Below are 144,179 nucleotides of genomic sequence, written 5' to 3' on the forward strand. Positions count from 1 at the left end.
TTTGAATCACTTTAACTTGTTTCTTTGACACTGCAGACTCCCCATAAATCTGCAACATTACGGGCACATTCTTCATTTTAATCAGAAATTTCAGGTTCACACACTGTTCCTAAATTTCTCAGACACTTGCATTGTTGGAGCAAAATAATAGTGTGAGAGAGACACTACAAATGTGTTAATACTTTGTGTCTTTGATCACAACAGCAGTACCTTACCATATTCCTGGAAAAATATACTGCATTTTTACATACAGTAATACCCCGACTTACGTGAACTCAGAGTTACGTGGTTCTTGATTTTTTTCGTTTGGTGTATATCTAAAATTAGCTTACCAGTGATTTGGAAGTTAAATCATAAAGCTTGGGTGACAGCTTCCGTTTTTGAGGACTGGTTTGGTCACCACTTCATACCCAAAGTCGAACGTTATTGCAAGTCTAAACAGATTCCATTTAAAGTGATGCTTCTTATTGACAATGCACCTGGTCACGCTCCTGCCACCCTAATTAATTTTGACCCACGTGTGAAAGTTGTTTTTGCCTCCAAACACAACCAGCTTGCTTCAACCGATGGACCAGGGAGTCATCAAAACATTCAAGGCCTCGTTCGTTTGCACGTCTGAATGAAGCTATGAGACAAAATAGTAAGATATCTGTTAAAGACTTTTGGAAACAATTCAGTGTTTTAGATGCCGTAAGAATCATTGAAGAATCTTGGGATGAAATTCACAAAAAAAACATTGAATGGTCTCTGGAAGAAACTGTTCATTTTTTTCAAAAACGAGACGAAAACAACACCAGAAACTGATCGCTCATGTGATAGAAGAAGTTGTAAATCTTGCCAGGCAATTAGATTTGGAAGTCAGTGGTGGTGATGTCGATGAGCTGTTGGATTCACATAGTCAGGAGCTGACAATGAATGAGCTCAATGCGTGAGCAAAACGTCACTGAAGTATCCGACACTTCAGACCCAGTTCCACCAGAAAAGCACATGACAATTGCAAGTTTGACAGAAGGTCTCAGCTCAATTGAAAAGGGCTTAAAAATTTCAGAACACATAGACTCCAACGAAGAATGAGTTACAGCTACAAAGCAAGGAATAAAAAAATTAACTTGCTACGAAGAAATTCTGCGTGAAAAAAAAAGGCGCTGTGTCGTCAGACGAATTTGTTAGATTTTATGAAGCCATCGACATCGAAATAACTTTTTTACGTAACTCATTTATTTTTTTAATACATATTTTGTATTAATATGTATAAATAACTGCAATTTTATTAAATATTTTTCTTCTAAACTAGTGTTTTTGTTAGTCCTTGGCCCCAATTAAACAAAATTTATATGTATTTATATGCAAAGTTGTACCCCGACTTATGGGAATTCGGCTTAAGCGATTTTCGTCGGATCCACCTATCGCATAACTTCGGGGTATTACTGTACTATTAAATGTCCAAAGACAAATTCTGATCTAACAATTTTCTCCTTAATGTTAATTTTTATTCTGTGATTAGGTTTTGCTTTTTTTAAGGAATATCCTGTAATCAGAGAGTGCTAGATTCAGTTGAGTTGCCACAAAAGGTTAAGAATATCATAGAGTGGCTATGCAGTAAGTTGAAACAATGACTAGATTTCAACATTAAATGTCCTCACTGGTTGTAGAATGTTATCAAGTTTAATAATCATAATTACTAATTTTTGTTTTTCCTCTGGAACATTTGCTGAAATCTACTTTAAATAGCTACTGTAATTAAGGCATTCCATGAATTATTTAGCTGGCTGAAACAAAATCACCCACCACATTTGGGTGGCATTACAAAAGCAAATATAGAAACATTACCAAATACAAAGATAAAATGTTGGGTGCAAATATTCCTGGAAACTGTATCAGTGAACAAAGGCAGTTTTGGACATCCATTCTTTTTCCTAAGACAACAAAACATTCTTTGTGTGAACTGCAAAATACATACAAGTGTTTAAAATTGCATGTATGCAAACTGTAGCTTTGTCAGAGTTTACGTTACCAGATCATCCACACAAAGAAAGCTTTGCATGGTAGATGTTATAGTGCATAAAAGACATTATGCACTATAACATCTAGTAGCTATTTCATATGCTGCTTCACTAATGAGTGAACATTCCATGTACAAAGTATAGTTTATAAGTATAATGTTCATCTTTGGGATTTAAAACATGGCCAAGCAATAAAGTAGCACTTTATTGTGCAGTAGAAAAATGAATGTGGTGTTAGCCTTCTTTGCACTATTCCATACTTTGATTGATCTCCCCCCCCACTAAGAAGTTAATCAGTGCAACAGGATCTCTCAGAATTTTGTGATTCTTAAGATTAAAGATAAGCAACCAATGTACTGTGCGCCCCCCCCCCCCAAATTATTCCTATGCACTCAGTGAAAAATTCCAACTGTATATCCATATCTAACTGAAAGGGATAGACTTAATTTCCTGGCCACCATGTTTACCTGATATTACTACACTTGACTTATTGTGGAATTATGTGAAATACAGCCAAAGCCTTGATTAGTATGAATAATGAATCCTGTGAAACCATCGTATTAAACTAATTCATACTATTTGAAGCTATTATAACACAATGTATGATAGTTGGTCCCACCCCAATGAAAATATGCAATAAAAAATTAAGCACAATTGTTTTATCTGTTTATTAACATATATATTACCAAAGAATAATAAAAATGTATTTCTGATTCAAGTTTATTATAAACTAAGCAAAGAAAACGTTATTACATTTTATTAAAATATTTTAGCAGGCTATATTGAACTGTTTTCTTTAAGTCTTTGTACATGTGCTTGTATGAACTTTATCCATATCTTGGTTTATTTGCATGCTTCAGTCGACGTTGGGGGTTAGCATCCATAACTTGTTTTAAAGTTTTGAGTTTGAAATATTTTTTCGTATTCTTTGATGATGAATTCCTTCATTTGCACATTGTCTACTTCTTCAAACGCATGCTATTGATCTAAATTAAAGTTTCTACCAGTCATTTCTTCCGAGTGTGATTCAAGCAAGCCAAGGACATGTGTAGTGTTCAGTTCATCTAAACCAAGCCGTCTTCCAATGTCTGCTATTTCTTCAACAACTTGCACTTTGCCTCATTGTGCAAATAATTTTGATAGCTTGCAATTATTTGCAGTGTGGAAACAAAATGTGTTTCCACACTTTTCCACAAACAAAATGTGTTTCCACACTGCATGCATATTGCTTGCAGTTAATTCTTCCGAAGCATGGGAAATATTTTCAATTGCATCTTTGATGCTACATTTTTTCCAGAAGTCAATTAAAGAAATTACATTGTTGCCTGAGCAATTCCCTGTGCAAAAACTCTTCTTAGGTAGTAGGTTTTAAATGTTGTGATTATTCCTTGTTCCATAGGCTGCAATAAAGATGTTATGTTTGCTGGTAAAAAAAATTACTTACATTATTACACAGTGTACCCAAAAAAAAATTTTGAATGCCAAAAAACTGGAAGTAATCACTGAGAGCATGAGGATTTGATGAACGATAAACGAGCTTTGGTTTCAATTTAACCTCCTTCTGCTTTGCCTCCCATTAAGTGTTAAACGATCCTTAGCCACTTTATATCCAGGTTGACTTGTTTCTTTTTTGGAAATAAGTTCTGGAAGACATTCCTTTCCAAAATAATTCAGTTTCATCAGCATTAAAAATTTGTTGGTCTTTGTATTCACCTTCCTCCACTATTTTCTTCAAAATATTGGGACATTTAGCTGCAGCTTCTTTATCTACACTGGCAGACTCGCCAGTAATTTTAACATTATGCAATTGAATTTGATTTCTAAAACGGACAAACCAACTATTGCTTGCAGTAAAAGTTTCTTTAATTTCTGCATGAACTCCATTTTCTTTCACTGCCATAAAGACTCAAAGCTTTTGTTTGAATGTTTTTGGTTGCAGTCTTCCATCCATGCAGATAAGAGGTGCTCCATTTCTGTCATCGTAACACTTCTATTCCTAGTAGTTTGCAAGTCATAAAAAGCTGATGCAACTTTATCTTTTTCTTCTATTTCATCTGTATGTTTTATAATATTATGTACCGTAGATTCATGCATTCCAACATCTCGGCCTATTTTAGAATTGCTATTACCACATGCATGTCATTTTATTGCATCAAATTTTTGTTCTAATGTAATACAAGCCACCTCTTTTTTGCACTTGCATTATATGCACTACTAGTATTCTTCCATTTGTCCATATTTGCTAGGGGCAGTTGAATGAAATTTGAAATATAGTAGAGGATAACAAGTGGCAGCATGTCTTCACACAACAATATCCACATGGACTGACCAGTGAGCATTTGGTGCAACCAACATGTAATTTTTGGTGCAGTTTGGAAAAAAACTCTGTATTAACCAAATTTTGACTTGTATTAAATAAGGTCTGGTATCATTTTATAATTCATACTAGATTGAATTTCATACTATTCAAAATTTGTACTAATTGAGGCTTTGCTGTACATTGTATTCTGAACTTTCATCCTAGACTTATCAATTTTGAAGCAGCAGATTATGGACACCATTGCAACCATTATTACAGGGATGCTGAAAAATGTACAGAGGATGAAGTGGAATTTAACAACTGGCTAAGGGATCACATATGACCACTTACTGAGCTAATTATGAAATTTGAGAGTGATAAAATTTACATATATCTATTGTCATTTGTTCTGGTTTTAAAGTTTGAAATTGTGCCATTCTTTTGTGCACAACTTGTATATTTATGCATTGTGAACTGTGTAACATTTAGGCACAGTTTATAAGTTAATAAAACTTGGTTACATAATTATTTCTAAACAAATAAGACTTATAGTTTGAAGTAAACTTTTATAGACAGTATTCTATGAATTTGAGACTGTTTTCCAATAAATATTAATAACTTTACTATGAAAATCATATAATAATGTGAAAATTAAATTATTTTTTTTTTTTTATCTTTCCATCTCAGACAAGGGAAAATACAGAACTTTCTGGAATGTGTGATGAGCTGATAGCAAAAGTTGGAAGGCGCTGAAAAGAAAATTTGTACCAGCTATGAAGGAAATAGACTTGAACATGTACTAATCACTGTACTAAACATACACTGGAGCCCCTTCATTCTTAAATGTACAGTTCAATAATCATGGCTTCAGAAATATTGCATTTCCATTGATGTTACATATTTTGTGTACAAACCCAGTGTTGAATTACTATATTTTAGTTACATTTATTACAATAAATTTTTTTAATTAAAGAAATTCCTTGGCATGTCTTTAAAAACAATTAATCTCCCAATAAGACAATACCTTCTATAAAAGGGAAATATTTGGAGAGAGAGAGAAAAAAGTTGATCATACCAACTTAATTGATTTAGTATTAAAACAAGGTTATGTATTTGGAGAAATATACAGTATGGGATCCCATATTTGGAAGGACCTAAAATCTGGGAGATTTGACAATTTTTTTTAATTCAATGGTGATGCCATTCTAGTGTTACCCACCTGTCTCTCACCATATGGTTCACTGACCATTTTTTCCCCCTTTTCATGAAATCCTAATGGCTGCTAAATCTTAATTGATAAATAATTTGTTACATACTGAAGAACTACATTCAACAAATGCTTAAATTACTAAATTTTGTCTGCCATCCTGCTCATTCTCCTGCCCCATTTATATAGCCTTTCCTCAATGACTTACGGTAGCATACTGCTACAGATAAGGAAAAGTTCATTCTGTCATAAATGCTCCACCTGTGTTATGGCCATGTTTCTTGCACTTTGTCAGTAACGGCAAAGTGATGTGTCCAGTTTTTTCCATTGGCACAAGAGGAAGCTTTCAACTTCGTTCCTCTATGCAACCCATGGGCTGTTTAAAAAATTTCTGAACTAATATGTGACTTTATATAAGTTTGATCAGGGCTAAATGCACGACAACCCTGATATATAGCACCTTAGTATACCACAATTTCAGATATTCTGCAATGACAGTGTGATCATGTCCTGAAGAGGAATATAAAAAAAAGCAGTTTATGACAAACACAATCAGCAATGACAACAGCAAACACCATGGAGAGGGAACCAGTTAATGCAGTGTTTTCCAAATGCAGACTATTGAGCTACTGTATTCCCTTGTGGTAGTGTATTCTTCCAATTCAATAATTAATTTTTTTTTTTTTTTTATTATTATTATTATTCCAGAGTAATTACTGTAGATGTTCAGGTTTTCACCCACCTTGCCACAATTAGAGAAGCAAAAAAAAAAAAAAAATCCGGTACACCACTAACTGCACACTGGAAACTTACAAAAAGTAAACATTTTTCGTTTGAGAGAAGAAATTAGAACAGGCTACCCATTGTAATATATTCAATTATATATAATGCAAAGTGTGCATTGGGATACATCAATTGCATTGCTTGTTAGACAAAAAGTTTATTTATTTTTTTTTTAACAAGTACCTCTTTTTTTCTCTCTAATGTAATGGGAAAATGTACTTTATTCTTAGTTAAAACTTTACACTGCAATTGTTTTGGTTTAAAGTTAACTAAAACTATCACCTTTCAGAAAAGAACTGCAATATTGGATGTTGATACAGTTTCTATTGTTAAGCTCTGTTACTTTTGCAGTATCAAATGGAGAGTGAAAAGATAAGTTTCATTTGTGTTCCCTATCTAAACAAAAATAACTCACTGCAGCCAAGTAAGAATATCACCCATTCTAAAAGAATCTGATATGTGTTTCGGTCATTGCTACCTCCCTTCACTCAATAAACAAAGACGAGTCGGGGAGAAGTACTCTTACCAAACAATTGCCATCAACAGCCATGGTGTCACAGCAATTATCCCCCCCCCACAGAGAGAGAACTTGGAACTATGTAGATACATGCAAACATATTTCATTTTGAAAGGCTGAAAATGAAACAGGGTAATAAACTGTTTACAGTGAGATCCCCCTATGGTCTGCACTACACAACTAGTAGTTGATGGGCATGTGTGATATGATTACAGTAGGCATGATATAGCAAAATCTAACCTGTGCCATGAACATAAATGTATTCTTTCCATAGCTAATGTGGATAGTTTGCACACATTTTCTGACAACAAAATGTGCTCATTGCTTCTTGCCTTCATTGCCATAGGATTTAGCAATCCTATGGCATGCTAAATAGAAGCAATGAGCACACACCTATGATATGGGTGTGGGGAGGGAATCTAGAAATATGAAAATTAACCCATGCACATGCATGCTGAAATGAAATTGCTCACAATAAAAATGCTTGTTTGTCATTGCATATTCATGTTAAAAATTAGAATAAATTTTATTTCAGTCAATAACACAAGTGTCAAAAAGATATCCCCAACATCCACACGTTATATTGAAGTTGCATTGCACGTATTGATATTTAAGGGGGTAAAATCTTTTATTATATACTTTTTTTTAACAAATTTTTAAGATTTTTTACATACTGTACTCAACACTTTTTAGATAAAGTAAATCGTAATATATGGTTTTTAATTATTTATTTTGCATACATTGTAATTTTGCTTTCTAAGTACCCAAAATCCAGAAACCTCTGGTCCCAAGCTTTCTGGATAAGACGCCCAGTACAGTAATTTATTGGCAGTACCATTTAAGTACTCAGAATACAGGCAAGTCTGAAACTAGAGAGTGACTGGTTAGGTTGCTATTTTAATTGTGTAGTGCAGACCATAGGGCTGTGTAGTTTTGCTTTGCACATGAAGGCTGATCAAAAATTATCAAGCTCAAATGCATACCTGATGAACATTACCTATTATGTTATTATTGTGTATCCATGTGTGTGTGTGTGCCACAGATTCTATTGTCTCAGAATTTTAAGCATACTTTTGTAATGCATATCAAGGTTTGCTGAAACAAGAAGAAATTAATCACTTATAAGTTTATCAAATAGAAATCTGCTGTACACCAATGGAAACAGTGAAAGGAGTTGAAGGTGGAATTGGCTTTCTGGTCCATAATGATATAAAAAACAACATTTTGGAATTCAAAAGTACATCACCAAGGGTGCCAAGACTAATACCCAGGATTTCTAAGAGGTACAAGCTAAAGGTTATAATGATTTGTGCACCAACATCGAGCCACGATGATGAAGAGGTTGAAGAAATGTGTACCGAAATTGAGAATCTCCTAGATGAGCAGAAACCCACTACACTATCATTATGGGGGACTTCAATGCTAAGGTTGGAAAAAGACAAAACAGTGCAGAAAGGGGAACTACAGGAAATTTTGGAATTGGTGAAAGAAGTGAAAGACTTGTGGAATTTGCAGAATCAAGGATTGTCAGTAATGAACCCTTTTTTTCAAGAAAAGGGTGAACAGAAAGTGGACATGGAAGAGTCCTAATGGATTAACAACTAATGAAATCGACTTCTTCCTCACTAACAGAAGATATATCGTGAATGATGTTACCGTCCTGAACAAGGTAAATGTTGAAGTGATCACAGAATGGTAAGATGCACACTTGATACAGATGTAAGAAGAGAAAGGAAAAAACTGACTCCGAGTAAATAATACGAAGGTCTTTGAGATAACAGAAGAGGGAAAAAGCAGTATGTACTGGAACTTAAGAACAAGTTTGAGATTCTGCAGACTGCTCAGGATCAAGATATCGATGAGAAATATAACAACTTTCTGAAAGTGAAAGAGCCCAAGAAACCTATAGGTAAAAAGAAATCTAAAGAAGAAAAAATTAGCCAAACATTTGGTCGTGATGAACCGAAAGCGACAAATGAAGAGTAAGATAAACACTGATAAGGAGAAAATTGAGTATACTGAGTTATGCAAAGCCATTAGAAAGAGACTCAGAGAGGACATAAGAAGATTTAACACAAGAAAAGTAGAAAAAGCATTAAAGGAAAACAAAGGCCTTAAATCAGCAACCATGAGCAGTAATATACAGGGTGTCTCAAAAATATTGGTACAAACGTTTAGAGGAGGTAGGTAACATCTAAAGGAATGTGAATCGCATAGGAACCCATAACCAGAAACGTCACGGGAAAGTAGTAGCAGAGGCACAAGAAGCAGAAATGACACAAGACAGTAATTAGTGGCAAACATTTATTTGACATAATATTAACAATGGAGTAAGAGATGGATGCATTTCAAGATGTTACAACAGATGCTTGAAGGTTCCACCATGAGACTCAATGCATGCATGCCACCGACGCAGCGTGGATTGGCGGACACGGTTGAACACACCTAGTTTCTTTGACAGTAGCAGCAGCGCAGACGAGTCTCGCCACAAGATCCATTTCCGTCTCCACAGGCGATTCAAACACGATAGATTTGAGGGCTCCCCACAGAAAGAAATCAAGGCTCAATAAATCAGGGTCCACCACGGCCATTCCATCGACGCCCAAAACGCCTGTTCAAATGGTCACACACCTTATGGGCAGGTGTCCCCGTCGTGTTGAAACCAAATGTTGCGTCTCGCATTTTCTGGAACATCGTCAAGTAACCCTGGTAGAACTTGTTCAAGAAAGATCCAATATTTAGCGGAGTTCAAGAGGGATGGTAACAGGTATGGGCCGACTAAGCAGTCACCGACCATACCTGCCCACACATTTATTGCGAAGCGATGTTGTGCCACATGGGGGTGCACACCGTGTGGTCCCTCTGCTAATCCATACACTAGGTGCATGTCTGCCAGCTCTCAGTTCATATATCGATGCATGCTCATCGTGCAGAGACTACTGCTTGAATGAGTAAACCAGAAATTTTCCCTCTCACGAACTGATGAACAGCACTGTGTACCGACTTATGGTGACGTTTCCGGTTATGTGTTCCTATGCGATTCACATTCCTTTAGATGTTACCTACCTCCTTCCCCTAAAACGTTTGTACCAATATTTTTGAGACACCCTGTAGAAAGCCAAATGATACTGAAACTGAAGAATAGCGATGGAATGATGCCAGCAATAGGGAAGATGGATCACGAATTAGTAACACGTATGACATACCCGATATTCTTCCTGATTAGGTAGACCACGCGTTGAAGAATCAGAAAGCCCCAGGGAAAGATGAAGTTACTGTAGAGTTGTGAAAATTGGGAGGAAGAGATATGGCACAAAAACTGGCAAGACTTCACAAATTGCTTAGAAAAGATGTGATGCCTAAGGAGTGGAATAATGCAATCATAGTTAAATCCAAAATTGGAAATTATAGACCAATTAGCTTGTTATCCCACATCTACAAGTTGTTCACAGGGGTCATTACTAATAGATTAAAAAGAATACTTGATGAGAATCAACTGAAAGAGCAAGCTGGCTTTAGGACAGGATTCTCAACTATGGATCACAGCTAATAATGGAGAAAGCAAATGAATATAGAACACCATTATGCCTGGTATTTGTGGATTATGAAAGGGCATTTGACTCCACATATTTGATAAATGCTCTTTGCTCCATTTTCAATTTTCTGACGACATGCACAAAACTATTACTCTTTCTGTCATAAATCATGAACTACTGACCGAACAAGTTTCAACTTGTCCAGTCAGTAGTTCGTGATTTATGACAGAAAGGTGACCAGACAAGTTTCCAATTAGTTGCACTCATTGGGTGCAACTAATTTGGCCTCTTACATTAATACTAAATGCAGAGTGCATGCAGTCTCATTATTTAACTGGCACACTGTTTATACAGCATAATCCATTACAGATGGGATGGTTGCACTTCAGTGGTCACTGAGTATATAAAAAAAGTTTATTAATTACATTTTCTCTGACTGAGCAAACTTTTCATTCATATCAGTTTGAGTCAAGGCAGTGATGAGAACTTAACACCATTTCAGCTGAAATAGTCTTATTAGTGTTTTCACCCCACAAGCAAAAAAAAATAAATTTTAAATAAGTTGGTTCAAACAGGTGATGAAAAAAACGCTTTTCATTTTTTTTAGTGTTCAGTAGATTCTTCCTAAGCTGCAATGCAGTTTTTGTAACAGTGTCCAAGTCCTTTTACATTGCAATGTCAAAGCATACATTAACTCTTTTGCATGAAATTTTTTCCAGGTCTGGTAAACAAAGCTGTGACTGAAGATTTCAAACACTGCATCTACAATGGCAGATATTGCAACAATAGATCTGCTGTTGTTGTACCAAATCAACTAAGGCCATGAGGTATCAACTCATCTGTAAACTGCGTATTCTCTGGTTAGTTTTGATATGAAAAACATGCAACCTTCAACTCAAGACCCAACTAATTGGCTTCATGCAAAAAAAAAAACCCAAATCTTTTTCGCACAAGTGGATTGAAGCATCTGCAATACTTGTTATTCACAAGTATGGCAATGGTGCATTGTCCTGGTAAAAAAGAATGCACAATTTCCCTCTCTGTTTCACCTTGGTGTCTTTACAACAGTGATTATTTTTAATTGTGCATAACATTGTGATTACAGCTGTATGCTCAAGGTAATTAATAAAACATCATTCCCTAAGCAACCCAAGAAAGTGGGGGCATTACCTGGGCTTGCTTACCAGGCAATGTTGAATTTCTTAGGTGACATTACATATGCTTAGTTATACTTTGAAGATAATTTCATGAACCCACGTTTTATCCACAGTTAGGAATCCCTTAGGATTCCATCAAAATTTCTCCACAAAATATTCTGATTATCTTCATATAGTAACTTTTCTAGTCACTGGTTAACATTTCTCAGGTTCAAATAATCTGTCAATATACAATGCCTTTAGTTATGCTAGACTTTTTTTCATTACCACTTTACCACCATTTCTGATTTGTCAGAAGATGACTGGAATGGTAATCATCTTTACACTACTCTCTTCCAAAGGTTAAAAGTGTACTACTAAACAAAAGTAGAATAGGCCTCTAGTATTATCAGCATGAAACTCAGTTGCAGACACTTGATAAGTGGCAAAATTTGATTTCTTAACATCAGCAAAGATGTAAACATCTTTGTTGATTGGTATGTGTACATCTAAATCATTCTATAAGCTCTTTTTTTTTTTTTTTTAACTCAACTCATATGTATCCAATGAAATAAGGTTTAAAAGTTACTAATGTTATAAATTTTCTAAAGCAGTTTGACTGATCCACAAATTTTCATCTCTGGGAGGTTGCTAGACATGTGGAAGACCTATATACAAAGGGTACTAGGAAAGTTTTGCAATATGATGCAGCAATGAATCACAGGAAGCTGCTTGTTGCTGCATGTTGAGACATGTTCATACGTGCATAGTAGCCGCCGCGCCAAGTCGATGGGCTCAGTTATTCATTAGTAGTGAGAGTGTAAAGTGCTTGCGATGGCATCGTGGTCATCACGAAATGAGATAAGGACAGTTTTGCGGTATAATTTCCTGTGTGGTTTAACCATAGACCAGTGCTTAGAAGAAATGACTCTTGCACTAGATGATGATTGTCCACATCGTACAACGATATTCAGGTGGTATAGAGAATTCCAAAGGGGAAATTTCACTCTGGAGGATTCTGAGAGGCCGGGAAGGCCACGAACGTCAGTTACGGAGGAAAACATTACTGCTGTGAGGAAAATGCTTGACGAAAACAGCCGAGTGACCTACCAACAGATAGAGGATACTTTGGGCCTAAATGCACCAGCAATTCGTTCGATTCTGCAAGATCATTTGCACGTGAAGAAACTTTGTTCTCTCTGGGTGCCGCATCAACTGACTGAAGAGCAGATGACACGACGTGTGACTTGGTGCCGGGAGATGTTAAAAAAGTTTGATAAGGGACAATCTCGGTATGTGAACAACATCGTGACAGGTGACGAGACTTGGCTGTACCATTACGATCTGCCGACCAAGGCTCAAAACAAAGTTTGGGTCATTGATGATGACGACACACCCGTAATTGTCAGAAAATCCCGATCTGTAAAGAAGAAAATGATAGCTGTATTTTTCAAATTGAGTGGAATTGTGGAACGTGTCGTTTTGGACACGCAGAAGACAGTCACAGCTAAGTGGTATACTGAACAATGCCTGCCTAAAGTCATTGGATCTATGAAGAACGTGCGGCCAAAGTCAAGAATGGACACCTGGTACCTCCATCACGATAATGCTAAAGCTCACCGCGCCAAAGCCTGCACCGAATATTTGACCACGACAGGACTGAAACTTCTCGAGCACCCTCCTACAGTCCAGACCTTGCTCCCTGCGACTTTGCACTGTTCCCACATGTGAAAATGAAGCTAAAAGGGAGGCGGTTTTCCAGTGATGAGGACCTTCTACGGGCTTGGGACGAGTGTGCTTTACTCCCTAGTGAAACTTGGCAGAACTGGTTTAAAGATTGGTTTCGGAGGATGGAGAGGTGTATTGAATGTAGAGGAAATTACTTTGAAAAAATTAAATAAACAAAGCTGTATTGCAAAACTTTCCTAGTACCCTTTGTAGTTGTCTAAGTAATCAAGAAATATTCCTCTAAATCTCTTTTGAACTTCAGACCAATTTCTATCTCCTCTCTTGTAATGAATAGAAATACTTCTTAGAATAACATTGCCACCAAAGTCTTCTGAATTTTTCCTACCCACAGCCATTATGCAATCAGAAGGTGTCAGAGGATCTGAAACATTCTTATTAACTAGAGTCATGACTGTTAATATTAATGCATGTCTAAAACCCCTCCTTAAATTTCAATATTAAGGGTCAAATTCTCTCAATGCTAACTGCATTTACACTTTATCTGGTATTCCTCAAGTCCTTATAGTCTGTAGAAATATTTGTAGTATCTTGTCTCAATTCAAAGAACTTAATTTTCAGCCTATGTAGTAACGTTCATTCCCTTTTCTTAAACGCACTTACCTTTCTCAGCATTTCATCAACCTATGGTTGTTAGTTAAACATCTTCAAATTATTTTTTTCTTAACAAAACTCCTGACCAATCTAACTATTATGCTTATTAGTGCCATCGTTGGCAACAAACCGTTTTAATGGACACAGGTCATTCTTAAAATCATGCCTGACAGAGCCATGCTTATTCTAATATTTCTTAATAACCAAAAAATCTACTTTTTCAGCACTGAATTTAGTGATGGCTCTATCAAATTTGTAATTATACATTGGTGTTAACTGACATTTTTGTAAAATCCTACTGCCCATATTGTTTGTTTATTATTGTTAAGTAATATTTTTCATGTTGCACTAAGAAATATAATGTACAAGCAACCCAAAACTGAACTGTGTTTTTAAATTAACAAAATCTAACTACTTGTGGCACTTGTCTATCAAGGAATATTAAGACAGAAAAAAATTTATAAATAAGAATATATTTATTTAAGTTCATTCAATGTGAATGAAGATACAAATCATGACAATTTAACTCAGAAGTCTGACTTGATCTTTATGTATCTTCAACTTTGGATTTCTTGAGATCTTCTTCTGAAACTTTGCTGATAGTTCATTTTCACTCAGTGGTTTACTTTCACCATCACAAGAAAAATACACTGAAAAGACCTATTAAAAATATGGAAAATATTTTTTAAAATTTATTTTTAATTCAACATGGCTATAAATAAGACCATTATTTGTAGGCATGAACGTTATATACCTAGTCATGAAACAAATACCATTACACAAGTGATGACAACACAATTGAATATACAAACAAGCTGCAAGCATAAGGACTATACTAGACAAGCACAGCATCAGCAATGCCTTCTAATCACCAGTTTTACAGGAAGCAGGGTAAAGGCATGCAAACTAGACAGGCACTTTAAACGCCACGTAGGACGACGTAAGCTGGCATAAAATGCCTACCAATGCCTTCGGACATGTTACAAGCATGTACATCTTGGCATTTGCATAGCCTGAGGAGACATTCTCCCCATGTATGGGGTGGTTGGCCTTAATTGGTTTGTTAATTGTACCTTGGGGAAGACTATGTTTGACACAGAGGAGTTTATTTGTGAGGTGGAAAGGAGGCCTCCCTTATACAACACATCATTAAAAGACTACTCCAGCAAAGAAATAAAGGCAAAGTGTTGTATTGAAATTGGAAAAGAAATGTTTCTGAACTGGGATGAACTATATAATGATATCAAAAAGCTCATTTCTGAACCTTATATTTATTGTAAATATTACTTCTATTTTAGTACTGTTTCATTAGTTAACGAAATACAAGTTTGCTCACTTGCAGAGTATTTATTGGTAGATTCCTCTAGTTATCTGTATACGAAATCATGCATGTATATAATTTAAGTTAATAAAGAACCATATTATTATTAAATAAGATCAAAACAGTAATCGGAAAACTCTTGAATATCTTAAAAAACTCTTTTGAGGAAAGACAGATGTAGGATAGATGTGCGGAAATTTGCCTTTAGCCAACGGGTGGTTGGTAGGTGGAACAGACTTCCATCGCTTGTCGTGGAAGTTGATAGCCTAAATAAGTTTAAGGCTCAGCTGGACAGGTATTTCGAACGAACAGAGGGGTGAAGTGGAGGTGGTTATTTTTTATTTATTTATTTTACTTTATTTTTTTTTGGCTGATGCTGCATAAGCTTGCTTTCTTGCATCAAATGCCTCTACTAATGCTATCCACTGAAACAGTACAACTAATGTTGGCGTTAAGAATCACGTGCAGCCTGTCTTCTTCCGAAACAAATGTTGAACCTTTCCTTTCAAACATAACTTCAGTGTCTTTCTCTTTTTTGAAAAGTATTATAAAAGCACACAGTAAGCAACAAAGTACAGAGTTTTTGCCAGCATGATATATGGGAAAATAAATGCACGCAACTGTTTCTTGCATAAAAAACATAACCGAAAGAATTGCAATGGATTGTTTTTGAAAAACAAAAAGATTGTACTTCCTTTTTTCAATGTGTATTGCATCTACTAACACAAAATAGAGGAAATTCATCTATTGAAAGTCATATTGGAAATGGGAAAATGTAGTGTAAACCTGATAACACTGCAATGCGCATTTAAAAAAAAAAAAAAAAGTCTGCTTTATTGTAATTATTTTTACAGAATAATATCGGTGCAGCACGTTTTCTGTTTGTATATTTGATCTAGCAAAATTTCAAGAAAATATTTCTATTGATAGCTGCAGTGCAAACTTCGAAAATTTGTGCCTTTGCATGAGCATTCGTAAAATCAAAGACCTTTAAAGAATTTTTAGCTATATTTAAATGCTTTATTGACTTAATTGTTATATTAAATTATTTTCTATAAGTAGCTTATACACCTAGTCAAGATCCTTGGTTTATTCTGAATTTAGATAGCGAGATTTTGGAAGTTAATTAATACTTAGTGTCTGTAGATTTACCGTTTGTAACTTACCACCATATACGATACGTTATATACTGTACTAGATAGCATTAGCTTAGTGTCGTATAGTATATAATACAGTCGATTCCAGTTATTTTGGATACATTGAGACTAGTGCATTTTGCCCCAATTATGCAAAGTTTCACTTAAATAGTTAAAAATACAAGTTTACGACTGATTTTCTGTATGATCAAATCACATTACGATGGACTCACCATAGTAAAGTACCATTAACTATACAATATGTAGTAAGCGCCAGTCATTGTGATCACATTTGTGAATTAAAGTTTAATTCTATTAAACAGCGATTCTAATTAACAAAAAAAACAGGAGGAATATTATCCACAGGCTATAAAAGTGAAGATATACTGCATTAAGTACAAATTTAGACTTACCAAATTAAAAAGTTAAATGATACATGAAAATCGGAAGAATATTTTCCACAGGCTAGCAAAATAAAAATAAATTTACGCTTACGTGCATAGCTTAATTAATACGTACTGTAACATGTACAAACAGGAATACCTTGCATAGTGTGGTTAATTCATGCCAAAAATATATCGCACTGATCGAGGTATTAGTATGTATTTTAATGCAATGCGTTCTGACAATTTGATTATATGGGTTGAGTTGCAAAAATATATGGGTGTTTGTTTACTATAAATTGATGCACACGAAGTTCTTGCAAAAAAAGGTCTTCCAGAGCTAGGTTCGTCTTCCACTCTCATGGCCATCAAAAAATGCTTTGTCACCTAAAACCAGGCTTATGGAGAGCATGCTCTCCATAAGCCTGTTTTAATTTTTCGTAAGTTTCTGTTGCATTTTTGTTAAGTTTGATGCAAAATTTGAGCATGCAATGCTGCTAGAGATTTCGTTTTTCCATTTTCATAACGCGTCACTACTACACACACTTACACAACTCGCTGTCAAGTCAGATGTGTTAACCCCATCAAGTTGAAACTTGCACTGAACATCAAGTAAGAATGTACGTCTCGGTTGGTGTTGGAGATGTGGCTACAGTGTTGCCACTTTTTGAGCCACACATTCAGTCTCATTACTTTTTTGACACACCTCATATTTTATTGCAGCTAAGAACATTAAAAAAAAAGGTAATATATTTTTCTCCTTTTGTGCTATTAATGATCAATTAAAAAAAAAAAGAGAGAGAGAGAGAGAGAACCCCTAATTCTGGCTATGCTCTAAAATTACACTTTGGTCAGGGTCGTTTTCTTTTTTTTTTTACTAACAATATTTATATCACATTTCATTTTTACAGTGAATGAATATTATTTATAGGTGGTTGTGCTATAAATTTTTAGTTCAATGAAAATAGCCTTGTGAAATTTATGTAGAGTTTTAACACTTCGTGTGTCATTACTGTTCCTTCCTACAGAATATTGTAGTGTACAAATGTGTGCCAACAGGCACACACACACACACACACACACTTGTATACTACAGTACCTGTTGCGCAGGCAGAAAAACCTAGACCTCATGGCAAACTCTACTCACTTGAGGTTGGTTGCCTGGATTTAAGAAATTGAGTTCGGACAAACTGAGATTGCTTCGTGAACACCAAATGTCAAGCAGGACCAACATTAATTACCAGAATTATAAGTGTTATTTTTTTTATAGTGAATATGCCTTACTGAGTACTGAAAAAAAAAATTATGAAAATTTTATTTTGGTAACTGTGCTATAAATGTTTAAAGGGTTCCTTATCAGAAATATTCCCATTTGGTCCCATTTTTTTTAATAACTGCTGAAGCTGTAATGTTACTTTATATTTTTAATACTGGAGTTGGTACAGTATAGTTTCTTATTAACAGAAAAACTGGCTTTCTATTTAAAAGCATTAAAAATTGTGTGGTGGTATAGTCCAGGTGCACTGGAACTTTCTGATGAGTGCTTACTCAAGGATTAAGAAATACGTTCTGATCAGCTGAAACAGTTAAAAAAAAGTTACTGCAGTTAAGGTCATTATTTAAAAGCATATAGTGAATTCATTAACTGTACATTTTCATCATTTTGTCATCAGGGTTCAGCTGCACAACATAAACTGCAGTCATTATCAACCCAATGCGGGATGGAAGCCTCCTCAACAACTCATGCTGAGGGAAATGGACCATAATCTGCAAAGCTGGTCCAGTGCGGGTTGGCAGATCGACCGTATTTAGCAGTCAGGGGCTTGAACCCCAGTCTACTCAAAGAGTGTGTGCTACTGCACTCCCGCTCCTGACCACTTGGCTATGGGTGTATACAGAATGAAATATTCATTCATTACCAATTTGGACAGGCACCTATAAAGTTTGGGTGTAGTGAACAGGTTTGTACAATAAAAAGGTTATGAAGTAAAAGCATCCACTTTCTTTCTGATATTTTAGCTTACGTACTGCAACTGAAGAAAAATCATGTACTTCTCATGTGGGATTCACTGGCCAAATATTTGACACTGAGTCAAGATGTCCTTTTACATTGAATGCGCTATAACAATTTAAGCATACTGTATGGGATGATATTTAATGACATGTTGCTTTAAAAAAGATTTTGAACTGCTGTGCAGTACAATAATTTTTCTCTTTTTTAAAGTGACATGATGTGGCTTGTGGTAATACTGAGCTACATTATTTCAAAGTCATAAGGCATTAAATAAAATTATTACATCACATATATTTACCTTTTTCTTCAACCTTTTAATTGGCAGCTGTTTATCTTCTTCCTGTCTTAAAATAGCCTTAATTACTCTGTGCCATTTGAACCTTGTCCTTCCATTTTTTGTTTCTAAAAAGACTGCAGAAAAATAATTACCTGATTTAGAAAAGGTGAAACTTAATATGAATAAAATTTTTAATGGCAGTTTAACATATTTTTGATAAGTGGAACAGGACCAGGGTATGTCTGCCAGGGGCAAAAGTTGATGATGTATATATCATCTTTTAAGGGCACAAAAGGTGATATTGTTGTACAAGTTGAAACTAATGACATTAAGAGTAAGAGAGCTGCAGATTTACTCAACAAGCACAGGTCAGTGTTAAAAAAAGTCACGAGTTAGGTTTGAATGTGAAAGTGTCTGCAATTCTGCCCAGACACAATAGGAGGGAGTATATGATGAGAGCCTGTTTGATCAATTCAGCCCTGGAGAGATTGTGCAAGGCTCAATTTTTTTCAGTCTGGTCTGTGCTTGTTGACAGGAGAGACTGCTTCTACAGGGATGGGGTACACTTAAATAGAAAGGGTGCAAGAATATTTGCTGATACTATTGAGGCAGTGTTAGGTGGATTGGAAAACTGCTGGCTTGGGGGAATACACAGAGTAAAAGGTTAACAGTGGCTGCAGGCATAGGCAAAAGTGATTCTTGCACTGCTTCTATTAGAATGAGCAGTAGCCTGGAAAGCAAGGCAATGGAGATTTCCAGCTGCTGGGAGTCATAGTGGAACAAATAAATACATGAGCTGTGTTAGGGTAACTAAGAGTAGAAACAAGTGCATGTATACTTGCATGTACACCAAATGCTAGGATTATAGTTAATAAATTTGATGAGCTTGAAGTGCTAGTTAAGACATCAAAGACAGATATTGTTGGGATATCAGAGACATGGTGTCACACAGACATAAGCAGTGCAGAATTGGAATTTCGAGAGTACAATGTGTACAGAAAGGATAGACAGGACAGGAAGTGGGGAGGAGGAGGAGGAGTTGTGCTGTTAGTTAAGAAACACAAAATCTAAGGAAGTGCATCCAATTGATGTTGGTGGACAATGTAATGTTGAGTCTGTTTGGTATGACATAAGCACTGGGAAAAGAAAAATGAGAGTAGGTGTGTGTGTTATAGACCTAATGAATCTGATGAGTATAATGAGCAATTGTGCAGAGAAATAGAGTGGGCCAGTAAATCAGAATGTCTTATAATGGGGGATTTTAACTTTTCAGATATTGACTGGAACTTGTGGGCTGGTCACTCGCACACTAGCAAGACGTTTGTGGATTTATCTGATTATAAGCAGTGATTATTCATGTATTAATAATTTGCAGATAAAGGAACCACTGGGTGAAAGTGATCACAATGTAGTGATGTGGGAATTACTTAAGGATGTAACTACATCAAGGCTAAAGGGAAGGGCTTTTGCTTTCATAACGGTGACTACAGGGGTCTCAGACAGTTTTTAAATTCTGTTCAGTGGGATCAACTGATGATGTTACCAACATTGAATTCTAAATGGAAAGCCTTCATGGACTTAATTTTCGAGGCTACTAGGCTTTTCATTCCAACCAAGAAATACTGTTCAAAGTTTAGACCTAAATGAATGTCAGATGAACTAATGAGGTTCGTGGCAGAGAAGAAAAATGTGTGGGATGCATATAAAGTATCAGGTGACACAGAAGCCTATGGCAGATATAAACTAGCCTGTAATCAAGCCACAAAGGAGGTTAGGCAGGCAAAGGCAGATTAATCCTTGGCAAAGGATGCAAAGAAAAACAGTAAATAGTTCTTTACTTATGTAAAGGCCCCTCCGTAGCCGGGTGGGCAGGAGCAGTGCATACCACACGCTTCTTGATTAGACCGGGGTTCGAGCCCGTGACCACCAAATACGGAGGATGCGGAAAGGTCAGGGAATGACCACCGCATATCGCGGAGCAATATGGCCTTAGTTGCTAATGCTCCTAAAATGCAAATAACAAACAAACAAACTTATGTAAACTCTAGAAGGAAAGGGATGACTCAGATTACACCACTTAACATAGATGGGTTGACTACTGATGATCATGTTCAGGTAGCTGATAAACTGAATGAGTATTTTGCATCTACATTCACGCATGAGAAGTTATTCAATGAGGGGAATGCCAGAAGTTTATCAATCTCTAACAGGGAGCTAAGTGATTTTGTAATAACTGAGAGAAAAGTGGAGGAAAATTTGTTGAAGTTAAACATAAAAAGGCACCTGGGGTGGATGGGATCTATCCAGTTATATTAAAGGAGGCAGCAAAGGAAGTAAGCAAACCCTTAGCCATAATTATGAAAGCTTCCTTGGACTCAGGGGAGGTCCCCATGGAGTGGAGGTGTGCAAATGTATCATTAATTCACAAAAGGTGACACAGGTAACTATAGACCTGTTAGTTTAACTTGTGTTCTGGGGAAAATAATGGAATCACTGGTTAAAGAAGCATTGCAGAATCATCTAGACAAGACTGCAGTAATAGTTAAGACACATCATGGGTTTGTTAAAGGGAGGTTATGTCTAACCAATTTGATTGGATACTATGATGTGGTCACAAAGGAACTGAATGCCAAAAATAATTTTGATATAATATGCTTGGAATTCAGGAAAACCTTTGATACTGTTGCACATGGAAGACTGCTGTACAAATTGGAGAGGTGTGTCATTAAGGGTAAGTTGCTACAAGGGATAAAGGGATGGTTGAGAGGGAGATTACAGAGAGTGGTAACCAATTGACACTGCTCTTCGTGGACAAATGTTATTAGTGGAGTTCCCCAGGGTTCAGTGTTGGGCCCATTGTTGTTTTGTATATTTCTCAATGAAATTGATGAAGGTATATCAGGTTTAATGTCCAAGTTTGCAGGTGATACAGAGGTTGGCAGGGTTGTTGATCACAGTAAAGTGAGTATGCTACTCCAACTGGATCTATATAAGTTGGGCAAATGGGCTGAAAAGTGGCAACTGAAGTTTAATTTGACAAATGCAAAGTACTGCATATGGGTAGCAGTAACCGAAGAGAAACATACAAACTGTGTGGTACTACACTGAAGGAAGTAGAAAGTAAAAAAAGACCTGGGGGGGGGGGGTAATTGTGCAGTCAAATATGAAGTTTGCTGAGCAGTGCAGAGGGGCTGCCAGGGCAGGTCATGGAATCTTGTCAATGATATATAGGAATTTTGCCAGCAGGGACAGGGAGGTGATTATCCCGTTATACAAGACAATGGTCAGGCCACACCTAGAGTACTGTGTACAAGTCTGGAGGCCTCATTTTAGGAAGGATGTAGAGTTGCTAGAATGAGTACAAAGAAGGGCAACAAAGGGGTGCTTTTACCAAGAAAGGCTTAAGTTCTGCAAATTGCAGCACTTGGAGAGTAGGCACCTGCGAGGTTATCTGATTGAGATGTATAAGGCCTTGAATGGGTTGAGCAAGCTGAATGCTGATGGGATTCTTCCTCTTGCTCAGATTAAGAACCTGAGGGGGCACAGATTCAAGTTGAAGAAAGAAAGTTGTAGAATAGATGTGTGGAAATTTGCCTTTAGCTAGTGGGTGGTAGATTGGTGGAACAGACTTCCATCTTTTGTTATGGAAGTTGATAGCCTATATAAATTTAAGGCTGAACTGGACAGGCATTTGGAACAAATGGAGGGGTGAAATGGGAGGGTTTTTTTTTTTTTTTTTTTGCCTGATGCTGCATAAGCTTGCTTTCTTGCATCGTATGCCTCTACTAATGCTAATATTTACAGTTAAATCCATGTTGGCTACAACTTCTTCACAAGAGAAAGTTACAATGCATCCAAACATCATATTTTATATTAATTCAGTAGCTGAACACAGTCCAGGGTAAACATTAAAGGCAAAATTCTTTTTATAACAATTATTCTTTTCTAAATTTTTTTTTTTTTTTTTTTGGGAGGGGAGATTATATTTGCATACATATCAAGTCCATAATTTTGCAATTAAGTGTGGCTTGGTTTTTAATATCCTGTCAGATAGACAAACATCTGGAGCCAATTATTTGGAGCAAACATTGTTCCAGAAGCCCTGTGTTGAAATGCAATTCCATAATTTGCTGCACTAGCTGGTGGACATACTGATTTCAAACAATTCAGTTTTGTTATCATCATGGTACTTCTGTTCACGTTAGCCAGGGAGACCAATGAAACTTGAATGGAAACTAAATAAATAATTACCATCAAAATGAAAGAGAAACTATTTTTATTCGTTTGGTTACATCAACAGCCATGGAGGAAGTTCTGTGGGAGTGGGAAAATGAATGTTCAAAAAATAAAAATTCAAATTTAAATACTTTCATCACATTCGTTTGCTGTTACTTTATTTGTTTTACTATATTTTAGTGTTGAGGCATTTTTTACTCCAACATGTAAATTACAGTTCAATTTATGTATTAACAACACTGAAGAGGGTTCTAAGATTGGAACTGAAATGTATGGTTTTATATTATTTACTAAATTTTGACAGTTCTGATTAAATTTCTTTCCAATGAATTTTTTGTAATAATAATAAATAAAATACCAACAGAAAATTATGTTTAGTGTACTATTTCTGAATATGGTAAACCCTCTGTTTGCAAGGGATACATTTCAGGATATTGCTACAAATATTAAGATGAAAGCCTTGTGGAAAAGCTAGTTAGATGGACCTTTATTAAGCAAATTAAGGCAAACATTCTTAATCAATCAATCATTATATTTAGAGTAATTCATCTTATATTCATGTTAAATTAGTATACTATTATAATTAGCTGTCCCAAACTAAAAATGGAAAACAACATACCATTTTGATTCTCTTCATCATCGGCTTCATCTTCAGACACGGACAAATTACCATTCTGTGATTCTGTTTTTTGCTTTTTACTTTTATTCTGGTAGTTTGAATTAGAAAAAAGTTCATTTTCAGGAAGAGCAGAATTCTCAGAATTCTTATGTTTTCTTTTCTTAGCTTGATTATTCAAATTGTGTGGATGACTTCTTGAGTCTAGACTGACATTCTTACAATTCTCATTTTCAGCATTACCCATTACTTCTGATGGTGCATTATTTTTTTCACTCTTTTCCTGAAATATAAATTTGTTTAGTATATTATAGAGAAGGGTAGTCTTATATATTTTTATATACAGTAATACCCCGAAGTTACGCGATAGGTGGGTCCGACGAAAATCGCGTAAGTCGAATTCGCGTAAGTCGGGGTACAACTTTGCATATAAATACATATAAATTTTGCTTAATTGGGACCAAGGACTAACAAAAACACTAGTTTAGAAGAAAAATATTAATAAAATTGCAGTTCTTTATACATATTAATACAAAATATGTATTAAAAAACAAATGACTTACGTTAAAAAGTTATTTCGATGTCGATGGCTTCATAAAATCTAACAAATTCGTCTGACGACACAGCGCGTTCTTTTTTACACCCAGAATTTCTTCGTAGCAAGCTAATAATTTTTTTATTCCTTGCTTTGTAGCTATAACGCATTCTTCGTTGGAGTCTATGTTTTCTAAAATTTTTAAGCCCTTTACAATTGAGCCCTTTTCAATTTTCAACCTGTCAAGTTTGCAATTGTCATGTGCTTTTTGCCATTGCTTCGTTTAGGCCTGTAGCACGTGCAATATCACATGGTCTTTCATTTCGCTCAAAGCGTTTCACAATTTTATATTTTTTCTCTATCGACAGAGGCGGACTGGCCATAAGCCTTACCGGGGAAACCCCGGTGGGCCAGTGTGATTTTGGCCATAAACCATAGTATGAGGCCACTATAAATTTTTCCGGGTAAGAATTTTTGATCCAGTCCGCCTCTGTTTATCGATAATTGCTTTTCTTTTTCTCTCTGAATCTGCAGTGTCTTCACCAGGACGCTTCCTTTTCACACCTTTTAATTAAGTATTTTACTCATTTTTAGGGAATAAAGCACAATTACAAAACGAGGAGGCACGCTTGATACGCATAAACAAAGCATGTAGCAACTGAATAAACAACACCATAAAGGCAGAGATACACTATTAACACCTCACATTTCTAGGGGTTACTACCATAAAACAATAAAAATCCAGTTGCGTTTCTGCTAGTGAAATCTGTTATAAACTGGTAGTAAACTCGATCTAATTGCATTTGCGATTATACCGATAGCTGGAATTGTGTTGGTTTTTGCGTTATTATGGTGAAATGTGTTTCCCCTTCACTGATATAAAAAACATAAAAGCAGCAAAGTTGAATTTTGTTCATCTTTTGCTCTCATTCTCCGCCGTCTCACCGTATATCGATAACATATGAAAAACGACCTTGAAGATAGTGGGCGGCAGCGTTGCCAAACGAAAAAATCAAGAACCGCGTAACTCCGAGTTCGCGTAAGTCGGGGTATTACTGTATACTAACTGTGGTATTCATTATGTATTATCACAAAAAATTAATTAATAAATAAAATAATAGCAAGAAATACATTTTAAGTTAATATACAGTATCCCAGGAGATAGCATGTTTGAAAATTCCTATTTTTGAAGATCGTATATATAGCCTAAGTATTTTCAAGGGCAATTAATTTTTATTAAATAATACAGTAGCTCTAATCCCTATAAGCTCTAGTAACCAACATTAAGCCAAAATGCTAACCTGTATTACTGGAAAGGTAGAGTGGGTACGTACTTGACTAAGCAAAATGTCATGAGTTCAAATGCTGCCTCCAGTACAGGTGTTGCAATTGTCCAATTTTTTTTTTTTTCTAAATGAAGTATAAATAATGCAATAGCATTTCAGCAATCAAATTTCCCTAAAAACTGAACGCTGAAATGCTATTGCATTATTGCATTATGGTACTTAATACTGAATATCTTGCAAAATCAACGATTTTATATTAAAAATACATAATAACAATGGTATACAGTCCAAGAAAAATGTAAAACAGAAAGAAATTGATGAATTTCTTTGTTAAATTGTTGAAATTATTAATGGAACATAATGCATAAATTTGGCACCTGTGGTGCTTTTTTTTTTCTTTTTCTTTAAGTGCAGCCAGCCTATTTTTTCTCTACCCTGGTATGGTTGACTACTCTCAGAAAAACATTCAAAAGGTTACAAATTTCTGAGGTTTCACTGTATTATGCAGTTTAATGTATGAAGTATAGGAAAGTAAAGGACAACCTCAACAAAATTACTGTGTAATACCACATAAAAATGGAAATCACTACAAATTGTAACAGTTTAAACAATTTGACTTAAAGCAGTCATTAAACAGTGCCAATGTATTGGTATTAACAGCTCCCAAGCATATGCTCATAACTGTATGTGCACCTTAGAAGCATGTTTCACAGGCCAATTTGCATATTGTGCAGGGCTGAAAAACCCAGAATAAGTTGCAGATGAACCTATTCTTTTCACCTGAGATCAGCAAAGCCTTGACTGAAGAGAACTTTAGAAATTCCTCCAAATGTCATCTATGGAAACTGAATCCTGACCTCTCCAAATGAATGGTAGATGGAGGTGCATCATGCCAACTAAATTGCCATTGAGAACTACCATTATCAATATTTTATTTTGTTACTATTATTTATTTTTTGTTGGTGTGTGCAGCCCAACCAAACTATGGCAACTCCAAGTTCTGTATGTGTAGATACCGTACAGATAAAGGCCAATCAGAGATGTGAGTGTGTTGTTGTGTCAGGTTATGCTGTTTGTGTGAGGGACTGGCCACTTAGCCTAGCTCACCGCAGCACTACCATATACACAACCAAAGCCACTCATATATATATATATATATATATTTCTAATAAAGCATATCACTGTCCTACAAAAACTGAATAATGACATAATTACCTGAGTTTCATGAGCCTTAAGAAATACCTCCCATGCTTCATCTATTACTTTGGGATCACATCTCTTGAAACTGTTCTTTACAAAGTTCTGTAGAAACAGATTAAGATAAAAGAAAGGAAATCTTAACAATTTAAATAAACTACCCCTAATACTATCATATTATGTAACATAATTATATTGTATTATTCAAAATTTATTTTAGGAAAAATAATAAAATAAAAACACAGAAGATTATATTAAAATGTACATTTTACAAAATAAGACACATTATAAGCAACTGCCCAAATATTCAACATAAGATAGAATTTACATTTAATTGTGATAATAGTACTCATTCTATTGGATTAATTACTATTACACTTAATTTTTGAGTACTGCTATGTTGTAACAATTTGATGCTTGACCCCATACTGATTCTAATATTTATAAATGGTATTGTAGTTATTTCAAGTTTAATATCTATGTTTACTGATGATACAAAGGTGGGTGACAGTAATCAAGGTACCCTACTTCAATAACACCTAAGTAACTTATTTCGATGGGTTGAGGCAGCAAAGGTTTAACACTGGAAAATGCAAGGTCTTGCATTTTTCAGCATAGACAGGCTGAACATTATATGCTGCACATCGTATACAGACCACTAGGATAGCTCAAGTAGATTCTGCCAATGATGCACAGGAACTTTGCCAGTAAAGAAAATGAAATAGAAAAATGGTTAGGCAATATTTTAAATACCGCATAGACTGGAGACTCCATTTTAGGAAAGATATGGACCCATTAGAGAGGGTTACAGAGAGGAGTAAAAACATCACTACTGAGAGTGAGAGAGAGGAGAGTTCAGTAAGTTACAGTAATTAGAAACCATGCATCTGCAGGGTGACCTGATTGAGCTATTTATAGCCTTAAAGGATTGAGTAAACTATACGCTGAAGCACACCACTTGATGTGTGCCTGAAAATTAAAAAATAAAATTTATTTTACATCAATGTCAAAAATGGGATTCCCTGATCAAAGACTACACTAGTGAGCAATGTCAGAAAGTATCCTAATCCAGTAACAACAAATTTAATTGAACTGCAAAGTAGAAATTTTCCAATAAAATTAAACTTTCATTTTAATTTATAAATTACTATGCTATGCAAATTGGGTCTTCTGAAAAGTAAGAGAAAAATAAGTCAAGGTTTGCTAATACAGATGTTTTAAACTAAGTTAACTTACCATACATAAAACATTCAAGCCATAATATAAGTTTTATATCTATGATAGTGATGAAAATTTAATCTATGATATCTATGATTTTTAAAATGGGTTTGGCATCAATGTTTGAAATATCAAAGTAATCTCATTATAACAGTTCTAAGAAATGTGCAGAGCAAATGCAAAGTATGGATGCAAAGCAAGATATTTCAAATTCAGTTTTCAGTCATCTGCATCTTAGTATTAAATTACTGAAAATTAGTATTCTTATTCGATATTCTAATGTTTAAAGAGCCACACAAAAAATAAAATAAATGAACAAATAAATAAAATACAGAAAGAAAGAAAAGAATAAAAATAGTTTTAATACACTCTAAAAATAATATAGATATAATACAGTTAGTTCTCGACTTTACAAGTTAATTTGTTCCTAGCATGCACTCATAAAGCAGGAATTCATTTCCCATAGACGTAACAATAAAAACATTAAAAATCTCAACAATAAAATTTGACCATAGTAATGTTAAATAAAGGTCAATAAAATAATAGTTTATGGTTAAACAATGATTTATTTATCCAAAGAAATGAAAACATAGCCAATCAAGCAAATTATAATAATAAAAAAATTATTTATGTCATACAAATGTTAAAGAATGTTTATTCTTCATCATCGACTGATGATCAAATCTATCACATTTGCTTATGATCTCATATTTTGTTTCCATGTTATTCCTCTTTGCTGTTTCTTTTTATTAATATTACTCTCCAATAGTATTTACTTCGTTTTGGCATACTGTACAGTATTAATAAAGGGGATAAATATGAAATAAGTTGAGACAGCAAAAATGAAGAGCAACACAACTGCTCTTTGTAACATCAGCGTGGTAACTGCTTTATGTTATGCAAGTCAGTGAAACTCTCTCATCTGCCTGAACAAACAAATAAACGTACAGTAGTATGCATAGATATACAATATTAAGTAGTACTGTAGTATTGTATAGCTATACGCATGGCTTGAAATTCAGTATTTATGAATGTTTAGCTTGCAATTAATGTTCATTTTTTCGATTTTGTTGATATTTGATACTTGAAAAAAGAACTTGTAAACCCGGTAACTCGTAAAGCAAAAACTCGAAGCGGGAACTGCTTGTATACAGATTAAAGACATTAATATTAAAACAAAGCAGGTCATCAAGAAAAAACACAACAGTTCCAAATGCCTACATTTTTTGATATGGCTGACATTTGAGTTTAGTAATTAAACATATAAAATTTTTTACTGCTTAATAAAAACTGGTAAAAATGCATTGTGCAGTGAGCAATTTTCATTAACACATTCTTTACCAGAATGCATACTTGCATCAAAATGAACTGCAATTTTTGTGCCTTAATGCAAATATGCATCCATTCAATTGTGATCAATAAATGAGAGCTATAAAAGGAAAGGCATATTGAACAATATCAGCACACTGATTGAACCATGGGCTATTGCATTATCGCTTGGAGTTTGCTTAGCATCAATCGCACTGTCTAGAGAGCATCATAAAAGCTGTATACCTGGTTAAAAGTTTCATGTATTCTTTGCTTATGTTGAAGTTATTTTATCTATTTTGGTAATTTCTACAAGAAAAGGTAAAATTTTTCGAAGATTATGCTTGCTGAATTTTAAATCCTTAGTTTGTGAAAACAAAATTCCATCCTTAGTGTGTGTCTACTGATAAAATTGTGCAAAATTAACTTTTTACACAAAATTCTCCGATAAAAGTTTACCCTAAAGAGTTGTTATAATTGATCCACAGTCTGGGACATCTAGACTGAAAAGGAACAGGGATGGACAGTATGTTGAAGCAGATGAAATTTAACGATCTTCATAATATGTAATCTGATACTGAAATAGAATTCTATTCAAGTGATGTAGATTCTGGATTTCATTCATCTCTTGATGTTGGAATGCTGCAAGCAATGTATGCCAGTGTCACTTGGAGTGATGATTCTTCACAAATGAAATACATTTACTAAAACCATTTGTTCCAGCAACCCAAGAGAATCACCCACAGAAGTCATAAATAAAATAAAGGCCCCTAGGAAATAGAAGCTACAGAGAAAATATTAATTGGAATCACTGGACTCGTCTTCATGGCCAAAACAATGTGGAATGTTACCTGAAACTCCTAGACTACTTTGTTACAACTCTTCAAGATATGAGCAAGACCACATACAATGAATGACATTCTTCGTTTCCTGAAGGAACATTTTAATGAGAGAATTGCCTCCACTTGATGAACTTGGGACTGGATAGTCTTGACCACCATACTCACCAGATCTAAATCCCTACAATTGTTTCTTGTGGGGATTCCTGAAGGCCAATAGGAGTAATATCCACATACTGTTGAAATAAAATGAAATCACAGCTTCTCTAGAAGGCATCCCTGAAGAACCGTTTGTGCAATTATGGCAAAGTTCAATCAATATCTGTGAATAGTCTTAGCTGCACAGGGATCATATACTAAATATATTTTTGCATGAATAATAAACATGACACCAAATCATCAATACCAGTGACACCATATATCAAAAAATAGGCACAACAAAACTGTTGCATCTTGTCTTGATAACCCTACATAAATGCAGGTTGAAAGAAATGTTTCAGGAATGTGAACAAACCAATTTATTAAATTACTGTTGTGGTTTATAAATAAGGAATTTATAGAACAAGATTTAAGTAAAAATTTTTAGTTATAATTTTTTTAAAAATCTAACTCTCCATACATATATTATGACTCCCTCTTCAAAGCCTTCTTTGGTGGCTGCCTAAAAGAAGGAATAAACCTGAAGTTAACTCCCTGAGATCATGTTCTGTTTGCTGCATTTTGGTTAGTCATCATCACAGACCTCCTACATTTCCTGAACCACTAAATTTAAGGCAATGCCAGGAAATCCAGGATCAATCTCAACTATTTAACTTCAAGTCAGCTCCCATTCATTCTTTCCCTAAGCAGCCTGCAGTGTACACTTAGCTGGACTTTAGGATGATGGCTACAAGAATTCAAATTCACACATAAATTAGCCACCATTAAGAATTTCAAAACTTATTTATAGTTATTTTTAAATTTCTGTCTAAATCTCGTTTTTATCAATTTGTAAGCTATTTTGTTCTTATATATAATGCCTCTCTATATTTTAGTGCCAAATTAGTGTCTAGGGCAAAATTTGATGAATTGATTTCCAAAAATGGAGCCTTAATTTTACTTAGCATTGATCTCAGATGCCTGCATACCCTAAGCATATGAGTTGGTAGGTAGTTGGGAAAATAGTGATAGATAATAGGGGATAACACTCCCTCTCTCTGAGCATTATTTCCAAATTGCATAACATAATATTCTTTAAATAGCGACACTTCCTAAAATCCATGGCTATAATACTAAATATCAAATCTATCTCTATTTTTAATGCAATGCAATACAATACAATTCCGTCTATAAGTGAGCCCTTGTTGTATTCCTCTATCAGGAGAATGTTTATAATGCAATCAAACCCACAGTGCACATGCTATTGAAATAACTGGTTCCCAGGAGTGTTATCAGTTGCTAATGGCAACAGCTCATAAAACAACTGAGAATCAATATGCTGACAACTGAAAATCAGTATAACCATTAGCATTAGTAGAGGCATATGATGTAGGAAAGCAAGCATATACACCGATGAGCCAAAACATTACAACTAGCGAGTTGTTATGCAAATCGAAGCTACTGAGGTGAACTACGGTGTGTGCGCGGGTCGGCACACGGTATAAAAAACACCTGATATTGAGCTCCGTTAATCTATCAATGTTACTCTTGTTCTTCATACGGGAAAGACAGCAGACTTAAGCGAGTTTGACAAAGGCCAAATTGTAATGGCCAGATGACTGAGTCAGAGCATATCCGAAATGGCATGGCTGGTGGGATGCTCACAGTTAGCCGTGGTTAGTACAGTCAGTCCTCGTATAACACGTGTTTACACTACATGAATTTGATCATACACAATTTATAAATAGGGGAACGATATCTTATATAACACGAACGAAATTCGCTTATGCACGATTCACCTTTGTGTTTACAAGAAATGGCAGTCGAACGCAGAATCACCCCAACCGAACACAACACGATAGGAATGAAGAGAAGTTTCTGAAAATGTATTTATGTGTTTTATATCAGTGAAAAGGAAACACATTTCAACATAATAACGTAAAAACCCACACAATTCCAGCTATCTGTATAATCGCAAATGCAATTAGATTGAGTTTACTACCAGTTTATAACCGATTCCACTAGCAGAAACACAACTGGAAATTGTTTTTATTGTTTTATGGTAGTAACCCCTAGAAATGTGCTTTAGTAAAATGTGAAGTGTTAATAGTGTATCTCTACCTTTACGGTGTTGTTTATACAGTTGCTACAGGCGCGCAGCTTTGTTTATGTGTATTAAGTGTGCCTCCTAGTTTTGTAATTGTGCTTTATTAAAGGTGTGAAAAGGAAGTGTCCTGGTGAAGACACTGCAGATTCAGAGAGAAAAAGAAAAGCAATATCGACAAACAGAGGCGGACTGGATCAAAAATTCTTACCCGGGAAAATTTTGTAGTGGCCTCATACTAGCGTTTATGGCCAAAATCACACCGGCCTCCGGTCCACCGGGGTTTCCCCGGTAAGACTTATGGCCAGTCCGCCTCTGTTGATAGAGAAAAAATATGAAATTGTGAAACACTTTGAGCGAAATGAAAGACCATGTGATACTGCACGTGCTACAGACCTAAATGAAGCAACACCGAGAATTACAAAGAATGCAGAGAATATAAAAACTACTTTCATAACAGGAACAACTCAAAGTGTAATTTAAATCCATTAGATTAAGACACAAAGAATTGGAAGAGATGGAACGGCTGTCATCTGTTTGGATAGAAAATCAAACAAAAAACAAGTTTTCTTACGATAGAAGCAAAAGCATTAGCAATATTTTATTACGTAATAAAAATAACTATGTATAATAACTAATTAATTACGTAAAAATAATCGTAATAAAATACTTACGTGTTTTATTATTTTATTTTATTTTATTACGATTAATTTATTTTATTACGATTTTTTATTTTATTACGATTATTTATTGTTTTTGGTAATGTTTTGGTTACAAATGTGTGTTCAATCTTGGGTGACCGGCACCTAACCCTATTTTTCCCATAGGGCCTGTTGTTTATATTGCACGAGGGTTTCTAGGAACACAACTATCATGCTATATGAGGACGGACTGTACCTACTGAAAGTGGTCCGAGGAGAGGAAACCCACAAACTGCCGGTGAGGTATTGAGCGACCATGGCTCATCGATGCTCGAGGTGAGTGAAGGCTCTCCCAGATGGTATGTGGCATAACTAGCTGGTAATTGGAATGCTGGTGATAGGAATAATGTGTTACAAAACACAGTATATCGAACCCTTCTGAAAACAGGGCTGCGTAGCTGCAGGCCACTCCACGTGCCCATGCTAACCACGGCTCACCGGCGACAGCACCTACAATGGGTACGAGAGCATCAAAACTGGACCTTGAGTGATTGGAAGGTTGTCTGGTCCGATGAATCACATTTCCTATTGCACCATATGGACAGCCGGGTACGCGTGCATTGTTTACCTGGGGAAGTGATGGCGCCTGGATGTACCAGGGGATGAAAACAAGCAGGTGGCGGAAGTGTCGTGCTTTAGGCAATGTTCTGCTGGGATACCCTGGGTCCAGTCATCCATGTGCCGGGCACTCTGATGTCTACCACCTACCTAAACATCATTGGCATGAAAGGTATACCCTTTCATGGCAATGGTCTTCCCCTCTGGCGGTGCTGTCTTTCAGCAGGATAATGCGCATGTCACACTGCCCAGATTGTTCGAGACTGTTTCGCGGAACATGGGGTAGACTTCCAGGTATTGCCCTGGCCTCCAAATTTCATAGACATCAATCCCATCGAATCGAGCATCTGTGGTTTGTGTTGGAACAACAACTCCAATCTCCGGCATCTCAACCACGGACCTCACAGAAGTTAAAGGATCTGCTGGTTATGTGTTAGTACTGGATACCACAAGACACATTTAGAAATCTTGTAGCGTCCATGCCTTGCCGGATACGAGCTGTTTTGCCTGCATATGGAGGACCAACATCATGTTAGGCAGGTGGTCATAATGTTTTGGTTCATCGGTGTATATAAGCAAAAAAAAAAAAAAAAAAAAAAAACACTTCCCATTTCACCCATTCATTTGCTCCAAAATGTTTGTCCAGTTCTTCCCTGACTTTATTTAAGCTATCAACTTCCACAACGACAGATGGAAGTTTGTTCTAGCAATCAACTACCCGATGACTAAAGGCAAATTTCCGCACATCTATTCTATATCTGACTTTCCTCAATTTGAATTTATGCCCTCTCAGGTTTGTAATCTGAGCAAGAGGAAGAATCCCATCAGCACTGAGCTTACTCGAACAATTCAAGGCCTTATGCACCTCAATCAGATCACCTCGCATGTGCCTAGTCTCCAGATGCTGCATTTGTAGAAATTAAGCCTGGTAGGAGCATCCCTTTGTTATCCTCACCAAGCTTGTTGCCCTTCTCTGTACTCGTTCTAGCAACTCTGCATCCTTCCTAAAATGTGGCCTTCAAACCTGTATGCAGTACTCAAGGCGTAGCCTGACCATTGCCTTATACAAAGGGATAATCAACTCCTTGTCTCTCTGCTAGCAAGATTCTTGTATATCATTGATAAGACCCCATTAACCTGCTGTGGCAGCTTATCTGCACTGCTCAGAAAACTTCATATCTGACTGCACAAATACCTCTAGGTCTTTTTCATTCTCTACAACCCTGAGTGCAGTAGCACACTGTTGGTACGTTTCTCTGGGGTTACTGCTACCCATATGCAGTACTTTGCATTTGTCAATGTTAAACCTCAGTTGCCACTTCCCAGCCCATTTGCCCAACACTTCTAAATCCTGTTGCAGTAGCATACTGTCATTAACAACCTTGCTAACTTTTGTATCATCTGAAAACTAGGACACTAAGCCCGATATACGTTCATCAATATCATTGCTAAATATACAAAACAAATGGGCTCAACACCGAACTGCGGAGGACTCCACTAATAGCATTAGTCCATGAAGAGCAGTGTCCATTGATTACCACTCTCTGTCTTCTCTCACTCAACCATCCCTTTTTTTATCCATTGTAGCAACTTGCCCTTAATGCCATATTGCTCCAATTTTTATAGTATTCTTCCATGTGCAACAGTATCACTCTATTTTGTTTATCAGACCACACCCAAAAATTAATTGAAACTAAAGAGGCCAAAATGTGTTCCGAACCTATACTGTCAACAACTTCAAAAAAGTGCAATGCAATAAATTGTAGACATACAAAAGGGTTCTGGTATTTAGCCCATATCAACTAAATGCTGTTGAACCAAGTTCCCCACACCCACTTAAATTATTTAGACATTTAGACAAATGTATTGCACGCAATGCAATACTTTCCCTGCTTGTGTGACTTTTTGGCACAACTGCCAGCCAACCATGCACTCTAAACGTATCTTTGAAGGAGCCCTCCCTAAAATTTGGCTAAAAGCTCTTCTAAATATCATACAAAAAAGTTCTAATACTTAACCCTTATCAGCTAAATGTTGTCCATAATAGACCCAAAAACCATGTTTTAATGTACTCATCTCCTCACAACAAGGATGGGAGCCAGCCACTTTTCAGAAGACTTTTTCTGGCCAGTTGCTAAGAGGCCACTCTTACAACACATCACTAAGCACACAAAACAACCCAGCATACAAGACTGACTTTGCAGAGATGCTTGACAAAGAAACACAAGGTAGGTTAATGAAATCCTTAGGTACCACTGTAACAAATCTAAATATGCGTATCTCTTGCGCAATAATCATTCCAAATGGTCACTGCATGGAAGGAATACATCCAGTACACAGTTATTTGTTTTCTATTTTTAAAAATCCTATCTGAATGAAAATTCATGAACTCGTGTCTGTATGGGATGAATGTGATGACAATCAAATATTTATGGACATAGTGTTAGCTGTTTTTCAAAATTGGACATATGTACACCTCAACAGAGCACACCAAACCCAGGATTCCTCTGAAAACCTGGAGTTGGAAGTTTCTTGACCAACCAATCTGCATACATTAAACAAGTTGTTTGTTTGTTGTTTGTTTTTTAGTTTTTAGGAGCATTAGCAACTAAGACCATATTGCTCCGGAGATATGCGGTGGTCATTCCCTGACCTTTCCGCATCCTCCGTATTTGGTGGTCACGGGCTCGAACCCAGGTCTAATCAAGAAGTGTGTGCTATGCACTGCCGCTCCTGCCCACCTGGGTACGGAGGCGCCCATTAAACAAGTTAATGTATGAAGTGTGTTCATTTCAGGTGCATTTGATTTTATTTTTCTTAAATTAATTTAATTTTTTTTCTTTTCTATGATTAACAGAAGTGAAAAGTAATTATAGTTATCTCCTTATCATTTAATTACTGAGATTATAGCTTTATAGAATGCTTAATAAAACTATAGTTTTACAATCACTGCCCTTCCACACCATAAAAAAGGGCCAGAGTTTCAGTTCCATCTACATAGGGGAACTTCTTTTATGGGTTTTAGCTTTTTTTTTTTATACCATGGCTGAGTTAGTCAGTCTGATGTGAGGACTACATAGCTTTCTTTTTTTTTTGGTAGTTGTTGGCGCATCGGCTTCTGTGGCCATAATGCACCTCCCAAGGTTTTTGCAGTACTTTGATCCAGGCCCGAGGCGGGATTCAAACCCGCGACCTTTGGGTTGCCAGGCAGGCACTTTACCCACCTGGCTAGCTAGGTCGGCTACATAGCTTTCCTCCCAGAAATTTGGGTTTTCAACTTAGCCACTTATTTTATTAAAACTATAATATTTATTACTCTTCTCCTGTATACTTTTTTAAGTCTTTTTTTCTCTCTATATATATATATATATGTATCTCTCCACAAGCAACACCATGTGAGTGTTATATAATAATATACAGAAAGTGTGTGGACCGTACTAAAACTAACAACATTACATTAAAACTACATTTAATTTATGAATTTCTTTTTTTCCATACAAATTATATTGAGAAAAAAATAATAATTACCAGATTTATATTTGTCTCAATTTAATGAAATTTGGGATTGTTTGACATTCTTTCTAAAAGAACTAATTATAAAATTTCAAGAAAATCCATCAACTAGAAGTTTGGTTGTTACATGCAGATGGGTTGACATGGTAAAGACAATAGGTGCATAGCTTATACATATGCAAATATACCTAAAAAAATATCTTCAATATACACAGTAGTTACTAAATTACAAAAATTAAGAACTAATATCAGACTATGCTTCAGAAATTGTTTTATTCATGTTAGTCATATATCCACACATGTACCGCATAGCCCTTGCAGTGATTACAAATCACTGCCCTTCCACACCATATAAAAAGGGCCAGAGTTTCAGTTCCATCTACATAGGGGAACTTCTTTTATGGGTTTTGGCTTTTTTTTTTTTTTTTTTTTTTTATACCATGGCTGAGTTAGTCAGTCTGATGTGAGGACTACATAGCTTTCCTCCCAGAAATTTGGGTTTTCATCCTGCAGAATATGAAACCAACCACCAATACACACACAATTTATAGTCACAACACTGAAATCTTATAGCTTTAGATGCTTTGGTGCAAAATCAACAACAAATGCCATGTAGGGTTTAGTATAAATTAAATAAACTTACGTTAATACACAGTCACCTTCACAATTGAGGAAAATCACAACAATTATGTTTACTTTTCTGATAAATGCCATAAATTACTATACTTAATACAGATTGCTCAATAATGCTTTACCAATTATTAAAAAGTAAAAGTTAATGCCTGAAACAATTTTTAGCTATGACTAAAGCTACCACGTTATTTGCAAATTCCAAGATCACACAATCATAAATACAAATAACATTGAATTGAAACAAACTTAAGGCTTTTTCACATAAAAAGTTTATAAAGTATTAAAAAACACTTCATTTAAACTCTTAGCTAAAAAAAGTAACAGCAACTTCAAAATAAACCACTTTCCTTTTTTAAATATAAATATAAACATAACCTCACCTGAAATTTTGCCTTCTTCCTGGGTATATTAGAAAATGAGAGTAAATGTTCAAGGAGTTGAGATGTTGCTGGTGACACCTTGGCAGTTTTTATAACATTTTTGATATGCTAAAGAGAAAATAAAATATTATACGATCTACAGTCTACACTTTAGCATTCTTGAAAATATCATGACCTCTCTTCTCTTCCACAGAGAGAGAGAGAGAGAGAGAGAGAGAGAGAGAGAGAGAGAGAGAGAGAGAGAGAGAGAGAGAGAGAGAGAGAGCTTATTCAAATAAATTAATGTATGCAGTGTGTTACATTTCAGGCACATAGGCAAATAGTAATAATTCATGAATAGCAAAAAAAAAAAAAATCAACACCTTTTACACAAACCAAAAAATTGTTTCTGTGTATCTACTAGGGCTTGCAAACCGGTTTTATAAAACCGGTTAAATCGGTTTTCATATTGAGTTGTTAAAACCGAAACCGAGCTTCTGAAACCGGATTCGAATATTTTCTTAGTTAGCCCTCGAATATAGTTTTTTTTTACGCACATTTTAAATAAAAAAAATAAATTTTCTGTTTATACTCTGGGACGATCAAACGGTCAGAGGAGCTCACAAGATAGACAGAATACAAGAAACAGCACCGTATTCAGTAGTCACGGGCTTGAACCCCGGTCACTCAAGGCACGTGTGCTTATGCACCCGAGCGCCTGACCACTAGGCTACGGCGGCCTTTTTCTTTTGTTTTTGTTTGTTAGTTTTTCTGGATCGTTCAACTGCTTTATGTTTTAAACATGTTTTTTATTTTATTTTATGTTTAGGTACGAATCTCATGGGCAAGTGGCCCAAATCTAGCAGCGGTACCTTTTATCTTCCCACCTGTATCATGGCACGATGCAGGTGTACTCATTTACGACTGAGTGAATCGGAGAGATAGCGTTAAAGAAAAGGCTCAACACTTCTCCGTTCCATCTATCTTGTTCGCCAGGCAAGTTATGGAACGCGCCTTATTGATGGTTACCCACTAGAACAGATTCGCTGAATATTGCATCAAATTTCAATCATAGAAAGTTTTTTGCTTCTTTATTCCTATTAAATTTGGGATCAAATGTTCTCCAAAAAGCAGCTTCACCAAATTTAGCTTTTATGTAATTTTGAAAATACAACAGATTTAATTCGGGGGAAAAAAAAGTAAATAAACAAAAAATTTCTTTTGTGAAAATTTTTAAACTTGCTTCGTTTAGACTCTTCATTCAGTGCTTGCGGGAGTGACACATAGTATTGTTCCTTTGTTATCTTCAATATTTTTATTTAAAATTGTCAGTGATATAAATTCCTACTAATTAATATTTATTACTCTTAATATGTCTAAAATTAAATCAAATGTATGGAATTATTTTGCTCGAAAAAGCAAAGATGAAGCACAATGTTTGAAATGTCAGAAGATAATGAAGTCGTCTGGAGAATCTGCATCATCTTTGATGTTGCATTTAAAGAAAATGCATCAGATTGACATTAAACAAGATAACAGTGAACCTTCCGTAAAAATGGTAAATATTAGAAAACTTTATCGTTAAAAAATCTATGGAAGAAGAGATTTCAAAATTAGCTGCTTTAGATGGATTTTCTTTTAATTTAATTGCCAAGAGTGAGTTTATACAATCAAGCCTTCACCTTCAGATAAATAAATACGATAAATTACCACCAGCCTCAGTGAATGGAATTAAAAATATGGTTCTGAATTATTATAAAACTAAGAAAGAAGAACTCATTCAGCATTTCAAAAATTCATTGGTTTTGGGTGCACGGTATTCATTGACTCTAGACAAATATACGTCTATACAAAATAAAAGGTATATGAATATAAATGTGCATTCAAAAGACAATCATTGGTCGTTAGGTCTTATTGAGATTAATGGTTCACTTGATAGCAGAAGAACTGAGCAAATTGTGAATGGACACACTTGAAGGAATTTGGTTTGAACTTGGATGAGGATATTGTTGCCTGCACCACCGATGGAGCAGCGATGATGATTAAGTTTGGCAAGCAAATTACGCCTAATCATCAACAGTGTATAGCCCATTGTATACATATGTCAGTTATAGATGTACTTTATGAAAAAGCAATCAATTATGGTGCCACAATCTCTGAGTCTCCCAAAGACAATGAAGAAAATGAAAATAATGAAGAAAGTAGTGATGATGATGAAGTTGAAGAAAGACAGCAAGGCATACTTTACCAAACCAACTTTACCGATGAGCTCATTTATTTCTTCAATCCAATGGCCAATATTGCACAAACTATTAACAAAGTCAGAAAAATTTGCAAGCTTTTTCGAAAATCGCCTACCAAAAATGACATATTACAAAATTTTGTTAAAGCAAAATTTAATGGGAAAGAATATAAACTTATATTAGATTGCAAGACTAGATGGGATAGCACATTCTATATGATTGAGAGATTTTTGAAATTGAAAAATTGCATTCCAAATGCTCTATGTGCAGTACTGTTAACTGAAGCTGTGTCTGACGATGACTGGAAAACACTTGAATTGCTACGTGAAACTTTGCGACCAGTTGAAATGATTCTGAAGGCTATGACCTCAGAAGATACAGACTTTTTTAAAGCAGCCTTCAATAGAATTTTTGCTTGCTAAGCTTGATACAGCAGAAAACCCATTTGCTTTAAAGTTTCACCAAAGCCTTTTGCAACGTTACAAAGCAAGACGAAATTGCCAAACTGTGGCTTTCTTGAGCTATCTACACAACCCCAAAAAGTTTAGGAAAGAAGATTCAGGTTCAAGAACTTTTGATTTTCCAAGTAAGCAAGTTTTGAAAAAGCATGCTGAAGAGATTTATCAGAGATTATTTGCAAAACATTACGAAGGAGCTTAGCGTTGAATGAAGAAACTGAAAATAAACTAACTGTTCTTTTAGAAGAAAACAAAGACTCGTCTAGTTCCGATGTTGGAGATACACTCATGCGAGAGTATGATAGTGTAATAAAGAGTAACTGAAGAGCCTTCAAAATATCCGAGTGAATTGGAAATCAGCAAAGAATTTAAACTTTTGGAGGCAACTAGCAGTAGAAGCGAAAAGCTGGAGAAAGTTTATAGAGCACTGCTGACCATTAAACCAACAAGTGTCCGATCTGAGAGAGTGTTTTCGATCACTGGTCTCTTTAACACAAAAATAAGGTCAAGTCTATCAGGAAAAATGCTTAATATACTGTGTTTTTTAAAGGATCATTTTCAGAAAAAAAAAAAGCTGAGCAATAAATAGTCAAGTAATTTCCCCAAGCTGTTTTTTTCACATTTATTTATTTATTATTATTATTATTATAGGGCTTATTATTTTTTTGTTTACTATACGAGAAGATAGTTTTTATTCAAAGGATTTGAATACAATTTGTAATTTTGTATAATCTCACGCCCGTTACTTTTTTGGAGCATTCTAATTTTTTATTTTTTTTTTTACTATAAGAGGTGATAGATTTTGTTTAAAAGATTTGATTACGATTTGTACAATCTACCCAAGATAAAATAAATACCTGTGTTATAAGCTTTTAATTATTTTCCCTAAGTCTGAGAAAATCGGTTTTAAAACCGGTTTTAAGAGTAAACTTCGGTTAAACTCGGTTTTGAAATTTCTCGGTTTATGCAAGCCCTAGTATCTACCATATTGCCCACTCATTCCTCCAATTGATGCAGGGACAACAATATCCAATGCTTCAGTTACAATATACATTACTGTATATGCATAGCCTATTTGATACGTATATAAATAATAATAATAATTGTCAGATTTCTACTGGTCCGATTTTAATGAAATTTTGGATGGTCTCAACAAATCTTTCTAAAAGAGTCAAATATAAAATTTCCCAAAAATCCATGCACTAGGTGTCAAGTATTACACAGATGGCCAGATGAACAGCCAGACATTGTGAAGCTACATGCTTTATGCCAGTGCTACTCAAAGCGTGGTCTGCGAACTGTTTATTACCAGCCCGTGACGAATTGGAAATTCGTTGTGGACATTACTGGTCAGCGACGATTTTCGGTTACTGGTCCACAATGATTGTATTTTACAAAAGTATCAGTCCATGACGGATTGGAAATAAAAGGAACTGGTCCTTCACTACAGATAATTTGAGAAGCACTGCTTTATGCTATATGCTAATATGCCTAAAAAAAGGAACTGTTGCATCTTAAGAAATATTCAAGTTTTATCTAACAATCTGAACAATTTATAAACGAGTAACACTTCCATACAAGAAGTATAGAAATCATTACATATCATTGGTCAGCCTCATATGATGCACAAGATACATCTAAAGCTTATTATACTCTAATTTTTTTTTAAAATTCAATCTTTTGTCTTCCATTATATCACAGATCTGACTGATAATTTCCATTGTGATGTGCATCCCATACCATTATTTAAAAATAATCTAATCTATTGCTATTATTATTGGTTTATGAAACATCAGCATATTAAGCCATATTGTTCTAGTCTGTTATATCTGTGGAAGTGTTCATGGTCATAAGCCAATGTGCATGTTGTGTAGGTTGAAAAACCTGGAAAATTCATGGGAAAATTCCCTCCACCTGAGATTGATTAACTACAACCACAACCTCTCCAAAAGAGTGACAACTAGCAAAACATTATATACTATCACAGAAGACAATCAATTCTTATAGCCAAAATATTCTGCTCATCTTAATGTTTTTAATTTTTTTGGATATATCGGTTACATAAAATATATGCAATAAACATTAAAAAAATATTTGCACCACAAGGCCAAGGTTGAGGGGGGTTACAAAAATGAAAAAACTGTTTTATGCTTATAACTTAATGTCTTAAGTAATAAGTATACAAACACAGTTTAGTACAATAAGTTAATCACAAAAAAGACAAAACTATAAAATAAAGATCCCGTAAACAATTTTATGAACACAAAGTCACAGTAATTGTCTGTGTTACTTGGAACTAACAAAAAGCAAAGAACCAAATTAACTAAAAATATCCTGCTCCCCTGTACAGATTCCCTGTAGAGAAGTAATCTCTCTCCTTGATGGCAAAATATGCAAGCATGTTGTATTCTGGAATATAATGCAACATTAGTGTTTTCACGAGTGGATTTGTAAACAAGTGCGGGATTGTAAAGGGCCAGTACTTTCAAATTTTTTCTGAAATTTTAAAAATTCATAAAAATGAAAATTTTGTAACATTAATATTTTAAAATACAGTAGAACCCTATTAAGAAGTTTTCCAAGGGAGTGGAGGTTTAGAACTTCTTACAAGAGAAAACTTCTTAGAAGGGAAAATGAACTAAGGGTATGAAATATTAACTACACAAATAAATATGAAAAGAGACACATACATAAGTTAAAGATGATTTTTAAGTACTATTTCAGAATTTATAAATATTTTACTCTGCCTATGGGAAACATTTTCAAACTGAGGATTTCTAATTGCTTAACATTCTGGTTCATTAAACTCATTACCAAATACTTCAGACAAGTATAAACTTGTGGAAAGAATTATGAAAAATTTTCATTTTAAGCTTACCTTAATAAAACTAGGAGGGATGAATAATAAAACAGGGAGGGACAAATAATTATGTCCAACATGGCAGATAGACAAAAATGCAGTTATTCTTTAAAGAATTACCAAAAATACTAATGGTAATCTACAGAAATAAATAAAGTATTATAAATTCAGCTTTCAACATACCTTAAAAGGTCACAATTACAATAAGACACAGCAACAATCCAGTAAGTAATTCAGAACTGTTCAGAACCATCAGAAAGTTAATGGCAAATACTTCACTTGGTCGACGCTATCCAATTATGGATATCGATGAAAACAATTGCAATATGTCACTTCCATTATATCAAAATGTTTATACTGTTTAATATTTTTTAATATAAAAATAATGAATATCTATATTTAAAAACCGTATTAAGTGGGAAAACATCATTATAATAATGCACTGTGTATTCTTTATCATGTACTTTTCATGTGGGAAAGCTTTTTACCTGGGAAACTTCTTACGTGGGAAAATAATACATTACAATATATAGAAATTGGGAATTAAGAAACCAAACCTAGTACAGGGGAAAACTTCTTATGCAAGAATTTCTTATCTAGGTTCTACTGTATTAATTTGTTCTTAATTTAGGTTAGTTGCACAGTGTTACAGTGAAACTTTCAAAAATTAAATCGGATTTTTTCTTAAAAAATCACAAAAAAGTAGTAAAAAGTCAAAAGAATTCTAAATAAATCGGTTTAACTACTGAGTGCCGGGCACTCAGAATGAAGAGCCCATAGTCGTGAATGGTCGTTAGTGTAGTATCTCAAATAGAGAGCTTTATGGTAACTGAAAAAAGTTTCTAGTACCCCAGCTTGGCCTAAAACTGAAGAACTAAAGAAAACATTGTCTATTTGAATCTTTCCAGTTGTTGTTGTGAATGACAAGGGTGGAAGAAGTGATTAAAGTCTTGGAGGAGAAGCAACTGGCAGGTGAGGGCAGTGCAAGACTCTGTGCAGGTGCCTCCCCACCACCACTGCCTCAACACTGGCTCTCTGAGTACCTCTTTGCCGGGACAACTCCAGCTTTGAAAATTGTTAAAAATACTTCTCGTTGCAAAATTTATAAATGACCTTTATAAAATTATTAACTAACTATTTAGCAACTAACTAACTTTTTGTCACCAAAAGGAGAGTTACTTAGTACAAAGAAGTGCACTATCGAAGAGCAATAAAAAATTGTTTTTTTAATTTTAACACAAAAAAGTAAATGATAGATTTCAATCATTGATAAGCATCGAATAATGCATAGCTAATGTGATTTTTAAATTTTTAACTCCATTACTGATGGAAATGGGGGGAGGCACAAAAATTACATTTTCTTGTCTGGTGACACCATTTTTAATTTAAAAAATATTTTAAATTTATATTTTAAACCTACTCGTTGAGCTCTTTCCAACAACATATAATAAGCTATAGTTTGGCGACAACATTTGCTCCCCCCCATTTACCCCCACACACTTCTCAGACAAATTTTGGTCAACAATGATCAATAAGGCATTATATTGGGCCACATGATGTACAAACCCGTGCAAAATTTCAAGTCAATAGGTTAAGTAGTTCCAGAGATATAATGCTGTCACAGACAGATGGACAGACAATCGAGTGACATTATCAGGGTCCTTCGTTAGACTACAGACCCTAAAAAAACATCGCAAAAAAAAAAAAAAAAAAAATCACTACTTCTTGAAGGAATACTATCTTGTACACTGATTTATGCATTGCTTGATTCAATTTCATCAACTTCTGAATTACAGAGAATTTTGGCTTTTGTAAGCCAAACTTGGATGACAACAGCTGACAGACAATCTCTTCTACAATTTAAAAATCTATTTTTCATACTACCATCCATTATAAACTGCATCTATAATTATTTACAAACATAGGTAAGAGATGAGGGCACTTTACTGGAAGATATATAACATGCTTTGAAACAACCTTGAAAAATATACATAAATATACACTCGGTGATCCTGTAATGGACTAGGCTGCACAGCTTGCAGTATAAAAAGCTGAGCAGCTTTACATGGTTATGCATATAGTCATGCAAGTCAAAGCAATAAAGTAGCAGTTATGGGACGCAGTAAAGATATACCACGGTATTTCAAAAGGGCATGGTTGTGGGAGCTCATGCATCAGGTACTTCCACATCAGCATATCTTGTAGGTTCCTCACAGCCCACATTGGTTAATGTGTACAAATAATGGTGTCAAACAATTTTCCAACAGAACTGTAAAGGATGACACAAGGTGGATGTTTGTGGTGAGTGAAGGGTGCAGTGCAGTGCATTGTATAGGCTGAACAGGTCACTGTGCAACAGCTGACACTGCAATACAATATGAGGAATGCAAGAAAAATATCCAAATGACTATGTCCCACACACTCAGACGTATAAGTTCCAAAGTAGATGACCCAAGAGAGATGCCCTCTCCTCACTGCTTTTCATCATCAGCAACAAATGCTGTGGTATCAACAACATGCTGGGATACTCGAGGAATGGAAATGAGTGTGCTGGCCGGATGAGTCCAAATATCTGGTGCAACTCACCAGTGAGCATCTCCGTGTGTAGTGCTACAAAACGAGTTCATGGACCCATCATGAATGGTGCTCACTATATAGGCAGGTGCAGTGGTTGCTTAATATGATGGATGTTTTGCTGGCAAGAACTAGAACCCCTGGTGAGTAAGAACCAATGTTTCACTTGTGAGGTCTACCAGCAGCTCTTAGGAGACAATGTGCACCCTGCCATGTTGCATTTATTCTCAGACAGAAATGAGATCTTCCAAGACTATAACATGCCACATCAACGGGCCTACACTGTGCACGAGTGGTTCAAGGAACACGCCGATGATAGTTCCCATCTTGATTGGCCTCCAAGTTCGCTCAACTTCATTTCAACTGAACACCTGTGGATTGTTTTGGAATGGGAAGTGAGGCATATGGAATGCAACCATCATCTATTCTGACACTGGAAAGCCATGCAGGCAGCATGGCTGCAGATCCTTAAGGACATCTTCAAATGTCTAGCGGAGTTAATACCTAGGCAAATAGCAACTGTTATTTCCTAGGCACTGACTCCATTTTTTCCTAGACAGAAACAGGATCTTCAAAGACAATAATGCACCAAGTTACCAGGCTTGCACTATGCACAAGTGGTTTGAGGAACACAGTGAAGATAACACTTTTCTTGATTGGCCTCCCTATTTGCCTGACCTCAATCCAATTGAATACCTGTGGAATGTTTTGAAACAGGAAGTAAGGCATATTTACATGCAACCATCATATATTCTGACACTGAAAAGACTTGCAGACAGCATGGCTGCAGATACCCACAAATGTCTTCAGATATCTAGTGGAATCAATATCTAATCAAATAACAGCTGTTATCCATGTGAATGGTAGCCCAACACAGTATTATGTAAGTGGTCATAATTCATTGATCACTGAGTATATATACAAGAGCTGTTAAATAAAGAATGATTATAATTTTATTTTTTCACATCACACCTTTATTAATCATCTATATTTTGATAGTCCTTTTCAAAGTAGTCCCCATTTTATGAAATGCACTTACCCCAACATTTCTGCTGTTCTTCAAATGCATGAGGATGCTTTTTTCTCATGTGTTTAAGAATAGCCTCAAATGTCTTTGCAATCTCTTCTAGCAACTAGAAACATTTTCCTTGCAGCTCCTTTAACTTTGGAAATAAAAAAAATCACACGGGTACAAGGTCAGGGTTGTACGGCAGATGAGGAAAATCTTCGACATTAATGCTGGCTAAATACTTGATGACAGTATGAGCTTTTTTGCTTACTCCCTTGGTCAAAATGATGAGGCCATGTCCCATCTGCCATATCACCTTGTGCAGAACCTCACCATCATCACATCAATAACCATCTGTTGCAGCTCCCGACAAACCTCTATGTAAACTTGCTGTTGCTCAGGTGTGAGTAGTCTTGGAACCAACATGCACAAACATGTATTATATGCAACTGGTCATGGAGAATATTTTGCATGTTTCGTACTGATATTCTCAACATCTCTGCCAGTTGCCTTACTGTTATATGGCCATCATCTCCCACAATTACAGAAGAAGTGGATATAGTTTCTGTGGTAACAGCAGTGGTCAGAGCTACAGGACTGCCGAGTTTTGTGATTGAATCCTATCCATCTCTAAACATTTGTGCGTGTGACTTTTTTTTATCATTATCAAAAAAATAAAATAAATAAATAAAAAAAAAAGTCAAATACAGGCAACCCATATTTTTTTTTTTGTTTTTTAATGTAAACCCCAAAACACGAGAGGTGTTAGAACCTATAGTACTTAGTACTCGTGCTTGGGTTGGGAGGTTGAGAAGACAAAAGAAGATATTTGTTGACATTAGACTTGAACTTCTGTAGACTGTAATTTTCAGGAAATATGTATGAAGGAAGGTTGTTCCAGAAAACGGCAGTTGAATGAATAAACGAGAAAGATGAAAAAGTTAGTTCTGTGAGTTGGAAATTAAACAGTAAATGGATGTTGGCTGGTGGCGGCCACGTGTTCGGTCTGTTTTGAAAGAGAGAGCAGGAATTATAGAAGCTAATTCAGAAGAACAGTGCCCATGGAAGTATCTGTAGAAGAGGCATGCAGCAGAAACAGTACATCTATGAGACAGCGAGTGCAGAAAACTCTGTTAGAGATGAGTCATTAATTAACCTAACTGCCCTCTCCTGAATGGAATCAAGAAGCCTGAGAGAGGTTTTGGGGTAGCACCCCATATGTGGGAAGAATATTCGCATGGCAGGGCGGATTTTGCGATTTATACAGAGTGAGCAGCTGTTTGGAAAGAAAAGTAACGCCGAGAGCGAAAGAGAAAAAACAAGTTTTTTTAGATGCAGAAGAAGCAATATTTGTAATGTGCTTGTGCCAAGAGAGATTAGAAGTCAGGGTAATCCCCAAAAGAGATATATCATTTTGCCTAGAAATCAGAGTGTCACTAAAGATAAGCATAAGAGCAGAAGAATCCTTTTTTGCGAGACATAAGACAAGACTGAGTTTTAGAAGGATTGAAATCAACAAAGTTGTCTTTGCCCCCACTGGAGAATAACCTGAAAATCGGCATTTAAGGAATTGGTAGCAGATTTTCAAGAAGTTGAAGCTGATTGAGCAGGACAAGGTTTCTCAAAATGGAAAGTGGAATACAATGTGCTTTCATTGGCAAAACTATGGGTAGGATTTCCAGTCAATGGAAGAAGGTCATTAATATACAAGAGAAAAAGTGTGGGGTAAAGAACTTAACCTTGGGGGACACCGGCATTAGTGGAGAAGTTAGAAGACAGAGAGCCATCTACCATCACCCTCAGTGAGCGATCAGAGAGAAAACTGGATAACCAATTACTAAAAATAGTTGGCAAACCATAAGATGGAAGCTCGTTTAGAAGACCTTTATGCCAAACACGATCGAAAACCTTTGAGATGTCAAGAGCAACTACTTGGGTTTCACCGAACCTTTCCATTGAATTAGTCCATAAATGGGTAACATGAGCCAGAATATCACCAGTGGATCGACACTGACAGAATCCATACTGGCGATCGTTGATCAGACGGAAGGTTTCTAGGTAGTTTAAAATTTGGCGGTTAATTGATTTCTCCATTACTTTAGAAAGAGTAGAAGTAATTGCAATGGGACGATAATTGGATGGAAGGGATTTGTCACCCTTTTTAGGAACTGGCTGGATACGAGCAAATTTCCAGGCAGAAGAAAAAACACTTTCGAAATAAGAAAGTGAAAAAAGGCGGAAAAGAATAGGAGCACAGGTTTTGAGAACAAGTGGAGAAATACCATCGGGACCTGGAGCTTTCTTAGCATCAAGATTCGTCAAAATCCTTCTGACTTTGTTTTGACAGAAGACCACAGAAGGCATTGAATGGAGCGTGTTGGGAATAGTGGGAGGTGTTTTACTAAGATCGTTATGCATGAGTTGAAAGAAAAATGGGATGCTAGCAGGTCAGCTTTATCCTTGGCTGAAGTGACAACAGAACCATCTGGTTTGGACAGAGGTGGGGAGCAGAGATGGGCAAAAGTTGCAGCCAATAGCTTTGGCAAGAGACCAGAATGCTCGGCTACCATTAGGGCAAGAAGCAAGTTTTTCTACTCTTAGCCTGTTCAAACTCTAGTTTGGACTGGTTAATAACTGCTTTACTATTGTTGCGAGCTTTGGTGTAGGCAGTAAATGAAACTGAAGAATTAGAAACAAGCCAATTATGATATGCAACATGCTTCTCTTGAACAGCCTTAGCACATTTATTGGAAAACCAAGTTTAGATAAAGGACGAAATTTTAAAGTGGAGTGTGGGATAAAGGATTAATTCCAATTATCCTTCAAGAATAATTTCACTGACATGATCTGAGCAAACGTTGACATCAGAACTTTTGAAATAGTAATCCGAACAAGGAAAACAAGAAAAGAAGTCTCGCAGGTCATCCCATTTTGCATTCTTGTAATGCCAAACAACACGAGATTGGGAATAGCCATGAGATAAAGGTTCAATTGGAAAAGAGACAATCACCAAGTTGTGATCTGAAGTGCCTAAAGGACCTCTCACTTCGACCGTGTACTTAGAAGGGTTGTTTGTGAGAAAAAGATCAAGCGTATTGGCTGTATGATTAGGATTGTCCGGTATTCTTGTAGGTAAATGAACAATCTGTGCAAGGTCATTAGTAATTGCAAAAGCTTCAGCATCTCGACCAGCTGGGTCGGTGTGACTAGAAAACGGAAGCCAGCTGGAGTTGTGAACATTAAAATCACCAAGGAAAATTACCTCACTCTTAGGAAAGTTGGACTGGAGAAATCAAGTTGCAAAGAGAGGAAGTCAAAGAGCTCCAAGTGATTAGTGGAGTTGGGAGAACAGTAGAGACAGCATGACACAATGAGGTAGAGAGATTTTAAGCCAGAGAAGATCAAAGAGAGGAGATTCCAAATTGCCAAGTTCTCTGACATGGAATATCAGAACGGACATATGCACAAGTACCACCTTTGAGGCGAAATGAATCATACAGCAAATAATTTGGGCATCTGAGATGAGCAGTAGTTGAATCAACCGATAACTGAGATTCTGTCAGAAAAAGTACATGGGGTTTGGCAGACTGCAAGTGGAAATGGACATCATTGAGATTAGAATTGAGACCACGTATATTTGTGAAATGAATTAGGAAGTGCTTGGGAGGTTTATATCTTTTTGCAGATAAGCTTGCTCTATTAGTTTGACAATTCATGGTGTAGTCAATAGTAAGAAAAATGGGTGGGACATGCTGTATGAAGTAATGAAATTTTTGGATATGGCATACACATGGTAAGAATATACCCAGATCCTTGACATAATGTGGCCTCGACAATGCTCCCCGCATACACACTACTCAGACTCCCTCCAATCACTATCTGGGCAGAGTAGAGGTAGCAAGATTATACACTAGCTGATCCGGAAGCCTCCTAGAGAGTTACCAATTGGTTCGGCTCCGGTGTACTAACTAGCGGCTGGCCTGCGAACACCATTTTAGAGTTGTACCCTCGAAATGTAAGGAAGATTGGGTCTCACCACAATGTTCATCATAACCTCAAAAGTCATCAATCATACTGCATGATGGAAGAGATGGGGAAGGTTTGACCAGAAATTAGCTCTAGAGACTAAACACGGGTTCCACCACTTCAAGCCTCCAATAAGCAAAGTGGTGGTATTGCACCGGTTGATGAGAGTCATATACCACCTAGACCATATAACATGGTATTGCTCTAACACGACTGATAAATTGTAGAAATCCTTGCACAAGACATATATAACATGGTTTCGCTCTAACATGGTTAGAGAATTGCGGCAATTCTTGCTTAATACGGTATTTTTGAGCTTTTGTGCGGGGGTAAACCCTATCTACTATTATGTTGGATGTAATTTTTCAAAACTTCCATTCTTTTTGTGAATCCCGCTGTTGACTCGCTAGTCGTTATGCAAAAAAATTTTTTTGGAAATTCCCCTTTATTTTGTTCTATACTATAGAACTTTGCTTGTTTGAGACCTAAAAAATTGTGACTTTGAAGGTGCATTTCGTGACTTTTAAGGTTATTTTGGTTTTTATTTGATAATTCACAAATTTTTTCTATATTACTAAACTTTGTAATATATTACTAAATATATTACTAAACTTTGTTCTAAAGAGCCGTGTTAATTTCTTTGTTGGGAATTAAATTCTAGCCATAAATTATGTCTAAGAAACTTAGGCATAATTGGGGCGAACTGCCGAAACTTATTTAAAATGGAAAAATCTAGAATTCAAAATTTTATTACTATTGGATAATGTGCCAGGTCATTCAAAAAATTTGTCATCCAAAATGTTGAAATAATGTTCCTACCACCTAATGGTAGGAACAACTATATTCAGCCATTAGATCAAGGCATTATTTCTACCTTTAAAACTCATTACATCAGAAAATTGTTACAATAGATTTTGAAAAAAAAAAATTATTCTGAATCTACTGAAGCGATAGAGGCATGGAAATATTTTCCAATTGTAGACTGTATTGGAATCTTAGCTTTATCACTCAAAGAAGTAAAACCATCAGCAACTAAGGCTGTGTTTCTCTGTGTATACTCTCTGTAAATTGTGTGTTCTGAGGTTGATTTTCTGTTTTGCTGGAAGAAAAAACCACGTAACCTAACCTGAGACCAATTAACTCAGCCACGTTGTGAAAAAAGACACATAAAAATTCCTCCTACCATCGACGGGATTGGAACTCAGGTCTTTTCCACCAGGTGTGAAGAGAAGGGGCGATCATACCAACTGTACCGTCGACACACGAGTGTTGGAAAAATGTGTGGCCAGAATCAGTTCATTCAGGAAATATTGTTTAAACCAACAGGAATCAGTGCAACAGTAGAACTTGCTTAGTCAGTAGGAGGGGAAGGTTTTGATGATGACTACTGAAGACGTTTAAGAATTACTGGTAGAAAAAGAGGTTGGCTAAGAGGTTTTGGTGGAAATGGCATTGGAGTTCCACTACAGAGCAGCAACAAGTGACAGTACTTTACATGCTCACGAATCCCACATGCTCTTATCACTGTCCTGATTTGAGACTCATAATTGAATGGAAGGCTAAAGTTGTGCTTTTTTTTTCACTGAAACAGAGTGTAACTGCTGTACAGAGTTTTCAGGCTTTTTCTGAACCTCAATGAGTGCCTGAAAGAAACATAATACTTTGGTTATCCCAGCAGTTTGAAGAGAAAGGCTGTGTAAAGGAATAAAAATGACACTGGGTAGCACAATTCATTCTTCAGAAAATCTTGAAGCGCTCTTGGTTGCAGTCAGCAAAGTCAACAGAAAAGCAGTTTGTGAACGTGCAATATCCTTAGGGGAGAACTGGGGGGGGCGGGGGGGTGGGGGGAGGGGGGGGGGGGTGGGGGCAGTTGCCCTCTGAAACACAGCCTTTTAAAATGCACTGCTTGCTTAATATTTGTGGAGTAAATCAGGTACGGGACATGATATCGCCAAGGGGAATTTGTGTCTTTGTGTGTGCACGATGTAATGAGTGTTAGGAAATCAGGCGACAACTCAGTGTTGTTATGGGCCTATATGAGAGCTTGAAGGACAGGGTGGATGTCCTTGAAGGATCTAAACTGAGGGCCCATCAAGCTCTCAGGTGCTCACATCAACTGCTACTTGATCATCACGCAACACAGCGGCAACCCCCCAAGGCAGAATGCACTAGTCCCACAAGTACTAGTAGTTGTTGGTGACTCTATTGTCAGAGAAACGGGGAACATGGCATGTAAAAAAGGATAGGTGGAACAGGACCAGGGTATGTCTGCCAGAGGCAAAGGTTGAAGACGTAGAGCGAATATCATCTTTTAAGGGCACAAAAGGTGATATTGTGGTACACATTGGCACTAATGATATTAAGAGACCGGTGGAATTACTTAAAAAAGTACAGGTCACTGATGAAAAAAAGCCGTGAATTAGGGTTGAATTTGAAAGTGTCTGCAATTCTACCCAGACACGATAGGAGGGAGTATATGATGAGAGCCTTGTCGATCAATTCGGCTTTGGAAAGATTGTGCAAGGCTCATGGGGTAGAAATTTTTTCAGCCAAATTGCTGGTCTATACTTGTTAACAGGAGAGACTGCTTCTACAGGGTTGGGATACACTTAAATAGAAAGGGTACAAGAATATTTGCTGATGCTATCGGGGCAGTGTTAGGTGGGTTGGAAAACTGCTAGCTTGGTAGGATACAAGGACTAGTAGATTAACAGTAGCCACTGGCAAAGGTGAAAGTGATTCTTGCACTGCTTCTATTGGAATGAGCAGCAGCCTGGAAAACAAGATGAAGGGTATTTCAGAGACTGCTGGGAGTCATTGCAGTACAAGTAAACACATGGGTTGTGTTAGGATAGCTAAGAATAGGAACAGGTGCATGTATACTTGTGTATACACCATTGCTAGGATTTGGTAAATAAATTTGATGTATTTGAGGTATTGTTCAAAACATCAAAGGCAGATATTGTTGGGATATCAGAGACATGGTGTCATACAGATATAAGGAATGCAGAACTGGAATTTGAGGAGTACAATGTGTACAGGAAGGATAAACAGGATAGGAAGAGAGGAGGGGTTATGCTATTAGTTAAGAAACACCTAAAATCCAAGGAAGTGAAGACAGTCGACATCGCTGGACAGTGCAGTGTCGAGTCAGATTGGGAGATCAAAATTGAGAGTAGGAGTGTGTTATTGGCCTAATGACTCTGATGAGTATAAAAAGAAACTGTACAGAGAAATAGAGTGGGCCAGTAAATCAGAGAGTCTTATAATGGGAGGATTTTAATTTCCCAGATTTTGACTGGAATTTGTGGGTTCGTCACTCACACACTAGCAAGGTTTATGTGGATTTATTTGATGATTGTTTTCTACATCAGCATGTTCGGGAGGCAACTGGAGGGAGTAATACTCTTGATCTGATTATCAGTAGCGATTCTTCATGCATTAAGAATCTGCAGATACAGGAACCACTAGGTGGCAGTGATCACAGTGTGCTGAAGTGGAATTTACTCAAAGAGGTAATTACCATCAGAGGTAAAGGGAAGAGTTTTTGCTTTCGTAAAGGCAACTACGGTGGTCTGAGACAGTATTTAAATTCTATACGGTGGGACCAACTGATGATGTTACCAACAGCAAATTCTAATTGGGAAGCATTCAAAGAATTTATCTTGGAAGCTACTACGCTTTACATACCAACTAAGAAATATTGTTCAAGGTTTAGGCCTAAATGGATGTCAGATGAACTAATGAGACATATGGCAGAGAAGAAAAATGCATAGGATACATATAAATTAATGGGCGACATGGAAACATGATAGATATAAGCTGGTCTGTAATCAAGTCACAAAGGAGATTAGACAGGCAAAGGCAGATTATGAGAAATCTTTGGCAAAGGATGCAAAGAAAAACAGCAAGGAGTTCTTTACCAACAAAAGGGCGACACAAATAATTATAGACCTGTTAGTTTAACTTCTGTTCCAGGAAAATTAATGGAAGCACTGGTTAAAGAAGCACTGTAGTATCATCTAGACTCTAGAAGGAAAGGGATGAAATCAGATTGGTCCACTGGATACTGATGGTTCAACTGTTGATGATCCTGCACAGGTGGCTAACAAACTAAATGAGTATTTTGCATCTACATTCACACATGAGGAGTTATTCAGGGAGGGGAATGTCAGAGGTGAATTAAACTCTGGCTGTGAGCTAGATGATTTTGTAATAACTGAGAGGAACGTGGAGGAGAAATTGTTGAATATAAACATAAAAAAGGCCCAGGGTGGATGGAATCTATCCAGTTATATTAAAGGAGGCAGCAAAGGAAGTAAGCAAATCCTTAGCCATAATTATAAGAGCTTCTTTGGACTCAGGGGAGGTACCCATGAACTGGAGATGTGCAAATGTGACCCCAATTCACAAAGGAGGATCAAAGGGCGACACAAGTAATTATAGACCTGTTAGTTTAACTTTTGTTCCAGGAAAATTAAAGGAAGCACTGGTTAAAGAAGCACTGAAGTATCATCTAGACAAGACTTCACTTATAGCTCGGACACAGCATGGTTTGTTAAGGGAAAGTCATGCCTGACCAATTTGATTGTATACTATGGTGTGGTCACAAAGGAGCTGGATGCAGGGAATAAATTTGATATCATATATTTGGATCTTTGAAAGGCTTTTGATACTGTTGCACATGGAAGACTGCTGAACAAATTGGAGCAGTGTGGCATTGGAGGCAAATTGCTACTATGGATAAAGGGATGGTTGAGTGGGAGAAGACAGAGTGTGGTAATCAATGGACACTGCTCATCGTGGACTAATGTTATTAGTGGAGTCCCTCAGGGTTCAGTGTTGGGTCCATTGTTTTCTGTATTTATAAATAATATTGATGATGGTATATCAAGCTTAATGTCCAAGTTGCAGATGATACAAAGGTTGGCAGGATTGTTAAGGACACTAATGACAGTACGCTGCTGCAACAGGATCTAGAAAACATGAGCAGATGGGCTGAGAGGTGACAAATGAAGTTTAACATTGACAAATGTAAAGTACTACATATGGGAAGCAGTAACCTATCAACTCTGTGGTATTACACTGACAGTGGTAGAGAACAAAAAGGAACAGGGGGTAATTATGCAGGCAGATATGAAGTTTTCTGAGCAGTGCAGACGGTCTGCAAGAGTAGCTCATGGTGTCTTTGTCAATGAAATATAGGAATTTTTTTAGCAGGGATAAGGAGGTGATTATCCCCTTGTATAAGGCAATGGTCAGGCCACACCTTGAGTACTGTATACAGGTCTGGAGGCCTCAATTTAAGAAGGATGTAGAGCTGTTGGAACGAGTACAGAGAAGGGCAACAAGATTAGCGAATCGAACAAAGGATTGCTCTTATTACGAAAAGAGGCTTAAGTTTTGCAAATTACAGTGTCTGGAGACTAGGCACCTGCGAAGTGATCTGATTGAGGTGTATAAAGTTTTGAATGGTTTTAGAATGCTCAATGTTGATGGGATTCTCCCTCTTGCTCAGAATAATCACCTGAGAGGACATAAATTCAAATTGAGGAAAGACAGACGTAGGATAGATGTGCGGATGTTTTCCTTTAGCCAGCAGGTGGTTGGTTGGTGGAACAGACTTCCATCCTTTGTTGTGGAAGTTTGATAGCCTAAATAAATTTAAGGCTGAGGTGGACAGGTATTTGGATCGAACGGAGGGGTGAAATTGGATCGTTTTTTTTTTTTTTTTTTTTTGTTTTGGCTGATGCTGCATAAGCTTGCTTTATTGCGTCATACGCCTCTACTAATGCTAATGCTCTCCCTGCATTCTATTCAATGAATGTTTGGTTTGGATTTTAAAATGTTCCTATAAAAGATTACAGGGCTACGTCTCCCACACAACTTCATGAGAAAAGCAGAAACAGAGGGAAAGTGATTGTGTGGGTAACCTCTTAACTGGAACCATCTTCTTCAACAAAACTGCTAATTCACAACATTATTTACATATACTTTGGAATTACTTTCTACTGCAGTTCACAGCAACCCACCTTCATGTGGACACCAGTTTATATTATATAGCCACATGCAGCTAATGTTTTGTTGCATTTTTGCACTGTTTTTGGTCATCACATATTGTCGTGGCCATCAAAACTGTAGATATTTTTGGAACCATTTTTGTTCATTAAAATATGTTCAAGTATATTTTTTATCTTCACAACCTTAAATCCACACATGGTACTAAGTACTATATAGCTTCTAATACCTTTCATGTCTGGGATTTTCATTAAAAAAAAAACTCTGAGTCCAATCTTGAACCCATATAACTTTCTTGAAAGAAAAGTTGTTCCAGATAAAATCATCCAGCTATACTTATGGATTTGAGCCACGATGTTCAGTTTTCACAAAATTGACAAAGACATATTTCATTAAAACATTACATTGGTATATACCTTCAGAAACCTGTTCGTTAAAATGGAAAACATATTGAACGTTGGTAAATAAGAATATTTTCCAAGAATCTGAGCAAAAAAATTGCTAATGTTTGTAATAATTGAGTTCCTTAGGAAATATTTAAATGTGTCAAAATTTCATGCACTACCCTGTACATTTAGAACTGCTCGGCACTGCCTAGGGAAAGTTGTATTACACTGATTCCTGTTTGGTCCAAATGCATAAAAGCAGAAACAAGCAGGATGACTAGCACACACATGCACTCATGCATGTACACACAGAGTTTAATTTTTATTTCTTATTTTACAAGTGTGGGCTGAAAAGTAATGAGCAACTTTTGAAAAAATAGAGGAAAATCAAAGAGGAAAGAAACTTACTAGTAGATAAAAACAAGTGTCTTTAATGATGTCATTTTTCTATATCAATCCAGCCTAACTGAATATATTTCATCCAGTGCTTAAGTTTATGTATGATGTTCAAGTAAAATTCATTTGGCCAAGAGGCAATGAAATTCATGAAAGTATAGTAGTTTAACAGCTTTATCAGAGTTATCTGTTGCCTCTGAGATATTGTTTAAATTTTGGGAATAAAACTCATTTGGAATCAAATGTGAAGTATAGAGAGGATGCAGAACAGCTCAAATCCATTCATAATGCCCAGTTCAACTGTATATATATATATATATATATATATATATACAGTTGAAGCTCTATATAACGACCCCCCCCCCCCAGATGAATTTTTTGCCAAAAGCTGCAGTGAGGTTGTGCACTGTCATGTTGAAGTAACGCTCTGTACTGCTAGGTCCTAGATTTTTTTTTTTTTTGAGCCTGCCAGATATTTCACTTCACTGGACCAAATTGATTTGGTCCTTTTCCAAATATTTAGTGTGGATAAACTCATAGAGCGAATCCAAATCCATGACCACCATCCAAACAAATGCAGACCCCAAATATGATCACAGAGGAAATTTTAACAGTGTGCTTCTCACACTAGTAAAAAAAAAAAAAAAAAAAAAGATAAACTGCAGCCATTATCAACCCATTGCAGGATGGAGGCCTCCTCAACAATTCATGTTCAGGGAAATGGACCATATTCTGCCACGCTGGTCCAGTGCAGGTTGGCAGATCACCCATATTTAACAATCAGGGGCTTGAACCCAGGTCTATTTAAGGAGCATGTGCTACTGCACTCCTGCTCCTGACCACTCGGTTATGGAGACCTCTAGGCTACCTCAAACAATTTGGCCTTAATATCAACCCTACCAAAGTCTGAGTGCATGGTCTACCCCTTGAAGAAAGATCACACAACCATCTTGCCAAAGATTAATGCAGTATCCATACTTTTTGATATCATTTAGATTTGGGGCTGGTTTTTGTCACAAAGCTGAGATTTAACCATCACATTGACAAACTCATCAGGCGGGCAGCGCACCTGAAATGGAGAGTGAAGCAGCACATGCATTACATCTCAGACAAGGTTACTGCAACAAAATGTCAGGACCATCATATACCACCCCCCGGTAATTTATGCAGCAGAAATCTGGGCATCGGCAGCACAAATGAACATAAAGCCCATCTGGGCAGCAGAGTACTGGCTCCTCAAGTGGGTAACCTACAAACACAGGATACCACCCCAAGACCATACTACTGAAATGGCGGTAGCCCTGGGAATTCCCAGGCTGCCCTCTTTCATTGAAGAAAGGAGACTGATAATCACGATAAAGATGCTGACCAGTCTCATCACATCTCCTTCATTCTGGGATCTCTGTGGCTGAAGGATTCCATCTGCCCAGCTCAGAGCCACCCCAACAATCTGCCCTCTCCACTCATGCCTCCACTTATCAGATTGCTTCTTACCCTACCATATGTTTGGAAGAATCCAGGGCATCGATGCCGACTTACAGAAATTTGCTGTTAACCGACACTATAGACAGAGGATTCTGGGTCCCACACATCCCATGCCCTCCAATCACTCAGAAAAGACAGGTGTCCTCAAAACTATCTGGTCACATACAAATTCACCCCAGGTTCCCTCCAGTAAGGAATAGTCAACGAAGGTCTGGACAGTCTGCAAAAGGAAAAGCATTCTCTTCATCGCATCCAAGCAAACATGCCCTTCACTTGCCACTTTAATGTTCTGGTTAATTATTGAGCATACCGGGGAAGGAGCCAGCAGTATGTGCATCAAATGCCCCTGTTCGTGCTGTTCTCTCCCACGAGCTGCAAAGACGAAAATCAGGATTTTCAAGTGTCATTTTGTTAATTTAATTTAAATGTTACATTGCACCAGTATTTATTTAACGTTATTTTTATGTCATCTTAATATTTTATGTAACCTAATGCTATTATGGAAGTCATTATATCGTCTTATTAATGTCTTATGTCATTTGATGTTATTTCATTTAAATGTCCTATATCATTTAATGGCAATTTATTTATTTCTGTAATATATCTGCTTGTTATCTCTATAAGTGTTAAGCCCTGGCTTTTTTGGCCATGAAGGGACATTGCAACACTATCCAATCGTGTAACTGTCGCAAGTGAAGGTGGTGCAATTAAAGATTTTTTCTCTCTCTCTCTCTCTCTCTCTCTCTCTCTCTCAAAACTCAATAACTGCACGTTCAAGGATGCTTCCATTTAAACAGTCCAACTTACAAACCACACAGGAATGCTACTGTGGATACACAAACTAAAATTTATTAGCTACATGGAAAATCTAGTTGAAATTTGCCTATACCACCCAGTACTCAGGTCAAGGACTAAGAAGCATTACTTTTCAGCCTACCCTTGTAGGTCACCTATTTTTAATTTCACCCCAAGAGATAATCTAAATTTACAGAAAAATCTTATGCTTTTGTAAACTTATTAAATCAACTTTAGAGTAAGTAAAGTTTCCATTTCGACACATGCCAGACATATAATGTAGAACAAATGCTCTTTCCAGTATATCATTACGAATAAACCATGAAATCTTTTAGAAAAATTAAACCAAAAAATTTCATTAAATAAATACATCTTATACTCAAACAGAATAATAAAAATGTATAAAAAAAAAAAAAATAAGAAAAAAAAAAGAAAAAAAAAGAAAACATACCTGAAATTCAAATGTGACATCTGACACAAGGATAGAGTAGGACCCAAAATATCTTCCCATTATATGCACTAAAACCAAAGATGAACAAATTCATTGAACTTTACAAATTTAACCTCATTTTAAATTATTAGCTACATGGAAAACCTAGTTGAAATTTGCCTATACCACCCAGTACTCAGGTCATGAACTAAGAAGCGTTACTTTTCAGCATACCCTTGTATTTCACCTATTTTTAATCCTCCACAACCAGGAGATAATCTAAATTTATAGAAAAATCCTGTTCTTGTAAACTTATTAAATCAGCTTCAAGACTAAGTAAAGCTTCCATCATATAATGTAGAACAAATGCTCTTGCCAGTATATCATTATGAATAAACCATGAAATCTTTCAGAAAAATTAAACCAAAAAATTTCATTAGCTAAATAAACCTTATACTCAAATAAAAAGAATAATAAGAATGTATTAAAAAAAACTAAGAAAAAAAAAAAAAAAAAAAAAAGAAAGAAAGAAAACATACCTGAAATTTAAATGTGACAACTGACCCAAGGAGAGTAGAACCCAAAATATCTTCCCATTACATGCACTAAAACCAAAGATGAACAAATTCATTGACCTTTATAAATTTAACCTCATTTTCCCATTTAAACTGAAGATGTCATTCCCAGAGCTAAGATTAATTATTTATCAATTATCTTCCCATTTCTAAATAATTATTGGCCTAATAAAAACAAATGCAGAACTAAAGGTCTTCTTGTCATTAGCAAAAAAATATATAAATTCTTTCTTTTTCCTACTCTTGAGATGAGGCAAAGTTGAAATGCCCTACATTGAACTGCAGATACCAATTTTTATGCTGTCAGGTTGATTTTCTCATTAAGTCGCAATCAAACGCAACCCACAGATGGATCATACTGGTGAATACACGCGAAAAACTTTCTAAATTACTTTCTCAAAACATTTGTGAAATGAAGACCGCTAAGCATAAATATTCAGAGAAGGAGTAAAGATTTAATAGCTTTACAATCTAATAATAATCTAGAAACAGGATTAGTAAATAAAGTACTACAGGGATTAAACACTCTCATATCATACATGATAATCACATATTGGCATTTATTTATGAAGCAAAACTTCATAAGGGAGAAATAGGATTGTGGGAGGTGTGGGGGGGGAGGAGAAAGGTTAACCAACTGATATGGAAATGAGGTACAAAGATCCCCAGAAATGTATATATTTTAGCATTACATTGCACTAATACTGAAGAAATATTTTAAGAAGAATATTTGGAAAGTATCTTTTTTTTTAAGTGCTTTATATTGCTAAAATATGTACATTTATAATCCTTGCAAATCTTTCACCTATGTAGTACATCCTCCTCAATTTGATATCAGATTATTTGAAATGCAATGTAGTTTGAAGTTGCTACTATACTCTGACTAATAATATTGGATTTCATATGCCTTTTAATACAGATAATTAAAAGCAAGTATACAATGAAATTCAAAGTCCAAATTGGGTACCACAAGTTGTGAATAATTTGTCTACTTTGGAAAGACTACCAAAACCTACTACAATCAATTGTTATAATGAAAATTCGATATTGTATAGTACATAATTTTGTTATACACCATATATCACCTTTAAATTTCACGTTTTCATCCCTTTCCTCATGAAGTGAGTGCTATACAGGAAAGGCATCATGGAGAATTTGCATAACTTTAAACTGCACTATGAGCCCACAAGTGATATAAGTACAATTTAAAAACACTATACTACTGACACGAAAATACAGTATGGTGGGCTAACTAACAATACAAAATTTATACAGTTTTATTCAAGCATGCAATTTTGCAGCTCCACCCAAACAAGACATTTTCGATTCTTTCTTTCTTTCTCTCTCTCTCTCTCTCTCTCTCTCTCTCTCTCTCTCTCTCTCAGCTGTTCTAAAGTGTAGTCAAAAGAGGTGACTTCTCATGCAAGTACCGTATGACCTGCTCTTATAGCTACAATTTTCAAAAACAATTCACACTAAGTTACAAAGTGACAGCACTATAAAAGTATCTCATAAGCAGATATGTATAATTATACATAATATACAATAGCACTTATTTTAATGTATAGTTCATCAGCTTTTAAACACTGAGCTTCAGAACTCTAGTTATAACGACAACAAAAATCAAAACTTAGCAATCATTGTTATTGTGTTCAGGAAACAGAATGAATTTCTCTATAGTACAATTGTTACCGTTCCCATTTTCAAGTAAATTAAAGTGTTATTGTTTATTCACGAACGTGTAGCAAAACAAAAATAAATTATTTTCAAAATTTAAAATGAGAAAACTGAAAGTTCTCTTACTATAAATACAGATCTAAAAATTCACCTCTTAATTAGCATCAACATGTTCTTATCCCATTAGGATACTCTGAACTTGTTTAAACTGAAATGGATGCATTTTGGTCGCCCTCAAGCTTTGAATTTGACCAATTTTTTAATCTATATCTTAAAATATCATTTTAAGGGAATTATTCTAAATAAGTCCTAAAATTTAAAATAATTCACATTTAAAATGGATTCCAAATTTACTGCTACATTTCTAAGGTAGTAACAGGAGGAGGAAAATAGGGAATTAGAACTAGGCCATCCTTTCCAAGGTACTTCCAAAATGTATATTAAAATTTGGTAAAAAATTTGGTCTTTTCATTCTTAAGTGAATAAACATCCAAAACACACACTTCCTTTCATACACATATAGATTAATATTACATATGTTTACCAACATTATCCACTACAGTGGATTTATTGGATGATTGTTTTCTACATCAGCATGTTCGGGAGGCAACTAGAGAGAGTAATACTCTTGATTTGATTATCAGTAGTGATTCGTCATGCATTAAGAATCTGCAGGTAAATGAACCACTAGGTGGCAGTGATCACAGTGTGCTGAAGTGGGATTTACTCAAAGAGGTAACTACAATTAGGGGTAAAGGGAAGGGTTATTGCTTTCGTAAAGGCGACTAGGATGTACTGAGACAGTATTTAAATTCTATACAGTGGGACCAACTGATGATGTTACCAAAAGCAAATTCAAAACAGAAAGCATTCAAAGAACTTAGCTTGGAAGTTACTAGGCTTTACATACCAACTAAGAAATATTGTTCAAGGTTTAGGCCTAAATGGATGTCAGATGAACTAATGAGACATATGGCAGAGAAGAAAAATGCATGGGATACATACAAATTAACACGTGACACAGAAGCCTATGATAGATACAAGTTGATCTGTAACCAAGTTACAAAGGAGGTTAGGCAGGCGAAGGCAGATTACGAGAAATCTTTGGCAAGGGATGCAAAGAAAAACAACAAAGAGTTCTTTACTTATGTAAACTCTAGAAGGAAGGGGATGAATCAGATTGGTCCACTTGATATCGATGGGTCAACTGTTGATGATCCTGCTCAGGTAGCTAACAAACTAAATGAATATTTTGCATCGACATTCACACATGAGGAGTTATTCAGCGAGGGGAATGCCAGAGGTATATTCAACTCTGGCAGTAAGCTAGAGAATCTTGTAATAACTGAGAGTAAAGTGGAGGAGAAATTGTTGAAGATAAACACAAGAAAGGCACCTGGGGTGGATGGGATCTATCCGGTTGTATTAAAGGAGGCAGCAAAGGAAGTAGGCAAACCCTTAGCCATAGTTATGAGAGCTTCCTTGGACTCAGGGGAAGTACCCATGGACTGGAGATGTGCAAATGTGACCCCAACTCACAAAGGAGGATCAAAGGGCGACACAAGTAATTGTAGACCTGTTAGTTTAACTTCTGTTCCCGGAAAATTAATGGAGGCACTGGTTAAAGAAGCACTGCAGGAGCATCTAGACAAAACTTCAGTTATAGCTCGGACACAGCATGGTTTTGTTAAGGGGAAGTCTTGCGTGACCAATTTGATTGGATACTATGATGCAGTCACAAAAGAACTGGATGCAGGGAATAACTTTGATATTATATACTTGGATCTTAGAAAGGCTTTTGATACAATTGCACATGGAAGACTGCTGCACAAATTGGAGAAGTGTGGCATTGGAGGCAAATTGCTGCTATGGATAAAGGGGTGGTTGAGGGGGAGAAGACAGAGAGTGGTAATCAATGGACACTGCTCATCGTGGACTGATGTTATTAGTGGAGTCCCTCAGGGTTCAGTATTGGGTCCATTATTGTTTTCTGTATTTATAAATGATATTGATGATGGTATATCAAGCTTAATGTCCAAGTTTGCAGACGATACGAAGGTTGGCAGGGTTGTCAAGGACACTACTGACACTATGCTACTGCAACAGGATCTGGAAAGGTTGAGCAGATGGGCTGAGAGGTGGCAAATGAAGTTTAACATTGACAAATGTAAGGTACTACATATGGGAAACAGCAACCCCAGAGCAACGTATCAACTCTGTGGTACTACACTGACAGTGGTAGAGAATGAAAGGGACCTGAGGGTGACTGTGCAGGCAGATATGAAGTTCTCTGAGCAGTGCAGACGGGCTGCAAGAGTAGCTCATGGTGTATTGTCAATTATATATAGGAATTTTTCTAGCAGGGATAAGGAGGTGATTATTCCCTTGTATAAGACAATGGTCAGGTCACACCCAGAGTACTGTATACAGGTCTGGAGGCCTCATTTCAAGAAGGATGTAGTGCTGCTGGAACGAGTACAGAGAAGGAGAACAAGATTAGTGAATGGAACAAAGGGGTGCTCTTACGAAGAAATGCTTAAGTTTTGCAAATTACAGTGTCTAGAGACTAGGCACCAGCGAGGTGATCTGATAGAGGTGTATAAAGCCTTGAATGGTTTGAGCATGCTCAATGCTGATGGGATTCTTCCTCTTGCTCAGAATGATCACCTGAGAGGGCATAAATTCAAATTGAGGAAGGGCAGATGTAGGATAGACGTGAGGAAATTTGCCTTTAGCCAGCAAGTGGTTGGTTGGTGGAACAGACTTCCATCCCTTGTCGTGGAAGTTGATAGCCTAAATAAGTTTAAGGCTCAGCTGGACAGGTATTTCGAACGAACAGAGGGGTGAAGTGGAAGTGGTTATTTTTTATTTATTTATTTATTTATTTTTTATTTTTTGGCTGATGCTGCAAAGCTTGCTTTCTTGCATCAAATGCCTCTACTAATGCTAATGCTAATGCTATAGTAAGCCAGTAATAAAATGATCAAATAAAGTATCTACGGGATTGAAAATTCACATACTATATTAAAATTAGAAAAAAACTTTTAGTTTTAATAATTTACCTCTTAAATGTAGGCTGAAAAGAGAAGGTGAAATTAAAATTTAAATTAACTAAAAATAATTCCCATAAAGAAACTGCATTCTTTCTCAAAGAATCGAATTTTATGTAATAAAATTCAACTGGTAAGCATTAACTCTTTTAGGAGTGAGTTTATAAACACTGTATGGGCTTCGAGCAGTAAGGTTTTTTTTAATGAAATTTTTAAAATTCATAAAAACACTTTTAATATAAATGCTTTTAAAAATTAATTTGTTCTTATTTTGGCTTTGTTACTCAGTACACTAAAATTACTTCAAAAATTAAATTTAAAAAATTGGAAAATGAAAAAATTTTCAAAAAAGAATTCTTGAAAAAAAAAAAAAAAAAAAAAAACAACACACCATTACTTCTTTTTTGATGTAAACATTAAATCTCAACATCTATTTATACATTATTTTATACAATTTCATCAATTTCTGGATCTGAATTAGAGAATTTTGGTTTTTGTAAGACAAAATCAGACAACAATGGCTGACAGACACATCCGCTACTATGATTTAAAAATCTATTTTTATGCTGTCATCCATTATAAACCATGTCACAATTAACTTAGAAACATGAATAAGTGAGGGAGCACTTATGGGAAGAAATGACTCTGAAAAACATATAGACAGATATACAAACACTTATGCACTCTGGAAAGGGTTAAGCAAATTAGTTGTATTTTGATTGCTATTTTATTGAGAGCTTCAGTTGCCAAATAATTTGACTGGAGAGAAGTTTAATGTGTGTACTGTTTCACTGCTTTCAAAACAATTTCATTTAACAGAAAGATAAAAGGTTATAAAAACAGATTCATTGGGCAAAAAAAATATACAATTATACATAATGTGAGTTTCTCAAAGATATAAAAAAGCTAAAAGATTATCCATAATTTACAGCCCAGCATGTTGCTTTAAAAGTTACCTCAATCCATAATTCCTGTTTAGCTTCACCTTTATTAGTGTTAGGTTTTGGTTTGTAATCCTTGCCACCATATTTTGCATCTTCAGTAATACACTTTACATGGGTCTTGTAATCATCACCCCTATTAGAAATTTTAAAAAAATATATCAATTAATGTAGTTACACTTAAGCAAAAGCATTCAGCAGCCAAATTAAATTTTAAATTACACACATCGTGAGTTTTTTTTTGTTTGTTTGTTAGTTAGTTGTTGGTGCATCGGCTTCTATGGCCATAATGCACCTCCCAAAGTTTTTGCATTTTGTACTCTGATCCAAGCCAGAGGTGGGATTCCAATCCACGACCTTTAGGTTGCCAGGCAGGCACTTTACCCACCCAGCTAGCCTAGTCGGCCACATCGTGAATCAAAATTATGTTCTATAATTTATGAATTACATGACCAATTTGTATTATTTTTTTCAGACTGGCTGAAACCCATAGAAATGATGGAGAAAGCAGAATTAAGTTTTAATGAGAAAAAGGTGATTCTAAAATGGTACTGGTAATTTGAAAATGTCATAGAGATTCAGCATGCATGGGAAAGATAATATGGAACAAGAGCACCTACTTGTCTAACAATAATCTGCTTGTGTGATAAAAAAGAACATGGAACTGAACACAGGCAGTGGGAGGAAAAGGGCATCAAGAATTGTTGAAAACATTGAGGCTTTCATGAATGCATATGAATGTTCCTCACAGAAGCCTACAAGGCAGCATTCATAAGAACTACACTCAGTTAATCAAGTGTTAAAAGAATCATAAAGGGCAAAAATTAAGTCCTTAAGACAGATTACTATAAGCAATACAGGAAGATAATCCAGATCAACAAATACAATTTTGTGAGAGAGATACTGTCATAAAAATGGTGAAATTGGCACTTTTGAAGATGCCATTATATGGTCAGATGAAACCATCTCCAAACTAAATGGACATTTGAATCATCACAACTATGTTCACTGGGCCAGTGAAAAATCCTCATCTCACCTTGCAGAAAGATGCTAACCTCCCTGCGATAACTCTGTGGACGGAATCTCCTCTCATAGGATTATCGCACCTTACACATTCAATGGCACTGTTATCTTGAAATGTTAAAGAATTATGCAGTACCCAATATAAGAAGCATGTTTCCAGATATGACTGTGTTTTTACAAACAGGATGGTACACCTTTACATTTTCATATTGCTATCCATGATTATTTGGACAGAAAAAGGAATTTTACGAACAATAGATAGGTCGTGGTGGGTGCTTTTGAATGCCCTCCAAGGTCTTCACACTTCAGTACCCTAGATTATTTTGCATAGGATACCTATGCAAAATGTTTTTATACTCAAAAACATTTGAAGATCTGTGGATAGCAATACAGCATTAAATGCACACAGAATTTCAACTGACTCTGCACTGTTGTATGTAAGAGCATTGAAAGAAGATATTTATGCATGTGTTCCAGAGGACATTTTTTCTTTTAAACAGAAGAATTTGAGAATCTGACATTTAAATTTGATATCAGATTCACAAATTATGGATTGTTAAAGTGCATATACATAATTGACTCATCCTTTACATAAAAAGATGGTCACTAAAACTATCTTTTACCACAAATGCACATTATGATATAATGGGAGGATTAGTGGCCAAAACAAATTATCACATCTTTGTTACATCCGATTCATTTGTTATTAAATGAATATGCTAGAGTTCATTTCTATTAATTTAAAATTAATTCTAGAAATATAAAGATTAAGAAATGAATATTAATAAATAAGGACAAACCACAGCAACAGTGGAGGTAAAGAACAGTAACTTAAATAAAAAATTTAGATGTAAAAGGCCACCAAAACAACTTAAGAACCTAAAGTAATTTAGAAACCACTGAAGAGATTGGCTGAAAGTACAAATTAACTTGAAAAATCACAAACAATGATTGTACAGTCAAAGCTCTAGGTGAGAGAAAGCTCTATCGTGTACTCCCCAGGTGAACGATAAAAATGGTTGTTATATCGGAAGGACGTTATTGTTCATAAAATCAGCAACAAAACAAGTAAAGCTTCAAAATTTAATGTAATTCTACTAATACATATTATAAATAAGATATACTAATACAATATAGTATATCTTATTTATAATATGTATTACAGTATAAACAAGAAAATTGTGATTGTAAATTTTGCATTGATTGTAGAGTGCAGGAAGGTAAAATTAAATTGCAAATTTCACTGCATAGGCTATATACTAGTGGTTTTTGACCTTTTTTTTAATAAGGGCATTCTTAAGTAATTTATTTTATTTTGTGGCACCCCACTCAATTTTCTGCCTATTAGATCAGATTCTCTCTCTGTATGTATGTATGTATATATATATTCAAGTGGTTTGTAAGCTATTATTCTTATTGTAATTGTTCTCAAATACTTGCCTATCTTGCACAGGCTGCAAAGATACACTTTACAATACAATATTTTTGTATTGACATGTCTAAGTGTGGGTAGTTTCTGCCCGTATTCCATGTCTGGCTATACAGCTAGTGGGAGATGAAGTTAGGTAAGTACTTAGGACAGCAAAGACACTCCTGCCCTCGTATTGCACTAATAGCTCAGAGTGTTGAAAAGATTTAAGGGGAAGGATAGCAAATAGAATATAATATACATAAATAGCAAAATTAGAGATTTACAAAACAAATTCATAATTACTAGTGTGAATAAAGCCACCAACAACTTAGCGATCATATGTAAAAAATTCTATGCCGAAACACTAAAAAATTAAGTAACCATAAGCAAAACATACAAAAATATCAGCAGTAATATGAGAAGCACATTGAACAAGATATTAGCATTAAATAAAAGATCAAAATTTAGAATAGACAATACTAAGATTCCATTCTTATATATGATACCCAAATTCCATAAGATGAATTCTATCAGATGCCCAAATTATTCGCTGTATGATTCCTTTTGCCTCAAAGGTGGTACTTGTTCCGTTCTGATATTCCCTGTCAGAGACTTGGCAATTTGGAATCTCCTCTCTTTGATCTTCTCTGGCTTAAAATCTCTCTACCTCACTGTGTCAAATTCATCTGTTCTCTCTACCGTCCTCCCAACTCCACTAATCACTTGGAGCTCTTTGACTTCCTCTCTTTGCAACTTGACTTTCTGCAGTCCAACTTTCCTAACAGTGAAGTAATTTTCCTTGGTGATTTTAATGTTCACAACTCCAGCTGGCTTCCATTTTCTAGTCACACCGACCCAGCAGGTCGAGATGCTGAGGCTTTTGCAATTACTAATGACCTTGCACAGATTGTTCATTTACCTACAAGAATACCGGACAATCCTAATCATACAGCCAATACGCTTGATCTTTTTCTCACAAACAACCCTTCTAAGTACACGGTCGAAGTGAGGTCCTTTAGGCACTTCAGATCACAACTTGGTGATTGTCTTGATTGTCTCTTCTCCAATGGAACCTTTATCTCATGGCTAATCCCAACCTCGTGTTGTTTGGCATTACAAGAATGCAAAATGGGATGACCTGCGAGACTTCTTTTCTTCTTTTCCTTGGTCGGAAAACTTGTTTCAAAACTTCTGATGTCAAAGTTTGCTCAGATCGTGTCAGTGAAATTATTCTTGAAGGATAATTGGAATTAATCCTTTATCCCACACTCCACTTTAAAATCTCATCCTTTATCTATACCTTGGTTTTCCAATAAATGTGCTAAGGCTGTTCATCAAGAGAACAATGTTGCATATCGTAATTGGCTTGTTTCTAATTCTTCAGTTTTATTTTTTGCATACACCAAAGCTCACAACAATTGTAAAACTGTTATTAATCAGTCCAAACTAGAGTTTGAACAGGCTAAGAGTAGAAAACTTGCTTCTTTACCTAATGGTAGCCAAGCATTCTGGTCTCTTGCCAAAGCTATTGGCTGCAACTTTTGCCCATCTCTGCTCCCACCTCTGTCCAAACCAGATGGTTCTGTTGTCACTTCAGCCAGGGATAAAGTTGACCTACTAGCATCCCATTTTTCTTCCAACTCATGTATTAATGATCTTAGTAAAACACCTCCCACAATTCCCAACATGCTACATTCAATGCCCCTTGTGGTCTTCCGTCAAAAGGATGTCAGAAGGATTTTGACGAATCTTGATGATAAAAAAGCTCCAGGTCCTGATGGTATTTCTCCACTTGTTCTCAAAACCTGTGCTCCTGAACTTACTCCTATTCTTTGCCGCCTTTTTTCACTTTCTTATTCCAAAGGTGTTTTTCCTTTTGCTTGGAAATTTGCTCATATCCAGCCAGTTTCTAAAAAGGGTGACAAATTCCTCCCATCCAATTATCGTCCCATTGCAATTACTTCTACTCTTTCTAAAGTAATGGAGAAATCAATTAACCGCAAGATCGCCAGTATGGATTCCGTCAGTGTCGATCCACTGATGATATTTTGGCTTATGTTACCCATTTATGGACTAATTCAATGGAAAGGTTCGGTGAAACACAGGCAGTTGCTCTTGACATCTCAAAGGCTTTCGATCATGTTTGGCATAAAGGTCTTCCAAACAAGCTTCCATCTTATGGTTTGCCAACTGTTTTTAGTAATTGGTTATCGAGATTTCTCTCTGATCGCTTACTGAGGATGATGGTAGATGGCTCTCTGTCTTCTAACTTCTCCACTAATGCTGGTGTCCCCCAAGGTTCAGTTCTTTCCCCCACTCTTTTCCTCTTGTATATTAATGACCTTCTTCCATTGACTGGAAATCCTATCCATAGTTTTGCCAATGATAGCACATTGTATTCCACTTTCCATTTTGAGAAACCTTGTCCTGCTCAATCAGCTTCAACTTCTCGAAAATCTGCTACTAATTCCTTAAATGCCAATCTTCAGGTAATTCTCCAGTGGGGCAAAGACAACTTAGTTGATTTCAACCCTTCTAAAATTCAGTCTTGTCTTATATCTCGCAAAAAGGATTCTTCTGCTCCTATGGTTATCTTTAGTGACACTCCGATTTCTAGCCAAAATGATATATCTCTTTTGGGGATTACCATGACTTCTAATCTTTCTTGGCCCAAGTACATTACAAATATTGCTTTCTCTGCATCTAAAAAACTTGGTTTTCTCTTTCGTTCTTGGTGTTACTTGTCTTCCAAACAGCTGCTCACTCTGTATAAATCACAAATCCGCCCTGCCATGGAATATTGTTCCTACATCTGGGGTAGTGCCCCCAAAACCTCTCTCAGGCTTCTTGATTAATTAATGATTCATCTCTAACAGAGTCTCTCCACTCGCTTTCTCATAGACATACTGTTTCTGCTGCATGCCTCTTCTACAGATACTTCCATGAGCACTGTTCTTCTGAATTGGCTTCTATAATTTCCACACTCTCTTTCAAAACAGTCCAAACACATGCTGCCACCAGCCAACATCCATTTACTGTCCAACTTCAAACTCACAGAACCAACTTTTCATCTTCCTCGTTTATTCATTCAACTGCCGTTTTCTGGAACAATCTTCCTTCATACATATTTCCTGAAAATTACAGTCTACAGAAGTTCAAGTCCAATGTCAACAAATATCTTCTTTCGTCTTCTCAACCTCCAACCCAAGCACGGTACTAAGTACTATAGGTTCTAATACCTCTCGTGTTTGGGGTTTACATAATTCCATAAAAACCGGTTAGCTTCAGATTTATTACAAGTGGAAGAAATTGCTACGCCAATGTCATAGCCAATAAGTTCTAAAAAATACCAAAACAAATATACATGAACATTGAAGAAACTTGGATTATAAATAGTAACGCCGACGTGATATATTATATAAAAGAACACCAAAACACAACTAAAATAGAAACACATGATTTCTCTAATCTATTTACAGCAATTCCTTTAGACAAACTCAAAATAGTACTTGACACATACTATAGAGAACATGAGGGAAAATTAAAAATAAAAGACAACCAATGGGCAGTTTATACAGAGTTCTGCCTATTCAATAATTACATACACAATAGCAAATACATATATAAACAAGTGATGGGTGTCCCAATGGGATCAAAATTCTCAGTTCTGGCAGCGAACCTTTTCCTACACCACTACAAAAAGGAATACAACAAAAAGAATTATAATAAAATTAAGACATACAAATACACTGATGACATGATTTCCTTTGACAGCAACTTAGAAGAGGTCAAAAAGGATATCTATCCTAATGATCTAACCTTAACAAAAACAAACAGAGATAACACTAAGGTAACATTTCTAGACATAAATATTAATATTAAGGCAGTTAACCAGATAGAAATAGGAATTTATGATAAAAGATGAATATAATTTCGAAACAATACACCTTAGCCATTGGAGTTCAAACACACCTATTAAAATTCAAAGAAACATAATTACCTCACAGGCCATAAGAATAATCAGAATTTGCAATAACAGTAGACTTAAAATGGAAGCACTCAGATCTTTAAAAGATAAGCTTATTAAGAACAATATTCCATACAGGTTCATAGATAAAAACTTAAATAAAGTTGTTGTTGTTATTTGGTTTTTAGGAGCATTAGCAACTAAGGCCATATTGCTCCGGGGATATGCGGTGGTCATTCCCTGACCTTTTCCACATCCTCCGTATTTGGTGGCTCACGGGCTCGAACCCCAGTCTAATCAAGAAGCATGTGCTACGCACTGCTGCTCCTGCCCACCTGGCTATGGAGGCGCCTTAAATAAAGTAATTAAAATGACACAATATGGATAGAATAGCAAACTTTGACAGAACCATTTTGTATATGTTGTGTATATTTTTGTAAATAAAGTTAATCTCTGCTTACATGGACTGAACAATCCCTCTAGTATGTAAAAAAGAGAACACCCTCCAGAAGGGCAGCTTTGTGTGGCTTATTACTTTTTTGTAACTAGTTTCATCTTAATTTTTTTTTTTTTTTGCTTGGTTCTGCTATTTTGCGAACATTATTGTAGAGGACTGTTACCACATTCATAGATCTTGGACTGAGAGAGGTCGCCACCTTTGCCCTTGACTAGGGCAGCAAACTCTAATAATCATTTTCATTTTGTGGTTCGTACTGCCTCGGGGCGGATGGGTAAGTCCTTGCAGGAAGATAACTTGTTAATTAGCTTTTGTCTTAAATTTTACAGCAGCTACTGTCGATAACTTTGAAGAATAAGTAACCTAACGTAGATGCCACAGTTTCCTGTACATAAAATTAATCCATATTTGTAAACTTTTGGCCCTAACACTAATATTTAAAATTATATAAAAAAAATAAAAAAAAAAAAAAAAAAGGACAGGAAACTATTGAAACGTTAATAAAAAATTGCGCATATATGTACTGTTTGTTTGTTTCGGAATTTATTGGGCGCATCGGCAACAATGGCCATAGTGCGCCATGCATATGGTAACTATGCATGTCATTTCTTCTCAAATAGAGAAAATGGAAAGAAGGGACCAGAAAGTTTTTTTTTTTTTTTTTTAACTAAAGGAGGTGATATACTTTAATTATCTTGAGAAAGTTATAAATGCTTGAGACATTTGTTTCATTGTTTAAAAGTGAGGTAAGTGTAGGATCTTTTGTTGTGGATGAAGTGTAAAGATTCTGGCGTTCTCTTGTATATTTTGTGCATTCAACCAGAATGTGTTTCACTGTGAGCATTGTATTACAGTGATGACATTGAGGGGGCGTTTCTCCTCTTAAAAGATAACCATTTGTATGTCCTATTCGCAGACAAGCCAATATTACCTCCTGGTGTCGGATTGAACTGAAGCTGGAAGGCCATCGCTCAAGGTTTGGCTTGATACTTCGAAGTTTATTGTTTGGCTGATTTTCCCATAATAACTGCCATTGGCACGTGCATTTTTCCTGGATTATTGCTCGATAGTCTTGATGAGGCACTTTCCACTTGTTCTCGGGTGGAAGGTGAGCTAATTTGGCAGCATTGTCCGCTAGTTCATTTCCAGGAATTGCCATATGTCCTGGGACCCAGCAGAAGTGGATGTTTTTCCCAAGTACTGATAAGGTATGCAGAGAGCTGACTATTCTTTTCACGACTGGGTGGGTGATGTTCATTGTGTTTTTTAGTGCTTGAAGTGCACTTAAGGAATCTGTGAAAATTATGCTGTTGTTGATATCGGAAGACTCGATATGATTCAGTGCAACCTGAATTGCTATTAGTTCTGCGGAAAATATACTGAACTCACGTGATAACTGGTAAGCTAATGTGATGTTTGGGAAAACTGCGGCGATTCCAACGTGGACATCATTCTTTGATCCATCAGTATGTACTATAGAGAAGCTAGGATACTGGTTCACTACTGCATGGTATAGCTGCAAGAAGTTTTCTCTATGCAATGTAGATTTATTCCATTTATGCAGATGTAAATCACATGAGGGCGGAATGATATTCCAAGGAGCAAGAGAGGATGGGAGGCTATGTGCCACATTGTCTAAGGTTAGATTTAGTTCTTCTAAGAGTCGTTTTATTCTCATACCCAAAGGACGATTAGCATTAGGCCGGTTTTGGTATAACCTGGTGTGCTGTGATGAGAAAAGTATCTGCCAATTTGGGTGTTCTGGCACAGATCTAATTTTATAGGCGTAACGTAGAATCAGTTGTTGTCGCCTGATCGAGAGAGGAGGTTCGTGTGCTTCAGCATATAAGCTATGTATTGGTGACGTGCGATATGCTCCTAATGCAACGCGTATTCCACTATGATGGATAGGGTCAAGCCAGCGAAGGGCACTAGGTCTTGCTGAACTATAGACTGGTGCTCCGTAGTCAAGTTTTGATCTTATTAATGCTCTATATAACCGTAATAGAGTAAGGCGATCAGCTCCCCAATTAGTTGCAGAGAGAACCCGGATGATATTTAGTTTTTGTTGACATGAGTTTCTTAGTCTTTTGATATGCTCAACAAAAGTGAGTTTATGGTCTAAAGTGATTCCTAAGAACCGTATGCTGGGATGAACTGTTATTTGTTGGCGATTCAGTTGTAGCTCCGGATTGGGATGGAGTTTGCGTTGGCGGCAAAAATGGATGCAAAATGTTTTTTCTGGACAAAGTTGAAATCCATTAGTCTGAGCCCATGAACAGATCTTATTTATTGCCACTTGCAACTGTCTCTCAATAGTATTCATATTTTTAGCATGACACCAAATACTAAGATCGTCTACAAACAGTGCTTTATCAACAGTGTCTGGAATTTGTCCGGCAATGGAGTTTATTGCAATTATAAAAAGTGAAGCACTGAGTACAGAGCCTTGAGGAACTCCTTCTTCTTGGGAAAATACTTGGGACAGTGAGGTTTTGAATCGAACCTGGAATGTACGCTTGCGTAGGAAATTCTGTATGAAAATCGGGAGGTGACCCCGAAGTCCATGACGATGTAATTCACGGAGTATTCCATACTTCCACGTGGAATCATAGGCCTTACTGATGTCAAAGCAGACTAACACATGGTGTTCCGATCTGAGGAATGCATTACGGATGGAATTCTCTAGTCTGACTAGTATATCTAGTGTAGATCTGTTTTGTCGGACACCGTATTGTGCAGAATGTAGCAGATTGAGATTTTCAAGGTACCAGATCAGTCGGCGGTTCACCATCTTTTCGAGAATTTTGCAAATGCAACTGGTCAAGGCGATTGGGTCTATAATGAGTGGGATTTGTAGGGTCTTTACCTGGTTTAGGGAAGGCAAGGACCGTAGCGTTATGCCATTGATTAGGAAATTTATCTTCCAGGAAGAGTCTGTTGAATAGATGAAGAAGTAACTGTAATGATTCGGTACTTAGTTCCTGAATCATGGAATAGTGAATGTTATCTGGTCCTACAGCACTGCGTCTAGATGTTGACAAAGCTCTATGTAATTCATGAATGGTAAAAGGTAAATTGTATTGTTCATCTCCTTTTGAAGAGAAGTTTAACTTTTGTTTTTCTAAACTTGTTTTTAATCTTCTGAAGGTCGGTGTATAACTTTCTATTGCTGATGTTTTTGCAAAGGTTTCACCTAGTATATTGGCAATTCCAGCAGGATCATTTACATTCTGCCCTCTCCATTCCATGATGGGTAGGGGTATCGGTTTGTATTTGCCACTCATTTTTCTGATTGCTTTCCAAATTTTATGTGTAGGCATTGCTTGATTAATAGTCGAAGTGAAGCGGATCCAAGCAGCCTTTTTATTGCAACGTCTAACATATCTCGCTCTTGCTCTAGCACGCTTGTATTGAATGAGATTGGTTGTAGTTGGACTCCGGCGAAAAGAATTCCAAGCTTTGCTTTGCATTTTTTTAGCCACAAGGCATTCATCACTCCACCAGGTTTTTGGATGAATCGGCAATTTTGATGAGGATTTCGGTACGGTTTGTTCTGCTGCATGTAATATCATTTTGGTGACATAGTCAACTGCTTCGTCAGTTGTGGAATTTTGGATTATTTCGGGATCAAGCTTGGTTAATTTTTTATAGGACTGCCAATCTGCTTTATCAGTAAGCCAGTGCGGAATTTTAGTAGGATGATGAGGGGGCTTATTAAGTAATTCAATTATTATGGGGAAATGATCGCTATGCAGCGGATCGTTGTTTACCGTCCACTTTAGAATAGGATATAAGGTTGCAGAACAGATAGACAAATCTATTGCAGTGCTTGTTCCTGAAGGAAGGTGAACGTATGTAGGTGAACCGTCATTTAGAAGAAGGAGGTTGTTATTGTCAAGACACTGTTCAATTAGTTTTCCTCTTTGGTCGATGTTGTTGTTACCCCAAAGAGTGTGATGACCATTTAAGTCTCCCAGAATGAGGAAAGGTGTTGGGAGTTGAGCTATAAGATTGTTGAGATCATTTTGCTGGAAGGTATAGCTTGGTGGAATGTATAAGGAGCAGATTGTCATATGGATGTCAGCAGCTATACGGACTGCTATTGCCTCGAGGGGAGAGTTCAGTGAGACCTGTTTGGTAGGAATATGTGGGTTTGTTAAAATAGCTACGCCACCATGTGCGATATTCTGATTGGTTCTGTCTTTTCTAATAATGTTATAATGAGACAGTTTTGGTGTATTTTGGGGTTTTAAATAAGTTTCTTGAAGGCAGATACATATTGGCGGGTAGGGATCAGATTACCATCTTTTCTCGTGGAGATTCTCTTGACATGAATAACTCCTTGTTCTTTCAGTTCTTCTAGAATTTCTTCTTCAGTTACATCTAGTAAGTCCCAGTTTGAGATCACTCCTTTAGAGGTGTTTAGTGATCTGTGGAGTGTTACAGTTACTGGGAGACCTGCAAAGAAATTTGTTTTCAGAAGTCGCTCAGAATGTTTGGTATTAGATGTCTCAATGAGAATATCTCCTGATCTGAGTCTTTTTACGGATTTCGGAGATCCTGCTTTACTTTCCAATTCCTTTTGAATTCTAAAGGGAGAGAGTTTGCCAACTGCATTCTCACCAGTTGAATGGATGATTAGATAGGTTGGAATTGGATATGTCTCTGGCTCAGTTTTTTGGCGCTTTGCCGTTCCTGCTGTGGAACTGTCTTTCTTTTTTGATATCTGGGTTGCGTCTGGAAGCCCAGATAAGTCTGAGTTTGATTTACTCATGGTATGCTCTTTTTGGCCCCGGGAGATTGTCTTTTTCTCCCAGGTTACCAGCCCCGCCACGTGGAGGCAAGAGCGGTGCCGCCTAGTGACCCAAGCGAAGAAAAGGGTTAGTAATAACTAAAAATAGAAAGAGGGATTAAAGAAAGGTGGCTTTCCTTTCTAGGTTATAGTATTTGAATATATCTATTTAATTATAATCTTCAGGAGTTATCGGACTTTCGAAACTCAGGAGAAACGTATTTATAATTAAGCGTACTAGATAATCACTCTGGAAAGGTGCTGTGGTCACTAATATCGCTTGGCACTCGGGGCCGCATATATGTACTATTTCAGTACATGTACTGTAATAGTGAAACGGTGTGGCATCCTGAAGAGATACCGTTTAGCATATATCTGCCAGTTACCTACTAATTTCTAATTATGTAAAACTTTTCTAAATGTAAGTCGGATCGTTAGTTTTAAATTTAAAATTCAGTTATTAAGGCTAGTGAGCCTATTTAATTGTAAAACTACCCAGAAAGTAAGTACAATGGTTAATATTTTAAACTTTAAATTTAACATATATAAAAATTGAATCCCTTAAGGCTAGTGAGTCTATTGTCAAAAACTATTCAGAAAGCAAATTTGATGGTTAATATTGTAAAATTAAAAAATTAAAAAAAAATCTAATTCTTAAAGCTAGTAAATCCAGGAATATAAAACTATTCAGAACTTTAGTTTGATAGTAAATTGTATAAAAAAAAAATAATAAAAAATGGAGTTCTTAAAGCTAGTAAGTCTATTATTATAAAACTAATCAGAAAGTTAGTTTTATAGTGAATATTTTAAATTTTAGATTTTAATAAAAATTGAGTTCTTAATGCTAGTGAGGCTATTATAGTAAATACTGTTCAGAACATAAAATTGATGGTTAATATTTTAAAATTGCAAAAAATTGAGCTCTTAAGGCTAGTGAGCCTATTATGTTGGTCATTTCAAAATTAAGAGTAGGCATAAAAAATTTTTCGATACACAAAGAGACAAAGATAACTCCAAATTGCGAATACCTACCTAATCCAGCGCCGTTACTAATATGGACGGAAACTTGCAAACCCGGATTCCCTGAGCACCAACTGAATTTTCTACAATCATATTCTATTTGCTATCCTTCCCCTTAAATCTTTTCAACCCTCTGAGTTATTAGTGCAATATGGGCAGGAGTGTCTATTGCTGTCCTAAGTACTTACCTAACTTCACCTACCACTAGCTGTATAGCCAGACATGGAATACGGGTGGAAACTAGCCACACTTAGAAATGTCAATATAAAAAAAAAAAAAAAAAAATATATATATATATATATATATATATAATAATAAAGATGCAATGAAATTACTGAAAGTCTTAGTAAGCAAGAATGAGAAATTAAAATTTATAAAAAAATATATATAAAACTGGGTTATGGATTCAGGGTAGTATGGTAAATGTAGAAAAAACTGGCAACCATAATGAAAAATAGACAAAAAGGTAATTATCAGTGTATTTGTGTATTTGGTAGGGAAGGTGAGCTATCAGGTGTAATAACCATGGAAGAATTGAGAGAACCTGTATGCTAAAAAACAAATTACCTGCTCACATGCTCAAATATTTCTTCCCTATTATCAGACTGTTCTTCACAATTAATAGAGAAAGAAGCATGGAAAACTTAACACATCATTATTCAAGGTGGTAAATCCAGCATGTTTGAAGCTGTTGGTGATCACTTTTTCATCAACTTGATGCCATGTTGAAACACATAAATACATTGCCACCTGCAGAATATCGATTTCACATTGGATTTTGCTTTCAAGACAGCACAATTTTGTTTAATAGCCTTCTTCGGTAGTTTTTCTTAAACATCGGATTACATCTTGATCACGGTGTACTTTAATTACACCTTGATCAAGGTACAACTCATACTGCAATCTAAGTCTCTGATCCATTCTTTGTAGATTTGTGATGTCATCCATGCCTTTTGGTTTGCTTGATACATAGTTGGTAAGGCCTTCAAACCTTTAAAGCATTGAGGCTTCTGGGCTTTCCCCAATGATTAAAAGAGGAAGCTTCTCTGTGCCAGACATGTTTGCTCCTAGGAGAACGGTAATCCATTGTTTGGTTTTTTTTCCGCCACTACATTTCTCACCTTTAAATTAAGTGTCTTATCCAGTAGCAATTTAAAAAAGAGTCCAGTTTCATCAGCATTGAAGATGTCATTTTGGTCGTATGTCAGCAAAACATTTTACGGCTGCACTTCTGCCACACACTTTTTGAAAGACAGGCCATGATAAGTCTTAAATTTCTGGAACCATCCATCTTTCAAATTCTTCAGTATCCATTTGATATGCAAATTATTCAGCCTTAGCTTTTAAAAGATTACCATCTATGGGAAAGTTTTTAGCATGCATCATCATAAGCCATTCCAAAAGTACCTTTTCAAGATATAGATACTTCACCTTTCATGCTCGAATCCTACCCAGTGCAGCAGGTTTCTCTAAACTTTCAATCTTTTTGAATAGTAAACAGAGTACTCTTAGGAATGGCGAACTGTTTGGCGATGTCAGTCTTAGAATGTACACCATTATCTACAGCTTGCAAAATCCAAATTTCATCTGTGGTTGGCAAAACTATCTGCTTTCTTGAAGCCATACCAATAAACATGCACTCTAATTAATGAAATTAACTTCTAGCCGATGTTCATTTCATTACCGCACTGCGAGAAACAAGCATGGGAAATCTTCAAATGATTTCTCATGGTCAGGCTGCAAGCTCTTCAATATATTTGAAGAATTCTGTCATTTTTAAATGCAAATATTATAATAAAAAAGTAAAACTCCTGATTAAGAGGCAGAAATTTATGGTCCATTATAGAGAAATCCTTTTATTTTCAATGTCATTATACTGAATGTAAAATAGCATTAGGTTAATGAGAAATTGGCTGGGACCAACCACAGGACGTTAACATGTTAGAACATTAAAAAGAGGGGCGCTATAAAGAGCTTTGACTGTATAACTATATGATAAAAGCATTGGAAACCAAGGCAGCATGAAACTTAAATGGCAAAGGGATATAGACAGTACCATGGAAAGCATAATATAAAATAGAAAAAATTAATTTGATCAGTATAAAAGCTGCAGGCATGCAAATAAGTTACTTATGGTCTTGGTTGTCTGACCATCAAAATACTGCTTGTCAATTACAGATCCAGCAGCTATCTGATGAGTTTGGATTCATGGCTGACAAATCTTCCTTTTTCATTTTTTGTACGGTTGGATTATTTTACTGCGATTTTGCTCTTTAGTTCATGGCTTACTTCAATGATTCGTAGTCCTGACTAGTTGTAGCTGAATAAGTTTATTTTTTCATTTAACCACAAATATTTTTATTATTTTCAATATTTAAGCCTATGGTTAAAATAATGAAAAATGCTAAAAATCCTCATTGTTTTGTCTGTAATGTCTTTTTTCTCTTCTTTTTTTTTTTTTAATAATGGAACAGCAAATAATTTATTCAGAATAGGAAATTTATGAAAACAAAATAAATAAATATGTTGAAAACCAGCAATTAGACAAAACTGTTAAAACAGTATAATCTGTCAATATTTTTTGCCAATGCATTCAAATTGCAATGCAGAATATAACATGAGGCTAGAAAGAATAATGTTCTTAAACAGTTACTATATTTCCACTGGGAAAAATTTCAAATAAACTGAATCCACTGTTGCTAGAAAATGAAAGACAAGAACACTGCCTGATGAGGGAGTAACATAACAGTATAATTCTTTTCTGTACTTATCTATATGAAGTAGTTTAAAAACAGCTTTACACTTCTTAAAATAGTCATATACCTATTACATTATCATCACATACTAACCCAATCAAATCCAATTTAAATATTCAATTCAATGTCTTTACCTTTACAAAAGAATAAAATATTAGGCACGTCTTAATGAGGGCTGTTCAATTAAGAATGATTGTGACATTTCATAAATAACCACATTGCTTTACTATTTCTAGCTGAGCTGCCGAATTTAAGACCAAACCAAGCTGCATCACGTAGAAACTGCACAGTCAAGTCATGTGCATAGTGTAACCTTGGCAGTTCGTCAAGTTTATGCCTGTTCAGTTTCACCTACATAGCAATGCACATGACATGCAAGGAACAGTATGCTGCTCTCAAATTTTGTCTCCATCTCAAGAAAACATCAACTGAAACACAGGAAATGTTAAAAGAGGCTTATGGTGAATCAATGCTTCCATATAGTACAGATCACAGGTGGTTTAGAAAGTTTAAAGATGGACATGATTCAATCACAAAATCAGCACTCCTAGAGCTCCAACAATTGCTATTACCACAGAAACCATATAAACTGCTTCTGTAGTTGTGACAGAAAATCATTGTACAACGGGCAGAGATATTGAGAATATCAGTAGGAAGCACACACAGTATTCTCAATGACCATTTGTAGTTGTGACAGAAAATCATTGTACAACGGGCAGAGATATTGAGAATATCAGTAGACAGCACACACAGTATTCTCAATGACCATTTGTATATGACACATATTCATGCACACTGGGTTCAAAGACTACTCAAACCTGAGCAACAGCAAGTTCGTGTGAAAGTTTGTCAGGAGCTGCAATGGATGGTTACTGAAGGATGCTGCAGTTCTGCACAAGGTGATAACAGCAGATGAGACATGGCTTCATCATTTTGACCTAGAGAGTAGAGCAACAAAGTTCTAAGTCTATGTCATCACCAACACCAGAAAAAAAGCAGAAGTTGTGGCTTCTGCAGTAAAGGTTATGGTTATCTTTTTTTGACATTAAAAAAAAAAAAAGGAGTTAGGGGTCATATGACTGTTGGGGACTTTACTACAGAACTGCACACACACATTTTGTGGATCACATTCACTGCAAATGATCACAAATACATGCAGGTGGGTGGATGCCGCATCACAAAAACGTGAGACCTCACACTGCTCATGCTATCATCGAGTAGTTAGCCAGCATTATGTGAAATGTGTTCATCTGCCCTACAGCCCTAACTTTGCATCCTGCATGTTCTTTTTTTTTTATTTCCCAAGTTAAAAAGGTAGCTGTGAGAAAAATGCTTCCAGTCATCAGAAAAAGTTGTACAGACATCAGAGGTAGAACCTATTTTTTGACACAAAATAGATTCCACCACGTTTTTGAAGAATGGCAGAAACGTTGGTGTAAGTGCATTTCATCAAATGGGAACTACTTTGAAAAGACCCATCAAAATATAGATGATTAAGGTATGTTGTAAAAAAAAAAATTACGATTATTCTTTATTGAAAAGCCCTCGTAGATTTCAATTATATTCCTCCCCATTTCCTGTAGATTTCAATTATATTTCTTCCCATTTCTAATAATGAATTTATCTCACCAAAACTCTTTTCCACAATCCATGCATGATAAACACTGGCATCTTCGACACTGCTGCTGGTAGTGTTTCTCCACTTGGTTCTTCTTTATGGATTGCCCACATGCATCACAGATGAAAAACACCATGGTTTATTTAATCTATAAAAAATAAAATACAAAATTTTAATACACACCTCTCTAACCTTTTATGGTGAGCAGGTAACTATAAAAAAAAGGAATTCAAGTGCATGCATAAGCATTTTATTTATCATTCAATATATTAATAATGTTAAAAAATGAAATGCATCTAAAAATAATATTCTTATCAAAGTGCTAAAGGTAGTTCTTTTAATTCTAATATTCCTACAGAACTTTTTTTATGTGAACCAAAATTATTTTGCTTTTTAAAATCCGAATAAAATGTGGCATTGAATTTTATCAGCTAGCGTTAGTGTACGATGGTGCATATTACGTCAGATTCACTTAAACACAAAAAACTAAAAACACAAATTCAGTCTAAGAGAAGCATTTTTTGAAACCGATATTTCTGAATAGATACTGATAACAAGAAATTTAACTGGATGACCAGAATTTTAATTTAATGTTTGTTTTCAATTTAATGACTTCTAATAAAACTGCAATGTCAATAAAACACTGGTATCTTAAAAAGAAATTTTATATTTACACATAGGGTGTTAGAAAAAACATGCAAAATTATGACATAAAATGATGCTCAGCAGCAAATAGAGTAAACAGCACTGCTCTATAATGCCCTGTTGTGAACAAAGAAATGGACATCAACATCCATGATGTTACAGATATAGCAATGGACAAGTGTGCAAGAGGAAAAGAAATTATGACAAAGGAATAAAATAATGAGCTTAATTGTAAGATAATTTAACAAAGCACACATAACAGGGTAAACTCCCCCCTAAAAATTTTTTTCATGATACATTAACACATTAAAATTACACTGCAGTAAATACATCATACTAAAAGGTGCGTGGCACACAAGACATTTCCATTCCCCCATTTGCTTACAGGAGCACAGACATCAACCATACAGTATATGGCATGCCTCAACACATCAAAGTACAGTCCAGAAGTGGTCAGCCTTAAGTCTAAGGGTCACATATGATAACCTTTGATAATCTTTACACTCACCTTCAAGAACGTATACGTGAATTTCACTTAATAAAATTTATGCGCACAATCTAAATTTACTCTCAGATTGGGTAATTTCAAAACCATGATTAACAGCTTTGTTTTAACCAAAAGCATAGTATACACCAGTGGTCTCCAAAGTGGGATGAGTGCACCCCTAGGGGTGTGAAAGATGATCCATGGGGTGCGGCAAGATAATCCGCAATAATTCAATATTTACTATGAAAACTTTAGTTTTTCAAAACATAATTGAAAATAAAAATTATAAATAAATGCTTTTTTTATACTTCAACATGCAGATTTGTTTGATTGCGTGGCTTTATTTTTTTTTATGTGAACCCCAAACACGAGAGGTATTAGAACCTATAGTACTTAGTATCGTGCTTGGGTTGGAGGTTGAGAAGACAAAAGAAGATATTTATTGATACTGGACTTGAACTTCTGTACATTGTGATTTTCAAGAAATATGTATGAAGGAAGGTTGTTCCAGAAAACGGCAGTTAAATGAATAAATGAGGAAGATGAAAAGTTGGTTCTGTGGGTTTGAAGTTGGACAGTAAATGGATGTTGGCTGGTGGCGGCACGTGTTAGGACTGTTTTGAAAGAGAGAGCGGGAATTATAGAAGCCAATTCAGAAGAACAGTGCCCATGGAAGTATCTGTAGAAGAGGCATGCAGCATAAACAGTACGTCTATGAGAAAGCGAATGGAGAGACTCTGTTAGAGATGAATCATTAATTAACCTAACTGCCTTCTTCTGATTTGATCATACCATTGAATCATGCACATTCAAGTACATGCATTTTGTACTTGAACTTCAATTTAATTTTGTCTTGTATTTTTTTTTCATTTGTGATCTTTTAAAATTTTGTGATTTTAGATATAATGCCTTTTTTATTCCAGGGTGCGTGTAGTCCTTCAAGTAAAATGAGGGTGCACAACCAAAAACGTTTGGAAAACACTAGTATGCACATAGAAACCAGTGCAATGCACCAGGGTCCCATCAAACAAAAGTGGGAAGGCACTCTAAACACCCTGATATTCTTACATAAAACCAACAAAAGAGGATAGACAAAAAGCAGAGCCATTTGTTGTGCTTTTTGAAGCCCTGCTCCTTAACCAAGCCCAAACTTCCTTTTTATTTCTAGAAAAAGTTTTTGATCTTTCTGAATTCTGTTTGAGTACACCAATTAAGGGATTGCAATATTTATTAAATGCAATTTTTTAATGAAATAAAAAAAAAGAAGATAAAAGAAAAATAAGATAAAAGAGCATAAAAGAAATAAAAGGGAAGTTTACGCATTATTGTTGAAGAAACAAAACTTTTAATTCTAATGAAAATGAAAAAAAAATGTTGCAATCATAAAAAATAAACATAAAACTATTAGCTACTTCTACTTTCAAGTTCACAAAACCATTATTCCCATGAAGATTCAAGCTTATGCATGTACACATTAATGTTTTATCAATTATATGGAGTAATGATTGAAACAAAAAATCACTTTATATCAATAATAATTATCAAAACAAAAACATATTTTGTACAATAATTAAACAAAAAATAAAGAGCACCTAATTTCTGTAGTAGATGCATTAAGATGATTGATAAACACTTGTTTACAATACACTGAAACCGGCACACTGATGCAGCAGGCAAAAATAATTATACAAATGATCACACAGGACCACATGTGCAATTGATAGTAAAAAAATAATTGTTCACAAGTTGAAAAAAATACTATTCTGAGGCAACAAAAGAAGTTCAGATCACATCAAGAACATCTCCCCATGATTTGATGCTGTCATCAAACTCATTATTCACAGCAAGCAGAAGTCCCTTTCAATTAATTTACAGTAGACTTTTGAAATAACGTCACCTTTGGGGATTCAAGGTGCAGTTATTTCAATTTTTCCATTATCTAGAAAGTTTTATTTATAATGTATTTAATGCAGAACTAATGAGGCCAAATAAGAAATAGAGAATGCAATTTCATTTACTACACATAAAAAAACATGAACATGTTGACAATTCAATGTTATATTCGCCATTAATACACTTCTGGTTATGCCCTGTTCTATTTTCTTTATAATATCAAGTTTGGTTTGGCGTCCTCCCCATTCCGGGTGGAATGGGGAGGACAGTGGGAAGAATCCCCATTCCGGGTGGAATGGGAATTCTTGCACTGCTTCTATTGGAATGAGCAGCAGCCTGGAAAATAAGATGCAGGGTATTTCAGAGACTGCTGGGAGTCAATGGGGTACAAGTAAACACATGGGTTGTTGTGTTAGGGTAGCTAAGAAAAAGAACAGGTGCATGTATACTTGTGTGTACACCAATGCTAGGAGTTTGGTAAATAAATTTGATGAATTTGAGGTATTGCTGAAAGCATCAAAGGCGGATATTGTTGGGATATCAGAGACATGGTGTCACAGAGATATAAGTAATGCAGAACTGGAATTTGGGGAGTACAACGTCTACAGAAAGGATATACAGGATAGGAAGGGAGGAGGGGTTATTAGTTAAGAAACACATAAAATCCAAGGAAGTGAAGCCAGTCGACATTGCTGGACAGTGCAGTGTCGAGTCAGTTTGGTGTGACATAAGCATTGGAGATCAAAATGGAGAGTAGGAGTGTGCTATAGGCCTAATGACTATATGGCAAAAAAGAAAAATGCATGGGATACATATAAATTAACATGTGACACAGAAGCCTAAGATAAATATAAGTTGATCTGTAACCAAGTTACAAAGGATGTTAGGCAGGCGAAGGCAGATTACGAGAAATCTTTGACAAGGGATGCAAAGAAAAACAGCAAGGAGTTCTTTACTTATGTAAACTCTAGAAGGAAGGGGATGAATTAGATTGGTCCACTTGATATCGATGGTTCAACTGTTCATGATCCTGCTCAGGTAGCTAACAAACTAAATCAATATTTTGCATCTACATTCACACATGAGGAGTTATTCAGGAAGGGGAATGCCATAGATGAAGTAAACACTGGCAGTGAGCTAGATGATCTTGTAATAATTGAGAGTACAGTGGAGGAGAAATTGTTGAAGATAAATACAAGAAAGGCACCTGGGGTGGATGGGATCTATCCAGTTATATTAAAGGAGGCAGCAAAGGAAGTAAGCAATCCGTTAGACATAATTATGAGAGCTTCCTTGGACTCAGGGGAGGTACCCACAGACTGGAGATGGCAAATTGTTGTTATGGATAAAGGGATGGTTGAGTGGCAGAAGACAGAGAGCGGTAATTAATGGACACTGCTCATCGTGAACTAATGTTATTAGTGGAGTCCCTCAGGGTTCAGTGTTGGGTCCACTGTTGTTTTCTGTATTTATAAATAATATTGACGATGGTATATCAAGCTAAATATCCAAGTTTGCAGACGATACAAAGGTTGGCAGGGTTGTTAAGGACACTACTGACGCTATGCTGCTGCAACAGGATCTGGAAAGGTTGAGCAGATGGGCTGAGAGGTGGCAAACGAAGTTTAACATTGACAAACGTCAAGTACTACATATGGGAAACAGCAACTCCAGAGCAACGCATCAACTCTATGGTACTACACTGACAGTGGTAGAGAATGAAAAGGACCTGGGATAATTGTGCAGGCAGATATGAAGTTCTCTGAACAGTGCAGACGGGCTGCAAGAGTAGCTCATGGTGTTTTTTTTTTTTTTTTGGTAGTTATTGGCGCATTGGCTTCTGTGGCCACAGTGCACCTCCCAAGGTTTTTTGCAGTACTTTTATCCAAGCCCGAGGCGGGATTCGGCTAGCCCAGTCGGCAGCTCATGGTGTCTTATCAATGATATACAGGAATTTTTCTAGCACGGATAGGGAGGTGATTATTCCCTTGTATAAGGCAATGGTCAGGCCGCACCTTGAGTACTGTATACCGGTCTGGAGGCTTCATTTCAAGAAGGATGTAGAGCTGCTGGAACGAGTACAGAGAAGGGCAACAAGGTTAGTGAACGGAACGAAGGGTTGCTCTAGTAGTAGTAGTAGTAGTGGCATGTAATGCAAGAAAGCAAGTGTATGAGCTTATGCAGCATCAGCAAAAAAAAAAAAAAAATCACACCATTCCCTCCAAATGCCTGTCCAGTTCCTCCTTAAATTTATTCAACCTATCAACTTCCACAACGACAGATGGAAGTTTGTTCTGGCAATTAACCACCCGCTGGCTAAAGGCAAATTTCCGCACATCTATTCTACATCTGTCTTTTCTTAATTTGAATTTATGCCACCTTACGTTCGTACGATAAGGGGGCATAAAACTTAAGCCTTTCTTCTCTTATGAAGAAAGGCTTAAATTTTGCAAAATACAGTGTCTGGAGACTAGGCACCGGTGAGGTGATCTGATAGAGGTGTACGAAGCCTTGAATGGTTTCAGCATGCTCAATGCTGATGGGATACTGCCTCTTGCTCAGAATAATCACCTGAGAGGGCATAAATTCAAATTGAGGAAAGACAGATGTAGGATAGATGTGCGGAAATTTGCCATTAGCCAGCGGGTAGTTGGTTGGTGGAACAGACTTCCATCCCTTGTTGTGGAAGTTGATAGCCTAAATAAATTTAAGGTTCAGCTGGACAGGTATTTCGAACGAACGGAGGGGTGAAGTGGAAGGGTTTTTTTTTTTTTTTTTTTGGCTGATGCTGCATAAGCTTGCTTTCTTGCATCATATGCCTCTACTAATGCTAATGCTGAGTAGAAATTTTATAGGCTTTTTTCACTCCCTGGCTGGGTTTGAGTCTCAGACGTAGATGGCAAGATTCCCCCCCCCCCCAGAAATAGGTTTTTCATCCAGCAAAACAGGCAAATTGACCAGAGAATACATGCAATTTACAGACAATACACATGGGCATATGAATTAACATACTGGGTGACCATAGTTTGGATTATATCAAGTTTGTCACTAAGCTTTAATGTTGATTTTCTATTCTTCTATGTATGAGGTTTACTAACTTTAGGAGCCATAGTGAGGGGTTTTTAATTTAAAATAAATGTAAAACAGCAGTATAATCCATGTTAACAGTACAGAATTCACTTTGAAAATGGCAAACGTAAACAAAAAGAGTAATCACGTGACACCGTTTTCTTTTTTCGGCACTGCAAGACATCTGCGCTGTATGTATACATCTGATCTCAATGTGCCATTATTTCAACAGTCTACTGCATTAGTCCTTTTCAATTAATGATGGAAAAGACCTAATAATCAAGAGGACCTCATTAGTCACTTATAAAAGGGAAAGAGTTTTGTTTTTAAGACAAAAAAGAATGGCTGCTCACAGAAAACTTATTCTTGAGAGAATGCAACATTCAAGAAGCATACATGCATTTACTCAAAAACATTCTACAATAAAAGAAAAGACCTTTGTGGAAGGAACAAAATTAGCCTTCAAGCAGCCCAGTGTACAGATCAACCAGCCTATCTTTTTAGTAATAGGGCAACAAGCAAACCAGTACACAATGATTTCACTATTTACAGAGATCAACTGATCAAGATCAAAAAGAAGCCACCTCCAGGGTCAGTAGGAGATCAGGATGGATTACCACTCTTTATTTTGCAACTATGCAGCATCTACACTGTGGATATCCTGGTGCATATTTTAATCAAATCGTGACTAGCATGAATCCCTCAGAACACAAAGTGCGTGTTCCAAATTTCTGAGGCCAATACCAACATGTAAGCATTGTTTGTTATTTGGTTTTTAGGAGCATTAGCAACTAAGGCCATATTGCTCTGGGGATATGCGGTGGTCATTCCCTGACCTTTCCACATCCTCCGTATTTGGTGGTGACGGGCTCGAACCCCAGTCTAATCAAGAAGTGTGTGCTACGCACTACTGCTCCTTCCCACCTGGCTAGGGAGACGCCCGCACATGTAAGCATTTGAAGGGGCTAAAGGACTTCAGGTCTATTACCATCAGCTGTGAGTTAAAGAAACACTGAGAAGGCCATTCAACCTATGTTAACCTAACTTTGTTTCAACCAGAGGCCTCCACACAGAGCAAAGTGGAGGAGAAATTGTGAAGTTAAACATAAGAAAAGCACCTGGGGTGGATGGGATCTATCCAGTTATATTAAAGGAGGCGGCAAAGCAACTAAGCAAACCCTTGGCCATAATTATGAGAGCATCCTTGGACTCAGGGGAGGTTCCCACGGACTGGAGATGTGCAAATGTATCCCCAATTCACAAAGGGGGATCGAAGGGTGACATGAGTAATTACAGACCAGTTAGTTTAACTTCTGTTCCAGGTAAAATAATAGAGTCACTGGTTAAAGATGCATTGCAGGATCATCTAGACAAGATTGCTGCAATAATTCAGACACAGCATGGGTTTGTTAAGGGAAAGTCTTGTCTGACAAATTTGATAGGATATTATGATGTGGTTACAAAGGAACTGGATGCAAAAAATAATTTTGATATCATCTATTTGGATTTCAGAAAAGCTTTTGACACTGCTGCGCATGAAAGACTATTGTACAAATTAGAGCAGAATGATATTAAGGGTAAGTTGCTACAATGGATAAAAGGATGGTTAAGTGGGAGAAGACAGAGGGTGGTATGGTCAATGGGTGCTGCTCTTCGTGGACTAATGTTATTAGTGGAGTCCCACAGGGTTCGGTGTTGGGTCCACTGTTGTTTTGTATATTTATCAATGATACTGATGAAGGTATATCAGGCTTAATGTCAAAGTTTGCAGATGATACAAAGGTTGGCAGGGTTGTTCATGACAGTAACGGCAGTCTCTAAATAGGCCTACAAGGCTGGGACAATTCATATTGAACAATTAGACTTTACACCAGCCGGTATTCAAATAAACAAATTCCAATACTGCAACTAAAACACTTTATTTACAATAAAATAAAATATATAATAGTCTAAAACTGATGTGATTTAATTTACAATAAAATACAAAAATATAAAATATGATGATAAAAGCGATAAAAACAATTAATAAAATACCGTAACAACTGGAGCTTTCAGAGATAGCGATCCCCTTTCTCAACAGCATATTTCTGCTGTGTGGCACATCCTTAAATAGTACATCCTTAAATAGTGCCGTGGATCTGCTATTTAAGGATGTGCCACACAGCAGAAATATGCTGTTGAGAAAGGGGATCGCTATCTCCAAAAGCTCCAGTTGTTACGGTATTTTATTAATTGTTTTTATCGCTTTTATCATCATATTTTATATTTTTGTATTTTATTGTAAATTAAATCACATCAGTTTTAGACTATTATATATTTTATTTTATTTCATTTTATACGCTTGCATTTTATTTTATTGTAAATAAAGTGTTTTAGTTGCAGTATTGGAATTTATTTATTTGAATACCGGCTGGTGTAAAGTCTAATTGTTCAATAGTAATGGCAGTGTGCTACTGCAACAGGATCTAGATAATTTGGGTAGATGGGCTAAGAAGTGGGAACTGAAGTTTAACCTTGACAAATACAAAATACTGCATAATGGTAGAAGTAACCCCAGAGAAACGTACCAACTGTGTGGTACTACACTTAAGGTGGTAGAAAATGAAAAAGACCTGGGAGTAATTGTGCAGTCAGATATGAAGTTTTCTGAGCAATGCAGACAGGCTGCCAGGGCAGGTCATAGGGTTTTGTCAATGATATATAGAAATTTTGCTAGCAGGGAAAAGGAGGTGATTATCCCTCTGTATAAGGCAATGGTCAGGCCACGCCTTGAGTACTGCGTACAGGTCTGGAGGCCTCATTTTAGGAAGGATGTAGATTTACTTGAGCGTGTACAGAAAAGGGCAACAAGATTGGTGAGGGGAATGAAGGGATCCTCTTACCAAGAGAGGCTTAAGTTCTGCAAATTGCAGTAGCTGGAGACTAGGCATCTGTGTGGTGATCTGATTGAGGTATATAAGGCCTTGAATGGGTTGAGCACGCTGAATTCTGATGGGATCCTTCCACTTGTTCAGATTACGAACGTAAGGGGGCATAAATTCAAATTAAGAAAAGACAGATGTAGAATAGATGTGCGGAAATTTGCCTTTAGCCAGCGGGTGGTTAATTGCTGGAACAAACTTCCATCTGTCATTGTGGAATTGATAGGTTGAATAAATTTAAGGAGGAACTGGACAGGCATTTGGAGGGAATGGTGTGATTTTTTTTTTTTTTTTTGGCTGATGCTGCATAAGCTCATACACATGCTGCTACTACTACTACTACTACATTGTAATTATAGTCAGGTCTACCAGTACCAACCTGCTTGACACACAAAAGTAAAGGGAGCCCGCAGTGACTGGTACAACTTGATGTTATTTTTTTAAACACAGAGCTGCCTATGACCATGTCAGTATTGACATGACATATAGACATGTATATTACCTTACAAGGTATGGCTATTAAATATTGAGACTGTTGCAATAAAATGAATACAATGAAATATTCTGTACCTTACAAGTTATCCCCTTCAAAATACAGTGAACCTTCTCTAAGACGACCACCTTTGCTTCCACATATTTGGTCTTTTATAGAGGTGGTTGCCTTGCAGAAATATATAAAATAAGATATATCATGATATAATGAAAAGTTTAACAGAACAATACAAATAAGTCTTATTTTAAAAACATTTTATTTGAAACTAAATTTTTTTACATAATTAAAGCTTAAAACTAAACAATGTTATTTAATTATAAAAATCTTAAAACTAAACATAATATAAAATATATATGTTTATTTTTTTAAAGATTGTCTGGATGATTTTGTTTCTTGTTGAATTATTTCCTTTACTAAAATAGTTTCAAAATTATATAATAATTGTAACATTTTATCATAACCTAAATCAAGTCCTAAAACAGTATTTAAACTTTCTTCTATTGGAATTTTAATTTCTACTACATCCAATTCATCATTTGTATTCATATTTTCACATAAATTGTCATTGCTATCAACATTCTTAATACATTCACAAGTGACTGAATCTTCTGCAAGTTCCATATTGATGTTTACATTTATCTGTTGTCCAATTTGAGCAATTTCTTTATGTACTTCCATAAAATTGGTTCTAAAATCAACTTCCATGTTGGTATAACAATTAATTCACAGATGCACCTTCACCACACAGTCTTCAAAACAATGTAATTTCTGTTACAAAATTTACTAAACCATTCATTGATAGCAGAAAATGTCTTCTTTTACGGCTTTTGCAAAATTCACATCTTTTTTTTGTAGTATTGGACTGCTTACTGGAATTCCTCTAGCACAAGCGCCATCAAACTAGGCAAGCATTAACTTATGAATTTCTTAATATGGTTGTTATGTTTCTTGCTAAATATTTTTATTTGCACTCAGAATCCACTTTTCTTTAATATCATATTATGAAACACCTGTATAGTATGTTCACTAATGCCATTCTAGGACAAGTTTAGGTATTCAACGTTTGCTGGTGAAATTTTATTAACTAATTCTTCAACATTTTGTGCCATTCCATATTTGCTACTAATGTAGTTAAAATATGTCGGCAATAGAACAATTTAAATGACTGAATGATACCAATGATACCTTGGTCCAGTGGTTGACAAACACCAGATGTATCAGCAGGAAGAAATAATAAATTGATATTACTTAAATTCAAATTTTTGAGATGACATGGAGCATTATCTAATAATAGTAAGAGCTTCCTATTTTCTTTTTCGATTTTTGGTCCAAATTATGAAGCTATTCAGAAAAAATAGCACCTGTCATCCATGCTTTTTTATTGATGTAACAATCAATGTTTGTGGATGCCACATTCATGTTTTTAAAACAACTTGTTCTAAAAGCAGTATTAATTATCAATTGTTGTTCTTTTTTGTCTCGAAAATTTGAACACAGTAAAATTGTCACTCTTTGTTTTTCTTTTTTATTACCGAAAGAATTACAGCCTTTAAACACTAACGATTTACTTGGTAAAGCATGATAAAAGAGGCCAGTTTCATCTACATCAAAGATGTCTTTGGGTTCATACTGTTGTGTTAAAAATGGCAAATACAAAATCTATTGTACCACCACATCACTTTAATTCACAGATGCACCTTCACCACACATTCTTCAAAACAATGTAATTTCTGTTACAAAATTTACTAAGCCATTCATTGATAGCAGAAAATGTGTCTTCTTTTACGGCTTTTGCAAAATTCAAATTTTTTGCTTGTAGTATTGGACTGCTTACTGGAATTCCTCTAGCACAAGCAACATCAAAACCAGGCAAGCATTAACTTATGAATTTCTTGATATGGTTGTTATGTTTCTTGCTGAAGATTTTTATTTGCACTCAGAATCCACTTTTCTTTAATATTATTTTTTTTTTTGTAAATTTTTTTGAATTTGTATTTTATCACAATTATACTTTTCTGCTAACCATTTTTGCGATAAACCATTTGCTGCATCTTCTATAACTTTCATTAGTGTTTCTAAATGTAAAATTTTCAAATAGCTTTTTTCTGCCATCACATCTATATTCGAAGATGGATAAATCAGAAATAAATGAATGAAATACCTCTTTGGTAGCAGTATTTATACAGTTACTTCAGAAACTCTAGATTCATAGACATCTGTGAATAATACTGGCCGCCAAACAAGAGAATTAATGATCGTGGTCAGATCAGAGAGTGGTTGCCTTAGGGCAGCAGTTTCCAATGGTGGTTTGCAAAATCCTGGGGGGTTCGCAAAAGTGTTACAGGGGGTTTGCACTAAACATTCTGTAATGGCATCTGCTTAGATTTTCATAGGTATATTTTTGTAAACTACAAAATATAAATAATAATAAACAATAAAGCAAAATAAAATTAAATATAAAGTAAAGAATTGCCAATAAAAGAAATCACATCTCCCACAATTCCTTATAATTTGTTCACTATCTTACAGTATATTGTGTTAAATAAATGCCTTCCATACTAAATTTTTTTTCATTCTCAAAAAACACTTTTATGTATAGGTACTTAATAATAATTTTTATTATTACACAATATCACTTATAAAAACGTGGTACTGTAAGTATTTTATAATAAAAATTCAGAACTATTATACGATTTCAGAGAATACAGGCTTAGTGGTTTGCGATAAAAATATTATGTTCAAAGGGGTTCGCGATAAAAATATTACGCTGAAAGGGGTTCACGAGTCAAAAAAGGTTGGGAACCGCTGCCTTAGAGAATAGTTTTAATACACAGGACCCTTATTTAAAACTGTTCAAAGAAATATTGTTTGTTTTATTAAGGTGGTCTCATTCAGAAAATTATAGAGGTTTCACTATTGTCTTCGGCTTGCACACACTGTTCCATATGTTTCTTCCAAGCACAGAAACATTTTTGGAAGTCATTTTCTGTAAGCCCTTTTAACACTTTGGTTGTTTTTTTCTGAATATCTTCAATGGACAGAAAAGGGGTTCCCTTAAGTACACTTTACAGTTAAGAGAAAAAAGTCACAATGGGCTAGGTCTGGTGAGAAGGGTGAATGTTCACTCACAGGGATTTATTTTTTTTGGCCAGAAACTGGCAAACAGTGAATATTGTGTGCTGGAGCATTGTCCTGATTGAGCACCCAACCATCCTTCCACAATTCATGTCTCTTCCTTTGAATTTCAAAACATCTTCACAAACTTGGTGTCTTCTCATTCTTTGATCTTCATTCAAAATTTTTGGCACCATCTTAGCACACACTTTTCTCATGCCTAAGTTTTCAGTTAAAATTTGTCTAACAGTTTCTTTGTCCATATCAAAGTTTGATGCAGCCATTCTAATGCTTAAATGACAATCACTTCTAATCAGTGTTCTTACCTGACTCACATTTTCATCAGTTTTCATGGATACCAGACAGCCTGGTCATTCATTGTCTTCCACATTCTCTCTTCCTTCTAAAAATCTTTCATGCTGTTGTGTCTGCCCGAGTTGGGCCTTGGCAACAACTAAATGTTTATATTGTAAATAGTGTAGATGATGTAATGTTAAAAGCCATACTCGTTTTGGTGCTACTCCAGGCCTTTTTTGGACTTGGCACTATTATCACTAAACTTAATTAAGTTGTGATAAATTGCTATAATTTAAGCATTAAGTGCCATGTTTGCCTAAAAATAGGTAGTGGTACTACTACTATGGGTAACTATGCCACTTTATTTTTATTTTTATTATCTTTTTTTTCTTTCTTTTTTTTTAAATTTCATTTATTTATTTATTTTTTTTGTGGGCTTCCAGGTCTGGGCAACCTGGGAGCAGGATTGCTGGCACCCACCGGTATTGCACTACCTCCAGTGGGTGCAGGATTTTGTGCACATAAGCACATATAGGACAGTAGACCAAGGCCGGTTTCATCTTGCCTGGGGACGGGCACCAGATGGCAGCTGCCCAGGTGTTCGCTGCTCCCTGGTGGCAAAGTGGCCTAGAGTTTCTACACCAACACAGAGAACAAAGGTGGAGATGGGCTACTGCCTTAGAGCCACCATGATACACGCAAGCACATACCATAAAAGCCATTAAAAATATTAGCAAGGCTCGACTACACAAGTTGTCTGTCCAACATGTCTGGTCATTAAAATATGTGAGCTCTTTACACAGTCTCTTCCCCATAAACTTGACGTCACAACTTATTATCAGTTGGTGTTTTCTTTAGTTTTGTTAAAAATTTGAGGTTAATTCATTGTTCGATTCTTTTTTTTGTCATTTTTACAGCAAACTGCAAAAACACAAGGTAATGAAAATCCGTCTCGTTGCAAAGCAAATGGGTGTGTTGGAATGTGACTTGGCAGACAACTAGGGAAAGATTAAAGGTCAACGATTGTGCTCTGTTTCACAGGTGGTACGTGGCATGTAGTGGCTGCATGCGTAGTCTTGTTATTTAATAGCCACACCTCGTATGTAGGGTAGCTCCTGAACATAAGTTCAACTTTGCTGTTGTAGTCTGATGATACAAAACTCTGCAGAACAGGCAGAAGTATGTGTGTTGTTGTTGTGTTGTTTCTGGTCATTTTGTTACCAGGAAGGCAATCACTGGAAAGGTTACTCAGCATCCATCTACAACGGAGGTGGGCACAACTAAGCCAGAACTGAGACGACTAACTATTTCTGCTGGCCCATAAGCCACTATAAAAGAGTGGTACCTCACAGGTAGTCCCGGCACTACCAACAAGGAGAGGCAGGCAAGTTTTACTCATAATAATGGAAAAATGTCAGTATTGCTTGCTTCAGTATATATCTTGAATAATTATTTCAATATTACAAGTAATGCACCACAAATTTTGGAAGCAATTCTTAAACCTAGCTGCCTACTGGATACTCATCAAAAATTTCAATATAGATATCTGGTCACCAGAGGAGTACTGCAGAGAGGCATTTTTCTGCAATACTCTTCCCTGCAGCTCTTGAACTCTTCCTTGCATCACAACTGGACTTTCTATCTTATGTGGATGAGATAAAGCTTTATATGATATCAACTGATCCTAATCAAGCATCTGCCATCAATTAACTGCCAATCAGAAAACACAACTAGAAAGATATCTAGCATCCACCAGTTTTCATTGCACGAAATCAGCTCAAATGAGTTCTAAGTTGTTCTTTGACCTTTTATAAACAAAATGCCAAAGAACAACAGAAATTTATATCACAGGTTAAAAAAAAAAGTCACCATGCATAAGTATTTAGTCCTAAATGGGATGATGAGCTCATTTCATCAGCATCTCAACATCACCAGAATGAAAACATATGCAGCAATGCAAAGGCTATGCCAACAGCTCACAGGAACATACGACCATCAGCTTATTATCCAATATTATTATTATTAGCCATATGGTGCAAGGAAGCCTGAGGCTTATGCTGCATCAGCCAAAAAAAATTTAATTACCCTGAGAGAGAGAGAGAGAGAGAGAGAGAGAGCGTGTGTGTGTGTGTATGTGTGTCAGAAGTAGAAGGGAATCACCAAGAAAAAGAAGAATGACGATATCCAACTCAGAACCATGGGTATGCTAAGCCCATACTCACCAAATGTGAGTGCAATGCTGCATTATCTAACATACACCTTTATATGCCTCCATCATCTAGTGATCAGAACCAAAACCACTTCAATTAATTTCTTGGTTTAGAGTACTGATTCCTTACATGGCTAAACAGAGTAACTGGGGAACAAACACCATTTCTAGATTGTGTACTCAAATACAGAAATTATGCCTTGAAAACAACAGATTGCAGCTCAAAATATCCAAACACTGTGAAACTTATAACCAGAGGCATCGATGCCCCAGAAACGACAATACTGTCAGGATATCCACGATAGCTTAATTCATCTAGGTAACATGTTTCTAGGAATCGCAATTGAGCTTGAAAAGAGGCTAGTGATTAGATCTCCTAGACAAGTTCTGTGAACCAAAATCACATAGATGGGAAAAACTGCAGAAAACCTTCATATTAATGCAGCTGTGAGATCTACTACCTCGCAGAAAGGACACAACAGATCCAGCTACTGAAGAAGATCAAGGTTCCCTCCTGGCTCACACTGCATGTGCCTGTCAGCACTTAGTCTATCCAAATTTGTGAACATTTATTTATCAGTATATGTCAGTTAATTATGTGATTTGAGTTCACTGATGTATTGTATGTTTTAGGGGATTGTATATAATGTAAATAATTAATTGTAAAACATTGTCCTCTGGCAGAATAGTCATGTATGGGGTGCATACCATATTTATTGGTTCAATAAACTGATTTTAATAATAAAATTTCTATAATTACAGAAGATATCTTATTTTCTGAGCAAACCTCACTTTCTAGAAATGCTAGCAATGTGAAGAAATATAAAGAATTGCAGGTTATGAGCATGCTGTCAAAGGCTTACTGTTGTGAGCAGGAAATTCCACTCATTTATAAAGCACATGCCAACGGTTCAGCAAAAGTTTCAAACATAGTCAAAAATACAATTAATGGCCTATACCATTTTGAGCTCAAGGCTCACAACAGTAAACTGAAACGAAATGTATCTCACACATGTAAGATAGTCTGCTGAACCTCATCATGCATAACAAAACTACCTGGTTCCATTATGTGAAATATGTCATTAACAACAATTACATATATGAAATATGTCATTAACAACAATTACATATATGAAATATGTAATTAACAACTTACCTTAGCCAGCAAGTTGTTAATTACAGAAATCATGTGATTCTCCTGCTTTTCATGGGCAAGATTAGCCACTCATTGATAATTAACAATAGAGAACTAAAAAGTTTCTCTATCTCCTTGTTCTTAGCATTGGACTGACATAAAGCATTCCCTAAACACCAAGCAACTTGATGAGATTTCACACAATGGCCTGCAATGTTTGAAAATAACATTAATGTAGGAACTTTCATCCAATTATATGAAGTTCGGTGGACTATCTTGTCCCTTTTGTGTATTTTTTCAGTCCCCCCCACCAGATTGCTGAAAGGCCTATGTGATCTTTAACAACCACACCAAATCAGCCATCAGGCTCCATGGCACCCTAGGGTGTCATGAGTTTTTAGAAAATCATGGTGCAAAATGCAGCAAATTTTTGAATTTTTGGAGTATTTACAAAGTCTGAAATGATTAGCCCGAATGATTTTTTTTCCTGAGATCTCAAGAAAAAAATTATTTGATCATTTTGGCTGCTTATTACTTTTGCTGCTCTCCCTGTACTCTTGCTTCTTTGGTGCAGTGTGTTTAATAAAATCACCTTTTCCTTTATTTGATACTTTAATAATATTGCACTTACACAAAAAAAAAAAAAAAGTATGTGTTCTCATTTCCCAGGAATACTTTTAAATAATGGTATCATACATGCTAATTTCACTTTCCAAATTACAAAAATATAGTAAAGTGGACAAAACCAATTTAATGGCTATTATTTATTTATTATTCAAAATGTTTTTATAAATATTTCCACAGTAAAAGCATGTTATATTTCTTATTCTGATTTCCTTTTTTACTTTTTATGTCTATGGCTGCATGAGGGCACTAAATATGCCACGGTTTTATTAAGTATTGTGATTGGTGAATGCTTCAATAGATGAGTCACAAAGTCAAGCCATGCATCTTGCTTAACTCTCTGCTGACACACAATGTGCCAAATGCATAAGTAATAATGAACTATTGTTTGTTTTAAATACAGTATATGAATTTTTATTTTTATTTCTTTTTAACTTCTGGTCATTGCGGCAGAAAAAAAAAAGCCCTGGATAAAAAAGCTAAACATAAAAAAGGCACTTCCAGGTGCCTTTTTTATGTTTAGCTTCAACAATTTCTCTTCCACTTTCCTCTCAGTTAATCAAAAAATCATTTAGCTCCCTGTTAGAGTTTCATAAACTTCTGGATCCCCTTCCCTAAACAATTTCTAATGTGAATATAGATGCAAAATGCCTATTCAGTTTGTCAACAACCTGAGCAGGATCACCAACAGTTAAAACATCAATATGTATGTTACTTCTTTACATAAGTAATGACTTATTTCCTGTTTTTCTTATCATTCTTTGCCAAAGACTTATTGTAATCTGTCTTAGCTTGAAGGGGCTGCCTCACTTTATTGCAGACTAGTTTACAGTATATCAACCATGGGCTTCTGTATCAAATGATAATTTACATACATCTCATGAATTTTTCTCCTCTGCCGTGATTCTCATTAGTTCTCCTGACATCCATTTATAACAGCCTTGAACAGTATTTTTTAGTTGGTATACAAAACCTATTAGCTTCTACGATTATTTCCAGAAATAGTTCCCATTTAGAATTTCTGTTGATATCATCAGTTAGTCCCACCATACAGAATTTGAAACTGTCTGAGACCGATGTAGTCACCTCTATGAAAGCAAAAGATCTATGCTTTATATATGATGGTAGTTACATATTTAAGTAAATTCCACATCAATACACTGTGATCACTGAAACCTAGTGGTTCTTCTATTTGCAGATTCTTAATGCATGAAGAATCACTGCTGATAATCAGATCCAGAGTATCGTTATCTTCTTGCCTTTCTAACATGTTGCTGTAGAAACAATCATACAATAAATCCACCGATGCCTTGCTAGCAATAAGTGACCAACCCAAAATTCCAGTCAATATTTGAAAAGTTATTAAATCCCTCATTCAAAAACATTCTGATTTACTGGCCCACTATTTCTCTGTACAGCTGTTTAGTATACTCATCACTGTCATTAGGCCTATATAGCACAATGCTACTGTCATTTTTGTTTTCCCAGTGCTATGTCATACCAATCTGAGTCAACATTGCACTGGCCACCCACGTTGACTGGACACATTGCCACAGAATTAATATGCTTCTTAACCAAGAGCTTACCCCATCTCCTCCTGTCCTGTCTGTTCTTCCTGTACAAATTGTACTCCCCATATTCAAATTCTACATCCCTTATGTATGAGTGACACCATTTCTCCAATATTCCTACAATGTCTGCATTTGATGCTACTATTAATCACTACTTCAAATTTATCAAATTTATTTATCATGTGCCTAGCATTTGTGTGCATGCAAGTATAGATGTACCTGTTCTTGGGTATTGTCCTTGAGTGGCATGAAGCATAGGTAAATAATGGCATCATAAGTTGTTTGAAAATAAAAAAGCACTCAAATCCTCATTGGCACTACTGCACTCACTTCAAACTGAAAACATGCATACAATGGAGTCATGTACACAACTGGAAACGTGCTGTTGTTGTTATTTGTTATTATTTGGTTTTTAGGAGCATTAGCAACTAAGGCCATATTGCTCCGGGATATGCGGTGGTCATTCCCTGACCTTTCCGCATCCTCCATATTTGGTGGTGACGGGCTCGAACCCCGGTCTAATCAAGAAGCGTGTGCTAACGCACCGCTGCTCCTTCCCACCTGGCTACGGAGGCGCCTACTGGAAACGTGCATACAATGTAGTTAAATGCCTCGTAGCACCTTCTCACCACCTCCACAGTAACAGCAAAGACAACAACTAAGGCCCACTACTATGGAATTCCCAAAACATTTTAGATCTAAAAGCCTTAGAAAATCAAACTCAGATCCAATTCAAAGAATTCTGCTTCAAGGTCAATTTCATATAGTAAATAAAAATAGTATTCAAACACCTACCAGCTGTCCCTGCAACATCACTGCCACAAAAGATTACCCCAGATCAACATGAACCTGTTGATCCATTTATGGGTGAAAAACATGTATTATGGTTTACTTAATCTCATCACCAGGCAGTTTGGTTGGTCCAAGGGACCATTTCTACAGCCTCAATCCCAGTGTTCACCTGTGCTCAGAGGGCATCACCACTTAAAACACTGGTTCAATGGGGGATGCTGACACACATTAAAGGATATGTAACCAAAATCAAATAAATAGAAACAAAAAGTGTTCAAATCAAAACAGAACAGAAAAATATTAAATAAACCAAACCATATAATCCAAACAACATTGTTGGTCAATATCTTCTGCCTCTAGGGTGGCTGACAGGGACCGATCCAGTTTGCAGTTTACCTCCCTGTTGGGGGGACAGTTGTGGCTAAGAAGCCCAAACCCATCTTTAATTTGGTCAGGACCCCATGCCTAAAGATGTACATGCTTCTGCCCCTGATCCAAATTTCCTGCCGTGGCCAATGCCATCAATGGCTCCTAACAAAAAGGCTTTGCTGCAGAGTCCATAGCCATGGAATCTGTCTGCATCCAGTAGTGACACCCCAGCAAATGCCCACCTGCAGTTGCCTGTCCACATATGGAAAGCTAGCCATGAACCCACCACTCTGCCCATTTCAATGTTCTTCCTGTGCTCTCACCCCATCTGAGTCGAATCCTGATCCATCCCATGCAGGCCTCAAGGCAATCTCCACACTCCAGCCAGCATACAGGGCTCCCAGTGGTGAGGGTACAATGTATAGAAAAATGCCACAATATATATATTTTTTCTCTTTGATACAGATGATGGTTCATTAATTTCTATATTTTTACAATGGCCAACACTTGTGTATACACTACAGTAATGCACACGACAATCTTAATTCTTGCACTGCAACACTGCTTCTCCTACTAGATAAATGGAGAATACCTTATATGGGTTGGCAATAACACAAGTATCCCTCAAGTTATACAATTGTGCATTCCTACACATCGTAACATAAGGTGGGGCTTAAAATAATATAATAAAGACGAAGTTACATTCTGGGTTAGATTAATGGCAACAAATATACTTTGTATTAATGTTTTTAAAGCATTTTAAATTATACATACTTAATTACACATAATTGTAAAACAATTTACCATGATACAATACTTACGATAAGTTCTAATATAATCAATTAATCTTTATTGTACGTAAAGATACCATACAATATACCCATCACGGCATGCTGCCAGGGGGTCTCACATGGATATACTATACATAACCGCATGGACTATCTTTCTCATTATAATTCACAGATACTAAAACATTAAATCGCTTACCAATATTTAATCAAGTTTTCTACGTTCTGAGTCTGTTGTAATTTAATTTTCTTTTTCTAAAACAGGCGTCTAAAGTGACCTCAAAATACGCTGAAATTAAAAAAAAAAAAATACTACAACGTTCAACAGCAGAAACGATCACATTTCCTACAAACCCTACATTGCAAAAATTGTTCATAGGTGGTGCTGCTACGTCAAAAAAAAAAAAAATGAAATGATATTATATTTCCGATAAAATGTATATTTCACGGACCCGTTGGAATCGGAATAATGTTCTGTAATGTACTGTGGAGGGATCATTTGAAAATTTGTGGTCTTGGTTTTTTAAGGAGTCCTTATGTGCTGTAATGTAGTGCTGAAAATTAAGCTAAGCTATACATGCGATCTAGAAATTTCTCTACTTAATAACCCACCAAGTCTCATGCAGTTGCAATACCACATTTTTTTTTTTTTAATTACAGGTCCTGGAGTCAACAAAGTTGTGTGAATGAGGAAAGATGGACAAAATCAGCCACCGTATTGCTGTCCAATATTTATGGGGAGAAGGGACTGACCAAAGTAATTCATGTGACTATGGTTAAAACTTTGAGGGAGGATGCTCCTTCCTATGGTCAAAAAATGGGCAGAAGAATTTAAATGAGGAATGGAGAGCCTGGAAGATTACCTACGCTATAGAAGACTTGAAAATGTCCATCACTCTAGAAGTTGCTGACAGTGTGCATGATCTGGTGATGTGATTGACGAGTACCAGTTCGGCACATTGCCATCACATTGGACATCGCATATTTAACACCGGGGGGGGGGCTCACATCTGGTGAGTATGGGCTTAGCAAACCCAGGGTCCTGAGCTGGATATCATCATTCTTCTCTTTCTTGGTGATTCCTTTATACTTCTCTCTCTCTCTCTCTCTCTCTCTCTCTCTCTCTCTCTCTCTCTCTCTCTCTCTCTCTCTCTCTTCTTTCTTTCTCAGGGGGTAACTCGGGAATTTTTTTTTTTTTTTGGCTGGTGCAGCATAAGCCTCAGGCTTCCTTGTACCATATGGCTAATAATAATAATAATAATAATAATAATAATAATAATAATAATATAGTAGTAGTAGTAGTAGTAGTAGTAGTAGTAGTAGTAGTAGTAGTAGTAGTAGTAGTAGCAGTAGTGGCATGTGATGCAAGAAAGAAAGTGTATAAGCTTATGCAGCATCTGCCAAAAAAAAAAAAAAAATCACACCAATCCCTCCAAATGCCTGTCCAGTTCCTCCTTAAATATATTTAACCTATCAACTTCCACAACGACAGATGGAAGTTTGTTCCAGCAATTAACCACCCGCTGGCTACAGGGAAATTTCCGCACAACTATTCTACATCTGTCTTTTCTTAATTTGAATTTATGCCCCCTTAAATTCGTAATCTGAACAAGTGGAAGGATCACCATCAGAATTCAGCGTGCTCAACCCATTCATATGAACGTGTGTACTAAATAATATCAGAGGTTCTCGCTATGAAAAAGGTGTCAGCATGACGGGCCCCAAATTCCTTGACAGCAGATCAAAAACCCACAAAAGCTGACAAGTCAAGATACCATTTTCATTGTTTTCAAGTATATGCAGCAAATTTCCTTGCAAAACATTTCTGACTATAAATGGGACTTGTGTCCTTCACTTTCAACCAGAGACAAAGGAGCAATCCAAACAGTGAAATCAAAACTCTTCACACCCTCCAGATAAAACGAAATCGATTTTTTTTTTTTTTTTTTGCTGTCTGTCGAGGTCTTGGCATCAGGTTTTTGGGACGCTGATGGAGTGTTGCAAGTGGACTATCTTCAAAAAGGCCAGACAATCACAGGGGTATATTACACAAAATCAAACTAAACTAAACTATTATATTAGGGTCACCCAGTAAGTTATTACATATACTCATATGTATTATGTCTGTAAATTGCGTGTGTTCTCTGGTCGATTTACCTGTTTTCTGGACAAAAAAATCCCAGTTTCTGGGGAAAAATCTTGCTATCTACGCCTGAGACCGACTAACTCACCACGGAGTGAAAAAGCCAATAAAATTTCCTCGTGTCATCGACCGGATTCACCCGGTGTGGGGAGGCCGATGGTAATACCACTGTGCTACCGCGCAGACGGGCATATTACACAGAACTTTGTGTAATATGCCCGTCGTTTGTGTGAAAAAATCAAAGATAACCTCCGAGGAAACTCAGTAAATGAGCCTTATTACATTAGGACAACACGCCTGCTCGCAAATTTGTAACTGTCGTGGCTCATTACATGAGTGCAGCTTTGAAATCTTGGACCAGTCCCCATATTCATCAGATCTAACACCATCGGACTTTCACCCAGTTCCTATTTTGAAAAAAATAACTGGCTGGCATTCATTTTCTCAGCAACAATGAACGTCATTGCTACAGTGGACCCAATCCTGGAGGCCAAAGGGAAAACTTTCTTTGTATCTGGAGTCAACGCATTGCAGCATTGATGGCAAAAGTGTATTGACAAACAGTACTCTGTTGAAAAGTAACTGACTCCTCAAGTAAATCTTTCTTTCTCAGGCAACGAAAATTTCAAACATCCCAAGTACATGGTTATTTTAGTATTCTATTCTCTAAATCAAAGTTTTCAAACTCAAAAGTGCTCATGAGCAGAATAAACAGTTCAATAGTCGCTATAGACCACTCAAAATGCTCTCAGTGGCTAGCAGGCAGCGCTGAGTTGCACACAGCACGCCAGTCGCATTTCTGAGAAAAATATAGTAAATATTTTCCTTATTTCTGCAGCACTTGCTGATAGCAGAGAGTACTAGTTATAATCACCACTTCCCACACCAAGTGAAAAATGCCTGAGTTCGAATCCTCCTATTAATACTAGGAAATTTTATGGGATTTTTCACCATGCGGCTGAGTCAGCTAATCTCGGGAGAAGATTGCATGTTTTTCGCCCAAAAAGTCAGGGTTTTACGTACAGTAAACCAACATAAGGATATTGTCAATGACAGACATGCAATATATTGTCGCCTCATAGCTTTAGTTGCTTTGGTGCTTAATGCGCACCTAACTCACCTCATATCCCTAGCACAAGAATATGTGGTCATATACCCATCAACAATCGTTAAGATTATTATAAGTTTTGAAAGTTATTTAAATTTTGTATTATTGGTGACCAGATTTTCGGAAATGAAAATCGGGAACACACTGTCATATTAACTGTCACTGTAAATTGCTTTAGCCCTCTGATCTGTTTGCTTATTCTACTTGAAGAAAACCTAAGTTTCTCTGAGGATCGGGAACCTTGCGATTCATGGGTGAATTATCTCAGCCGCGGAGCGGAAAAACCCAGGTTCCTCTGGTCATTCATGGGATTCGAACTTAGGCAACCTCCACCCTGTGTCGTGAGGACGGTGATTATAATTACTGTGCTACCGGAGATGACAAAAAAATCGGGATAAAACGCAAGAATTAAAATCCAAACATTTTCAGGATTAATCTATAAACGTCAGGTCGATGTGATTTTTACTGCCCTAGCCTTTCTAGAGCACCCACATATTATTGTTATTTTTTAAATAACATTAGCGTTTCTAATATGTGGGTGCTCGATAAAGACTAAGGCAGTAAAAATCACATAGCCCTGGCGTTCATAGATTAGTCCTGAAAATATTTGTAATTTTAATTCTTCACATTGCGTTTCATCCCGATTTTCCATCTTCTACGGTAGTATAGTAGTCATAATTACTATCCTCTGGACACGGGGTGGAGGAGGCCTAAGTTCCCATCAATGACATGAGGAACTTGAGTTTTTCCCACTCAGTGGCTGAGATAATTGGTCTCAGCCCTGGATCGCAAAGTTCCTACCTACTCCTCAGGGAAACTTAAGTTTTTCTTCTAGCAGAAAAAGCAAACAGAGCAGAGAACCCAACAATTTACAGACATAATGCACACCGGTAGATGAGATAATTCCCAGGAAGCCCTAATATGACAGTGTGTTCCAGATTTTCATTTCTAATATCTCGTCGCCGTTATATAATTTTTAACATTTAAATATTATTTACATAATATTTAAATAAACTGCAAAACTTATAATAATTGTTGACAGACCTCAACAGGAGGAACTTTCATCAAGTTTTTCACAACCTGACCGAGTTAGTCGGTCTTGGGTAGGACCCAACTATCACTGCCCTCCCTTAGGATGGTGATAGTTGGGTCATACCCAAGTACGTCCGGGGAGGGCGGCGATCATACCAACTGTGCTACCCACGATGGCCATTTATAGCAGTTGTATAAGAATTACCAAACGGTGACTTACAAAAATCGATTAAAAATGCTCAAAAATATGGTCACATGACATCAATACCGCATATAATCCCCTACAACGGCTAAACAGGTCTGTGAGCTGTGAACCATGCTCGATATAACGCTGCCTATAAGATTATATGGCAACAGTTCCCATTCCACGAGCGGAGACCATAGCTCACTAAGTAACCGAGGAGTTGGCTGTCACGTGCAATGCGAAGCCCAAGGGCATCCCAGACATGATCGATTGGATTTAAGTTTGAGTTCTTGCTGGTAACGGCAGTCGTTGGATATCTTCAGCTTGTAACCCTCCACCACTTGAGCTCAATGTGCAGTGGCATTGTCGCGCATCAAAAGAAATCTGGGCCAACCGCGCCCCTAAGAAGTCTCACATATGGTTCGAGGATTTGCGCTCGGTACCTTTCCGCAGTTACGGCACCCCTATCAAAAACATGAAGTGGGGCGCGGCCGTTAATTTTTATTCTGCCCCACACGAGAACACCGCCTCCACGTAACTGCCCCTTTCTCTGATGTTGAAAGGATAGTACTGCATTTCTCGTTGTCTTCAGATGAAATAACGTCTAGAATTTTGTTTGTAGGCTAAAGTGGGACTCATCAGAGAGCAGAACTGTACCCCATTTGTCAAAGTTCAAAGTCACATGTTCAAGGGCCCAGTTTTTACAACTTCTGCGGTGGTTTGGGGTTAAAGTGTTTGACGTCTGACGGCCCCTGGAGTTTCCTCCATCTCCCCATTCTGTACTCTGTTTGTGTACCACAGAACTCTGTGATGGCCAGAGGTGGTTTTGGGTTAATGGGGTGCAAACACTTCATTGCTTATAGTCCACTTGAATTGAGCCTTCTTAACACAGTCCGGTTGGAAATGTTTTCGCGTGTAAACGCAGCAACCGCAAGAGGCAGTTGATGACAGGACATCGTAGGGTTCGTCTCGCTGTTAGAGCAGGATAGCGGTCTCAAATTCAAATTGAAATTCAAATACATATTCTGTCTGTAAATTGCGTGTATTCTCTGGTCGATTTGCCTGTTTTTCTGGACGAAACCCCACAGTTTCTGGGGGGAAACTTTGCTATCTACGCCTGAGACCGACTAACTCAGCCACTGAGTGAAAAAACCCATTAAAGTTCCTCGCGCCATCGACGGGATTCGAACCCGGGCCTTTTCCACCCGCGCAGTGGTATCTGCGCGGTATAAGATAGCGGTCTGTTCTGGTTGACATAGTCCTCGTGCGACCTTGGGCAGCTCTTCTTGTAATGTTTCCTGGAACTGTTTCCATAGTGTCGAGACGACGTTGCACGATACATTAAGCCAACGTGCCACCTCCGCCTGGCTACCTTCAAATCTTCCAACGGCTCACTATCTCAATGAATCATCTAAACGACGATGATTTGCCAACCTGAGTAGTGAAGTTGTGGCTATTTCAATGAGCAAGCCAAAAAAAAACAAAAAAAAAACGAGAATGAGGTGATGTGGTCGCAACTCGTGTTTTTATAGGCATGAATAATTTACAGTGGCAGACAGAAAAACTGCATCACCTTAAAAAAGGTAGCATTTGTAATGAAACTTATAAGATATTGTTTGATTACAGTCGTTTAGTTTATCGCAAAGCAAAGGCATTGCGTCAGGTAATGCTTCTATTGCATCAGAGAGTAATTACAAGATATTGCATCAGCCGTTTCTATAAATTTGAATCTCATTAGTATCCTGTTTTACGGAGGTGTAAGAATGGCTCCGAATATTCAGTTGACACCAAGAAAAAAAAAGTGTAGCGGTTGCTCTGTCCCAGAAATGGCGTGATATCGCTGATAAAATAGGCTGCCACCAGTCAACAGTATCCCGGGTGCTGAAATTAGAGGTGAAACCGGTGATGTGAAGAGAAGACCTGGATCAGGCCGTAAGAGAGTGACTACGCCTTCGTAATCGCCATGCTAGTGCTGATGATCTAAAACTGGACTTGGAGATGGCCTCTGGTGTTGAAACAAGTGCATGAACTGTCCAAAGACGGCTTTCGGAAAGTGGTCTGCATGCTTATTGACCCAAGAAGAAGCCAAGTGAGGAAGAAGTGACTTGCTTGGGCTAAAACGCATGTTTCATAGACAAAAGAGCATTGGGACACCGTCATCTTTTCTGACGAATCGAAATTCAACCTCCAAAAAAAAAAAACTAAAAACCAAACCATTATATTTAGGTCACCCGAATAATTAAATTGATCTGCCGTGTTGTGTGTCTTATGTCTGTTAATTGTGTGTGTTCTGTGGTCGAGTTGTCTAATTACTAAACGAAAACCCCCAGTTTCTGAGGAGAAAACTGCTTCCTACGCCGGAGACTGACTAACTCGGCCACGGAGTGAAAAAAGCCCAAAATTCAACCTCCATGGCTCGAATGGGAAGCGATATGTCAGAAGATGAAAATCAGAGGCATACCATCCTGACTGCATAACACCGACTGTAAATTTCGCCACCGGTCAGATGGTCTGGGGATGCATAACAAGCAAAGGGTTGGGGCGAATTAAGTTTATTAACGGAATGATGAATGCAGAAACCTAACTGCTATCTTGGAGGAGTGCCTGAAACCCGTTATTAGGGATCACCACACAGATGTCTAAAACTGCATTTTTCAACAGGAATCAGCACCTTGCCACACAAAGCAAAATTGTTAAGTTTTATGCTATTTAGGTTTAATGATGAGTTTGTCTTCTTGTCTCACAAAGCTTAAAACATACTTACACCAATGTTTTCCCTCGTTTTTCTCCCTTAATGTGCAGTCATACCTCATAAATGCTGACATTACAGTGTTGGACTGGCCCTGCAACACGGCAGATTTGAACCCTATTGGAAATTGCTGGTACATAATGTCGTCTAAAATTGCTCAGAAGAAGCCATCAAGTAAGATTCAGCTGCAGGAGAGCATTGTAAGGATGTGGTACCATGAAATTGGGCAACCGTATATCCAGAAATTGATTAACTCTATGCTAGATCGTCGCAAGGCTGTAATTGCAGCTTGAGGAGGAACAACAAAATATTGAGGACTTATTTTGCTGATTTACAGTACATAATACTATTACGTTAACTTGTCATTTCAGTTTGTACACGTAAATGCAATAAAATATATGTTTGGTTGTCATGATTGCCATTTGTATGATATCTCATATTTCCATTAATTACGCATTTTATACCCTTTGGGAAGATATTTATGGCAATTAGGTATATCAAAAGGAATCTTTTTATTGGATTTCATTCACATGCCAGGAATTAGCATGCCAGGATCCTTTAAAATCATTAGTCAAGACCATCATCTTAAGTGATACTCACGATTTGCGGAGGAAGGGGTTGAGACGCTTCGCGGTCAGGGTTCCTAGCCGCAGCCTCTCCTTGCTAATGCTCCATGACTGTGGTTTCCAACCGCTCCACCCCATCCCCTCCAAAAAAAGTAAAACATTAACATACTTTCTCTGGTTAGTTAATGAAAGAAAAACCATGGCTAAATTTTTATTTCCGTCTTTGTATACGATGAGATTTTTTTCTTAATATTTAACAAACAATACAATCCTGGCTCCTATTACTTACCAAACATTTTAAATTGCAAATGATTAAATCTTCCTTTGTTAAAGTGATATTCTATTCTGATATTCTAGATTCAATTTATAGCTGATTATTATTTCCAGAAATCATGTTAAAGCTAAATTGTACTACAAATTAAGTATAAGATGTAAAAGGCAAGTATACTCAATAACAAATAAATGGAATAGTGGCCCTCACGACAGCGCCCATCATCCTCCCACAGTAATAAGGAAAAGACCCGAGTTCGGAACCCGTTAATAACGCGAGGAATTTTTAAGGGCTTTTGCAGTGACTCGAGTAAGTTTACAGTATTTTAACACCGTGACTAAGTTCGTCGGTCTTAAGTGAGAATTTAATTGGTTTTCACCCAGTAAACAGACAGCATGCAGTTACAGAAACAGTATATCGTCGTCTTCATACTCTTAGTTCCTTTGGAGCTTAACTTAGACCTCAGCTGCAATAACCTATACGGAACATCATGAAATGAAAACGGGACCTAGATCTTTTTATAGCAGGTGTGATAGTAGTTTATCACATGGTGAGCATTTCCATTCGCCAGATAGCAGGAAGAGTACGATACTCAAAATCAAGATACACATCTAGTACAAACATCATACGCCAATAGGAAGTAGAAATTAACATGAAAATTCATCCCATACCGGGTAGATCATTATTAATGGCCAGAAGGAAAATGTCGAAATTTGAATCGGAATGCGAAAGGAAATCCAGAAGCATCAATGATGAGCGACTCAAGAAATTTACAGAATTAGGATAAGGTACACGACCAATCAGCGAAACAATTCATAGAATAGATTACCAAGGTCGTGCAGCTACTAATGAGGCAGAATTGATTTCCAACAAGCATTTTACTGTGTAGATTGGTACAGGGAGCAGAAGCTTTGGGTATTACAGGTAGCAGTACATGATATGCAGTGAAAAATCGGGCTGCACGTTAACCTGCCAGGTGCGTAGAATCGAAAGCTTGGATACAGGGTATGGCATATGAAAGGCTTCATCAAGATAGCATTAATATTGGTATTAGTATTAGTAACGGCAAATGGCGCTACCCAACCTGCTCCGCACATTACCTTTAATAATTTGCTTAATTCCTCCTTAAATTTATTGAAATTACACACTTCGACAACATCAGATGGTAATTTATTTCAAGAATCTATTAATCAGTGGCTGAAAGCAAATTTTTTGCTCATTTATCCTGCATTCATCCTTTTGCAATTTAAGTTTATGTCCCGTTATGTGTTGTCCAAGGAAGAGGAAATTTTACTTTCAAGCTTCTTAAACATCTCAATCAGATCTCCTCATAGGTGTCCAGTTTCCAGACAATGTAAATTGCAGAAATGAAATCTCTCTTGAAATGCGTACCCATTTCTCCTCGCTAATCTCGTCGCTCTTCTCTGCAACAGCTCAAACAGTTCCACATCCTTCCGAAAATGATGTTTCCAGACAGTGTAATACTCTATAAGTGATATTACCCCTTGCATTATACAGCTAAATCTTCTTAACCCTGCTGGCAAAATTGCTGTAAATCATTAACAAAAAACCTTGAGCAATCCTAGCACCCTGTCTGCACTGCTCATAAAACTTCATGTATGATTGCATAAATACTCTCGGTAGGACAGAGTTTGCATATTTTTATGGAGTTATTGCTACCCATATGCACTACCGTTCATTTGTCAACATTAAATTTCAATTGTGAGTTCCCAGCACATCTGCCTAAGTTTTCTAATCTGTTTGCAGTAACATATCCTGGTTACTATCATTACAAATCTAGTAACTTTCGTAACATCTGCAAACTTAGACATCACTCCTGATATGCGTTCATCAATATCATTATAAATGTTGAAAACAACAATGGACCAAGCACTCAATCCTGGGAGACTTCACTAATAACATTAACCCAGAAGAGCAGTGCCCAAATTCAAATTATTATATTGTCCACCGTAATTTCTTACATAAACCTGTATCTGTGTCTGTAAATTGCGTGTGTTCTCTGGTCGATTTTCCTGTTCTGCTGGACGAAAAAAAAACCCCAGTTTCTGTGGGAAAGAAACCTTGCTATCTATGCCTGAGACCGACTAACTCAGCCACGGAGTGAAAAAAAGTCCATTAAAGTTCCTCGCGTCATCGTCCATTGAGATCTTGTTTTTTTGTTATTTGTATTTTTTTAGTATTGGACCAACCTTGACTCGAATAATTGTTTTGACATGATATGGCACTGAACAAACTAGATGTGAAAACTGACACGAGGAACATTGTACCCTTCATGTAACTAAGCTGTCCAATTCATATAATGATGTGAACAGAGGATTTTGATCACGAAGGCGCCTTTCCAATTCATCCCACAAGGTCTCAGTGGAATTGAGATCCAGAGATTTTGTTGGCCTTGACAGATGCTTAAGGTTGTCAACATGTTCATCAAACCACTCCTTCTCATATTTGTAGCGATACGTTGTTGCATTGACATTACAAAAATGCCCATCTATAAGAGTAAACATGCAACATTGCCAAGTGTAGCTGATCAGTAATAATTTATCAGACATGCACTGATGTTCACAGCCCTTCAGTGAGATGAGAGGACTAAGGGAATCCCTCAAAAACATGCCCCACAACGAAACACCTCGTCTTCTTTCTTCTCCTGCGTCAACAGCCTCTGCTGTCGGTACACCACAGGATCTTTTCAGTGTTGCCCTATGCAATTTCCTTTATACGTGCACTCTTCCGTGGGTGCTGAAAATCATGAATCGGGACCCAGAAAAAGTTCTACACTTCAGGCAGTTTAGGTGCAAGTGTTAAAGTTTGGTCTATCCGGCCCTTCTTGCCTAGAATCAGGGGACTCTTGTCAGGATGTTAGGCTGTTTCCAATTGGAGGCCCGGACACATGCCTAAAAAAGTGTCATATTAGGACCAGAAAACTAACTCATTTGCCTATATACAATATGTCCATAAATTGCGTGTAGTCTGTGGTCGATCTGCCTGTACGAAAAACCCGATTTTCCGTGGGAGGGAGCAACCTTGCTGTTTTCACTCCTGAGACCTATTAACTCAGTCACGTAGTGAAAAAGCCCATAAAAGTGCTTCGTGTCATTGACAGGATTCGAACCCTAGCCTTTTCCACCCGGTGTGAGGAGTACCGTGATTATAATCACTGTGCTACCGCGCGGACACCCTGTCGAGATTCATCGAATCACACGACTTGCTCTTAATCCTCCTGCATCCCTGACACCAATGCTGCCCTATTTGTTGTCTGATATTAATAGCTTTTACAAAGGTTCCCTAGGCCTGATATGCCTTCCTCAATATCATTATAACCCCATTTTACCATGTAGTGCATTCTTTATAGGCTTCTTCGCATGTGTACTGATAACTTGTGACTTTAACTGTTCAGTCGTTACGCGACAAATACACTTAATAATCCGATCCAGACATCGAGCACCAACTGTCACTTTACATTTTCGGCCGTAGTTGTCTCAATTCACCATGTTTTCCATTGTAAGCTCTTTGGAAGTCCGTAAGGTACTATCTATTCCCAATTTTCAATTAAATTATTTACGAACTAGTCTGGTCATCCAGCTTTAATAGCTCCTTTTCTTGCCCCTATGTGACCTCTTCTTTTTACATATTTTTTCATAGATCGTTGCATATTGCCCAAATGTCTATAATCCTAGTAGTCAGGTAGTATGTACGAGAAACCTTTACAGAATCCTTTTTTAAATTTAGTCTTAATTTTTTTTTTTTTTTTTTTGCTATGATAATGACAGAAGTCAGGTGATAAACTACTTAGCTGCTTTATGTTACTTGTATCACTAATGTAAAATGAAAAGATGCAAACGTTATCTACATGTATGTTCACAGCAGAACGGCAGCGCCATTGTAAAAACACTCCAGTTTCGGTGAAGTGCCGGTAGATGGCAGGAGAGTATGTTCAAGATTAAACTGACAGTTGCAAGTTGTGACATGTTGTCTGGTAGTTTCAAAGTGTCCGTAAATTAAGCGCTGGTAGTGCAAACCGTTTTCTGAGCTGCTTAATGGGTGATCTGAAGACTGTACAACGGTTTGTTACTCTATTGTATTTTGGTATGAGAGGCTGTGAGAGGAATGTCAGAGGTTTACAGAGACAAGTGTTAGAAGAAACTGCAGTTTTCATGTGCCGCAGACGCGTTAAAGAAGATAGAGAATCTGTGACACGTTTACATACAACGACCACTCTCAAAGGCTTATCAAGGTTCGGTTATGTGTTTGTTTAGCACTAAAGCATAAGGTGTCAGTACTGTGTCTATTATTGCGCGTATTCTTCAGTCAATTTGCCCTTTGCTGGAAGAAAAACCCAAGTTTCTAAGAGAAAAATATCATGCAACAAACGCCTGAGACTCAGTCGTATTGTTGAAAAAGCCCATAAGAATTCCATGCGTCATTGACGGGATTCGAACTCAGGCCTTTTCCATCCAGTGTGGGAGAAAGGTGATTATAACCGCTATGCTACACAGGAGAGTCAAAGATTTGTCAAGAAATGGTTTTTGCGAGTATTTCTACAAGGGAATTTATCAATAGCGCAAGTATATACTCTTTGTAAGACATTATTATGAAAACGAAAGAGAATCGGCATTCCTCGCGACGAAGATTAAAATTAAGGTAAGTCCGTTCCATGAATTAAATGATTAACTAATGTAGTTAAAAAATTTTGAAACAAGTGTGTCCATGGTCCACAATAAAAAGGGTATTGTCGATAAAAAAAAAATAATAAAAAAGTGAGAACCGTCTAAATGATCACTGAATCAACGTACAAGATTATTGAGAAAATGTTCTGTTTATACTCCGGCATGACCATTAGATTTGATCAGACCTTTGCAGTTAATCATTTTGACACTGGATACATTCGTTAACCGTTATATAAATATTTTTAAACCTAGGGTGTTGCTAACATTAATTTTAAAAAATGGAACGTTTCGCAAAAGCATTAAATGTTTTGTGAAACGTTTTGTGTGTAGGGTTTTAAGAGCATCAGCGACTAAGGCCATATATTTCCATGTATATTGAATATAAATTGCGTGTGTTCTGTGGTCGATTTTTCGTTTTCTGGACAAAAAAAAATCCCGAGTTTCAGAGAGAAAAAAAAAACATGCTACCCTCGCCTGAAACCGACTAACTCTGCCACAATAAAAATTCCTCCTGTCATTGAGAGAACTCCAACTCAGAGCTTTTCTACCCACCCGGTGTGGGGAGGACGGCGATTCTACATAATTCAGTCTTCAAGGTAGTGAATTTATTGGCAAATACAAATTGGATCATTTTTTGTTTTTTCATATACCTCTAAAACATTTTATAAATAAAGAATTATTTTTTCTGGGTTTATTCCCGATTTTTCCTGTTTACGACCTCTGGAATCGATTTTCCAAAAGTCTGGCAAAACTCGAAAAAAGACTTAAACATGATAGTTATAATAATATTAATTGTGTGTGCAGAGTTTCCGAGAGAAGAAACCATACAACACTCGCTTGAAACAGCCTAACTTAGTTATGTTGTGGGGAAACATAAAAATTCCTACTGTCAGTAATGGAATTTGATCTCAGACCTTCTCCACTGGGTGTAGGGGGAACGGTGATTATAACTAGTGTGCCACCCGTGAGGGAAATATTAATAATATTATTAAGTTAAATAGTTAAAGATGATTGGGATGAAAGTATATAGAAAAACCAATAACGGCGATAAACGAATTTACTCAAAGAACTCCACATGTTGTATCGATCAGTTCTTTATCTCGTACACTTAAACAAGAAATGTCAGTGCCATGGTTACCAACTGTCTGTAAATCTATGAACAATCCCTAAAAAAATCAGGCCTGTCCATAAAGTCTGTAAAAATACATTACTGTACTAGGAAATATTCATCTAATGAATATTTCTTAGTACTCTTCCGATTCTTCTCAAAATTAATCAAAATGAGTACTCTCATTTTGGAAAGGATCAGAATTATTCCTTTAATGGATACAAACCAAAAACGAAATAAAATGATAAATAATAATTTCTCTGATGTATTTAATCGTGCATACTGCGAGACATTAGAGCGCCCTGTGCATATGACTAAATCCCATTTCCCTCTGTTGCACTGTGGAAGGTCCCGCAGATTCCCGTTATGCGGGAGGTTCTCATTTAGATGGGGTTCTCTACTGGTTTCCTAAATATTATATATTTTTTTTGCTATGATGAGTTGTACCTGGGAGCCCCGAATTTTTTGACACTGTATGCCTCCCCCACTATTTTTCCAGTTCTACAGGCTTCCTGCATCAATGTCAGAAATCTATTTTAGGGAGAACCAAGCAGAGAAATTTCTGTACCCGAGGTAGTCACTGAGAAGTGTGAGACTTAGAAAATGCTCATCACCTTAAATCAGGTCCAATACTTGCTTAAGAGATATTCTGTTAACTTTAGAGACCGGTTGGCTGGTTCATAGTTCAACTTTATCATTAAGATGAAGGATTAAAGTTTACGGAATATCTGTGCTCAGAAATTGTTTCGCTAATAAAGAAGCTCTTTTATATCAAATACAAAAGCGATGAGCTTTATACAGGGTTAATTATTTATTTTTGACAGGTACCTTTTAAAATTTGTTATAAAAATGCAATGATTAGATAAAGAAGAAAGAATTCTAATAGTGAAGCTTTTCTACGAACTTGATAGTATAATTTTTATATGTAGAAAATAGTCAAAATATTTTGACCATGCTCCATCATGAAAAAAAAACAACCATTTGCCAAATATAAATGAGAGTATTGAAAGTATTTGGAGTATTCTATACTCTCTAGAGTAGTCTGCCACATACTATCAGAACTACAGAAAAGGTTGAAGGCAGGTTGAAATTCTACAGAACAAATGTCTAAAAGACGGCTATGATCTGAACTGGAATTGTCACAAACTTCAGTTAGCAGAGCTTTAAAAGACTTGGAATATCAAGTTTATATTCCAAGATTAAAACTCTAAATGATAATGATTCTGTTAGAAGAATGGAATTTGTTGAGAATTTTATCCAACGATAGTTAATGAAAAATTTCCCAACGAAATCGTTTTGACTAAAGAGGCAATTTTTAAAATGAACTGCAATATCACAATAACGTGTGTTTTTTGGATACATAATAATAATAATAACCCACATGTACAAAATGAAATTCAATTAAATGCTCCTTGGCTACTTGTTTGGTTGGGTGCGGGGTGGGGACAGAATCTCTTCCGAAGGACTCGTTGTGCCATCTTTTTTGAGGGCACTGTCACTTTATAATGCCACCTTGAAACGTTACAGAAATATGACTCCCTCTGAGTTCAGGGGCAGGCATATAATGTTAAAAATATTTGTTTGTTTCTTTTTTTCTGTTTAATTAATGATATAAACCAGTCTTCATGATTTACGAAACATGATTCGACACTTAAAATGGATTTAGTCAGACAAAAGATACTGAGAAAGGGGAGATGCTGATTACGTCACAAATATACCTTCTGAAGAATACAATATTCCCAAGAAAAAGGTGCGAGTAATTTATTTTTAAGACCTGGTAAGTACATTTTTCCTTCAAGAGCTGATGATATGTCTTAATTTTAAAGGTAAGATAGCTGGTTCATTCACTCCACATGTTCTTTCCAACTGAATACACCGATGAGCCAAAACATTATGACCAGCTTTCCCGGATGGTACGTGTACATGACAAAGAGGCCAGAAACAACTAAACAACACACACACACACACACTACACAAACATAATATTACACACATTTCTGGCCTTCTACAGTGCTCTGTAATCATCACAGTGTACAAAGGAGGGGCTGAACTGACGTTCATATGCCGTCCCACATAAGACACTATATATGTCTACATGCCCTACTGATTTTCACTGGGGTCGTCTCCACTATTTACTCTATTCTTCCTACCTTTCTGCCCACAGTCTTCAGTCTCCTCCCTCTCTACCTGCAACCTAGCGTACCACCTTACACGTCAAAATTTAGCTCAAAACCAAATTTTCGATAACTACTCGGCCTCTTTTATACCTAGCGCTGTCCCCTGCAATCGAACATAAACTGCGCACATATAACAAATATCATTTTTTTAGGTCTCAACCACTGAAATCTCAGAAAATTAGGTGGCAGGACCTGCCAGAGTGAACTTAGAGAGTATTGGGTACCTGGTCTGCCTCCACGGGGCAAAAGTGGGGCAACGTTGGGCCTCAGAAAAGGTCTGGCGGCTAAATGGCCAGAGGAACAACGGTACAAAACACCACACTTAAACATTATCTATGCACTTTTAAATCTTTGGCCTTTACAGCGTACTATCACCTTGCAATGCAAACTACGTTGAGATGGGGGAACTCCCTGGAGTCGTTTGACCCTAAATACACATGACACTTTTACATAAACGTCATTGCTGACCAGGTACACCCTTTCATGGCAACGGTCTTTCCCTCTGGCGGTGCCGTCTTTCAGCAGGATAATATGCCACACCGCCCGGATTGTTCGAGACTGGATCTCGGAACATGAGGAATCAAGATATTGTCCTAGCCTCCAAATTCCACAGACATCAATCCCATCGAGCATCTGTGGTTTGTGTTGGAACAGCAACCATGGACCTCACAGGAGTTAAAGGATCTGCTGGTTACGTGTTGGTACCAGATACCACAAGACACATTTAGAAATCTTATAGCGTCCATGCCTCGCCGGGTGCGAGCTGTTTTGGCTACACGTGGAGGACCAAAATCATATTAGGTAGATGGTCATAATGTTTTGGCTCATCGGTGTAAATGCCGATTAAAATACATACAAAATTAAATCCCACTCATATTTTCTTGGTATATTTCTATTTTAACAACTTTTAGCTGCAGTATCTACATGACACTCTTATCTGCCAATCTTGCAGCTCTTCGCAAATACTAAAGCTGTCTTTTACAAAGAATAATCAAGCGAACGCAAACTTTTAAGGCATATAAAATTGGTGAGCGTATCTATTCATTTATTACTGCAACAGTCTTTCTGATACTAACGGTAAATGGTGCAAGTAACTTAAATCGTTGTTGAGAACATTAATTACGTTATCTCCCATTTAGTTGCTGTCTTTTCGCGTTATTGATCGTCAGTGTTATACAGTCAATAGGACAATAAAGCCACTTGAAGCCATTGTAAAGGGTCATAACTCAGTTTCGCAAGGACTTGATGTAACAGCTATTTGGACATAGAGCAACAAACCAAACAGAAATAGCTGTAGAGAGAAAGCAAAGTTATTATTTGAGAAAAGATTCAAAGGGAATTCAGAGCCATGGAGGAGAGAAAAGGAAAGAATTTAAACAAAGAAGGAAATAGATTATATTTCAAGAGTTGGATGACAAAGATTACAGCTGTTGAAATTCAATGACTCAGTGCGAAATAGTAAGCAGTGCTAACTGTTTCAGGCAGATAGCACATGCTAAAAATATTCCTTTCTAGGGAAAAAAAATTGAAACACGTGCACGGTATGTACACAGCATGCAGTACACATGGGTGGGTAAGCTTTTATAGGGATCTGATTCGTTCAAAGTGAAGTAATCGACCTTGAAAATTTTCCACAGATGTTCAAGTTTAATCTGTGACACAATAGATACCTTTTATCAACTTCTTACACGATATCACTCATGATCAGCTGATCATCACACTCCCATAAAATTTATTTTTGTTAAATAATTTATTAAACTTTTCATGGAGTGTGCATAAAATGTTTCTTTTTCTATTTTTTAAAATGTTTTCCAAATTATTCATAAGAGTTACAACTCACAAAGAGTTGTTTGGCAGCCGAAATTCTATTTACTGTTTTTCTAGTATCTAGTAAAGAAATTCCAGAAAGTCTAGAAAAGTGAACTTGTCTGGATTTTCTGGATTCATTTGAGGAAAAAACATCGGATGAAGGTTATCGATCTTCTGTTTTACAGCAAGACAGTGGTTATGTTACAATCAACCCCCTTTGGAAATGTCAGAATTCGAATCTTGTTTGTGGGTAGTAGGAGTAGTTAGCATTCAGGTAAACTGTTGTTTACTCCACGTGTTCGAATCCGGGTGATATCAAATAATAGGTAATATTCTTGCAGTATTTATGTTATAAACTCCTCTGTCATATTTAACCATCTTGGAGTATAAATAGAAGCTTTATCTATTAAACAAGGAACCCACAGAAGTCTTTTAGTGAGACTGAATTAGTTGGTCTCAGGTTAAAAAACGTGAGGGGGTTTTCACCTAGGAACAGAAACTATCTTTATAGACATGATACATTAATTTATATGTCCTAAGTTTCCTTGGTGCTAATTGAAATCTACCGAAATCGAACCGACTTCTGATAAAAGGGCAGTAAGCAATTCTCCGTAGAGAACTGTTCCGATTCTGCGACAAAATCTTGTAAAGCAAAGTTTTGTTTTATACTCTGATATGTTCCCTTAAGTACCCTTGTGGGCAGCTCAGTTGGTAGAATCGCCGTCCTCCTCACATCTGGCGGAAAAAAATCCGAGTTCAAGTCAAGTCGATGACGTGAAGAATTTTTATGGGACTTTTTTGCAACTTGGCTGAGTTAGTCGGTCAAAGGCGAGGGTAGCATGGTTTTTTCTCCCGGAAACTCAAGTTTTTCGTCCAGCAAAACAGAAAATTGAACACACGCAACTTACAGACAGTATATACGGAACAATATGTCCTCAGTTGCCGATGCTCCGAAAACCCTATTACAACAACAACATCAACGTTCCCGTAAGGGCAGTAAGAGGAGTTTACATTTTCATTGTAACTACTCAAGGGCCAGAATTAACAATGGGTCAAGTATTTTTTGTATCAAAAGGATTCAGTTGCGCAATACGATAATAAATGGAAATTTATTACAAAGCAATTATGAATTTTAAGTTTATATAGAAAGATAAAATATAGTAATGTTTTGGCATAACTACAAAATGTACGTATTCTTTACACTTATTCTTTATACAGCACTGTTTTGTGACAGTCCATTGTATATAATATGTCTGTAAATTGTTTTACATTCTTTTAATGGACTTTAATACAGCATTATTTGTATTAAATAAATCAAATTAATTGCTGCAATGTTAAATATTATTATTATATTATTTCTCCCTGATGGGAGTGTCCCACCCCGTGATAGGTACTGGTACCAAGTGCACAGGATGGTTGTTACGTCTGGTGTTACTGTTCGTCGAGGAATTCTCTGACTATCCTACAGGTGTTTAGAATTGCGACTTTTTGGAGTTCCTTGTAGGGGTTCTCTGGGAGACCTGTTGCTGTTAGGCTATTATATAGGGTCTTTGGTACCATACCGGTTGTTGACACGATGGTCGGGATGGTCGTTACTTGTTGCATATGCCACATCTCTCTGATATCCTGTCTTAGGCCCGTGTACTTCCTGATTCTGAGGTTCACCAGTTATGGGACTTCCTAATCGATTGTTGTACTTCTTCTTCCCGACTCTCTGATTCTCTCATCTCTTGTACGCCCTTGGTTTTCTTCTGTTAAAGTTCTATCCAGGGGGATCGGCTGTTATGTCTTACTTCACTGCTCCACATGTTGCCCCAGAACTCTTCGATCGTCTTCTGCTCGGTTCGTTTCAGTCTTGTCCGATACTCCTGTAGAAGGCTCTTTGGTTTTCATCGAAGATTCGATTGTTGATTTTCCTTTGGGAGCTCTCTCTATGTCGAAGTATTCTCTTGCTTAGTGCAAGGAGGTTCTATTTCAATGTGTCTAAGTATTCTCCTATTCTCTGATTTTTGGTATCGTGTTTGCTGTGGACGTTGTCTTGAGGATGCTCTTCGTTTTTCCAATCAATTTCTTACTCCTATTACCTCGTTGGTACTGAGTCAATTGGCCTATCTTGACTCTTTTTTCTTTTATCTTCTGCTGAAGCCTTCTTTCCCAAGCTACGTTTTTTTTTTTTTTTCGTTTCTTCTGCTGCTTGTCTCTCGTTTCTCTTCCATTAATCCCAATGGCTGCTATAGCAGCATAGTATACGGCTGGGCGGATTGTCTCCAGTGTTGCACCGTTGTTGTCGAGGCAATGTGGTATGATTTGCTGATTGAGGCGGTCTGGGTCAATTGGCCTATCTTGACTCTCCACTACTCTTCTATTCTGGATATGATGACCTCGTCTCTTTCCACTTCAGCTGCTCTAGGTTATATTTCTTCTTGCTCTTCCTCCTCTGGTTCCACGTTGTCCATATTCTTTGTTCGTCTTTGTAGTTGGCCGCTCACGTCCTCCTTGATTTTTCCCAAGATTACAGCAGCTATCAGTCCTCTGGTGCTCTACTCTCTGTTCGGTGACTTGAGTATCCGGGAATCATTCCAACTACTTGGTATGCAGTCTCGACTTGTACATTGTCATATCGGTCTCTAGCTCCGCTATTTCGTAGTATGTTCGGACGATGAACATTTTCAATTCGGTGCTCCACTTCATGCGTTGGCATTTTCTTTCTCCCTGGGTGGTCATAACGCAGTTGCACAAGAAGCACTTCCAGTTGGTTGGACTATATGGTCTTGCCCTTTACTTGTGGTAGGTCTGTGCGGCTAGCACAGTAGTATCGTCACCGTCCTCTCCACACTGGAGGGAAAATGTCCGGGTTCGAATCCCGTCGATGACGCGAGGACATTTATGGGCTTTTTTCACTCCGTGGCTCAGTTAGTCGGTCTCAAGCATAGACAGTAAGGATTTTTCCCCAGAAACTGGGTTTTTTTTCCTTCCAGCAAAACAGGCACATCGATTCGAACCCGGGCCTTTTCCACCCGTTGTGGCGAGGACGGTGACGATACCACTGTGCTACGCCCGCAGATGGTGGCGTCCTACATCTGTACATATATATGGAGGACCTGTTTAGCTTCGGCTTACGTCCAGTGGTAATGTTAATTAATGGTGGCGACACCAGACGGCGCCACCATCTCCATCGCTTTGGCCTTGAGGGAGGGGTAGGTCCGCTGATGCCACCTTCGCGAAGGTTTTATTATTATTATTATTGTCTTAATCTTCCAATAATCTTAAAGATGATTGGAAGCATGTCCGAATAAAATCAATAAAGAAAACTCGTCAATGTGGAGTGGCAATAGAAACTGCCTCCTCCACTGACCTGTCAAACTTGAAGCAAACCCCCAAAATTGCCGAACTGAACCTTCGCTTAGATTCACTGAAAAGACTCAATCCTACCCTAGTAGTGTAAGATATTAACTCTAATGTCACTGAACAAATTTTCTTTGAGGAAGTTTACAACAAAAACTTTGAAAATTCTTCTATTTCGTTTGAAGACTTTAAAACAGAAATAAAACTACGTTTTAAGATGGCAGCACGCAATAAAAGTAATAAACACTGGATCCTTGAAGTTTCACCCAGAATTAGAAAGTTTTTCCTCGACCTTGGTAGCAAGATCTATTTTGAATGGACAGTACACACAATAAAAGATTTCTTTATTGCAACACGCTGCTTTAAATGCTTGCAATACGGTCACACCTTAAAGTATTGCAAGCAACCTGTTTTTACCTGTGGTCATTGTGGCCTTTCTGGACACCAAACTACAAACTGTCCAACCTCTGAAAGTCCTCCTTCCTGTCCAAATTGCAGGATCAGGAACAAAGATGCCTCTCATTCCTATAAAGATCCTAAATGTCCAGAATTTGTGAAGGCACAATTAACGAATAAACTTAAAACAAATTTTATCCCTTGAATTTATCTTGTTTTTGCAGTCCGCCTTGAAAGATATTGTTATGAGTATAAATTATACTCCTAACTACCCCTTGTCTTACTAAACTTAACAGTTCTATTAATTGCACTAGGAACATAGACTTTTTAAAGTTAGTTTCTTTAGAGATAGTGTTTTCCTATTCTGGTTTAATTGTCTTATATATCTTTGTTTCTTTTGTTCCCTGTAACTACAGAGAATTTATTTGTTGCACTTCTAGGCCATTTACTTCTGTTGACTTGGTCTTACCAAAAATTTAAATATTTCTTTTGAACTTTTCTCAAAATTATTGATAAAGAATTACTTTAAATCTTTAAATTCCAACTAGTTAATTATTTCCTTCTTGGGTTACCAGTCTTTCTAGTATCCCCTTACTTCCTTTTGCTATCTAGTAGTTCCTGGCTGCCTCCTCGTGGCTAGGGACGGGAGCGGGGAGTCGGGCATTGGGCATTTTGCCTCGGCTCCCCGCTGCTAAATGCCAGGCGCCGGCACACACACACAACAGGAACAACACATAATACACACTTAATTAACACATTTCTCCTGTCTTTCTTTCTCTTTTTTTTTTTTTTTTTCTGTTGCCGGCCTTTGGCTTACGCCTAATATACGGAGGAGATAGGGGAAACCCTGGGTGCCTCCAATAACTCTTCAAGAATACTTGAATACTTGAATTATTATTATTGTAATTTATTACTGTTATTATTATGCCGATCTCCCAGCGTGATGGAAACGCGTTCGTTTCCTTATGGACTCGAACTAGGGTCTATCAGGTTGGTAGTCCAGAGTCGTTACCACTGGGCCATCGCACCCCATTATTATTATTGATGAAGGCTGTACGATGATGAATATTAGTCTTCATCAATATTGATGAAGATTAATTGATGAAGACTAATAAATATTGTATTGTATTATTCAAAATTCAAAATTTTGAAGTTCGTGAGCGTTTTTAGTGATTCTTTCTGCTTTTAATTATAAATCAAAATGTTACGATACGATACATCTGTTAACTAGTTAATATCTAAGATACGATACATCTGTTAACCTTCGCAAAGAATGAACCTTAGCACTTGCATCAACGAACGAAATTTAAGAAGTGGTCATATTTTTTGCATCATGATATTCATTGTAGGTACTTTTAAAATAGTCTCTATTGTACTATGGTTCGTTGGCTGGTTGTTTTAAAGTTTTAGGCGCATCAGCAACTTAGGTCATATTGCACCGCATATAATATGTCTGTAAATTGCGTATGTTGTTTGGTCGATTTACTGTTTTGCTGGAAGAAAAACCGAGTTTCCTTGAACAAAAACATGCTGCCCTTGCCTTAGACCGACTAACTCAGCCAAGTTGTGAAAAAGGCTCATAAAAATTTCTCTCGTCATTGACAGAATTCAAACTCAGGTCTTTTCCATCCGGTGTGGGAGGGCGATGGTTATACCAACTGTGCTACCCACAAGAGTGTCCCTACTCTATTCGTAATGAGTAATAAAGATAATTAATTACTATTTTTACATTATCTAATGTCCTAAATTTTTAAAGATCATTGGATGTCAGCTATCTTGGACGTTTAGTTATCATCGTGAACAGCGAAATTGTTGAGGCTGGTCACGCATTGGTCTATTGGTTATAAATCATTTACCATTGGTATAAATAACTATATTTCCCAAAGATTTACTTGTATAGTATGAATTAAAAATTAAACTCAAAAGAAAGAGATTTGATGATGTCATGGAAATTAGGAAACAATCCCTGGAGTACGTGAAGTATTAAAACAAACAATTCCGACATGTTTCCAACAGTCGCAGAATCTATAGGCTCGGTAAATTCAGTTCCAAAGAAAATACTTTGTGAGTTAAGTTTAAACTTTTTTCTAACTCAAAACGTTTGTTTTTCGGTCTAAATTATACCGAATAATTCAACCCTGCTTTAAAGCATACACCTGAGAAATTTAATTTAATAGTCCTTAGCGAATGTAAAGTGACAGCATTCAGTATTTCATTACATTAACTATAAGTGTAATGCAGCATCCAATTAGAAATTTTGGATAAGGTATTATTAAGAATTATATAATCCGCTATGCAGTTAACCTCCTTATACATTTTTAAATCATCCACATATGTCAATATAGTAACCTTCATCCTTTACACCATCAACGTAAGGTAATTCAAAAACATCTTTTCGACGACGTTTATGAATGATACAAATACTGTGTTTTATAATTTTCCAGCAGTAGTATTAATTATTAAAAAATTCTACATTTTAAAATTTGACCTAAATTGTCCTGGATGTAACTTTTATTACAAAATTTCAGTTATATTATAAGTACCTGTCCACTTATACTGTAATCTGCTTTGTGGTCACAAGGCAATGTGTGTTTGTGTACCCTTGACATCAATTTCTTTAACCTTAATAAATATCAGAAAAGCATTAAGGGAGAACTCCATGGTGAAATTGTGACGTGTGTTCCTATCGTGACATCATCATGTTAGCAAACTGACAAGGCAGCCAATAGTAGCAAGTAATGGACTTCGAACAGAACGTCACCTCGTGATATTCAAATGATAGCTATTATGTCGCTCTTCTTCGAGAGTAGAGTGGTCGTTGACACGGACGGTATATATAATCACCAAGTCCCACTCAACACTGCTTCCTTGACAACGGGATGCTGGAAAGGAGACAGCGCAACTACAGGAGATTAAGCAGAGACGTAATGGTAACTTGTCTTATAAGGAAGGTCAGAGCATATAATAATAACGCAGTTGGGTCTTTTGAGATGTTGTGACCAGACGAGTCACTTTCATTACTTTTAAGTATTTCTAACTTTTATTCCGAGAAAGGAGAAAGAAAGCTTGCATTACTAAGAAGAGAGAGAGAGAGAGATTCCTTAACGTTGCAGAAAGAGGTAAGTTATAAAGACTAGAATCTTTCATTTTTTTTGTCAGTTGTAATATATTTGATTATTTTTCAGATAACTTCGTAATAATTCGATATTTCCGAAATGGGATTACGCGCTAATATTAAATAAGTTCATGCTAATTCAGTTAAACTTCGTTTTATGATAAATTACTATGAGTAGCGGCAGACACTGTGGTTACCACAAAGGTAAGGTTGTAACCACGGCTGGTGCTAATTCACTCGAACAGATTCCAGGCCACACCAGGTGGCCTGGGTTCTATTCTAGTCTAGATGAAGACTTTAGGACTTTTTCTACATCATGGTCCAGTTAGTCAGGGGATATATACATGATTTTTCTAGTCTAGATCAAGATGATTCTTCTAGTCTAGATGAAGATTTTTTTAGTCTAGATGAAGACTTTAGGACTTTTTCTACATCATGGTCCAGTTAGTCAGGCGACGTATACATGATTTTTTTCGTGAAACTCGCGATTTTCATCCAGAAAATGCTGCCCAATGCATGCAATTTACAGATTTGATAAAATAATCATAAGCCTTAACTGCCAAACAAACTATCTTTCATCTTTTGCATTTAATTTATTATTTTCATTCAAATTACAAAACGATAATCGGGGAACATAGCATAAATGATTGCAGTTGACCTCCTGTAAGTCAATGACATAAATATCGTCCCTGAGTCAGAGCCATCCGGTCGAAAAGGGGAGAAAAATCCTACTTCTATATTTGATAGGTGATCCCTTTATTTTTTTAGTATTTGCATCTTGTTTTTGATTTATGAATATTCATCATTAATTATTGGCTTTGGCTCTAGGGCCCTTATCTAGGCACAAAATTAAAGTGAAAAAGCCTATTTGGATTACTTATTAAAATAGGTAGGAGTTATATGTAAATATTAGAATGGTCAATCAAAAGATGCAATTATCTCCTGTTTTAATTATCATGCATTCTATCAAAATAACCAGATAGAACAATTTACTTTCTCTGCTCTTTTAAGTTAGTTTGTAAAAACAGCCTCCATAGCCGCGCGGTCAAACGCCAGGGTACAAAAAGTACACGCGCTTTGAGTTACCGTGGATCAATCTCATGTGAGTACTAAATGCTGTATAATGTTCTTGTATTCTCTCTATCTTGTAAACTCCTCTAACCATATATGGTCGTTCCGGAGTATAAACAGAAAATTTATTTATTTAATCAAACGAAAATGCCCCTGTAATGGGTGCTTTGCCTTCAGACAAATAGTTGCCAAGCTGATTAGCATGATATCGTATTCTGGTGATGCGTCATCTTTTAGCAAGTTTTCAGAAATTCTATGTGATAAACAGCAACTACGTGTGTAGAGCAAACATTAATGGACTTCCCGTCCCGGAATGCCCTGGTTCTGATCTGGTTAGAAGATTACAGTATCTAGTTATTAAGAGACTTAAAATTACTTATTATATATGACTGCCTAGTTTAAGTGGAAAATTATCCTGCAAATATTATCGACTATATATATCATGGTCACTTGTTATATACAATGATCTTATCGAAGTAATATTTTTAAAAAATTCTATAAATAATATTATTAGAGTATAGAAAGCTCTCTGGTGTTTGGAATCAGATCTAATACTATTTATATCTTCATCAAAATGAAAATACACCGTTCTCCAATACGTGGAGGGATACCTCACACCTGGGGAGTAACGGTTAATTCCAGGATTCAAATGACAATAGATGGTAGCATTAAATAAAAGAGTGAATTTAAAAGGCCTGCACACTCAGTGACAGACAGGTGTATTCGTGTGTTTATCTGTATATTTCTCTTTCGAGATACCCATAAAAAAGCATTGAGCTAGAGGATGTGGTTACATTATTTCAAAATTTACAAACTTATTTATGAAATCATAAAACACAGAATATGAGATTATTATAAGATTATTAAATTATTATTATAAACTATAAATTACAGTAAAAATTTGTTTTTTCTCATTTGAAAGGAAGCTGATTGGTTCACAGTTCATACTTGAACCTTCCGGTACACATCGCAAAGATTTTTTCTGTATATTTTGTCTGTACATAGTTTATCTGGATCGATCATGTAACATAATGGGGCGAGTATGAGGCCTAAATTCACAATGGTGATTATAACAATAATAGTTATTATGTTAACGGCTTCTAAGTGTAATTTATATCCCTATATGTATATTTTGTCTGTAGACGTCTGCTCACTGGCCGATTTGTATGTTGTGCTGGCTGAAAAACCAGGAATAACTCACTGGTAATAGTTAGCCAATCCTGAGATTGGCTAACTATAACCTCAATTAAAGAGAACTTTGGAAATTCCTCCAGTCATATAAGAGAATCGAACCTAGATCTCTCCAATCTCCAAACAAGTGACAATTGGGAAAAACTACTGTATTTTCACGGATAACACACAAAAGGTGAGATAGCTGGTCGTCATAGATTGGCATGTTTACCAACGGTAAGAAACATCGCAGTTGAATGCAGAAAGTAAAGCAATCTTTCATTCTAAACAGAGAAAGCGCCATCAATGATCTAACGTGCCCATTGACATAAGTTGTAGATAGATTTAACTTAAGCAGTGTTGCGCTAACAGTGAAGTTCGGTGGTGATGCGATAGTAAGGGCTTGTTTTACCTAACTTGGTCCATTGGATGTCGTCAAGAGCTGTCGTGGTAGAGGAGTTGGTATAATCACGATTTTCTCCACATCGGGTGGAAAAGACCTCAGTTTGAATCCCGTCAATGAAGCGAGGAATTTTTATGGGCTTTTTCATAACGTGGCTGAGTTAGTCGGTCTCGGGCGAGGGTAGCATTGTTTTTTTCATCCGGAAAACAGCAAATCGACAACAGAACGCATGCAATCTACATACATATTATATGGGCGCAATGTGGCTTAAGTGGCTGACGTGCCTAAACCTTACAAGAGCTAACCAACAAAGTTGTCTCTGAAACTATGAATATAGTTTCATAGACATATAGTTTCTAGAGCAAATATCTGGATCCATCTGAGCACCTGGAGGATGTCTTTGAATTAAAATTGAGAGACAGAACAAGACGTCCTTATTCAAGCAAAGAAGTGGCTGAAGCCTTGCGGTAAGAATGGAACAAGTGTCCACTAGAGAGTTACTGATGTTTTTGAAAACACAAGGGATTACACTTGATAACAAAAATTTCTATTTTCCAAATAGACGTTTTGTTTTCGCCTTTAGTGTTTCAGCACACGTTGGGGGACAGTGTTGTTTCTTGTAGTAATGTGTTGCTATTACATCCAAGTTGTCAATTGTATTCATATGCTATTGCGTATATACAAATAAATATGGTTTCTGTTTAATATGTAGACTTTTTACTGCCCGTTACTAAGTAAATAGGCTTTCTTTAAAAGTTGCCTATTAAAACTGGAAGTTGAAAAAGATAGAGCACAAGAAGACAGTTAATATTCATTTAATCTTCAGATTTCCTTTGGGCAAACTAGATACATTAATTATTCTCGTTGATTACGACATTTTTATATGAGAGAGTTGCACTGGCAGTTCAAAAGTCAAGAGATATTTTGTCATGAGCATCCTTACGATGTAGCATCGAACATAAGGAAGCTTGTTTTTGACATTCCCGCACTGGGTGTATATGCACATATTTATTCAGTGTTGGTGTTCATTAAACTGCTCTAGAAGCAGGTTAATGATACCTCAAACCAGTTTTTACATTTGCTATACTTCCGACTGATCCTCCAGGCTAAATTCTTGCTGAAGAAAACAAGAAAAACGTTGCAAAAAATGTTGGATTGCGTCATAATCCGACCTCAAAGATTCTGGGATGTAAAATGTCAGAGAGGTTACATCATATTTTTTCTGTATAGAAAACAACTCCATTGCTTTTTTTGGAAGGTAATATGTCACCAATACACGTGCGAATAGGAAAGTATTCTCGCTGTTCTTTTTTTTTTTCTATTTCCACACACTGTAAAAACGAAAGTTCTTGTTTGTCTTTCAACAAACGAGAATTAACCCTCCGAAAGTGCAAATTATAGTAAAGTTTGAAAATAAATTCTGCTTGAGCTCTTTATTTCATTCTGAAATATTTTAATAAACTATTAGTAAAAACATGTATTAGTATCAGGAAGGAAGGCACGGGCTTTTTCTGCACTGGCCAAAAATAAATAAATAAGTTAAAAATATAAAAATAAATAAAGTAAAAATATACAGTATATTAAAAAAAACATAAATGGATAAAAATAAAATCAACAATCTGTGTGTTTCGCTACTTACGTAGGTATTTTTCCAGCTGACCATTGAATTTTGTCCACCTCAGCCACCCACGGTGGTAACTTATTTCTGCAATTAACAACTCGCTAGCTAAAACTTCCTAGTGCAAATCTGCTTCTTTACAAGTTGAATTAATGGCCTTTAAGGTTACTGAGAACTCATATATTCGAAGTCTTTCTTCATACGGGTGCCCTTTTGTAGTAGATATCACCAAGCGAGTTATCCCTCTTTGAACTCTTTCAAGAAGCTCGATGTCTTTATGATCATATGATCATGCTTTTCTGCAGTACACATCAAAGCTACCATGGTGCATATTACCAAACGCCTACGTCTCAACTGTTGATATCATTTCTGATGAACGTCGAAAGAGCTCTGTAAATTGTTGTCAGTTGATCTGGCAGGACCATTTGCGGCTTGAATATCCCATAGGAATAAGCTTCTGCTCGTTTAAGTGCAGGCAGAAGGGTTGAAGGAAACAATTTAGTGAATAAGGATAATGTAATACGAAGGGTTGATTCAGCCTTTTGATAACGATTTTGACAGTCCTTTAAGACTATGAAATTCCGTGCCGCCAACACCGGTTGTGTTCTATTTGTTTTCTCTGCCCATGGACTGTCACACGGCATCATAATTTCCATTAAAGTAAAACACTCTGCAAACCTGCCAAGTCGAACTTGTCCCATTCCTGCTGGCAGACTTTCCACAAACCTTCGACAGTTCTGCGAAGGTTTGTGGAATTTACACAAATCTTGAAAAGTCCGAATATACAAAAATCCACGTCAGGTGATTTAACAGGTATATCTTGAAATGGGATCAAACGAATACCTGTTGCCGCTTCCATTCTCCGCAAAGAAGCGCTAGTGGAACATGACGTATGGCTGGACGTCTTATTCTGGTGCACCCAGACGTTTCAGTGTCAGAACCGTACAATGTGGGTATTTCACGTTCAAACAAAGGCTGCAGAACTTCAGTCTGGTAATACACTGAGTTGACTTTCACGTTTTTAGCGACTCTACGCAACTCAAAATTTCCGTTATAACAAAAACCGGCTACAACCATAAAACCTCGGCTAAAACTTTCCTTGCAGTGATGCACCCATGTTGGAAATGCCTTGTCACCCTGTGGACGGTAATAAATTTCCCAAATTTCATTGCAATCTGGGAGGTATACCCACGCTTCGTCCAATATTGCTACGAATTTCCACATTTCAGCTGCCAGATATTTTTCGTAGAGTTTTCGAGCATTGACCCACCACTCTGCAGTGTGCCTGCCTCCTAGGTGCTGTACGCGGGCCTTGTGCTTTTTCTCCAGTTGCAAATTTTTGTTGATTATGCGACAAATGGTTGACTGGCAATTTCCCACACGTGACGCTATAGCTCTTTGGGTTTTTGGATTTTTGCCGACAACGAGCGACTGCACTTTTCGTACTACCTCCGTCGTTCGACTTGGAGCAGGTTGCAGTTTCTTCGGTGTTTTCCGCCCACTTGCAGCAGCTTCGCGGAATTTTCCTTTGCCACTCAAAACCTTATGGATACAAAATTTCGATACACTAAAATTTTTCGACTTGTACCTATCAATAATTTTCGCTTCTTCGGAAAGCGCGATTATGTAATCTTCCAACCATGGGTCCAATTTCCGAGGCATGTCGACATTAAAACAATAACTGATGCACCTGTTCGTAAGGTTTGGGACTGCGCCTGAGGTCAAAATCGTTATCAAAAGGCTGAATCAACCCTCCGTAGAACACAGATTCGTTTTTCTGTTTAAAAACGTTATATAAACGCTGCATGCGAAGACTATTTTTCCAGAGGAACACCTGATTTCCCACAATAATTGGACGGCTCCCCAAAAGGAGTCATACAACCTTTTGCTAGACCTTTTCCACACCGTTGAGAAAGGTCTAGATTCAATTCTCATCAGAGACTCTAACCACGACCTTTTAATCGGTCTTGTGAAAGGAAAGTAGTCCATATATTTTTTTTTCCTAATAACCCGTCCTTACTGTGTAGAAATGGCCTAAGTTCGAGCCCTTATGAGCAGCACAGCAGAAATAATCGCCATCCTCCCACCAGGAAAAGGCCTTAATTCGAATCCCGTCAATAACGCGAGGAATTTTTATGGTTTTCAAAACGTAGCTGGGTTAGTCGATCTCAGGCGTCCAAACGTAATCTAACCAGTGAGGCCTAATGGTCATAGCTCCATTTTTCACTCCGTGGCTGAGTTAATCGGTCTCAGGCGTAGATAGCAAGGTTTTTCTTCCCATTCAACTCGGGTTTTTCGTCCAGCAAAACAGGCAAATCGACGACCATAGAACACTCGCAATTAACAGGCATAAGACATAATGCACAGCAGATGAATTTACTTATTCGGGTGGCCTAAAAATAATAATTTTTTTTTGGTCATAGTTCCAGTGGCTCTATAATACTGTAACATAAAACAACTTGATAAATCGGGTTTTTCATGCCGCAAACCGACCATGCTCACTTAGTTTCTTCTGCGATAAAGTGGATTCTAATTTAGAGCAATTGAAGTTAAGGTCAACGGTTCAAAATTAAAGACCACTTTATCTGAACTATCAATGGATTAAATTAATTTATTCTTCATTTAATGATGACTTTCCCCCTGTTATTTTATCCTTTTAGATATATTCGCTGGAAGCGCCGGAACAACTGTGCTTATGAATGTTTATCAGTTACTGCCGGAAGAAGGTGCGCTCAATGCCAGCCGGTATCTGCATCCTTCTAAGTATTGCTTTGAAAGGGAAAATACCAAATAATTCCGGATTTTAAGGCCACACATAAGTTGGGTTTTAATCTTTCGCAAACTTACCCGAAGATATCGATGAAGAAAGAGATTATTGAGCTAGCAAGAATACATGGAGCAATTACACAATCATTAGATGAAATACCCCTTTGGAACAAAGTCGATTACCCGTTGATAGTGAAAGCTAGGCTGAGTTACAGGTTTTCACCTCCAACTGATATCTGTGAGATGATACCACTGGAGGAGATGTAAATACCACATGAAGTGGCGGATCGTTTACCACGAGTCGTTCACATGTCTAGCTCAGATATGTAGTTGCCTTCTCTTTGTTCTGTTTACGAGGATAACTGAAAATATTATCTGGAGTTCGTTGTTGATAAGTTTCACGAACACAGCGAATGTCTATTATCTCTTCAGTGGTAGCGTCTGCCAAGTGTAAACATCCTGTGTAAATGTGCGAGCATCGATTTGGTTTTTGCATGGCCATGATCTTTATAGTTTGTTTTGGTTTTTCATATGTCAACTTTGATTGTAGGTCATTCGCTTGTCGTTGACTTTCTTAGTCCTGTTTTCAATTGCGGAGTGGCCGAAAGAGATGGTGGACAGCCATGAAAGAAAGACCATTGCAGTTAAACTGGTTGATTCCTCTCTAAACAGTGTTTGAAGAAGAATCTGTACGTTTGCAATGACAGTACTAGCCACCTACTGATATTAATGATAATACTCTTCGTTTTGATATTTCATGGGTGTCCACGTATGACGCGCATTGTCTGCAAATATAAGCAAACGTTGTTTTTCTATGAGAGTGTTGTGTTGTCTTAAGAGCTTCCATTCTCCGCAAAGAAGCGCGAGTGGAACTCATCAGTATATAATGACTGTATTCGAATGTAATCGTCTTCGATCGTTTGCCGGATGAAAAACCGACGTTTCCAGGAGATAAAACCAGGCAAACCACCACCGGAGACAGATCAACTCTGCCACGTTGTAAAAAAAAAAAAAAAAAAAAAAAAAACGATAAAAATTCCTCCCATCAAGACCGGATTCAAATCGAGGCGTTTTTCATATCGTGTGGAAGGACGTGATTGTCATTTTCCTATGCAAGCTTTTAAAACATTTATTCCAACTTCACTTGCCCTCGTGGATGGCACAGTTGGTAGGATCGCCGTCCTCCCAACACCTGCGTTCGAGGCCTCGATGATGGGAGGAGTATTTGAGAGTTTTTTTCATAGTGTGGCTGAGTTCGTCGGTCTCAGGCGGGGATAGCATGGTTTTGCTCCTGGAAACTAAGGTTTTACAGATAATATACAAGGAGGAATATGGCCATTTTCGTTGATGCTCCTAAAACCTTACACAACAACAACCAACTTCAGTTATTTACTTTTTAATTAATTAAAATGAGATACTCAACTTTTACTGAAATTATTTTGTTACTTTTGCCAATTTTCCTTCATTTTCCAACAAATGAACCCCTAGGTCTTGGGCGAGAGTTGCATGGTTTTTCTTCCCGTAAAATAAGCAAACTGATAATAGAATGCACGCAATTTACAGACCTAATATACTAATCTTTCCCGATATAAGTTTTCTCGGGGGAAGCTCAAAATAGTTCAGACCAATATAACTTAACCCAAAAAGAATTTTTCCCCCGTCACTCCCCTTACCTCAGCTAAATCATGGAGTAGTAGACTTCCTAGAATACACTACTTTAGCTACTCCTTATAAAATCAGTTATATGAAGTTTATATTTCTTATTGACACGATTACCACACGATAGCATCTGTGGGTAGGAAAGCGATTATGCTTCCTTTCACAGCCATTTACCGCTTTATTCTCCTTAATGTATTGGAAGAGAGTCTAATACGGAACACGTGTTTCCTCGTTGTACGACGTGTGTGTGTGTGTTGTTGGGCCTGTTTGCATGTTGTGCGGAGGAAAAGCCCCTCTCCGCCTAAAATCGGCTAAGAACAGTACCGTCCCGATTGAAGAGCACTAAAGAATTCCTCGTCTCAGACGGTAGTTGAACCTTGACCTTTTCATATAAGTGGCAGGCGGCTACGCGTCGTACCCACAAAGCTTCCACGGAGGACCCCTTTCTTATTAATTAAATAAATTGTTTTTCATTTATTAAAAAAAATTATTTCTTTAATATAATAGCTTAAAATAATTTACGCCTCTGAAGAGTGATGCTTTTCAAGTATTTACTACTATTGTCGTATTTAAAAGTGGTTTTATCGATTGGTCCTAAGATTAATTAATTTAATAAATGTTATATAATGTAAATTTATGTTGATCTAAGCTGTGTTGTCTACGCAGGATTCTAACGTCCAAACAAATGTTTTGAAGGTTCCAAGACATATTATCCACTAGATGTCGCTAAAGTGTAGACTAAATGTAAACGGAGATTCATTTTAATTTTTTTTTCTTACTTTTTGCAAAGCAGTAACTCCAGTACTGTTCACGTGTGCAATGTGTACTACGCAGTAGAGTTAGCAGAGCAAAAGAACAATTAAAAGCGTAATCAGAGGGATCAAAGTTTTCTTTTCTGCTTAGATCTTCATAATTCAGCAAGTTTTGCTGTTGCATAAGGTGCCCACAAGGAGAATTCCTGAATGAAAAGAGCAGAGTGCAAGGGGATCACAGTACAAATTCTATTTACTTGACTCTCAGAGGTATCTATCGGAGTTTGATTGTTCATAACAATAATGCCCATCAGGTACAGGTGGGAGGCAGCAAAATTTGACTGATAATAAATAATGCTTTGATACGATTATCTTAACAGGGAACTCGTCTGGAAAGGCTCCATCATTCTTTGTAAACTTGACCTTTGACTTAGACGTATAACTGTACGTCTTCGACATGGTAACATTGGAATACATTTGGATGTGAAATGAAAGTGAAAGTCGGAAAGAAAAGAAAAGCAATTTTCTGGGGAACACAACTGACTTGGGATCTTTTTTTATAAGCGTTTTCACTCAATACTGATTGAAGCTAATGCAGAATTTCCCACGGAAGATCATCATGCTGCTCAGAAAATATGTCACCTACCATATGTTTGGCAACCGTCTGGAGGTAGATTCTTTTTTGTAAACCTGAAGAATTCTCTCTGAAGCCAATTTGTTTTGTTTTGTTTTTTTGTACCCAAGGATGGTTAGCTTAGAATATAGGCAATAGACACAGTAGACTGACTATTCGTGATCATAGTTCTTCCTCAGGTGCTTGCTTATACAGCCCAATCAACGGGAAGCTTCAACTGTTTTTCTCTGAAAAATAAACAAACCGATCATTATAATACAAGTACGCCTCACAGACATTATTCTTTACCATGACACCAATGTCTTGCAGAAATCTAAATACAGTGAAACATCGATTATCGCTAATTGGAGATTGACCATTTCGGATAAACCCTTTTTTTTTTTATATCAGTGTATTCCGAGAAAAATTAAAAAGTCAATTTCTAAGCTGACTAAAATGAAGAAGAAGCAGAATTTTTTTTTGCTTCTTCTTCATTAAAATGTGAATGACACATTTTTATTATTTTAAACGTAACTACTATAATCAGAGAGATATGGAAAAGTGTTAGTTATATCATATTAGTGTCATTAACATTTTTTCCATAACTCTTCGATTACTTCAATGTTACTTTGACGTAACTAACATTCACTTTTTGTAACATTTTTGTAACATTAATAGAGGATGCTAGGCAACAAAGTTCTGGATCTGGCCCTCACCCGACGTTCTAGAACTGCCACATCATAAAGAGTACGGAATTGCCCAAAATCTACTTCGGCGTTCATGGTTCCTGTACAATCCACCAGCGGTCCTAGGCCTATGAGAAACATTTCCATTCTAAACCCACCCTCTCTGAACTTCATTGCTGGCACAATGAATACCGGAAGCAGACATTTCTCCAAGCATCATCCACACCCGTCCATCTCATTAGAATAGAATGCATCGAGATTCGTTACTCCATATAACCGATTTGTACTGCTTTATGGACTATGAAAATAGGGGTGTGGGATACTTTATGGACTATGAAAATAGGGGTGTGGGATACTTTATGGAGGACGTGTTTGTGTGTGTTATTCATTTATAGTACCATAAGAATTATATCGCTAAATGCTTTTCCTTGGTTGTTCCCGTAATCGAGGTTTCAGTATTATTGATGTTTCCTTGCAAATGGATTCGACTTAACGCAAGTATCCTCTCTCTACTTTAAACAAGTATGGCCATTAATATGTTAAAACATTTAATTCAAAAAATTAAATAGTTAACGTATTACAAATGGAATTTTTAAAAGAACTTCTTTCACTCAAATTTAAGAGTTGCTGCTGTTCGTTGAAATCTGAATGTTTTTGTAGTTTATGAAGATGTTAAGAAACAAAGGATATATAAAAATTAATCATATCGTGAACAGGTCTGAAGCTTAGTTTTTTTTCTGGTTTCCCGCGAGGCAATATAATTTCGAACATCTGATTTGAAAACTACCTAAAATTTTAGAGATGAATCAGCACATCTTCACATAACTGAAAATAAGATTTATCTGCTTGAGTGGACACATAATGTTCTGTGAATTACTGATAATTCCAGTGAATGGATAGTAACGCTATTTATCACTGCTTTTCATTCATTGAGAAGAATAAAAGCTCTAAATTTGATAATTTAGAGGTTCGTTTAAAGACGACTTGATAAATTCGAACTTCGGTTCATACAATTTTTCTTTACATTTATCTGAAAATATAAAACACTATATAATCATTGCAATCTTTTTAGGAATCCAATTCAGTTGATAGAAAATGAATTGAACGTTATTTTGAGCACTTGATTTTCTAGTTCTCCTGTATCAGCTAAATACGTTAAAATTTCCAGCTATATAGAATTCTTTCCTTGTTTTCATTTAATCTTTCCTTCACTATTTTGCATAAAATATTACAGATATGGGTTGTTAACGTTAAGGATTTTTAGCACATTGACTATTTTGGCCATATTGCGTAAAATTCATATGGTAAGCTAATTCCTATGATATTTTCCTTGTGTATTTATGTCGGTAAAAATGTATATTAACAAGGCCACTTTGTTTACTGAGTGAGATGAAGAACAACTGACTCATAAGGAGAAGAACTTATTCCTTTCTGAGATTGAGTAACTTCAGTCTTGACTGAGAGATCATTGAATGAATAATCAGAATTGCGAAGACTTTTCCCACCTCATAAACGGTATCCAACTAAGATGCATAGATTTTTTCTGAATTCAAATTAAGATTCAAGCAATATGATCGATTTCAATAAATTCCGTTCTGGACATCACCTCTGAGAAATTGTTTTTGATACGATTTTCATAGAATTTCTCGTGTGGCATAATAAACGTATTCTGATATTGTTTTTCCTACTAATAAAAGTCGTATTCAATCAGTTTCAGACTAGAACTAGACCTCATTACGAATCAGCAATAACTTCTGTGCTTCCACATTTGAGAGATGAAATTGGGTTCTTACATTATTCCAATGAATCAGATTGATTCAAAGATTGAATCACCTATGCGCTTTTCCTAGGACTCTAGAGATGTGTACACTTTATATTTTATAGCAACCCTTTTCCCTCTAGAAAAGTATTTTACCCCCGATTAAATGCTACTGTTTATCTTCTGCCACTTACATTCTCCAGCGAAAGATAGCGAGGTTTAATTTTGGCCCAAGCATTGAATGTTATCACCTATAGTAACTGTTATCTTGAAACAAAACATTTAATGGAACCTTTCCGCTCAGAAAGAAATGGATTTATCCTTTCCTCCAGTATATACCAGTGTTGGATTCTCTGAAAAATATTGTCGAAAGTTCACCTAAGAACAAAGTAAAAAGTTATTTTCTTCGTTCATCTTGGCGCTGAAATACATTGGTAGAAGTACTATATGTTACTTTGTGAACATTTCTACCACTGCAACATTATTTAATGTTGCAGTGGAAAAAAACATAAATTTAGTAAAGAAGCTCAATTTGATTGTTCACAAAAAAAAAAAAAAAAAAAATCGTTTAATTTTTCAGTCATTAGTATAACTACAAAAAATGAGTGCTGGCTTAAAATTAAAACATTGACCTCTGGCCCCTGTCTTAAAATATTCTTCTAATTTACTAATATTTTATGAAAATTACAGAAAAATATCAGAAATAATAAAAATGAAAATGTTTCTTGGTTTCCAGCTATTTCTAGTATCAGACCCCCTCTTTCAAACGCAATTACGGATGTAAAGTTATTATTTCTCTCATTTCAGGTTATCTTCACATTCCTATGAATAATCACCTTTGTAGGAATAATCTCCTTCCTCACTGAGTGCAAAACGCTTCGGTTCAAATCCCTTATGTTTCTTTTGTATATGTAGCAAAGTGATAAATAATTTAAATAGATTAATTTATTCATAAATTAATTCTTTTATTCATTAACTTAAATTAATTTATTTATTCATTAAAAAATAATTCTTAAATTCATGTACACATACACGAGATAATCTCGCACATCCTCGTTACAGAAATTAAACTTTGGCATCTCCTTACATGTCACCCCCGTCCGTGAGATCAGCATGGAATAAAGTTCACTGTCTACCCGCATCTCTAATTTCCGTTTTGTCATTGCGAGTGACCCTCCCGAGGAACTCATGACCTCCCATTAACTTCTCAGTAACAAAATTTTCCTTCCTCATAACTTCTCCCTTTATCCACCCAACATTAATTTCAGTCCCCAAAATAACAGATGTAGAAAGGCGATAATACATTCCTCTGTTTACCACGCGTAATCTTTGTTATCTTTCCATGGAAATAACCCAGCGAAATATTTCCATTGAGAAAGACACGCTGGTTCCATAAACAATGACCAGACAGCCAAAGATATTGTTTTCAATTTACCCTACCTAGGTAAACGATAAACTCAGATTAGGTTACCACCTAAGCTTTGCAGTAATATTCCACTGGCTATTATCAGTAGAAAACAATGTGTTTTCCACAATATTTATAAAGAACCAGAACTTCGTTTATTTTTATCAGATGTCCATCTCTTGGTAGGTACATGAATAAACAGATTCGATCTCCAGGTAACATTATACGTTTATGCCTTAATAGTTAACATTAAAATATAATAATAATTGATATGATTATCATTAAATACTGTTAATTAATTTATTTATTTTAAAATGCTAAATTTCTAAGATTACTTAGCGCAGACAACTCAATAAACAAATTTTCCCTTTTTATGCATTAATTCAACTTAAAATGTGTATACTATCTATCAGCTTGCCGGAAAAGTCCCATACTGTATATGTTTGTGTTTATGAAATACTGTATTAAAATCAGACAAATAGAAATTTGGCAATATTTTCTATTGCATTTCGAATTAAACAAACGGGTTATCTCTTTATTTGTAATTAGAACAATGTTTAATGTTAATAATGATCCGATTTTAAAACCTGATGCTGGATTTAAAATTTTCAAGATTTAGTGCTTGAGCAGTTCTGAAGATGCATAATTCTTTTGAATATTATGCATAATCTTTATCAATTACATAACATTTGGTTTTTAATAATGTGCTATGGAACAGTTCGATCAATTACAACTGCATAACTGGTCATACCGCACGTGAGTGAGCTGACCAGCTTGACGTCACTTTAGAGCAGATGAGAACAGAGTTGGGTTTTAAACCTTAAGCGCCACATCCGAGCCCAGACTGAATAAGGGCCCTAAATCCCATTGAAGGAGACCTTCAAATACAAATGAAGAAGACTTCCCCTCAATCCAGGCAAGGAGGTTTCCACCTTTCGGTTCTTTTCCTCTTCATTGATTCTTGCACATGGGTTTCTTGAAGTCCAGAACCGGCCCTGGCTAAAACGAAAACACATAGG

The 144,179-nt window shown here is 36.6% G+C and overlaps 2 protein-coding genes across 4 annotated transcripts in view; one reads left to right on the top strand and one right to left on the bottom strand.

The window, feature by feature from the left end:
* LOC150085405 (uncharacterized) overlaps positions 1-5,200 on the top strand; it is a 209,930-nt gene extending 204,730 nt beyond the window's left edge. For all 3 annotated transcript variants that reach the window (XM_090374032.1, XM_090374033.1, XM_090374034.1), the window contains one exon: positions 4,990-5,200. In XM_090374032.1, coding sequence (XP_090230158.1) covers positions 4,990-5,055 — 66 coding nt within the window. In that variant the 3' untranslated portion in view covers positions 5,056-5,200. The remainder of the gene's footprint in view (positions 1-4,989) is intronic.
* A 9,143-nt stretch (positions 5,201-14,343) lies between these two features.
* On the bottom strand, positions 14,344-104,704 carry LOC150085406 (cell growth-regulating nucleolar protein). Its single transcript, XM_090374554.1, has 9 exons — positions 104,604-104,704; positions 93,749-93,839; positions 84,175-84,311; positions 67,132-67,252; positions 38,215-38,322; positions 26,841-26,927; positions 23,808-24,087; positions 18,974-19,086; positions 14,344-14,481 (listed from the first exon to the last, which is right to left on the bottom strand). The coding sequence occupies exons 3-9, from the start codon at positions 84,297-84,299 to the stop codon at positions 14,344-14,346; spliced, it is 972 nt and encodes a 323-aa protein (XP_090230680.1). The 5' UTR covers positions 84,300-84,311; positions 93,749-93,839; positions 104,604-104,704.
* Between the last annotated feature and the right edge of the window lie 39,475 nt (positions 104,705-144,179).

Source organism: Mastigoproctus giganteus, chromosome 5, assembly GCF_048544385.1.
Source record: "Mastigoproctus giganteus isolate SK-2022 chromosome 5, ASM4854438v1, whole genome shotgun sequence".
NCBI classification, from domain to species: Eukaryota; Metazoa; Arthropoda; class Arachnida; order Uropygi; family Thelyphonidae; genus Mastigoproctus; species Mastigoproctus giganteus.

Bases quoted from the DNA above. Each gene is read 5' to 3' on its own strand.
- LOC150085406 (XM_090374554.1), bottom strand. From the start codon at position 84,299: ATGGTGTTTTTCATCTGTGATGCATGTGGGCAATCCATAAAGAAGAAC. The intron at 38,323-67,131 runs GTAACTTTTAAA...TTTTCTCTTTAG, and splicing joins AACAGGAATTATGGATTGAG to CATATCAAAAATGTTATAAA. The intron at 24,088-26,840 runs GTAATTATGTCA...TTTATATTTCAG, and splicing joins TTAAGGCTCATGAAACTCAG to GAAAAGAGTGAAAAAAATAA.